This window comes from Ranitomeya variabilis, chromosome 5, assembly GCF_051348905.1.
Source record: "Ranitomeya variabilis isolate aRanVar5 chromosome 5, aRanVar5.hap1, whole genome shotgun sequence".
Classification (NCBI taxonomy): Eukaryota; Metazoa; Chordata; class Amphibia; order Anura; family Dendrobatidae; genus Ranitomeya; species Ranitomeya variabilis.
Genome location: NC_135236.1, coordinates 416,971,959 through 417,099,491, shown reverse-complemented (window position 1 = coordinate 417,099,491; position 127,533 = coordinate 416,971,959). Strand labels below are relative to the sequence as shown.

Below are 127,533 nucleotides of genomic sequence, written 5' to 3'. Positions count from 1 at the left end.
CCTTCCTATATTTGTATTTGTTTTGCCCTGTGCACATTATAGTGTATTCCTGTGTGTCAGCGGTGTGGTGCGTTTTTCAGTTTTCCCTGTCTGTGCTTTCTGTGGGGATTGGTGTGTGGTCTCTTCACTGGGTGGCGGGTGGTAGTTTCAGCTTAGGGCTGAAACAGGAGACAGGGTCAGGCCTGGCGGCCCAGACATGCACACCTTTAGTGTAACTTCTGGGAAAGGGACAGACAGGGTTTCCCTAGCCTGAGGGATATCGCAGGGGCCCGGGTAACCAGCCTTAGTCTACCCAGTACTCCCGTGACAGCTCGCCATTGTTAACGAATGGGACATCCTCCCCAAAATATTAACCTTATGGTTATCAATGGAGGAACTCTCCCTACACCTCTATTGAGGTCCGATATTAACTATTAATGCCAATATACTACCGTATATACTCGAGTATAAGCCGAGATTTTCAGCCCAAATTTTTGGGCTGAAAGTGCCCCTCTCGGCTTATACTCGAGTCATGATCGGTGGTGGGGTCGGCGGGTGAGCACTGTCATATACTCACCTAGTCCCGGCGTTCCTGTCGCTCCCCCTGCCTGTCACACTGTCTTCGGTGCAGCAGCCTCTTCCCCTGAGCGGTCACGTGGGACCGCTCATTAGAGAAATGAATAGGCGGCTCCACCTCCCATAGGGGCGGAGCCGCCTATTCATTTCTCTAATGAAGCGGTGCCGGTGACCGCTGATAGAGAAAGAGGCTGCGGCACCGAAGACAGGCAGGGGGAAGGAGCGGGACGCCGGGAGCAGGTAAGTATAACATATTCACCTCTCCTCGTTCCACACGCCGGGCGTCGCGCCATCTTCCCGGCGTCTCTCCGCTCTGACTGTTCAGGCAGAGGGCGCGATGACGCATATAGTGTGCGCGCCGCCCTCTGCCTGATCAGTCAGTGCGGAGAGACGCCGGGAAGATGGCGCCGAGGAGCTGCAAGCAAGACAGGTGAGTATGTTTTTTTTTTTTTTATTGCAGCAGCAGCAACAGCTATGGGGCAATAATGGACGGTGCAGAGCACTATATGGCACAGTTATGGGGCAATGGTGCAGAGCTCTATATGGCACAGCTATGGGGCAACGGTGCAGAGCACTATATGGCACAGCTATGGGGCAACGGTGCAGAGCACTATATGGCACAGCTATGGGGCAATGGTGCAGAGCACTATATGGCACAGCTATGGGGCAACGGTGCAGAGCACTATATGGCACAGCTATGGGGCAACGGTGCAGAGCACTATATGGCACAGCTATGGGGCAATGGTGCAGAGCATTATATGGCATAGCTATGGGGCAACGGTGCAGAGCATTATATATATGGCACAGCTATGGGGCAACGGTGCAGAGCACTATATGGCACAGCTATGGGGCAATGGTGCAGAGCACTATATGGCACAGCTATGGGGCAATGGTGCAGAGCACTATATGGCACAGCTATGGGGCAATGGTGCAGAGCACTATATGGCACAGCTATGGGGCAATAATGGACGGTGCAGAGCACTATATGGCACAGCTATGGGGCAATGGTGCAGAGCACTATATGGCACAGCTATGGGGCAACGGTGCAGAGCATTATATATATGGCACAGCTATGGGGCAACGTTGCAGAGCATTATATTTATGGCACAGCTATGGGGCAACGGTGCAGAGCACTATATGGCACAGCTATGGGGCAACGGTGCAGAGCATTATATATATGGCACAGCTATGGGGCAACGGTGCAGAGCATTGTATATATGGCACAGCTTTATGTAGAGCATTTATGGGGCCATAATGAACGGTGCAGAGCATTATATGTGGCACAGCTTTATGTGGAGCATCTATGGGGCCATAATGAACAGTATGGAGCATCTATTTTTAATTTTGAAATTCACCGGTACCTGCTGCATTTTCCACCCTAGGCTTATACTCGAGTCAATAAGTTTTCCCAGTTTTTTGTGGCAAAATTAGGGGGGTCGGCTTATACTCGGGTCGGCTTATACTCGAGTATATACGGTATTAATAATTAATATCCACTTAATATGCCTCAACGTTATCTTTTCCTTATACTATATACTAACGGAGACAAAACAGTGCATCAATAAAGGATATTTATTACACACACACAAGTCTGCAGTCTATTACATACATATATATTTACTAGATGGTGGCCCGATTCTAACGCATCGGGTATTCTAGAATATGCATGTCCATGTAGTATATTGCCCAGTGACGTAGTATATTGCCCAGTGACGTAGTATATTGCCCAGTGACGTAGTATATTGCCCAGTGACATAGTATATTGCCCAGCCACGTAGTATATTGCCCAGTTACGTAGTATATTGCCCAGTGACGTAATATATTGCACAGCCACGTAGTATATTGCCCAGTTACGTAGTATATTGCACAGCCACGTAGTATATTGCCCAGTTACGTAGTATATTGCCTAGTTACGTAGTATACAGCACAGAGCCACGTAGTATATTGCCCAGTTACGTAGTATATTGCCCAGTTACGTAGTATATTGCCCAGCCACGTAGTATATTGCCCAGTTACGTGGTATATTGCCCAGTGATGTAGTATATTGCCCAGTGACATAGTATACAGCACAGAGCCACGTAGTATATTGCACAGCGACGTAGTATACAGCACAGAGCCACGTAGTATATTGCCCAGTTACGTAGTATATTGCCCAGCCACGTAGTATATTGCCCAGTTACGTAGTATATTGCCCAGTGACGTAGTATATTGCCCAGTGACGTAGTATACAGCATAGAGCCACGTAGTATATTGCCCAGCCACGTAGTATATTGCCCAGCCACATATGTCACAGGTTAAAAAATAAAAAATAAACATATACTCACCTTCCGGGGGGCCCCTTGTAGTTCTGTCGCCTGTGTTCGGTTCAGGCGGCAGCTTCCGGTCCCAGGGTGTGATGACGTCATGGTCACATGACCGTGACGTCATGGCAGGTCCTTCTCGCGCAGGCGCGCAGGGCCTGCGATGACGTCGCGGTCATATGACCGTGATGTCATGGCAGGTCCTTCTCGCGCATGCGCGCAGGGCCTGTGATGACGTCGCGGTCACATGACCGTGACGTCATGGCAGGTCCTTGTCGCACACCAACCTTAGCACCGGAACCTGCCGCTTGCATGGACCGGTCACCGAAGCGTTGCGAGGAGCGGGAAAGGCGGCCGAAGGTGAGTATATAATGATTTGGGTTTTTTTTTATTATTTTTAACATTAGATGTTTTTACTATTGAGGCTGCATAGGCAGCCTCAATAGTAAAAACTTGGTAACACAGGGTTAATAGCGGCGGTAACGGAGTGAGTTACCCGCGACATAACGCGGTCCGTCACCGCTGGCATTAACCCTGTGTGAGCCGTGACTGCGGGGAGTATGGAGTGGGCGCCGGGCACTGACTGCAGGGGAGTAGGGAGGGACTAATCGGACGGTGGCCATTGCTGATTGGTCGCGGCAGCCATGACAGGCAGCTGGCGAGACCAATCAGCGACTTGGGTTCCATGTGTCATGCTCGCGCCCAGACTGGTTGGCGCGGGCGTGCGGGGGAGTGGCCCCACTGGACCACAGACCAAACTTCCCTGGAAGGGGCGTAACTAAGTAGCTTCCTAGGTGTTCGCTGGAGCCTCTGATGGTGAGGTCAGACTTGTGCAATAGGAAGCTACCAGGTACCACTCCAGGGTGGAGTCTGGTTGTGGCTGCTGATCCCACAGGGGAACGGAACATAGACAAGCAAGCGGGCACGGCTGGCACATAAGCAGGCAGACGGGTACAACAGGAACACTGTCAGGCAGGTGGGCACGGCTGGCTCTCTCGTAGGCAGGCGGGCACGGCTGGCTCACTGGCAGGACTGGTGGACAAGACTGGTACACTGGAAGAACCGGTAGGGACCGGTCTGCAGGCAGGTATGTAGAACGGGTAAGAACCTGTTCAGACACGAGAGCGGAGCCAGGTAGAACCGCAAGGAGCGGAGCCAGGTAGAACCGCAAGGAGCGGAGCCAGGTAGAACCGCAAGGAGCGGAGAGGAGCTGCGGGAGAGGTCTCTGCAGCAAAGCTGAGCAGAGCCACAAGGAAAGTGGAGAGAAGCTGCAGCAAGGGATAACTGCAACAGCAGAAGATAAGCAGAGTAGAAAGGAGCAGAAAAGCAGAAGTGAGGAGCAGAGGTAAAGTCACAAAGGTTCAGAGCAGGCAGAGCTGCAAGAGTGCGGAGTGTAAGCAGACTGAGAATATAAGGAAAGACAACAGGGAAGGAAGCCAAAGACTAGGAGACCGAGGTAAGACTAAGTACAGACAAGGCAATGGAACAAGACACAAGGACAAAGACACAGGGACCAGGATATACTGCCTCCTGGTGGGCGGACAAAGACCAAGGAAATAACACAGAGAATCCTCCAGAGAGGGAGTAACTCAGAGCAAGGCCAGGCAAACTCAGAAGCAAGACACTAACTGAGCTAACACATTGCACAGGCCCAGACCACTGGGTGGAGCTGAACTAAATACTGGAGGCCTCTTGGTAATTGGTCAGGAACAGATTGGACAGATGCACCTGATTGCTAAAAGAACCAGAGAGTTCAGGCGCCGCCCCTCTATACACAGAACCATGAAGCATGCAGAGAGCAGAGACACAGAACATGGAGCTGGCAAGAAACAGAAACCACATCATGACCTGGAGCAGTGGGTAAGATAGTGTGAGAGATGCGAGGCCATGACGTGATGCCAGCAGAGTTGTTACAGTACCCCCCCCTTTACGGCCCCTCTTCTTCAAGCCCGCCAGAATAACTTGTAGAAGAAGGATGGGAGCACACATAGTCCAGGCTAACATGACATCTTCAGGGTAGAAGGCGGCAGGAGAGTCACCAGGTATCTCAGAAAACAAAGTCTCTTTGTGCTCTGCAGGGTTAGCTTCATCAGAAATCTCGGATAGCAAAGTCTCATTGTACCCAATAGGGTTAGCTTTCTCAAAGGACTGGACCATTTCCTCAGGGTAGACAAGAAGCAGGGACTTGGAAGATACCGATTTGTTATCTTCACCAGCCGGCCACATGGAAGCTGAAGGAATACTGACAGGATACACCTTCTGCCCGATATCCAGAGACAAACTTTCAGATAGCAGAGATTTTCTAGAGTACTGAACACAGGAAAAGTCACTAGAGATGAATGTGGAGAGCATCAGCTCCACCGGGTCAGAGAAAAATTGAGGTGAACAAACTTCTGTTTCGAAATCTTCACCAGCCGGCCACAAGGACGCAGAAGGTATAAACATAGGAACCATCTTCTGCCCGTTATCTAGAAGAAATCGTCCAAGCGGCGGGGATGTTCCTAGGAACGGAATACAGGTAAAGTCGTTGGAGATGTGTGGAGAGATAGTCACCGCTTCCCCATCTTCGGTGACGTCAGCACAGCTTGACTCGACGACTAAGTGTTTACTGGTATAGTCGCTGGAGATGTGTGGAGACATAGTCACCGTTTCCCCATCTTCGGTGACGTCAGCACAGCTTGACTCGACGACTAGCAGACCAGCAGAAGAAGATGTCACTGCTGAGTGTCTTTGACGCATGGGAACCAGACACTTCTCAAGACTGGGTAAGTTCAAACGAAGCACCTTACTGCAACTCTTGACCAGAGCGGGTGGTAGAGTCCTTGGCTTAGAATGACCCATGGGCATAACAGACAGCATACGGAAAACAAACTTCTTCGTGTATAAGGCTCCAACTTGGAGCTGTAGTTGTCCTTGCAGGACTAGACTGCTCTTTAGCAGGGTTCGGCCATTATCAGGCAACGCCCACACTGGGTTCTGGAGCTGAAGAACGGAGACCATACACCGACTCCGTATGACAGGCGGCTTAGACACACCAAAGCTCCCAGAAGGCAGAGAAACAGTCATAGACTTTAGCGGCAGGGAGTTATTCTCACCAAGGGCAGTCTCTCCTACTGACCCGAGGTTTTTGAGCTTGAGATCCCCTGGACAGAGGCCATCCAGGTGTTCCTCACAACAGCAGCGGCATTGTATGCCCTTCTTATGGCTGATTTCAGGCTGCTGCTTTGCCAGCCCACTCTCATCAACCTTCTTAGGCTTCATACGGGTAGCTGCTTTAATGGGTACAGGAACTGGAGGGTCACAGACGGTCATGGCTTGACGTGGGGGTTTCTTCACGGGTTTCGCCCGTCTGGAGCGCCTCTCGGATCTAGATGGGGAAGACTTAACAGGAGCAGCAGGACAAGGCTTGTCAAATACTTTACGGAAGGCCACTAGGAAGGCCCCTAGGTTCATGACGATAGGATCCCCTGCTTCCCAGAGGGGAGTTATCCATATTAGAGCATCTTCGGCCAGGTAGGACATGATGTAACCCACCTTGACCCAGTCAGAGGGAAAACAAGCTGGGAAAACAAGCTGCATTCTGCAGGATGTAGCGTAAGCACTGTTTCAGGAACCCCTGGCATTCTTCAGGATTCCCATAGAACCTAGGTGGGTCAGCTGGGTAGTGCTCCTCCTCATAGGCCTGAAGTTGCTTGAAGAGAGCATTAGAGACTATAATTGGGTCAGAGGTCTCTTCAATCTGAACCACCCTTGGTGGAACAAATTTATCAGGTTGCTCATACGGGCAGAGAGAAAGTTCATCATGCTCTGCGAGCGGTAGGACATGGGATACAGCGGAGGCCATGGCCTGTGCAAACTGTCATGCTCCCGCCCAGACTGGTTGGCGCGGGCGTGCGGGGGAGTGGCCCCACTGGACCACAGACCAAACTTCCCTGGAAGGGGCGTAACTAAGTAGCTTCCTAGGTGTTCGCTGGAGCCTCTGATGGTGAGGTCAGACTTGTGCAATAGGAAGCTACCAGGTACCACTCCAGGGTGGAGTCTGGTTGTGGCTGCTGATCCCACCGGGGAACGGAACATAGACAAGCAAGCGGGCACGGCTGGCACATAAGCAGGCAGACGGGTACAACAGGAACACTGTCAGGCAGGCGGGCACGGCTGGCTCTCTCGTAGGCAGGCGGGCACGGCTGGCTCACTGGCAGGACTGGTGGACAAGACTGGTACACTGGAAGAACCGGTAGGGACCGGTCTGCAGGCAGGTATGTAGAACGGGTAAGAACCTGTTCAGACACGAGGACTTAGGAATAAGTAGATAAAGACCGCAAGAGCGAATGCAGAGCGAAAGCACAGGAGCTAGAGCCAAGAACAGAAATGCAGGAGGCGGAGCCAAGAGCAGGAGGCGGAGCCAAGTGCAGACAGGCAGGAGGCGGAGCCAAGTGCAGGAGAGGTAGAACCGCAAGGGGCGGAGCCAGGTAGAATCGCAAGGAGCGGAGCCAGGCAAGGAGCGGAGCCAGGTAGAACCGCAAGGAGCGGAGCCAGGTAGAACCGCAAGGAGCGGAGCCAGGTAGAACCGCAAGGAGCGGAGCCAGGTAGAACCGCAAGGAGCGGAGCCAGGTATGACCGCAAGGAGCGGAGCCAGGTAGAACCGCAAGGAGCGGAGCCAGGTAGAACCGCAAGGAGCGGAGCCAGGTAGAACCGCAAGAAGCGGAGCCAGGTAGAACCGCAAGGAGCGGAGCCAGGTAGAACCGCAAGGAGCGGAGTCAGGTAGAACCGCAAGGAGCGGAGCCAGGTAGAACCGCAAGGAGCGGAGACAGGTAGAACCGCAAGGAGCGGAGACAGGTAGAACCGCAAGGAGCAGAGAGGAGCTGCGGGAGGGGTCTCTGCAGCAAAGCTGAGCAGAGCCACAAGGAAAGTGGAGAGAAGCTGCAGCAAGGGATAACTGCAACAGCAGAAGATAAGCAGAGTAGAAAGGAGCAGAAAAGCAGAAGTGAGGAGCAGAGGTAAAGTCACAAAGGTTCAGAGCAGGCAGAGCTGCAAGAGTGCGGAGTGTAAGCAGACTGAGAATATAAGGAAAGACAACAGGGAAGGAAGCCAAAGACTAGGAGACCGAGGTAAGACTAAGTACAGACAAGGCAATGGAACAAGACACAAGGACAAAGACACAGGGACCAGGATATACTGCCTCCTGGTGGGCGGACAAAGACCAAGGAAATAACACAGAGAATCCTCCAGAGAGGGAGTAACTCAGAGCAAGGCCAGGCAAACTCAGAAGCAAGACACTAACTGAGCTAACACATTGCACAGGCCCAGACCACTGGGTGGAGCTGAACTAAATACTGGAGGCCTCTTGGTAATTGGTCAGGAACAGATTGGACAGATGCACCTGATTGCTAAAAGAACCAGAGAGTTCAGGCGCCGCCCCTCTATACACAGAACCATGAAGCATGCAGAGAGCAGAGACACAGACCATGGAGCTGGCAAGAAACAGAAACCACATCATGACCTGGAGCAGTGGGTAAGATAGTGTGAGAGATGCGAGGCCATGACGTGATGCCAGCAGAGTTGTTACACCATGACAGACAGAGGCCGCGACCAATGAATATCCGTGACAGAAAGAAAGACAGACAGACAGACAGAAGGACAGACAGAAAGACGGAAGTGACCCTTAGACAATTATATAGTAGATACCCAATCTGGCGACTATAAATATATATATATTTGAAACATCTATCCCCGAGGCGTAGGTTTGATAACCTGACACATAAGCAGAGACTGGCTATTAATCAGTTAAAATCTTACAAAGATGTCGTATTTAAGCCTGCAGACAAGGGGGGGAACATCGTTGTCTGGCCATGCGACAAATATGAGAAAGAGGCATTCCGACAATTGAGGGATGCCTCAACCTATACTAAATTAACCTATAACCCGATGGCCTCTTTCTCATCTCGGTTACAGACCATTCTTGGGAGGGCTTTGGAGGAAGGGATTATTGACAAAAAAGTACTAGAGGGACTCACGGTTAGATCACCAAGGACACCTACTTTCTATCTTCTACCAAAGGTCCACAAGGACGCCGTCAACCCACCGGGACGTCCGATTGTGTCAGGTATCGACGGCTTATGTGATCCAGTGTGCAAATTTATAGATTATTATTTGAAGCCACTTGTGGAGGTTTTGCCGTCATATATTAGGGACACAACGGACGTCCTTTCACGTGTTGACGGCGTCTTTGTCGACCCTGGTGTCTTGTTGGTTACCGCTGATGTCCAAACATTATACACTTGTATAGACCATGAGCACGGTTTGGCAGCGGTCCGCCTCTTCCTGGGAGCCTCCGACCTGGGCGGCACCATGTGCGACTTAATCCTCGAGCTGCTGCGCTTTCCTGGGAGCTTGGGAGAGATCGATTTTTGGTGACGGGGGCGCGCAGTCCACGGACCATGTGCTGTGCTGGATGCGCTATATAGATGATATTCTGTTTTTGTGGGGGGGAACGGCGCAGCAGCTCGGGGAGTTTATGGGCCGGCTGAATAATAATGAGCTTAATATAAAATTGATATATCAATCTAATTACCAACACATTTATTTCCTGGATGTTACTTTTGAGATTGATGACGCCCGTCGAATACAGACGGACGTTTTCAGAAAGTCAACATCAGTTAATGCTCTCCTACATGTCGGCTCAGCACATAATCATAGCACAATCGGGGCCGTCCCGGTCGGACAATTCTTGAGGATAAGGCGGATATGCTCCACTGAGAACAGATTCCTCGCACAGGCGGAGGATTTGAGGGAACGTTTTGAGGCACGTGGGTACAGCCGTAGGACCATTAAGCGGGGGTTCGAAAGAGCAAGAAGGACACCGCGGAGGGACCTATTGAACCCAAAAAATGACAAACGGGGGACACGTAAGGAGGTAGACAGAGTCCGGTTTATTAACACATATAATCACGAGTGGCCAAAAGTGCGGCAAATTCTAAATAAACACTGGCCCGTCCTGCTGACAGAACCTGCATTAGCCTCTGTATTGGGGGAGTTTCCATCAATGACCGCCAGAAGATCTCCAAACCTAGGCAACCTCCTGGTTCGGAGCCATTATGTCCCTCCTGTCTCGAATCCATTTGGTACTAGGGGCCCACTTTTGGGTTCCTTTAAGTGTGGCCATTGTCTGGCATGTACCAACATGATACGGATCTCGTCTTTTAAATCATCAGACGGATCCAAGATATATGACATTAGACAACACATCACATGTGGCACGTCTAATGTCATATATTATGCCACGTGCGGATGCTCTCTGATATATGTGGGACTCACATCCAGAGAGCTTCGCATACGTGTCCGGGAACATGTCAGAGATATAAGTGCTGCACGTACGGCCTCTGATGACTCTGACCTGAAGACACTCCCCCGCCACTTCAAACAATTCCACAATTGTGACGCGGGGACTCTTCAGGTCAGAGGGATAGAATGTGTCCATCTTGGGGTCAGAGGTGGTAACTACAAGAAAGTACTGGCACAACGAGAGGCAGCCTGGATTGTTCGCCTCAACACCCTGACTCCGAGTGGACTCAATGAATCCCTCAGCTTCTCCTCCTTCTTGGGCTAAATCCATATAGTATAATCTTTTCAGCCTTGGGACTATTCCTTTCTATATATCTCTGTTAGATATTATCCTCTGTTATATTCCTGGCCAGTGTCCTTACCCGAGTCCCCATATATGTGGGTCTCATATTTGGACTCTTTCCGTTTTTTAACGTGTTTTTATTCACTTTATCTTCTTTTTTGTTATCTTTTAGTTTTTATACTGTTCATCTGCTCTGCTCCGGCCTTCAGGACACCCCATGTGTGTGGATTTCGTTACACGCTGCAACATCTACATGCGCTGTCTTTTCCAACTTAAGCGTTATTTATATGCATATTATAATGATACCCATGTATGTATTTCAGCATGTGTTACAGCCTGTAAAATGTATATATGTATAATATAGTATGTCTGTATGGGATTCCACCTATGGGCATTATACATTGGGGTCTACACCAGCGCATATACACTCACCGGCCACTTTATTAGGTACACCATGCTAGTAACGGGTTGGACCCCCTTTTGCCTTCAGAACTGCCTCAATTCTTCGTGGCATAGATTCAACAAGGTGCTGGAAGCATTCCTCAGAGATTTTGGTCCATATTGACATGATGGCATCACACAGTTGCCGCAGATTTGTCGGCTGCACATCCCAAAGATGCTCCATACAAGGCAGGATGGATCCATGCTTTCATGTTGTTTACGCCAAATTCTGACCCTACCATCCGAATGTCGCAGCAGAAATCGAGACTCATCAGACCAAGCAACGTTTTTCCAATCTTCTACTGTCCAATTTCGATGAGCTTGTACAAATTGTAGCCTCAGTTTCCTGTTCTTAGCTGAAAGGAGTGGTACCCGGTGTGGTCTTCTGCTGCTGTAGCCCATCTGTCTCAAAGTTCGACGCACTGTGCGTTCAGAGATGCTCTTAGGCCTACCTTGGTTGTAACGGGTGGCGATTTGAGTCACTGTTGCCTTTCTATCAGCTCGAACCAGTCTGCCCATTCTCCTCTGACCTCTGGCATCAACAAGGCATTTCCGCCCACAGAACTGCCGCTCACTGGATTTTTTTTCTTTTTCGGACCATTCTCTGTAAACCCTAGAGATGGTTGTGCGTGAAAATCCCAGTAGATCAGCAGTTTCTGAAATACTCAGACCAGCCCTTCTGGCACCAACAACCATGCCACGTTCAAAGGCACTCAAATCACCTTTCTTCCCCATACTGATGCTCGGTTTGAACTGCAGGAGATTGTCTTGACCATGTCTACATGCCTAAATGCACTGAGTTGCCGCCATGTGATTGGCTGATTAGAAATTAAGTGTTAACAAGAAGTTGGACAGGTGTACCTAATAAAGTGGCCGGTGAGTGTATATTTTTTCTAACTACTCACCATGGCTGAATCCGCCATAGTGCGCATGCGCCGCTTGCGGTTCCCTCTGTTCCTGGTCCGAGCGGCGTCTCTTGTGTCTCGCGCAGGCGCTGTTGGGTTTTCCCAGCAGCGGCTGGGCCACGCCTGACGCCATCTCTGACGTCGGACGGGGTGCCGCGGGCGCGCATGCACCGCATTTATGGCTGCCATTGGTTAGGGCGCTCCATGTGACACGTCACATGGGCTTGAGTCCGCGCTATTTGAAGGGTCCTGATCTGCTCTGGGGCACTTCCCCTTGAAAAAGCTTAATACCTGCGTGAGCGAAACGCGTGTCGGGAACTCCCACGGACTGAATCCTGCTCGGTGTACACTGCCTTTATATATTCTAGTGGTAAGCATTGCCCTGTTACTATTATTTGTTACTGTGGGGGGTACATTAGTTACCCACAGCGGTGATCTGGCAAACACAATTGATTGCTTCCCTAGTGCTATCCTATGTATGGGAGACTGACTCTTTGGCAGCGTTTTCACTGGTAGAGACTCACTCTATTTTAACCATCCTTTTTGTAATTGTTCAGTATGTATTTATGCACTATATGTTTGTAAATTAATAAATATTTCAATTTTGCACTGTTGGTACTCCTTTTCTTCAATGGTTTACATGGAGTTAGTTTGCCTTCTTGGTTGCGGGTCTTTACAGTGCTATCTAGTGCTTTGATTGCTCTGCTAAAATGATGCCTTGTTTTGTTATTATATATATTTATATATACAAATATATGGATACTACAACTCTAATACAGTAATATCACTACAGTATACAGTAATATCATGACAATATCACACAGTAAAAACCCACAATTAACTGCCCGAATAACCCAAATCACACATACAATATCAGCCCTCCCATCTATAGATCTATAGCTTACTATCCCTAAAGGTACCGTTACACTAAACGACTTACCAACGATCACGACCAGCGATACGACCTGGCCGTGATCGTTGGTAAGTCGTTGTGTGGTCGCTGGGGAGCTGTCACACAGACAGCTCTCTCCAGCAACCAACGATCAGGGGAACGACTTCGGCATCGTTGAAACTGTCTTCAACGATGCCGAAGTCCCCCTGCAGCACCCGGGTAACCAGGGTAAACATCGGGTTACTAAGTGCAGGGCCGCGCTTAGTAACCCGATTATTACCCTGGTTACAAGTGAACACATCGCTGGATCGGTGTCACACAGGCCGATCCAGCGATGACAGCGGGTGATCAGCGACCAAATAAAGGTCCTGATCATTCCCTACGACCAACGATCTCCCAGCAGGGGCCTGATCGTTGGTCGCTGTCACACATAACGAGATCGTTAGCGGGATCGTTGCTACGTCACAAAAAAGCGTGACGTTGCAACGATATCGTTAACGAAATCGTTATGTGTGAAGGTACCTTAAGACCTAGTAAGTAGAGTATACTCAGCCATGTGGGTCCATATTGTTCCAGGAAGCAGCCAAAGCAAAAGAGACCAGAGCACATGCTCTTGTTCCTTTTATGTGACCAGCTAAAAGAGGTCTGTGATCTCATTCCCCCAGGTGTGGGGAATGAGGTCACAAGTCTATTGTCCACTGGCAAAGGTTCATCCCCTCAATAACCTGTCTTACCAGCTCATGGCAGACCTACTTTGCAATACAGCAGGCTGGAGGATGGGGCTTCTGGGAACACATGTGGGAGAATTATATCACTAAACACATCTCTATGTAAAGATATACATTTTGGGGCACTTCCCTTCTACAAGCATTATATGAGGTCTATTATTCTTTATGGAGCATTATAAGGGGTCCCTTATTCTGTATGGAGTATTATAAGGCATCCATTATTCTGTATGGAGCATTGTATGGGGCCCATTATTCTGTATGAAACATTATATGGGGTCCATTATTCTGTATGAAACATTATATGGGGCCCATTATTCTGTAGGGAGCATTTATATGGCGTCCATTATTCTGTATTGAGCTTTATATGGAGCTCATTCTGTATGGAGTATTAAATGGGGCCCATTACTCTGTATGGAACAATATATAGGGTCCATTATTCTGTATGGAGAATTTTAAGGGGCCATTATTCTGTATGGTGCAATATATGGGGCCCATTATACTGAATGGAGCAATATATGGGGTCCATAATACTGTATAGAATACTATGTGGTGTTCATAATACTGTATGGAGCACTATGTGTTGCCCAAAATACTGTATTTAGGTCTATACTGTCTGGTCTAAAATGAAAAGTCTGCAGTCACTCTGTGTGACTACAGACTTTTGAATCCCCCCTTCGCATGCACTGTGCGCTATAAGAATTCACCAGTTTGTGAGCTATTGTAGAATTTACAATAGATATCACTAATGTAATGTAAGAAGTAAGTGAAATCTTTGGCATTGTACTACACCTATATTTCGTGCCATATCTGTGCATCATAAATCGTGGTATGTGTTAAAGGGGCCCACTTAGACTCTTTGGCCCGGGGCCCACAAAAACCTTTAGCTTACCCTGGGTAAAGGGGTTAACCCCTTTCCAACATGTGCCTTAATAATACGCACATGTCAGATTCCCCTGTTTGGTGCGGGCTCCATGATAGCTGATCTATACAGTTGACATGTGCCCACAACAGCCGCAGGTGGAATCACAATCCACTCGTGGCTGTTAACTAGTTAAATGCTGCTGTCAATCTCTTTAACTCACGCTTACAGGAAGTGCATCATTGGCTCTGCCCATCGGTGACCTCGACACATGACGTGTGCAGCAGACCTCTGTGGTTGTTATTGCCAGATTGCTATAAGCGCCGCCCTGTGGTCGGCGCTCATAGCAGGTGAGCATTTCTGCTACTGACAAGCGATCTAATCATCGCATGTGTGTAGCAGAGGCGATCAAAGTACTACAGCTTCTAGTCTCCCATGGAGACTACTGAAGCATGCAAAAAGTAAAAAAAGTTTTAAAAAATATAAAAAAAATGAAAAAAAATCTAAAAGTTCAAATAACCCCCTATCATCCCATTCAAAATTAAACAATAAAAAAATCAAATATACACATATTTGGTATTGCCGAGTTCAGAATCGCCAGATCTATTAATATATAAAAAGAATTAACCCGATCGCTAAACGACATAATGAGAAAATAATTCAAACTTCCAGAATTAAAATTTTTGGTTGCTTCTACATTGCAATAAAATGCAATAAAGAGCGATCAAAACATTGTATCTGCAATAAAAATAAAAACGATAGATCAACGCGCAAAAAATAAGCCCTCACCCAGCCCCAGATTATGGAAAATAGAGACTCTACAGGTCTCTGAAAATGGCAACATTTTTTTTTATTTATCTATTTTTTTTTTACAAATTTTGGATTATTTTTTCACCACTTAAATAAAAAAACAACCTATACATGTTTGATGTCTGTGATCTCGTAATGACCAGGAGAATCATAATGGATGGTCAGTTTTAGCATTTACTGAACATGGCAAAAAACAAAAAACAACTGTGGAATTGCCCTTTTTTGCAATTTCATCAAACTTGTAACTTTTTCCCATTTTCCAGTACACGATGTGTTAAAACCAATGGTGTCTTCCAAAAGTACAAATTGTCGTGCAAAAAACAAGCCCTCACATGGCCATATTGACTGAAATATAAAAAAGTTATGGCTCTTGGAAGAAGGGGAGCAAAAAACGAAAAGGCAAAAAAAAACAGAAACTGGCCCGGGGGTTAATATTAGGGTTAGTAGAAGCATAAGGGCTGTCCCACACGTCCAGATAATTCCGGTACCGGAATAAATCGGTACCGGAGTTATCCGTGTCCGTGTGCCTGGGAACTCACCGAGGCCATACCTGCGGCACACGTGTGCCGCCCGTATGGCGAGTGGGTACCACACGGAGCGTGTGGTACCCACTCTGCATGGTGCTGAAGCTGCGATTCATATCCTCTCTGCAGTAGCGTTTGCTGCAGAGAAAATATGAAGAATAGTGTTAAAAATAAAGATTTAGGTGTCCGCCGCCCCCCCACCCCCTGTGCGCCCCCCCGCTGGTCAGAAAATACTTACCCGGGTCCCCCGTCGGCTGTCGCTCCTTCTTGGTCTTGCCGCGGCTTCTCCTGCATGCGGTCACGTGGGCCCGATCATTTACAGTCATGAATATGTGGCTCCACCTCCCATAGGGGCGGAGCCGACTATTCATGATTGTAATTGATCGGCCCCACGTGACCGCATACAGTAGGAGGCGCGGCCAGACCAGGAAGGAGCGACAGCCGACGGGGGACCCGGATAAGTATTTTCTGACCAGCGGGGGGGCGCACAGGGGGTGGGGGGGCGGCGGACACCTAAATCTTTATTTTTAACACTATTCTTCATATTTTCTCTATAGCAAACGCTGCTACAGGGAAGATATGAATACCGGCTTCAGCACCATGTGGGGGGGACAGCGCTTACTGTAGCGCTGTCTCCTGCACGCACACGGACCCCAGACGGAGAATGTCCGTGTGAGGTGCGTGTTTTACGCGGACCCATTGACTCTATTGGGTCCGTGTAAAACGTGCGCTCCCACGAACACTGACATGTCTCCGTGTTTGGCACACGGAGACACGGTCCGCAAAAAATCAATGACATCTGCACAGATGCATTGATTTTTATGGGTCTACGTGTGTCAGTGTCTCCGGTACGTGAGGAAACTGTCACCTCACGTACCGGAGCCACTGACGTGTGAAACCGGCCTAAGGCAACGTGCCCACGATCAGGAATAACAGTGTTTTGGACGGAGCATATTTTCACTGCCTCTAAAATGCTGCGTTCTAATTACACAGTTAAATCCACATGTTTTTAGTGAACTATGTGAATTTACACATCTAGTGACTGGCTATGGGGGAAACTACGCAGCGGAGACTAGCATCTCCGCTGCCAAAATTACCATGCTGCGGCTTGTAAACCTGCAATACGGGGGAGCACAAATGCACTGCTTCCAAAACGCTGTTATTTCTGATTGTGGGCATGCAGCCTCACGCTACCACCTCTCCGTATGACTCAGCACATGTTGGATAGTGCAAACACTTATCTGGTAAAAATATAGAAAATATCTTGTGTTGTAAATGGGATTACCGAACCTGATAGTCTGATTAAGCAGAAACATTATGACTGGATTAGCACAGTCAATCAAGGTTATGCTTCTTTTGAATAAATCCCACATCTGGGCTCCAATACAAGGTTGCTAGGAAGAAGGTGAAGCATAAGCAGAAAAACATGTTATTGCCCGACGTAAGGGGGGTGGGGTGCTTCTTTTGTGGTAAAAGGGGTCACTTCGTAGGCACTTGTCCTTCCCGACCTCTTAGTAAACAACTGCCGGAAAACTAGATGGCCCTGGTTGAAGGCAGGTTTGCAACCGGGGTGTACTTATCACCTCTGGGAGTAGGACACAGTTTTTTCTACCCATCGTAATCCACGTTGGTTGAATTAAAGTCGATGTGTCAGCATTTCTGGACAGTGGAGCGAGGTTTAATTTGATCAATGCAAGGTAAGTCCAGTTCCAAGGCCTCATCCCACATACTCTGTCCAGACCAGTAGCGTAGCTACCGGGGGCAGAGGGGGCCATCGCCCTGGGCCCCGCGCTCTGAGGGGGCCCACCCGGAGCTACGCTACTGTAACTGCAGTGCAGCAGTTACATTCTGCGGCAGAGCAGAGAGAATCGATCTCCCTGCTCTGCCGCTATGGAGCCCCTCAGCAGGCAGGGGGGCCCGGTGCCAGCAGTGGGCCCCCCGCCCGTCATCGCATGGTGAGCTGTATCGGCATCTAGCCGATACAGCTCAGCGCAGCGATGAGGGAAGGAGTGCTGCGCTCCTCCCATCATCCCCCACACCGTCTGACAGCGGGCACGATGACGTCACCGCCCAGCACCCGCTGTCAGATGAGCGGGAGCAGGAGCAGGAAGCACCGCTGGAGCAAGATAAGTATTTATTTACTGTGTTTTTTTATGGGGGCTGCCTTATTCTACAGGATCCGCCTATAGGGGGGAGTGCTGCCTTATTCTACAGGATCTGCCTATAGGGGTAGTGCTGCCTTATTCTACAGGATCTGTCTATAGGGGGGAGTGCTGCCTTATTCTACAGGATCTGCCTATAGGGGGGAGTGCTGCCTTATTCAACAGGATCTGCCTATAGGAGGGGAGTGCTGCCTTATTCTACAGGATCTGCCTATAGGGAGGGAGTGCTGCCTTATTCTACAGGATCTGCCTATGGGGGAGAGTGCTGCCTTATTCTAGAGGATCTGCCTATGGGGGGGGGGAGTGCTGCCTTATTCTACAGTATCTGCCTATAGGGGGGGGAGTGCTGCCTTATTCTACAGGATCTGCCTATAGGGGGGGTGCTGCCTTATTCTACAGGATCTGCCTATGGGGGGGAGTGCTGCCTTATTCTACAGGATCTGCCTATAGGGGGGGAGTGCTGCCTAGTACTAGAGGGTCTGCCTATGGGGGGTGCTGCTTTAACCTACAGGGTGTGCCTATAAGGGTGCTGCCTTGTGCTATGTTGAGGACTATCTGGCACATTATACTATACTATGGAGGTTATCTATGGGGTCATCATACAGTGTTGGGATTACAGTGTTGGAGCCATCAAACAGTTTGAAGGCTACTAAGGGGTCAGTATACTGTGTGGGTGGTACTATACAGTTAGGGGGCATTATACTGTGTATACACTGTGTTCCAAATTATTATGCACAAAGAGTTTAGGAGTGATAAGGTTAGAATTTTTTTGTTTGTCATTTAAACTCATTGATGGTGATTTATATCACTGAAAGCAATTGCAGATACCTGTGCAAATTAGTTTGGCAGGTGTGTCCAAATAAAGGCAAGACTACTTAAGAAGGCTGTTCCACATTATTAAGCAGCCTACATTTTTTGCCAAAATGGAAAAGAAAAAGGATGTGTCGGCTGCTGAGAAGCAACAAATTGTGGAGTATTTAGGTCAAGGCATGACTACAATCAACATTGCCAAGACACTTCATCGTGATCATCGCACAACCAAGAAGTATGTAGCTGATTCCCAGCACACACGTGTGCGTGCTGATAAGGAAAAATTGAGGACTCTTTCCAACAGGCAATTGCGTAAGGTTAAAAGAGCAGCTGCAAAAATGCCTTGTCAGAGCAGCAGACAAGTTTTTGAAGCTGCTGGTGCCTCCAACGTCCCCAGAACAACAAGATGCAGGGTCCTTCAGAGGTTTGCAGCTGTGCGTAAGCCATCCTGTCGACCACCTCTATCCACTGCACACAAGCAGAAACGGCTCCAGTGGGCCAAACGATACATGAAGACTGACTTCCAAACTGTTTTGTTCACCGATGAGTGCCGTGCAATGCTCGATGGGCCAGATGGATGGAGTGGAGGATGGCTGGTTGATGGGCACCCCATGAAAACACGGCTAAGGCGCCAACAAGGAGGAGGTGGAGTAATGTTTTGGGCTGGAATCATGGGGAGAGAGATTGTCGGCCCCTTTATGATCCCTGAAGTGGTAAAGATGAACTCCATAATCTATGTGGAGTTTCTAAAACAACACTTCCTGCCATGGTTCAAGAGGAAGAACCGTGCTTTCTGCAGCAAGATCATTTTCATGCATGATAATGCACCATCTCATGCTGCAAAAAACACATCTGCATCTCTGGCTGCTATGGGCATAAAAGAGGACAAACTTATGGTGTGGCCACCATCTTCCCCTGACCTCAACCCCATTGAGAACCTCTGGAGCATCATCAAAAGGAGTGTCTTTGATGGCAGGAGGCAGTTCACATCTAAGCAACAGCTCTGGGAGGGTATTCTGTCCACATGCAAAACAATTGAACCAGAAACTATCCAAAAACTGACAAATTCAATGGACGAGAGAGTTCAGAAGCTTCTTTCGAACAAGGGGTCCTATGTGCAAATGTAACATCACCTAGAATAAAGTTTTCACTTGAAAACTGTTTGATTTCATTTTGTAATAAGCTGATAATGCTTATAACTTCACAATTGACCATTTTTTTGTTCAAAATAATAAAAAAAAAGGTTGAAAACTCTGCTGTGCATAATAATTTGGAACATGCATTTTGAGTGTTTATTTTTTTTTTTAAAAGATACTGTTTTCATAGGCAGTTTGTTCCAAAACATTGCAATTATACTAGAATAGTAAATGACTGGAAAATAACAATGACTGCAATTCAGATAGGTAATTTAGAGAAAATATGAGGAAATATTATTTGCATAATAATTTGGAACACAGTGTAGGGGAGCTGTACGGGGGGGAGACTCGGGACATTATTAAATGTAAAGTGGGCACTTATTGTAATAGGGGAATTCAGGTTACTGTAACTATCAAAGGGGCACACAGAGGGCATTATTACTTTCTAGGGGGCAAAATGTGGGCTCTGTTTTCTAGGGCACTTGCACCCGGCATTACTATATTATAGAGGGGTGCTTTAGAATTTAGAGGGTACAGAGAACCACAGAGCAGGTGCAGTAATAGGGACACATACGGCAGCAGCAGCAGCGGCTCAGTATTGGGGTATCAGGTGCAGTAATAGGGACACATACCGCAGCAGCGGATCAGTATTGGGATATCAGGTGCAGTAATAGGGACACATACGGCAGCAGTGGCTCAGTATCGGTGTATCAGGTGCAGTAATAGGGACACATACGGCAGCAGCGACTCAGTATTGGGGTATCAGGTGCAGTAATAGGGACACATACGGCCGCAGCGGCTCAGTATCGGGGTATCAGGTGCAGTAAGAGGGACAGATATGGCAGCAGCCATTCAGTATTGGGGTATCAGGTGCAGTAATAGGGACACATACGGCAGCAGAGGCTCAGTATTGGGGTATCAGGTGCAGTAATAGGGACACATACGGCAGCAGCGGCTCAGTATTGGGGTATCAGGTGTAGTAATAGGGACACATACAGCAGCAGGGGCTCAGTATTGGGGTATCAGGTGTAGTAATAAGGACACATACGGCAGCAGGGGCTCAGTATTGGGGTATCAGCAGGATGAGGAGTTTGTGCAGGTTGGGAATAGATGGTGATGGGGCTGGAATGTGAGAAGTGAAACGCGTCTTTGTTGTTTTCTCTGCAGACGAGTTGTAGCTGGAAGAAGTTGTCATGTCGGTCTGGGCCAAATGGAAAAGACGGGAAAAGTGACGATTCCATCATAAAGAACGTCAACGGTAAGTCATTATCTATAACTGTGCTGTGATCTCTTATATGCTCTGTAGGGCTGGTATCTACCACTGACCATAAGGCGGTAATATCCACGTTGGTCGTTATATAGAGATTATCTTCAGTAACAGCGGGGTCATCTGCTGAGGTTCTCCACTATTAGGGGGCGTCATCGAGTTGTAATCAAGGTTACCTGGTTAGGGGCCCACTCAGAAGCTTCGCCCCCCCCTGTACCAAAACCCTAGCTACGCCTCTGGTCCAGACCCATACCCATAATCGCCATCGAGTATGCCCCCTTTAGACTCTTTACTCAAGTTGTCCGAGACTTGCAGCTTCAGGTGGGAGCCATGCACACCGAGGTGTTAAACTGTTATGTGCTAGATGGTCTGCCCTCACCTGTGGTACTGGGACTTCTTTGGCTCGCTCTGCACAATCCTGTAGTAGATCGGCAGACTCAGGAAGAAGTTAAATGGAGTGTGTATTGTAAAGGACACTGTTTGGGTACCCGGTTGGCTAGGGTGAATACCCAGTCTGTGCTTAGTTAGCTGTTGAATTTTTGGGATGCGTTCTCAGAGCAGAGGTGCCAAGAATTATGATTACACCATTAATCTCCTTCCTGGTGCCAAGCTGCCCAAGAGCAGACTCTATAACATCTCTGGTCCAGAGAGACAGGCCATGAAGGACTACACCATGGAAAGCCTGGCTAAGGGTTAAATCAGACCATCCTCAACCCCCATTGCTGTGGAGTTCTTTTTTGTAAAGAAAAAAAGATGGGGGTTATGCCTTTGCCTGGAATTCCGGGAACTCAATATGATCACTGTCCGTGATCTGTATCCGGTCCCTCTCATTCTAAAACCCCTCATACTTGTCCGTCAGCGGCTCTCCAACCATTGGATATTCACAGCAGTCCTTGGACTCACTTGTTGGTCAATTTTATCACGATCTACCCGTGTCTGCGGGGAATACTTTAATTCTGGTGGTGGCAGATAGATTTAGTAAAATGTCTCATTTTATCACTTTACCTGCTTTACTGAACGCCAAATCGTTGGTGCAAGTTTTCGGCAGGGAAATAATTAGATTGCATGGGATCCCAACCTAAATTGTTTCTGATCAGGGGGTGCAGTTTGTCTCCAAGTTTTGGATAGCATTTTGCACCCAAATGGGGGTCTATGTGTCATTTTCTTCTGCTTTTCACCCGCAGTCTAATGGGCAGATTGAAAGGGTTGACCAGAATTTAGAGACATATCTCAGGTATTGCGTTTCTGAAAATCAGGAGGACTGGGTTACTTATTTACCGTTTGCCGAATTCGCTGTAAATAATCGTTGTGAGGAATCAACTGGTAAGTTTTTCGGGTCATATGGGTTCCATTCTCAGTTTAGTTCTTTTAATGGTAATCGCCCTTCTGGATTACCAGAGGAAGAACGGTTTTCATCTTCCATTTCTACCATATGGCAGGGAGTTACTAATAATTTGAGGAAGATGGGTTCCAAATATGAGTGTGGCTGATCGGAGACGCCTCGTGAGTCAGGATCTGTGTGTGGTAACTTGGTGCTGAGTGAAATCCAGTCTTCAGATCAGCAAAAGTCTTCAGAGCAGCAAAGCAGTCTTCAGAGCAGCAGTATCAATCGCTTCCAGAGTCTTGAGAGTAATGGACTTCCTGTCTCCAGACCCCCTTTTATACATCCTTGATTTTGGAGGTGGTAACATAGTTTCCTGGACATGATTAGTGTGAAGTACCAGCGTATCGAACGCATGCGTACGCATGTCCTTGCGTTCCAATGCTTTCCCATACACAGTAATATGTTTTTTTTACACACTCATCCGCATACACATGACTGTGCATATTTGAAGGGTTTTTGCCACTTCAAAAATGCAACATGTTGCGTTTGCCGGACCCCTATGCACACCGCGAAACGACGCATGCGTACGTATCAGCAAGCGAACGCATGCAAACACATGTCCCTGCGTACACCATGTTAAATAAATGTACGCATGACGCATGCGGATCGATGCGGATCAAATGCTGCGCACAGACGCAAATGTGAAACCAGCCTTAGAGATTGCGGCGCCGAACCCTGATGCGTGTTTCAGACCAGACCTTCGTTAGGTCTGTTCTGAAGTACCCTCACCAGCAAGCATGCCATGTAGCACACAGATGCAATTTACCTCCTCTCAACTATAGGCCCTGTATTGACAGGATGAATCCTTTGTGGCAACCCTCCTACTAATTATATATACCCTTAACATCATTAATATTGGTTTGCAACCGTGAACCATGTACCCTTTATGTGACCTCAGGTGTTGCAAACTAAAAACATCATAGCTACTATTTAACCATACATCCTTATATATTTGTAGGACATAGGTGCTTGCACAAACATTCTTTTTACCACATATATCCTTTGGTGATTTTATATACTGTTTATGCTTCTTCGGGCACATCCTTTGCAAATTATATTTATGCTATTTTTACTACTACCAATACCTTACCATTTTTTCTCATTTATAAAGTCACATGTGTCCTCTTCAGTTGTTGCTGGCACTTTGCACTTTATTGACATATATATGTGTACAGTGCATTTTTCTGTAACATTTCCGGCTGTGTTTCTATCTTTTCCGGATTATTCATTTATTTTTTTATTTTTATATATTGTGAGCACCTTCTGTGCCACCACTCGCCCTTTTACTTTTCAATAAAGGCAATTTTATTCCCTTTTTGTACTGTACAAACCGTGTCTCGGTTTTGTTTCTTATTGGTTTTCTATTGAATAAACTAGTGTATGCGGAGATCTTTTTCCGTTGACAACTTGCTTGCGTTCTTTATCGCACAGGTTATTATTGGCAGGTCCAGCTTTAGGGGCTGGCAGACCAAGCAACCGCCTTTGGGCCCCACTCCACCAGGAGCCCCCAGTCAGTGGTGTACCGCTAATAGCAGCACACCACGCGGCCACTATGGGGCCCTTGAGTAAGAGGGGCCCAGCGCCGCCCCATCGCACATTCAACTTATCGACATCATAGATGCCGTTACAGTTGAAAGCAGTGATGGAGGAGTGTCATGTGACACTCCCTCTCCCATCACTCCCCCTTCTGCCTGTGACTCAGTGTGTGCCAGCAGTGGATCTGACGCTCTGCAGAAGCCAGAGCAGCGGGGGATCGAGGAGGAGAGGTAAGTATTGGGTGTATGTGTGTCTGCTGCATGATACTGTGTGTGGGGGACTGCACTATACTGTGTTGTGTGTCTGCTGTGCTATACTGTGTTTGGGGGACTGCACTGTACTTTGTGTGTGTGGGAGGCTGCATTTTACTGTGTGTGTGAGGGGGGGCTGCACTATACTGTGTATATGGGGAGGCTGCATTGTACTGTGTGTGGGGGATGCACTATACTATGTGTGGGGGCTGCACTCGGTATGGGAGCTGCACTATACTGTGTGTAGGGGGACTGCACTATATTGTGTGTGTGGGGGCTGCAGTATACCGCGTGTGGGGGGCTTCATTATACTGTGGGCGGGGCTGCACTATACTGTGCATGTTTTGTGGGGGCTGCACTATACTGTGTGTAGGGCTGCATTATACTCTGAGGGGGCTGCTTTATACTCTGGGAAGGCTGCATTATATTCTGAGGTGACTGTTTTATACTCTGTGGGGGGCTGCATTATACCGTGTGTGTGGCTGCATTATACTCTTAGGGGGCTGCATTATACTCTGAGGGTGCTGCATTATACTCTTATGGGGCTGCATTATACTCTGAAGGGGCTGCATTATACTGTGTGTGAAGGGGGCTGCACTATACTGTGTGTTTGTGGGGGGCTGCATTATACTATGTGTGGGGGCTGCATTATGCTCTATGAGGGAACTACATTATACTCTATGAGGGGGCTGCATTATACTCTATCAAGGACCATGGGGAGTGCATTTTACTATATGTTCTAAATGGGACCTGCATTATACTGTATCGAGAACTATCTGTACCAATCATTCTTTCTCAGCTGGAGTAAGGGTAGGTGCACATGGTCAGTAAACGATGCGGGTTGGATGCTGTGTACTTGTGCAGCGTCCACATGTTACAACAGTGGATGAGATTTCAAGAAATCCCATGCCCACTATGCGTGCACAGATGCCTGCAGCTCACCCGCTGAGATGGACATGCTGTGCATCTCTCCAGACCGTAGCATGTCTATTTATCTTGTGGAGACGCGAGCCTCTGCGAGATAAATTTCTCTCGTACAATGTATTGGACTCGGTGAATCTGCACCGTTCAATGAATACATGCAGAATCACCTGTGTTCAATAGCCGGCAGCACTTTAGATACAGCGCACATGTGCTGCGTCCAAAGCACTGCCAATTACTGAATGTGGACACCTACCCTAAGGAGGCTGGGAAACAAGCCTCGAACAACTTCAATATTGTCGATTGTGCTCGTTTAGCAGCCTCAACTTAGCTCTTGTAAATACAACAGAGATGTTTGTGTGATGGTGCAATATCCCAGCATTTGGGGCCCCACTTTAAACTTTTGGCCAGGGCCCCAATTTGTCTAAAACCAGCCCTGATTATTAGGCAAGTGCCATTTGAACAAGCCCTACTACTATATCGTGTCCAGAGCATGGCACTTTCCCAGAGGCTGCTCTTGGGCAGAGGTTGGCAGTGCCATCAGGGCACTGACACGTCTGTATGCCATGCCTGCTGGTTAGGGGGACATATCTCCTGGTTTCATGTTGCAGACTGCCAGTGAGGGAGGTTTGTCTCCTGGTTTCATGTTGCAGACTGCCGGTGAGGGGGGTTTATCTCCTGGCTTCATGTTGCAGTCTGCCAGTGAGCGGGTTTATCTTCTGTTTTCATGTTGCAGACTGCCGGTGAGGGGGGTTTATCTCCTGGTTTCATGTTGCAGACTGCCGGTGAGGGGGGTTTATCTCCTGGTTTCATGTTGCAGACTGCCGGTGAGGGGGGTTTATCTCCTGGTTTCATGTTGCAGACTGCCAGTGAGAGGGGTTTATCTCCTGGTTTCATGTTGCAGACTGCCGGTGAGGGGGGTTATCTCCTGGTTTCATGTTGCAGACTGCCGGTGAGGGGGGTTTATCTCCTGGTTTCATGTTGCAGACTGCCGGCGAGGGGGGTTTATCTCCCGGTTTCATGTTGCAGACTGCCAGTGAGGGGGGTTTATCTCCTGCTTTCATGTTGCAGACTGCCGGTGAGGGGGTTTATCTCCCGGTTTCATGTTGCAGACTGCCGGTGAGGGGGGTTTATCTCCTGGTTTCATGTTGCAGACTGCCAGTGAGAGGGGTTTATCTCCTGGTTTTATGTTGCAGACTGCCGGTGAGGGGGGTTTATCTCCCGGTTTCATGTTGCAGACTGCCGGTGAGGGGGGTTTATCTCCTGGTTTCATGTTGCAGACTGCCGGTGAGGGGGTTTATCTCCCGGTTTCATGTTGCAGACTGCCAGTGAGGGGGGTTTATCTCCCGGTTTCATGTTGCAGACTGCCGGTGAGTGGGGTTTATCTCCTGGTTTCATGTTGCAGACTGCCAGTGAGGGGGGTTTATCTCCTGGTTTCAGGTTGCAGACTGCCGGCGAGGGGGGTTTATCTCCTGGTTTCATGTTGCAGACTGCCGGCGAGGGGGGTTTATCTCCTGGTTTCATGTTGCAGACTGCCGGCGAGGGGGGGTTATCTCCTGGTTTCATGTTGCAGACTGCCGGCGAGGGGGGTTTATCTCCCGGTTTCATGTTGCAGACTGCCGGTGAGGGGGGTTTATCTCCCGGTTTCATGTTGCAGACTGCCGGTGAGGGAGGTTTATCTCCTGGTTTCATGTTGCAGACTGCCAGTGAGGGGGTTTATCTCCTGGTTTCATGTTGCAGACTGCCGGTGAGGGGGGTTTATCTCCTGGCTTCATGTTGCAGTCTGCCAGTAAGCGGGTTTATCTTCTGTTTTAATGTTGCAGACTGCCGGTGAGGGGGGTTTATCTCCTGGTTTCATGTTGCAGACTGCCGGTGAGGGGGGTTTATCTCCTGGTTTCATGTTGCAGACTGCCGGTGAGGGGGGTTTATCTCCTGGTTTCAGGTTGCAGACTGCCGGTGAGGGGGGTTTATCTCCCGGTTTCATGTTGCAGACTGCCGGTGAGGGGGGTTTATCTCCTGGTTTCATGTTGCAGACTGCCAGTGATTGGGTTTATCTCCTGGTTTCATGTTGCAGACTGCCAGTGAGGGGGGTTTATCTCCTGGTTTCATGTTGCAGACTGCCGGTGAGGGGGGTTTATCTCCTGGTTTCATGTTGCAGACTGCCAGTGAGCGGGTTTATCTCCTAATTTCATGTTGCAGACTGCCGGTGAGGGGGGTTTATCTCCTGGTTTCATGTTGCAGACTGCCGGTGAGGGGGGTTTATCTCATGGTTTCATGTTGCAGACTGCCAGTGAGAGGGGTTTATCTCCTGGTTTCATGTTGCAGACTGCCAGTGAGGGGGGTTTATCTCCTTGTTTCATGTTGCAGACTGTCGGTGAGGGGGTTTATCTCCTGGTTTCATGTTGCAGACTGCCGGTGAGGGGGGTTTATCTCCTGGTTTCATGTTGCAGACTGCCGGTGAGGGGGGTTTATCTCCTGGTTTCATGTTGCAGACTGCCGGTGAGGGGGGTTTATCTCCTGGTTTCATGTTGCAGACTGCCGGTGAGGGGGGTTTATCTCCTGGTTTCATGTTGCAGACTGCCGGTGAGGGGGGTTTATCTCCTGGTTTCATGTTGCAGACTGCCGGTGAGGGGGGTTTATCTCCCGGTTTCATGTTGCAGACTGCCCGTGAGGGGGGTTTATCTCCTGGTTTCATGTTGCAGACTGCCAGTGCTATGCATGTGCATCATTACTCTTCTTCTGCAGACATGTAAACACCATGTGAATATGGCAGTGTTTGCACATCCTGGCACATGTTGCCTCCACTTGACATCAGGTCCTGTATGCATTGCTTGCTTTCCCCAAATCCCGGCTCCCGCCCTTCCTCTCCTCCTCCTCCTCACAGCCTGGCTCCTCCCTTCTGAACTCCACAGCCGGTGCTCAGTTCTCACCTACGGCTGAGGAGTCGCGGTGACTGCGGCGGAGGAGGCTGCTCAGCATGGCCGCACAGCCATAGCGCCAGGTGTGTATGTCATGTCGTGTGTGCACAGCGCCGCTGCCGGACTGTGGGTTCCTCCATGACAGGATGGGCTGCACTGCGGGAGGAAACTTACCAGGGAGGAAATGCCAGGAGTGTGTGCGTGTCCCAGCAGTCACTATGTGCAGGACCTGGGGTGACTGCTGCTCCTGGCAGTGCTACCGAGGAGTAAAGGGAGACTCCATACTTGGCTCATCTAGCGTAGTAGTAAGCTGGTAGGATGCCATGTTATTCAAGGGCTCTGTGTGCCCAGTATCAAGATGACTACAAGATGTCACAATGGGGCAGCGTGCTGTGGGTCAGTTGTGGTTACTTTAACTATAATTTTTTTTTAATGTAATGCACTAAAAATATTAATAAAAACCGAGGTGACCCGCGCTCTGCGACGTCAGTGTCCTGCATTGAAGAGTGCACTTTTTTTTTTGGATGCACTTGTGACTACAGTAACAACTTGTACGCAACTGGGCGAGGGGCACATCAGTGGCACTAAAGAACAGGTGGCAATGGGGGGCGAACAAGGCCAGACCTCGTGTTGGTATGACCAATCCTCTCGTCTTGTAAATTGGTAGGGCGTGTGTATGGCACGTTGTTGGGGACCCCAGCCGAGGTGGCGCAGAGACACAGACATGTAGGCTTACAAAACTTAAGTTTTGTTCCAGAGAAGAAGGAGCCTCTTGGTTACACGTTAGGGTCTGTGCACACGTTGCGGATCCGCAGCAGTTTTCCATGCCGTGTACAGTACCATGTAAACCCAGTGCACATGCTGCGGAAAAGCAGCGGTTTATTTTCTGCAGCATGTCAATTCTTTGTGCGGATTTCTCAGCGCTTTACACCTATTCCATAATAGGAATCCGCAGGTGTAAAACCACAGGCGAAATCCACACAAAATCGGCAGAAAATCCGCAACGGAATCCGCAACGTGTGCACATACCCTTAAAGTGATCTTGGAGAGTTCAAGGGGTTGTTTAGAACTCATAGCCATTTTTTTTTTCTTCCCACTAATTTATACCCAAAGGCCACGTCAAAGTTGAATGTGCAGGGAAACAAGCTTGTAAAAGCCACGCTGCCATATTTTTAAATAAAAATAAATTGCAAAATGATTTTTTTCCCCAAATACATGCATTTAATTAAATAAAAAGCAATGTCCCTACAGTTGGGTAGCCACAGACAATGGTTGGGCACCATGACTTTTTTTGTTAGTCAGTCTGCGATGCGGAGAATGATTACTCCGTATTTCATCTCTAAATGCATTATGCAGCACAGTACAGACATTACAATCTCGGGCTCCTGCCAGCTTGTGTTCTCCCCTGCCCAGCACACACAGATTGGCAGCTTCTGTTCTGCCTGGTTACTTTCTCATCTTGTTAAACTGATCCACAACTACTAATGGCACCAAAACGGCCTGTATCGTGACACCACATTAAGGCCAGTTCACACTATCTGAACCTCAGACTGAGTTACTGTCATAGTTTCCAATAGAGTGCACTGCAAACGTTTATCATCCACATTATTAAAGGTATGAGGCACTTGTGTCAGTTTTAGTAGATGCAATTTAGGACACTTCTGTTTTATGCTAAACAATTTGGAGCTTTGTCACTTTTCTGCCACTGACACCATTTTAAGGAGAAATGGGTAGACCTTAAGGTGTAGGCATGGCTTCTTGTGGACCTACAAATTTACTGTAGTTTACACCTGTAAATTCTCCCATAGTGTAATAACCATTTGTATCATCATGCAATACGTAGCACTAAAGACTGGCAGTGCCCAATTTACTATTCCTGCACGTTCTTAAGGAGAGGAAACAGCAAACCTGTACATGGGCAGAAGAAAAAGACCAGTTGTATCTTTTTTTTTTTAACCTGTTTGCATAGTGTAATTGCCATTTACTTGTTTTTCTGTACACAGAGATTGCAGTAATGGATGGGATCTGGTTGCATTTTGTGCAGAAAGGCAAAATAAGAAGTGTTAGTATTGTCCATGATTGTCCCTTCCACTGTGAAGACATTTGGGTAATTTGCCCTGCTTTCCAGCCGCCTTATCCTTGCCACTCCACCCATCCTGCTAAGTGAACTGGGAAAGTTGACGTGCATGTCTGCAGAGTGCAGCAGGTGGAATGACGGGAGACGTCACTCTACTTAAACACCTGTTACACAAGTCCCTGAGAAAACTTACCGGACAGGTTTCTTCCACTGTGACTCAGAAGAAGTGGAGAGTAAATAAATGTGGCAGCTCAGGAGTGTGGACGTAATAATGGAAAGTGCTGTAGTCCTTCCCTGCCTCTAATTAGTACATTCCTGGAACTTTCTCAGTGTCTGAAATTGGGATCCGCAGGTGGAGAATAAGACAGATCCGAGTTGGTATGGATGAGGTCTTCTCAGCATTGTTTGTGGATGATATAAGCATGCACTGAAACCATGTCTGGGGATGAATCTGTCTATGATGAATTATGTTTAGATGATCAGAGTGATGTATTTGTCAACCACACTCATCCCGACTCTGCTTTCACACAAAACCTGAATTCATGGCCTAATACTTACCCAGTTGTCTGGCCGCTTCCATCTTCTGAAGATTATGAGGCACAGGTGCCTCCTAGTGAAAACTCGAGTGGAAGAGGTAGCACTGATGGCGCCAACTTTAATTATTCCCAGGAAGTCCGCAGCCGTACCTCATCCCTGGTGAATGGATTGCTTACAGAACTCTATGACAGTTATCGGAATGGATCAGGGTCTGGTCTTGGCCTGTATCATGACAGCGTGGACAGCTCGACAGAAGCATCTGGGTCAGATGCCTTTCTTAGTAGGAGTAACCCTGAGTCGGGATTCTTGTTAGAGCTGTCCGAGAAGCAGAGCCGTAGGCATCAGCTACAGTTCCTGAGGCAGAAAGGTAAGAGTGACGCACATTTGTGCCGGATCATACAAGACTACATATTCATGGGTAACCTAGGCCTCTTCCTTTCATTGCATTCAATGACAATTCTGTTCTCTTCTGTTTTTGTGAGGACAACTGCAGCAATCTAATCAGTTTTGGGGATTTTTCTATATTGCGGCATGCACACACCACCGAATTTTTGTTGCATCTTACATTCACTGACTGAGGCTGGTGTTAGACCTTGGTTATGCGTTATGTTTGCCAAGGACTTTTGCAATTTCAGATTACACTGTGATATTCCTTTTTTTGTTATATTTGTATCAGTATTATTGGAAAGTGTTCTGTGCTTTTAAGTACAGTTAAAGCAAAAATGAGTGAACTTTATTAAGGCATAGTTAATTTGCCAGTATAATATGTTGTCGTATTTAAAGAGGTATTCCCAAGGTTTGGCCACAGTATATCTGTCCTGCCTAATACAGAGCTGTTGCTGACCGCAATATCAAGATGGAAAATGAATGGTGTGGCTATATATTCTGTGAATATGACATACGGTAAATGTGTGCACTGTGCAGCCTAATTCGTATCTATGTATACATAGCTGTGGCTACCAAAGGGGTGGTTTGGTACCTACAGTGTCCTATTTAAAATATCAGTCTTTACACCCTAACCACTTTTGTAATTAGTTTTATTATAAAATTCATTACACTCCTCCCTATTATTTATTTATTTATTTTATTTATTTTTTTATTGCACTTCCACTTCCAGTAATGTTTCATTTGAGAGGAATCTCAAGCAGCAAGTCACAGGAGGCTGGGGCTGCACTCGCTTCCCTGCAGTGTCTATCACTCTTCCTGGAACAGGTATCTCACAGGGGGCATCACAGTAGTTACTAACTACAGCTTTTTGCATCGTTGCCCTCTAAATATGTCCTGGATCCATGGTCATGGTGATAGATGCTGCCGGAGAGGTGAGTGTAGCGCACACGCAATTTGCTACTTTCGCCGCTGCTCTTTAGAACTGTGAAAGAAACGTCGTTAGGGGGCAGAGATTGAATCAGCGAGAGTAACACCTGATGGTGATTCTTTTGAGGGTGGTGCTAGAAGCTGACAGTTGGCGTTAATGTCAGTCGCTGCATAGGCGCATATTCATTCAGGCAACAAATGCTGCGTCTATTCTGATGCCTTGCCCTATACTATGCTGAATTTTGTCCTTTGTAAACTGTCTATATTTGATGAAGGTCGGTGAGATAGACATCAATTTGTCTGTACACAGTTCACTGAATAGATTGCACTATTTTCATCTTGAGTGCTGAATTCCTTGTTGAATATATTTAAAAGGGAAAAATCATAGTGGTATACTTCATTCACTATATAGCTTGTGTAGATGGTATAAATGGCTATGATGGCAAAAATATTTTAATATTTATCTGCAATAAGTGGAATCCGGTCAGTCAGCTTTGTTTCTATACCAGGAAAGATATTTGAACAAATTACTAAATAACATGTAAGTAAGTACTTGGATAAGAATACAGTAATTAACCAGAGCAAGCATGGGTTTGTAGCAAACAAGTCACGTCAAACTAATCTAATTTCCTCCTATGATGAAATCACTGACTGGGTGGATCAGGAAAATGCAGTAGATACAGTATATCTCGACTTCAGCAAAGCATTTGATAAAGTATCTCATACTATCCTTATTAAAAAAAATGACCAAGTATGGAATTGACAAGGCTACGGTTAGATGGATTCTTAACTAGCTCAGTGATCGTACTCAGAGTGGTAATAAATGGTTGCTCATCCAATGTGGTGTTCAACATTTTTATAAACCAGAGATCAGGGAACTGAAGGTAAACTAATCAAATTTGCAGACAAGGCTAGGAGGGATAAGCTAACACTAGAGAAGACAGATGATTTAGAAGGATCTAGATAAGCTTGAACAATGGGAAGTGACTAATAAATAGAATGGTATTTAACAGGGAGAAATGCAAGATTCTACATTTAGGCAAGAAAAACAAAATTACATCTACAGAATGGGAGGAATACAACAAAGCAAAAGCACGTGTGAAAAGACCTGGGTATACCACTAGATCACAGACTGTACATGAGTCAACAGTGTGATGCAGCAGCAAAAAAAGCAAACACAGTTCTGGGATTTATTAAAGGGAATTGTCACCCCAAAAATGGCCTATAAACTAAGGCCACCAGCATCAGGGGCTTATCTACAGCATTCTGTAATGCTGTAGAGAAGCCCCTGATGTATCCTGAAAGATAAGAAAAACAAGTCATATTATACTCACCCAGGTGCGGTCCCGCTGCGGTCGCGGTCCGGCGCCTCCCATCTTTATACGATTATGTCCTCTTCTTGTCTTCTTGCCGCTGCTCCTGCGCAGGCGTAATTTGTCTGCCCTGTTGAGGGCAGAGCAAAGTACTGCAGAGCGCAGGCATCGGGAAAGGTCAGAGAGGCTCAACGCCTGCGCACTGCAGTACTTTGCTCTGCCATCAACAGGGCAGACACAGTACGCCTGCGTGGGAGCCGCGGCGAGAAGACAAGAAGATGACATGATCGTATGAAGATGGGAGGTGCCGGACCCGGACCGTGACGCCCATCGGACCGGACAGCAGCGGGACTGCCCCTGGGTGAGTGTAATATACCGTATATACTCGAGTATAAGCAGAGACCCCTAACTTTGCCACAAAAAACTGGGAAAACTTAATGACTCGAGTATAAGCCTAGGGTGGAAAATGCAGCAGCTACCGGTAAATTTCAAAAATAAAAATAGGTACCAATAGAAGTAAAATTAATTGAGATATCAGTAGGTTAAGTGTTTTTGAATATCCTTATTGAATCAGGAGCCCCATATAATGCTCCATAAAGTTTATGATGGGCCGCATAAGATGCTCCATATTAAAATATGCCCCATATAATGCTGCACAAATGTTGATTATGGCCCCATGAGATGCTCCATAGAGATATTTGCCCCATATAATGCTGCACAAATATTGATTATGGCTCCATAAGATGCTCCAGAGATTTGCCCCATATGGTGTTGCTGCGATTAAAAAAATAAATAAAATAAATGCTCAGGCCCCCAGCACTTGCAATACTCACCTGTCCTTGTTCCACCGCCGGGCGCCGCTCCATCTTCCGCGTCCTCTGCACTGACGTTCAGGCAGAGGGCGCGCACTAACCACGTCATCGCACCCTCTGACCTGAGAGTCACAGCAGAGGATGCGGAAGACGGAGCTGCGCCCGGCGGTGGAACGATGACAGGTGAATATTGCGCAGTGCTCACCCTCCCCATTATACTCACCTGCTCCCGGCGTGGTCCCTGGCAGCTTCCCTGATGGTCTCTCCGGGCGCTGACATCTTCTTCCAGCGTTTAGTGGTCATCGGTACCGCTCATTACAGTAATGAATATGCAGCTCCACCCCTATGGGAGTGGAGTCGCGTCCATATTCATTACTGTATTGAGCGGTACCATGTGACCGCTGAACACTGGAAGAAGCTGTCAGCGCCCGGAGACCATTGGAGATGCAGGGACCGTGCCGGGAGCAGGTGAGTATGTCACAGCTGTCGCTCCCCCTCCCCTGCCGACCCCTGGGTATGACTCGAGTATAAGCCGACAGTGGCACTTTCAACCTAAAAAATGGGCTGAAAATCTTGGCTTATACTCGAGTATATACGGTAACCTGTTTTTCCAGGACGTCATCCTGACAGCACTATGGAGGACGTCCTCCTCCCCCTTGCTGGGACAGGAAACACACGAGAGTTCAAAAGGTCCGGTCCCACCCCCATTCCTCAGTGTTTTTCCTGTCCCTGCAAGGGACACATGAGAGAAAGCTGCGCTGCTTACCGGAGCTCAGGGGGATCGTGCGGCTCGGCCAGATCCTTCCCCCTGTCAAGAGGCTCAGGGCCGAAACCCTCCAGAGGGGGGTCCCTCGGTCCCAAAGACCAGCGGCCGCTCCTCCCGGTGGGGGGGCTCTCGGCTGCGGACGCGGTCCCCGAGGTCAGCAGCCTCCATGCGGCGTGAACGCCGGGCTCTGACTCTTCCAACGGAAGTTCCGGGGACCGCGTCACTTCCGGTTTGCGCCATTCGTTGCCGGCACTTCCGGTAACGCCGGAGATTACAGGGGAGGCGTGCGCTCCAGCCAACAGCTCAGGAACTACAGCGCCCAGACGCCGACAAGCCGCAGGGAGCACCAGTACTCCAGAGCTATGGAAAGCATGCCACCTGAGGATGGGGTAAGTGCGCAGAGCGCAAACTCCCCCTGCACCCTGGTAGTGAGAGCCTCCCTGTTATCTTCCCTATCTTATATTGTTTAAGGATAAGGGAACTTCAGCGGTCCCCCCTGGTCAAGCTAAGAAATCTGGGAAGGCTTCAGCAAAGTCCAGTAGATGTCCGATATGCAGTACAAAGCTTCCGGACACTCATGGCAAAACCTTATGTGCAGACTGCACTTCTAAGGTTATGAGAGACGAGCAGCCCTCCCTATTGTCCGAGATGAGGTCCTTAATAAGAGAAGAGGTCCAAGCATCTCTGGCCACCTTGACGGAAAAGTCCAGCCCTATGCCCAGCAGGAAAAGGGCCAGACGGGAGGTGGATTATAGTTCGGACGACAGGTCCGATTCTGAAGAGCCTATCTCTGAGGAAGAGGGCGAGCTTCCATCTGGAAGCCAGGACCATCAGAGGAAGTACCTTTTCCAGGCGGAGGACACAAACGAGCTGGTGCAGGCTGTAAGGTGCACCATGCAAGTGGAGGAGGCATCTAAGCCGCAGTCCAGGCAGGACCTGATGTTTGGGGGACTTATGTCGCGTCGGCAGACCGTCTTCCCAGTTAGTGAACATATCAAGGCTATGGTGCTTGAAGAATGGAAGGAGGCAGAACGTCGGCTGACTCTGTCTAAAGAATTGAAAGCACGCCTACCCTTTGAGCCGGATGACGTGAAACTTTGGGACGAGATACCCAAGGTGGATGTCCCGGTGGCGAAGGTCGCAAAAAAGACCGCTATCCCTTTCGAGGACTCATCAAGCTTGCGCGATCCGATGGACAGAAAGGCGGATATATTGCTAAAAAGAGCCTGGGAGTCTTCTGCGGCTCTAATTAAGACCAACATCGCAGCTACCTCGGTTGCCAGGTCTATGCATCTCTGGATGGGTCAATTAGAGGAGCACCTCTCTAATAAGACCCCAAGATCAGAGATCCTAAACTCTCTCCCAATAATGAGATCGGCTACTGCCTTTCTATCTGACATGACTGCCGAGTCAGTAAGATTTTCAGCCAGAAATGGTTCATTGTCTAATGCGGCTAGAAGGGCAGTCTGGCTAAGGTCTTGGTCGGGTGATAATGCGTCCAAGACAAAATTGTGTTCAATCCCCTTCTCAGGCGCAAGGGTGTTTGGTCCTTCCCTCGACACTATATTAGAGTCGGCTTCGGACAAGAAAAAAGGGTTCCCAGAGGACAAACCTAAAAGGCCTCAGTCCTTTCGGAGGGGGTTTCCCTTTAGGAGACAGTCTGACTACAGGTCCGACTTCCGAGGGGGAAGGTCCAATAGAGGCTTTAATAGGGGTTCCCGTGGTCACAGCAGTAAGAACAGGAGTTTCTTCTTCAGCCCCTCCTCTAAGTCCAAATCACAATGACGCCACTCTTATAGGGGGAAGGCTTCGCCATTTCGCGGTAAACTGGAGCAGAGTCACGCAGAATCAATGGGTCCTCCGCACTGTATCAGAGGGCTACAGTATAGAGTTCTACTCCCCTCCTCCAGACAGGTACATCGTACCCACGGTGGTTATGCAGGACTCTCCCATGCTAAAAGACTTAATGGACATGCTGTCCTCAAGAGTCATAATACCAGTACCACCGCTAGAGCTAGGCCAGGGACACTACTCTTCCCTGTTCTCCATAACAAAACCGTCCGGCGACTCACGCACAATCGTAAACCTGAAGCCTCTAAATGCCTGGGTCAGGTACAAGAGGTTTCGTATGGAGTCCATCCGTTCTGCAATCCTCCTTATAGATCAGAACGCGGTAATGTGCACTCTCGATTTGAAGAGTGCCTATTATCAGGTTCCTGTCCACCATCTATCTCAGAGGCTTCTGAGGTTCGCGGTAGTCCTGCCGTCCGGGACCTGTCACTACCAGTTTCAGTGCCTGCCGTTTGGTCTTGCCTCAGCACCTCGTGTATTCACAAAGCTGGTGTCGGAGATTGTAGCGTTCCTAAGAAATCAGGGGATTGTTATAGTCCCGTATCTCGACGACTTTCTCCTGATAGCAAGAACACCAGATATCCTGTTGGACCACAGGAACCGAACCATCGCGGTATTGGAGCACTTGGGATGGATTATAAACTGGCAAAAATCAGACCTAATTCCGGAGCACAAGAAGGTCTTCCTGGGTGTCTGTCTAGATTCTGCAAACAGAATATCCTTACTACCCGAATCCAAGCTGGAGGCAATTCAGATTCAGATCAGACTCCTACTAGAACGCAGAGTCTCGATAAGGATGGCTATGAGAGTGCTTGGCCTAATGACGGCATGCATACCATGCGTAAGATGGGCGCAGTTCCACTCAAGATCTCTACAGAGCCTAATCCTCTCCAAGTGGGACCGTCGTCAGTCTTCTCTAGACAATACTTTACATCTACCAGATCCGGTACGAAGTTCCCTCCTGTGGTGGACAGACCCGGAGAAGCTAAGAACAGGAGTTCTATGGACTACCGACCCTTACGTAGTAGTTACTACAGACGCCAGCGCCTGGGGCTGGGGAGCTCACTTAGAAGGAAGGATCCTCCAGGGAAGGTGGCCTCCAGACGTCGCTCGCAACTCATCCAACTTCAGAGAGCTGTATGCCGTCTGGGAAGCCCTGAGAAGGAATCGTTGCATTCTGGAGAATCGTCACGTCAGAGTATTGTCCGACAACGTGACAACTGTCTCCTTCCTAAAACACCAAGGAGGCCCAAGACACCATCTTCTCCAAGAGCTGGCAGGGAGAATATTTCGCTGGGCAGAGAGGTCGATCCTTTCCATCTCGGCAATCCACCTAGAGGGCTCCCAGAACGTTGTAGCGGATTACCTGAGCAGAAGAAGAGTGTTTGCAACAGAGTGGGAACTCAACCAGGACATCTTTCAGGAGCTGTGCCGGCGTTGGGGCACTCCCAGTATAGACCTCTTCGCAAACAGGAGAAACTCGAAGGTCTCAAGGTTCTTCTCGCTGAACCCTCAAGATCTGCCGGAAGGGATAGATGGTCTAAGCCAGAGGTGGACGGAGCCCCTCTCGTATGCTTTCCCTCCTCTAGCTCTAATCCCGGCTGTTCTCAGGAAAATCAAGGAAGAACAGGCCCGAGTGATGTTGATAGTTCCATACTGGCCAAGAAGGAGTTGGTTCTCCCTGCTGGTAGACCTGGCGATAGAAAGTCCAGTGGAGCTCCCTCACAGACCAGATGTAATCCACCAGGGCCCAGTGTACCATCCGGACCCAGAGAAGCTACATCTCTCAGCCTGGATCCTGAAAGGAACATCTTGAGGGCAAGAGGCTTGTCTGACCAGGTCATATCCACTATCAAGGCTAGCAGGAAGCCAGTCACGTCAGCAATCTACCTGAAGATTTGGAGGCGTTTCTGTCTGGAGGGCGGCAGGTCCGAGGTTGCGGCAGGCACTCCCGACTTACCCAGAATTCTGGATTTTCTGCAAGCTGGGTTTGATAAAGGGCTTAGACCGAGTACATTGAAGGTGCAGATCTCAGCACTTAGCTCCTTTCTAGACTATCCCCTGGCAACACACCCTTGGATAGTTAGGTTTATCAGAGCCACCCAGAGGTTGCGTCCCACTATCAGACAATTATCTCCTCTTTGGGACCTTAACCTTGTCCTGAGATTCATCTGCAAAAACAATTACGCCTCGGCAGATAACATGTCCATTTCAACCCTGACACGTAAAACGGCATTCCTAGTGGCGATCACCACGGCTAAGAGGGTGGGGGAAATTCAAGCCCTGTGCACTCGGGACCCGTACCTTCAAATTAGAGATGATAGTGTGGTCCTCAAACTAGATCCTTCATTTGTTCCAAAAGTGGGTACTCTAAAAAATAGGAATCAGGAGATAGTGCTTCCATCCTTTTGCTGTAACCCTTCCAATTCTAAAGAGGAAGCTCTGCATTCCTTGGATGTCAGACAGGCGGTCATCGACTACCTGTCAGCCACCAACCCATGGCGCATCGACCCAAACCTGTTTATTTTGTTCGCCGGTAAAAATAAGGGAAAAAAGGCCTCTAAGGCCTCCATTGCTCGCTGGATCACTTCTGTGATCTCTGAGGCTTATCAGTCGGAGGGCATCCCTCCTCCAAAAGGTCTTCATGCGCACTCCACTAGAGGGATGGCTACTTCTTGGGCCGAGAGGGCGGGCGCCTCTCTAGAGCAGATTTGTAAGGCCGCTACATGGGCTAGTGCGAATACCTTTTGCAAACATTATAAACTCGATGTTTTGTCCGGTCAACATACTGCATTCGGGAGAAAAGTTCTCCAAGCGGTAATCCCACCCTGAGGAGGTGCTTTGGTACTCTCCATAGTGCTGTCAGGATGACGTCCTGGAAAATAGGTATTAAGCTTACCGTTAATTATGTTTCCAGGAGTCCATCCTGACAGCACGGGTAATTCCCTCCCTGTTAATATAACTATGTTTGATAACATGAGCCTGACATGTCCGTAGTATGTTCCTAACATATGATGTAATATGTTCATAATATATGTGGTTATGTTCTTTACTATTAAATATTATTTTTTGCATCTCCCTTGAGGCGGTTCTTGTTACAACACTGAGGAATGGGGGTGGGACCGGACCTTTTGAACTCTCGTGTGTTTCCTGTCCCAGCAAGGGGGAGGAGGACGTCCTCCATAGTGCTGTCAGGATGGACTCCTGGAAACATAATTAACGGTAAGCTTAATACCTATTTTCTTATCTTTCAGGTTACATGGGGGGCTTATCTACAGCATTACAGAATGCTGTAGATAAGCCCCTGATGCTGGTGGCCTTAGTTTATAGGCCATTTTTGGGGTGACAGATTCCCTTTAAGGGAAGCATACAGCCTAGATCACTTGAAGTAATTATCTCACTCTACTCCTTCTTGGTCAAACACCAGCTGGGATATTGTGTCCAGTTCTGGGCACCACATTTTGAAAAAAAAAAAAAGACATCGAAAATCTGGAGCAAGCTCAGAGATGAAAAGAACAGTTAGGCCATGTTCACACTTTGCGGGTTTTACCGCGGATCCGCGGCGATTTTGATGCTGCGGGTCCGCAGCAGTTTCCATAGCGTTTACATTTACATGTAAACCCTATGGAAACCGCAAACCGCTGTGCACATGCTGCGGGAAAAACGGCGCAGAAACGCAGTGGTTTACAACCCGCAGCATGTCACTTCTTTGTGCAGAATCGCAGCGATTCTGCACACATAGAAATGCATTGATCCGCTTACTTCCCGCATGGGGCTGTGCCCACGATACGGGAAGTAAGCGGATAATGTGCGGTTGCTACCCGGGGTGGAGGAGAGGAAACTCTTCTCCAGGCCCTGGTAACCATATTTGTGGTAAAAAAAAAAAGAATTAAAATAAAAAATAATGATATACTCACCTCTCAGCGCTGCACGCGGCCGTCCGCTCTCAGGTTTGCTGTGCGAGCAGGACCTGCGGTGACGTCGCGGTCACATGACCGTGACGTCACGAAGGTCCTTCTCGCACAGCATCTTTGGAAACGGACCGCCGCGTGCAGCGCCGAGGAGATCGGGACGAGGGGGTGAGTATAACCATTTTTTTTTTTTTTTTAACATTACTATTGATGCTGCATATGCAGCATCAATAGTAAAACCAAAGCCCGCAGCGGAAACCGCAAGACAAAACGTGATAAATCTGCAGGGATAACCACAGCGGTTTTGCCCTGCAGATTTATCAAATCCGCTGCGGGAGAACCCGCAGGGACCCGAACCTACGTGTGCACATAGCCTTAAAGGTTCTGGGAATGTTTAGCTTGCAAAAAAGAAGGCTAAGAGGAGACTAATAAGGCTATGTGCACACGTTGCGGATTAGGCTCAGGAATTTCTGGTGCGGATTCTGTCTCTCCTGGCAGAAAACGCACCTGCGGTTTTTTGTGCGGTTCCGCAGCGGTTTTTGTGCGTTTTTGCTGCGATTTTCTTGCGGATTTGCTGCGGTTTTTACCCCTGCGGTTTTCTATAAAGGAGTGGGTACAAAAACGCTGCAGATTCACAAAAAAGAAGTGACATGCTACTTCTTTTAAACCGCAGCATTTCCGCAGCGGATTTTCCGCAAAGTGTGCACAGCATTTTTTTTTTCCTCATTGATTTACATTGTACTGTAAATCAGTTGCGGATCTGCAGCGTTTCTGCACCTCAAAAAACGCTGCGGATCTGCAGCAAATCCGCAACGTGTGCACATACCCTTAAAGCTGTCTACAAATATCTGAAGGGATGTCAGTGTAGAGGGATCATCATTATTTTCATTTGCACAAGGAAACACAAGAATCAATGGAATGAAACTGAAAGGGAGAAGATACACATTAGATATTGGAAAAAAACTTTTTGACAGGTAGGGTGATCAATGAGTGGAACAGGCTGCCACGAGAGGTGGTGAGTTCTCCTTCCATGGAAGTCTTCAAACAGAGGCTGGACAGACATCTGTCCGAGATGGTTTAGTGAATCCTGCTTTGGTCCCTTTCAACTTCTGTGAACCCCTATTGTCCTAGCATTGTTCTTGTGGACCATTTCTGCTTGCCTTACATGCCACTATGTAGAAATGGAATGGATTCATACTGCATTTGGATGAACTGTTCCTGTTAATTTTTACACAAAAAATGGGAAGATTTTAACAATGGGTAAACTGGAAAACTTTGTCAAGGAATTGCTTATGTAGTAGTGGGAACCATAAAATCATGAGTAGCCTTAGGCTATGTGCACACGTTTCAGATTTGGGTGCAGAATTTTCTGCACAAAATCTGCATCTCCTGTCAGAAAATGCAGGTGCAGATTTGATGCGTTTTTCTTGCGGATTTTGTGCATTTTTGTTGCGGATGTTGTGCGGATTTGTATATGTGGAGTTTTCAGTTTTCCCCTTGTCTTTATAGCCGTGTTTGTTGGGTTGGTGTACTGCAGTGCACAGTAGCGCCATCTCGGTGGAAGGGGACAGACGAAGGGCTAAATTAGGAGATAGGGCAAGGGCGGAGGCCCTGGCGTCTTTGCCATCTGAAGTATCTAAGAGAACAGGGCGAGCTAGGGTGCCCCCTCGTGTTAGGGCCAGGAAAGGAGCCCCTGGCCCCAGGTCACTCGACAGCTGTGTCATGACACACAAAAAGTTTCTGATGTAATGTAATGTTGGCACTTGGACCCAGGGGAGTCCCAGCACACATGAACCAGAGCTGACAGCAGCACTGATAGCTGAGCCTGTCAGAAACTTATCACCGGCTGCACATTACTAGAGATGAGCGAATATTTCAATGTTCGGTTCAAATTGCGATCGCCGAATTTGCAATATTCGTCGAAATATTCGCTGTACATAACCGAATGCCATTCATGTCAATGGGAGGCGAAAACAAAAGCATGCCCAACACCTTATAACTGCTCCAAATCCTGCCAAAACACATCAAATGAGGAACAGACACCAGGAAAGTGGTCTCAATTCATCCACAGTACAAATTTTTGCATGGCACTCAAGCAATCAGCCAGGCATGAGGTATTGGAGGTTTGGGACAGCATTTACAGCTTTCAATTGAACGTCAGTGTGACGAGGTGGGTGAGGGATTGGTGTAGGCCTCCTTTGCTGGAAGCCCTGTAACCATAGGCAACCCCTCTACCTGCTTTCATGCTCGGCCACACTCAGGTGGCACAAATATCAGTTTCTTAGACTACCATTGTCAGAAAAATTTAAGGATAGTAATATGGGAAGTTGAGTCCAAGAAAGTGGAGGCCTGACTGTCTTGGAGGCCTACTGCTACAGGCAACATGCATGAAGGTGACCCAGCCATGAGTGTTCACATTTTCAAAAATGAATGGCAGACACCACCAAATTGGCATCAATTTCACCACAGTATAGATAGTATAATAGGGACCGACAGTCTTCCACTACACCCAATCCAGCAGATGGACACACAACCAGGAGTGTTTATATTTAAACAATTGAATGCCTTACACCACCAAAGTGGAAGATATGTGACAAGAATAGAAATAGTATAATTGGGACCGACAGGTCTTCCACTACAGCCAACTCAGCAGATGTAGACCAACAATGACTGTTCACATTTCCACAAATGTCTGTTAACATCAGCAGCAGGCACAAAAGCCACACTAAAGATATCACAGAGTGCAGTTACGTGACATTAATGCAATATTACCTAGTCAGTACAGTCTGCGATTGGAGTGCAGAAATCCTTGGAGATCCAAGACTTGTTCATCTTGATGAAAGTTAGGTGGTCTACATTTTCAGGTTGACAGTCGGTGCGCTTATCCATCGGGACACCACCAGCAGCACTGAAGACACGTTCTGAGAGAACACTGGCTGTTGGGCACGATGAAATCTCCAAGGCAGGTGAGGCGAGCTCAGGCCATCCATTTTGGAAGACCAAAATGTGAAAGGGTCCAAACCCTCCCTGATAATATTCATATTCAGTTCTAGATACTTATGCACCATAAAAAAGTGTCAAAGCGCTCACAGACATTGCTTTGTCCACTTCCACTGCTGCTGCTAATGTTTTGACTTTCACGAATTGACATGCCGGAGTTTGGAAGTCCAGAGCTGCGATGCAAACTGTGTGCTTCACTGCTTTCTTGGGGAAAAGCTCTCTTAAGGTTGTATAAAAGCGTGTTTCGATACACCAGCATTCGCAGGTCACTTTCCAGGGCAGGAAGCATCTGGCAAAATTTGGTTTTATAACGTGGACCTAACAGAGTGGCAACCCAGTAGTCAACATTATTCCTAATCATAACTATATGGGGATCATGTTGCAGATAGTGCAGCAAGAAGGCACTCATATGTTGGGGTCTATCTACTATGAGGTCCAAGCCCATGCTGTGTTGGTGGCTTTTTAATAATGATTCTCATTGCCTTCATCCCCTCCCGCCAACCATGAGCAACAGAGAGGGGAGGATTGTCCTCTTCATCTGACAGTTGCTCGCCTAAGGCCTCTTCCTCTTCCATTTGTTCCTCGGATCTTGCACCTTCGATAACAGTTTGTCTGTTATCACCAGCCTGTCTGACAACTGTCTGGGGGCTAGAGACAATGTTATCCCTTCCGCATTCTCCTCTGCTTCCTCCTCTTCTTCTGGAACCCCCGTCTGCTCCCGCAAGCTATTCAAAGTCTGCTCCTGCATATAGATGTCCGGAATAGCGATGCTGATGATGGTGCCGTCAGCGCTAACCATCTTAGTAGCCATTTCGAAACTGTGCAGAAGGATGCAGAGGTCCCTTATCTGTGCCCACTCCGTAAGGCTGCATGTCCACGTTCAGGATGGCCGGCGGTATCGCCGGAGCGGCGAAGCCGCTTGGCGCTAAGCTCCGCCCCCTTCTGGGACGCGATGATGCCGGATGTGTTAACTGTACACATCCGGGATCATCGCACCCCTCCCATAGGGCCCTGTGTTATGCCTTGCGGGGACGCTGCGTCCCCGCAAGGTGTACGGACATGCTGCGATCTGAAAAGACGCGCAGCATGTCCTGAGTCGCAGGCCCGCCGCGTGCGGGTTTCCACGCATAGTGGACACGGGATTTCAAAAAGTCCCCTCCACTATGCTGGAACATCTGGACGCTGCGTGTTTGACGCTGCAGCTCTGCGCAGCGTCAAACAAGCAGCGTTTACTGACCGTGGACACACACCCTAAGCGTGATATGCGCCACATCCGTACTGCCTTGGCCCAGGCTATACGACATGGCATACTGCGTCAGGGCTGGTTGCTGCTGCCACAGTCACTGCAACGTGCAGAGTGGAATTCCATCGTGTCGGCACATCGCTTATCAACCTGTTAACTGGCATGGACAAAGACCTCTGTATCGATGCAAGTCGATGACCTGAGGTGTGCGAATGGCAGAAATGAGCATACAGCTTATGTGCTTTCTGGAGCATCTCACCCAGGCCAGGATAGTGGCGGAGAAAGCACTGTACCACCAGGTTTAGGACGTGAGCCATGCAAGGCACTTGTGTGAGCTTCCCTCACCTTAGGGTCGTCACCAGGTTAGCACCGTTATCGGACACGGCCTTCCCTGGATTTAGGTTCAGCGGAGACAGCCATTGATCAAACTCGGCCTGGAGAGCTGTCCACAACTCTTCAGCTGTATGACTGAAATCTGCAAGGCATATCAGTTTTAGAACTGACTGATTGCGGTGAGCCTTGGCTATGCAGTACGTAGTTGGTGGGGATTCGCTCTGCATTGTTGGAACACATGTTTCATTAAGGCAAAGATTGAGGGCGCAGGTGGAGGCCCTAGAGGAGGATGCATTAGCAGTACAGGAAGTGTTAAATGTAGAGGTTCGTCCTGCAAGCCCTGGGGATTCCAAGACTTGTGCAGCAGCGCCTGCCCCCACAGCCACGAGAGTCACCCAGTGCCCAGTCGGCATAATGTAACGCCCTTGGCCATGCTTACTCGTCCAAGTGCCTGTGGTGAAATGCACCCTCCCAGATATAGATTTAGTAAAGGAACAGGTGATGTTGTCTGCGACACGCTGGTGTAGCGCAGGCACAGCTTTCTTAGAAAAGTAATGGCAATTGGTACTTGGGGACTGAGACGGCCATCAGCTTTCAGAAACAAGTCTGTATCTACCAGGCAGGAAGGCAGCATTTCTGTGGCCAACAGATTTGAGATGGAGTTCAGCCTCTTGGCTTTGTCATGTGTAGGAGGAAACTTTTACAGGACCACAACTGCAGTACCGTGGGCTGGCTGCAGTGCTGAGAGAGGGCGGAGTATAGTGAAACAGACAAACTGCTAGACCATGGGAGAGGTGCAGACGGAGATGTTATGGTGGATTGAGAAAGTTGTGGTGTACTCATTCTCTGAGATGGGTCTGAAACAGTAGGCATGTCCTTATCTGTTACAGCTGACGTTGGGCTCTGTCAGTGTGACTGGAGCGGGCAAGGAACCCGAGGTTCTGCTGTTGAAAACCTGCGTCTCAATAGTTGGCAAGGTTACAGAGGAGGAGGAAGAAGCAGCAAATGCGATTGATGGGGCGCCTGATGGTTGTTGAGGTCAGCTGGTCCCCATTTTAGCGCAGTGGGATTCCCAGAGTAATGCATGTTGATTGCGCATGTGAAGGTTCATACATGTACTAGTCAAATTATTTCACTTTTTACATCTACTCAGTTTTTGTTTTTGCAAAGTTGGCATATTACGTGAGTTGGCTCTTCCTTGCAGTGTCAAAAAAGGCCCAGGCTTGCCACCCCTGCGAGCTGCTGACCCGTAAACCCTGCTGGTCACAGCCACAATTGTGCCTGAGGATGCATTGCTCATCATGGCTATATCACTATGTGTCTTCGACGTACGGCGCAATGTAATCTCCTCGTCTTCTTCCTCAGATGACCTGCTCAGCTGCCTCTATGTTCACGCCAACTGGGATCTAACTCATCATCATCACCATCATCACCATCCTCCATCCCTCATCCTCATCCATCATCATCTGTGTTATCACATTCCTCGCCCTTGGAGTTGCCCTCCCCTCCTCTTCCTGTCCTGACAGTGCAGTACATTCAGCGTGAGCCTCAGATATGTGAGTCTCATCAGGATCACCTCCCCCCAGGGGTTAACGCCTGATGAAGAGGGTCAGTATGCTGCTCGGACCCTACTTAGTCTTGCCCCGGATCCAAGCTAAAAAAATTTGGGGCATCGGTGAAGATTTCCTCCTGTTGACTCTGTGGAGTTTTTGAATACACTTCTGATGACCATGGCATAGAATGTGTGAACAGCTCTTCAGACTCACCCATCTGTGGTTCCATACAGTCAGATGTACGTTTGGAGAGATGGGACACGGGGGGGGGGGGGGGGGGGGAAGCAAGGGGAATTTGGGTGCCACCTCTGTGGACTGTACTGGGTGTGATGTTGAGGTGGAGGAAGATGAGAGGCCACTTGAAGCTGCGCTTGCCATCCACTCGAGCACATGGTCTTTCTGGGCCAAAGAAAGGTAGTGGAGTAGCCCGTCCAATAACAGAAGCTGTCAGTTGTCTTTGCATAGGACGTGACATTGTTGGTTCACTAGTGCTTTCACTAACCTTACCACCTACCCCACATACAACTTGAATAACACCAAGCCTAATTCCCCTTTCACCACGGCTGCGCATTTTCCCTGGCATGTTGCTCAGATAGTGTGGTAGGATCAGAGTATTGGCAGCAAAAAATTAGATTTTAAACTCTGCACCACCTTTGCAAATAGCCGAATTTCAGTGGCAGTAAATTCCAAGGTGAAATATAGCATGCTGTATCTTGTTGGTCACAGAAGAAAGAATTGTTTGAGTGTGGATGAGTGTGTATGACAAAGAAGATATGCTACGAACAATTTGAAAGTCAGATGTCCCCTACTGTATAACATTAGGAACATGAGAATTTTTTTGTGGCTTCTGGATCAGGCCTCTATAACACACTAGATTATACAAACTAATTGAATTTGAGATGTCCCCTACTGTATGACACTAGGAACAGAATTTTTGGTAGCCTCTGGATCAGGCCTCAATAACACTTAAGATGCTACAAAGTATTTAAAAGGCCGGTCCCTACTGTATGACGCTTAGCAACAGAAAATATTTTTTGCTTATGTGCATGAGACAGTATATGACTGGCTGTCTAACTTTTTGCAACTGAAAATCTTGCTGCTAAGTGCCAGTGTCAAAATGGCACTAAAACAAGATGTCCGCTGTTTATATGGAGAGGGACATGTGACTTCAGCAGGCAATGATACAAGCCGTTCTCAGGACATTGTGGGTGTTTCCTGTGCCCTGATTGGCTAGCCGCAATGTGCACACACAAAGATAGGAAAAAAAATTACTGTTTACAAGAAAACTTGACCTCTGAGCTCGGCAAACCCCCTATCTTCATCAAACATGTGCCAAACGCTCATTATACACCACCATTATCGTTGCTAAAGTTCTGAAAATACTTTTGTGGCAGCACAAATATTTTCTCACACTTTTTACCGAATGTTACCAATTTTTCCCGATTTTATAACATTTTGCTTGTGTTTCTGATCACGAATCCGAATGTGCCATTTTAGTGCCGAATTTGTTTGACGAACGTTTTCCGAACAAATTCGCTCAATCACTACTAAGGATTTAGACTTTTAGTTTAATGAATAATGTGCTGCACTATATGTACATTCTCCATAGTGAGGCCATTCTGTGGGGTCAGGGAAATTGAAGAGTCTGAGGTTTGGCTTAGCGACTTTACAGCCCTGTATGTAACCCTTTAAAAAATAAATGTCCAGTGGGGATGACCATTTGTCCCCTTTTGGCCGCCTGATTAAGTATAGATATTTGGAGGGAAGGAACTCCTAACCTAAGGATCTTCTCATGTGCTTCCTTGATGTACTGATCTATTTCAAGAATATTTATGATTCTCTGCAACCCTCCTAAGGTCGTGAATCTTTTTCAATATTGGAAAAAACAACCCTAGGTCCCGATCATATCACTGTCATTTTTTTTTTTTCTTTTTAGTGTACTAGAGGGCACAATGTAAAGGTAGACATCCTTTGGGATGGACTTTTAAAGGGGTACTCCGGGGAGATGATAAATGTTTGTACTGTCCCTTCCCTCATAAACTATAAAGATGAGATGCCCAGTTCACTTTAATTATCTTTATAACCCTTGTTATTCTATGTGACTGCTGCTCCTCACTGCTAACCCCTCCCGTCTGGGTACATCACACAGGAGTGTGCACTACCATGCTCTTATGTCTTATGTCCCAGACACAGGCGCATGTGTTTGATTTTTCCAGGAGGGCGTGTCTCAATGGGCGTGTCTAAATCAGTTCCTGGACATGCACAGTCCAAAGTACGCAAGCGCATCGACCGCAAGTGCATCGAACGCATGCGTTCCCATAGACAATAATGCGTTTTAGCGCACTCATCCGCATGTCTGCGCATATTTGATGGAAATTTGCCTCCTCAAAAATTGCAACATGGTGCGTTAGGCTACTTTCACACTAGCGTTTTTGGCTGCGCGTCGCAATGCGTCGTTTAGGAGAAAAAACGCATCCTGCAAAGTTGTTTGCAGGATGTGTTTTTTTCCCCATAGACTAATATTACCGACGCATTGCGACGTATTGCCACACGTCGCAACCGTCGTGCGACAGTTGCGTCGTGTTTTGGATGTTTTGGCGGACCGCCGCCACAAAAAAAAGTTACATGTAATGTTTTTTTGTGCGGCGAGTCCGCCATTTTTGACCGCGCATGCACGGCCGAAACTCCGCCCCCTCCTCCCCGAACCTTGCAATGGGGCAGCGGAAGCGTCGTAAGACTGCTTCCGCTGCCCACGTCGGGCATTTTTTTCACAGTATGCGTCGGTACGTTGGGGCGACGCAGCGCGACGGCCCCGTACTGACGCTAGTGTGAAAGCAGCCTTAGCTGAGCCCTGCCGCACACCGTGAAAAACGCATGCGTAAGCAAACGCATGCACCTGCGTCTACAATTTTAAGGATAGTAAATCAAGACGCATGCGGATGTATGCGTCAGAAACGCTGCGGACACAACCGCAAATGTGAAACCAGCCTTATAAGTTTTAGGGCTCGCACTCATCTGCATTTAAAACATTGTTCCGATGTTGATCCAGAAAAGTAGGACAAGTGTTATGCGAGTACAATGTGATTTTTCTCACATAGCATCCATATGACGTGTATGCAATGCGTTTTTTTCTCTGCAACTATTCTATCAATTTACAGGACCATTTAGAGTGTTCTATGCTACAAAATAGTAATTTATCTGTAAACATCCGACGGAATACACATGGTACTAGTGTCGTTCCGTTTTGTTTTTTTTCTCGCACCCAATGATTTTTTTTTCCCTCTTCCAGCTGAAAAAAAGCCCACTAAATCAGTGAATAACATTTAGTCAGAGTACAATCCAAATGCACTCTTTCGATTTATACGTACAGTGGTGTAACCAGGGGGGGCAGCCGGGACATGTGCCCCGAGCGCAGCCGACAGGGGGGCGCCAACGGGCCGCCTGATGATGCGGCGGTCCAAGGAGGCTCCTCGTTGGCGGCATTGTGCCGCCCCCACACTGAGATACTCACCTACTCCTGGCGGCGCGGTCTCTGCAGGTCTCCGGTTCCCCGGCGCCCCAGCTTCTTCCTGTACTGAGCGGTCACATGGTACCGCTCATTACAGTAATGAATATGCATATTCATTACTGTAATGAGCGGTAATGGTGACCGCTCAGTACAGGGAGAAGCTCCAGGGCTGCCCCGGGGAAGCAGGGACTGCACCGCGCCAGGAGCAGGTGAGCATAACGGGGTGGGGAGCACCGCTGCGTGATATTCACGTGCTCCTTGTTCCGGCGTCGCTCCGTCTTCAGCAGTAACGCTGAGATCAGAGGGCGTGTTTTTTTTTATCGCAGCAACAGCAAATGGGCAAGTGTCTGTATGGAGCATCATATGGGGCATAATCAACGTTTGTGCAGCACTATATGAGGCAAATATATTTATGGAGCATCTTATGGGGCATAATCAACGTTTGTGCAGCACTATTTGGGGCAAATATATTTATGGAGCATCTTATGGGGCCATATTCAACGTTTCTGCAGCACTCTATTGGGCAAATGTGTCTATGGAGCATCTTATGGGGCCATTATTAACCTTCATGCAGGATTATATGGAGCTCCTGATTCAATATGGATATTCAAAAACACTTAACCTACCGCTGTCTCAATTAATTTTACTTTTATTGGTATCTATTTTAACATAATGGGGATTCAGGAATGTACCTTGGCTTGGTCATACAGTTTCAATGGAGTCAAGCTTCAAATGGGGGAGGTTGTGTGTGTGTGTGTGTGTGTGTGTGTGTGTGTGTGTGTGTGTGTGTGTGTGTGTGGGGGGGGGCGCCAAACTGATCCTTTGACCCGGGTGCAGGAAAGGTTAGATACACCTCTGTATACGTAGATGACTAACAGCCCTTAGAAAGATAGAACTGCACTGGGCATCTCATCTTTATAGTTTGAGGAAAGGAACAGTACAAACATTTTTTTATCTCCCCAGATTACCCCTTTAACTCACTTTGGATCAAACTTATCAATCTAGATAGTATCAGGTGGAAGCTGACAGAATTTTTCCATCTTAAAGGGAACCTGTCACCAACAAAAACACAGGGCAGGGCAGTTAGCCATAGCTAAAATATTCTACCATGTAATGAAGACTATTACCAAACTCTGGCTAACAAGTAGCCCTCCTTTGATCGATGAAATAGTTTGGGGATTAAACAATACAATCCTAATGTTGAGATTGCTGTAATTAGCGGTATAACGGTGACCGCAAAAGAAAAAAAGAAAAGTCAGATTTTCCATTTAATTTCTCTCTACTCTGATGTGATCGCTAGGGATGATCGAATAGCTTCAGATAAGTGCTTTTCCGAAAAGCACTTACAGAATAGCTGCCTCAGTAACCTGGATACCTGGAGCGCTCCCGATAATCAGCTGTTCTGCTCCGCAGCTGCATGTGTCGTGGCTGTGTGAAAGTCATAACAAACAAGCTCTCCATTCATGTGTTGTGACTGTGAAACAGCCGTGACACATGCAGCTGCGGCTCTGAACAGCTGATAATCGGGAGCGCTCTAGGTATCTGAGGCAGCTATTCTGTAAGCTCTATAGCTATTCGGAAAAGCACTGAAGCTATTCGATCAACCCTAGTGATCTCACATCAGAAGACAGAGAAATAGGGTCCCCCAATCACCCTCTCAGTACCTCTGGTGTCCCTGCATGCCCCTTGAACCCCTTCCCGACCTGTGACGCCACGTAGGCGTCATGGAATTCTGTGCCAATCCGACCTGTGATGCCTATGTGGCGTCATGGAGGGATCGCGTCCCTGCAGATCGGGTGAAAGGGTTAACTCCAATTTCACCCCATCTGCAGGGACAGGGGAGTGGTACTTCAGCCCAGGGGGGAGGCTTCGCCCCCCCCCCCCGTGGCTACGATCGCTCTGATTGGCTTTTTCACTTTCAACAGCCAATCAGAGCAATTTTTTATATTTCACCTATGAAATTGGTGAAATACTACAATCCAGTCATGGCCGATGCTGCAATATCATCGGCCATGGCTAGAAACCCTGATCTGCCCCCCGCCACCGATCTCCTCCCCAGTCCTCCATTCTGTCCCGTACTGTGGTCCGCTCCCCTCCATCCTCCTGTCCGCTACCCCCGTACTCCGATCCACCCCCCGTGCTCCGATCCCACCCCCTCATACTTACCGAGCCTCTGGTGTCCGTCTTCTCCATGGGCGCCGCCATCTTCCAAAATGGCGGGTGCATGCGCAGTGCGCCCGCCGAATCGGCCGGCAGATTCATTCCAGGTACATTTTGATCACTGTGATAGGTTTTATCACAGTGATCAAAATAAAAAAATAGTAAATGACCCCCCCCTTTATTACCCTCATAGGTAGGGACAACAATAAAATAAAGAAAATATATTTACTTTTATTTTTCCACCTGGGTTTGGGGTTAGCGCTAGGGTTAGGGTTAGGGCTAGGGTTAGAATTTGGGTTAGAATTAGGCTATGTGCACACGATGCGGATTTGGCTGCGGATCCGCAGCGGATTGGCAGCTGCGGATTCGTACCAGTTTTCCATCAGGTTTACAGTACCATGTAAACCTATGGAAAACCAAATCCGCTGTGCCCATGGTGCGGAAAATACCACGTGGAAACGCTACGTTGTATTTTTCTCTTCGCCACGACAGCACCCACTTGAGAGAGGGGATCCGCCCCTTAGGAACAGGAAACCCTATGGAGAGAATAAAAGGGGCGGTCCCCCTCGCTCCCACAGTTGGTTTCCTGTTCCTAAGGGAACCCATGGAGAAGAGGATACCTAGCCTGGATGCCGCCTGTGCGGTTTACCTGTGAGGACGGCAGGGGCTCCAGTGCTGGAAGCAGCGTCGGGGGTCCTGGTGTCAGTTTTCCCCCCTCTGCTGGCAGGCTCCGTGAGGCCAGGGCAGGAGGTCACATGGATCACGGGCAGGAGGACGCATCAGCGGGCCTGCGGCAGATATTCATGCTCCGATGCGCGACGCTGCTGCTAGCGATATGCGCGAGTGTGTAGCTGCCATTTGGCTCCCCTGGAGGTGATATGGAAGCGTCCAGGGCGAGAGCAGAGGAGAGATGACGCCGGGCAGTGCACACAAGATCCAAGATGGCCGCGACCCGGAAGTGGTGAGGACTTCCGGGTTCAACAGGAAGAAGATGGCTGCGCCCAGCATTGAATGACGCCGGCTCTGATTCCTCGGCGTCCAAGCAGGGCGACGCCACCTCAGCTCGCAGCAGCGCATGCAGCGGTCGAAAATCCTCCTCAAAGAGCACAAAAGAGAAGAGATCTGACCGATCTTCATCCTCAGCCTGTGCTTGCATCTCCTCCTCTACGGCCGGTACCTTGACCATCTGCTTCACTGGGGTGAGTGTGTACCCTCCCTATTAAGCTAATCATGGCCCCTCTTATTTATATACCCAAGACAAAAAGATCGAAATCGAAGCACAGACAATGTGCCTTATGTACCCAGCCCCTCCCGGATAATTACACAAAGAAAATGTGTTATGTCTGTATTGAGAGTGATCAGGGACGAGTTACGAGCGTTCCGTAGTTCAGAAAGTATTCCTAAAACTAAGAGCAGGAAGTATAATTCTCCAAGATCAGATCATTCTTCTGATAAGGAAGATACGGATGTGTCCCTGGAATATAATTCCTCGAAAGGGGAGCAAGATATGTGCTTTCCTACAGACAGTATAGATAATCTTGTCAGGTCTGTATTTAACACCGTGGGTATAAAAGAAAGTAAAGACCTTAGGACACCGCAAGATATAATGATCGCAGGATTGTCAGAAAAGAAAAGGCCTACCTTTCCCGTAATAACACCAATCAAAGATCTGGTTAAGAAAGAATGGGAGAGTCAGGGGCAGAGAGGATTACCACCGTCATCAAAGATGCGTTATCCCTTTAAGGATAAGGACATGTCTGCGTGGGTTAAAGCCCCGAAGGTAGACGCAGCGGTGGCAATGTCCAAAGAATCCTTGCTGCCTGTGGAAGATTCTGGTTCCTTACAAGACCCCCTAGATCGCAAAGCTGACTCTTTGTTAAAACGGGCATGGGAATCATGTACTGGGGCATTCAAACCGGCTATATCAGCTACATGTACGGCAAAGTCCATGTTAGTCTGGCTTAATGACCTGGAGGAAGGTCTAAAAAGGGGGCCTGTCTAGAGAAAAACTGATCTCTTCTTTAACCCTAATCAGAGGCGCTACAGCATTTTTAGCGGACTCATCTGCAGACTCTATCAGGTTGGCTGCCAAGTCAGCAAGCCTCACTAACGCGGCCCGTCGCGCCCTGTGGCTAAAAAGGTTGGAAGGGAGACGCCCAAACAAAAATCAAATTATGTGGCCTTCCATGCCAGGGTGAGTACCTTTTTGGTACAAAGTTAGATGAGATTCTAACTAAGGCGGGTGAAAGAGAAAAGGGATTCCCTAATAGCTTTTTCCATCTTATAGGAGAGCATTCCGAAGACCCATCCTTAATAAAAGGGATTTTAAAAACCAAGACCGCTGGGCCAATAGAGATAACAAACAAAGAGGCACCTTTTTCGGGAAACGTCCATTTAAAATGGAAGACAAACCGCGTTAGTGCAGATTTGCCAGTAGGTGGCAGATTGTCCTTTTTCACCACACAATGGTGTGCAGTTACATATAACTCCTGGGCGACTAGCCTCATAACTTTATACTTAAAATTAAAGTTTGCCCGAGTCCCTCCGGACTCATTCCTATTGACTTCTTTAAAGTCTGAAGCCCAACAACAATTTTTGGAACAGGAAATAATTCATCTCCTATCCAAGAGAGTATTAGTGGAAGTTCCGTTCCATCAGAGGGGAAAAGGTTTTTACCCCCCTTTATTTTTGATCCCAAAGCCTGACGGATCATATAGGGCTATAATAAATCTTAAAAAAAAAAAAGAAAAAAAAAAAAAAAAAATTGAATCTCTTTCTAGTAAATCAAACCTCCAAGACGGAATCAATTAGGTCCACAGTAAAACTTCTATTCCCTGGGTGCTTTATGGCAGTCCTCGACCTAAAAGATGCATATTACCATCTACCAATTTATATTGAACATCAGCAATATCTGCGTGTAGCAATCATGATCAAGGGGCAAATACGTCATTTTCAATACACAGCAATGCCCTTCGGACTGTCAATAGCTCCCGGAGTCTTTTCTAATGTCGGAAGTAATGTCGTTTTTAAGATTAAAAGATACCCTCATAGTTCCATATTTAGTTGACCTTCTGGTGGTAAGAAACTCCCCCTCACAATGTGAACAGCCCCTATCTGATACGATCTCATCTCTACAGGAAATGGGATGGTTAATTAACTGGGAAAAATCCAGATTATCTCCAACAACCCGTCAGACATTTCTGGGTCTTATCCTAGACTCTGAATGTCAGCGATGCTTCCTCCCAGAATCCAAACAGTTAAAAATAAAAAAGAAAGTACAATCAGTTATTTATAACCCGGTAATTTCCCTTAGAGAAGGTATGTCTCTTTTGGGTTCCTTTACATCATATATTCCGGCGGTTGCATGGGCTCAGTTTCACGCTAGGCGGTTACAATACACAATTTTACGGGAAGATGAAAAATTGCAAGGCCATTTGAGTAGTCGCCTCTGCCTCCCATTAAATGTGTTAGAGTCTCTCCACTGGTGGTTAGAACCAGACCATCTGATCGGTGGAGTCCCCTGGGTGAATAAACCTTCAAGAATAATTTTTTCTGACGCCAGTCCTACTGGTTGGGGAGCACATTTGGAAGACCAGATAGTTCAGAGCCAATGGTCTCTTAGTGAGTCAAAGGATTCCTTTAATGAAAGAGAGCTGAAAGCAGTTTACCATGCCATATGTAAATTCCTTCCACAGTTACACGGAACTCACACAAGGATACTGTCAGACAGCATGACATCCGTTGCATATATAAACCATCAAGGAGGAACCCAATCGGGAACTCTCATGTCTATAACAGACAAGATCCTATCTATGGCCGAGATACATCTCCGGTCTTGGTCGACATTGCATGTCAGAGGAGTGGAAAATTCGAAGGCAGATTTCCTCAGCCGTCACTCTCCACCAAGGAGAGTGGGAACTCAGTCGGCATATCTTCAAGATGATAGCCAAGAAGGGGGGGCACCCCCGACATAGACCTGTTTGAAACAAGAGGCAACAGACAGGTCAAAAAGTTCGCTTCATTGTTCCTGTCCGACAACCCAGATATCCTAAATGCTCTCCAAGTTCCATGGACATTCCGACAAGCTTATGCCTTCCCTCCATTAATACTCCTTCCGACCGTAATCAGGAAGATAAGGGAAGACAAAGTGAGCATAATCCTAATAGCACCATTCTGGCCCAAGAGGCCATGTTTTTCGTGCCTCAGGGCCATGTCGGTTGCAGATCCATGGATCCTTCCAGAGACTCAGGACCTTCTCTCTCAGGGTCCCTTCAACCACCCTCATGTGAAGGGCCTACGGTTGACAGCCTGGTGTTTGAAAGGCAACTATTAAAACTAAGGGGGTTTTCAGAGAGATTGATTGATTGATACCCTTCTACTTAGTAGAGAGAGGTCTACAACAACCATATATGTGAGAATATGGGGGAAAAAATTTCTAACTTTCTACCCTGCAGCTCTATCAGAAGAAATTCCTATTTCTGCAATTTTAGAATTTCTTCAGAAAGGACGTGACTTAGGCTTATCGGTCAGTACACTAAAAGTGCAGGTTTCTGCTCTAGGAGCTCTGTATAGTCACAATATTGCAGAAGACAGATGGGTAGCACGGTTCATCTCAGCATGCCAACGGGCAGAACCAATCCAGATTCCCCACATACCACCATGGGATCTTAATCTAGTTCTAGAGGCCCTAACAGGGGGACCATTCGAGCCTATACACTCAGCCCATATAAAGTATGTTACTCTTAAAACAGCTTTCCTTGTTGCTTTAGTATCAGCCAGAAGAGTAGGCGATATTCAGACATTATCGATAGATCCTTCCTTTCTGTCAATTTTCCAGGATAGGATTGTCTTAAAAAACAGACCCTTCTTACGTACCTAAAGTACGGACCAAGTTTCACAGATCCCAAGAGATCTTCCTTCCTTCCTTCTATAGTAATCCCACAAATCAGGAAGAGGAAAGGTACCATACTTTAGATGTTAAAAGAGCAGTAATAGCTTACCTAGACAGAACTAACCCCTGGAGGAAGAGCAGGGCTCTCTTTGTTTCCTTCCAGGGCCACAAGAAAGGTTCTGGTGTCACGAAGAACACGTTGTCTCGATGGATTTCGGACGCAATTTGTCTGGCCTATTCAGCAAAAGGGGAGAATCCGCCCGAGACTGTAAAAGAACACTCTACCCGGGCGATGTCTTCATCCTGGGCTGAGAGAGCAGAGGTTCCAATAAAACTGATATGTAAGGCCGCAACTTGGTCTTCTCCTACTACCTTCTATACTCACTATAGATTGGACTTGTCTTCCTCATCTGACTTGTCTTTCGGTAGATCTGTTCTTAACACGGTGATCCCTCCCAAATGACTATCTCTGTAAGTCTCTCAAGTGGGTGCTGTCGTGGCGAAGAGAAAACACCGGATTACGTACCGGTAATGCTCTTTTATAGAGCCACGACAGCACCCCTTCACTTCCCTCCCTAATAAGTAAATTTTATATATGAGCACTGATAAGGGTGAATGGTTCTTGTAGTTAGCTATACTTATGTTAACTAAAGATAAACGATGATATTGGATTGCCTACTAATACTGGTGGGCGGTTCCTCTCATTCTCTGTAATCCAACTGTGGGAGCGAGGGGGACCGCCCCTTTTATTCTCTCCATAGGGTTTCCTGTTCCTAAGGGGCGGATCCCCTCTCTCAAGTGGGTGCTGTCGTGGCTCTATAAAAGAGCATTACCGGTACGTAATCCGGTGTTTCCGCAGCATGTCAATTCTTTGTGCAGATTCCGCAGCGCTTTACACCTGTTCCTCAATAGGAATCCGCAGGTGAAATCCACACAAAAAACACTGAAAATCCGCTGTAAATCCGCAGGTAAAACGCAGTGCCTTTTACCTGCGGATTTTTCAAACATGGTGCGGAAAAATCTCACACGAATCCGCAGCGTGGGCACATAGCCTTAGGGTTAGGGTTGGAATTAGGGCTAGGGTTGGAAATAGGGTTAAGATTAGGCTTGTGGTTAGGGGTGTGTTGGAGTTAGGGTTGGGATTAGGGTTGGGATTAGGGTTGGGATTAGGGTTGGGATTAGGGTTGGGATTAGGATTAGGTTTAGGGTTGGGATTAGGGTTAGAGGTGTGTTTCCACTGTTTAGGCACATCAGGGGTCTCCAAACGCAACATGGCGCCACCATTGATTCAAGCCAATCTTGCGTTCAAAAAGTCAAATGGTGCTCCCTCCCTTCCGAGCCCCGACGTGCGCCCAAACAGTAGTTTACCCCCACATATGGGGTACCAGCATACTCATGACAAACTAAGCAACAACTATTGGGGTCCAATTTCCCCTGTTACCCTTGCGAAAAAATAAAATTCTTGCTAAAACATCATTTTTGAGGAAAGAAAAAAGATTTTTTATTTTCACGGCTCTGCGTTATAAACTTCTGTGAAGCACTTGGGGGTTCAAAGTGCTCACCACACATCTAGATAAGTTCCTTGGGGGGTCTAGTTTCCAAAATGGAGTCACTTGTGGGGGGTTTCTACTTTTTAGGCACATCAGGGGCTCTGCAAACGCAACGTGATGCCCGCAGACCATTCCATCAAAGTCTGCATTTCAAAACGTCACTACTTCCCTTCCGAGCCCCGACGTGGTCCCCCCCCCCCCCACATATGGGGCATCAGCGTACTCAGGACAAACTGGACAACAACTTTTGGGGTCCAATATCTCCTGTTACTCTTGTGAAAATAAAAAATTGCGGGCTAAAAAATAATTTTTGATGAAAGAAAAATGATTTTTTTATTTTCACGGCTCTGCGTTATAATCTTCTGTGAAGCACTTGGGGGTTTAAAGTGGTCATCACACATCTAGATGAGTTCTATGGGAGGTCTAGTTTCCAAAATGGGGTCACATGTGGGGGAGCTCCAATGTTTAGGCACACAGGGGCTCTCCAAACGCGACATGGTGTCCGCTAACGATTGGAGCTAATTTTTCATTCAAAAGTCAAATGGCCCTCCTTCCCTTCTGAGCCTTGCCGTGTGCACAAACAATGGTTTGTGACCACATATGAGGTATCGGTGTACTCAGGAGAAATTGCCCAACACATTTTAGGATCCATTTTATCCTGTTGCCCATGTGAAAATAAAAAAATTGAGGCTAAAATAATTATTATTTTTTTTTTAAACAAAAGTACTTTTTCATTTTTACGGATCAATTTGTGAAGCACCTGAGGGTTCAAAGTGCTCACTATGCATCTAGATGAGCTCCTTGGGGGGGTCTAGTTTCCAAAATGGGGTCAGTTTTGGGGGAGCTCCAATGTTTAGGCACACGGGGGCTCTCCAAACGCGACATGGTGTCCGCTAAAGATTGGAGCCAATTTTTCATTGAAAAAGTCAAATGGCGCTCCTTCCCTTCTGAGCCCTGTCGTGCGCCCAAACAGTGGTTCCCCCCACATATGGGGTATCTGCATACTCAGGACAAATTGTACAATAATTTTTGGGATCCAGTTTCTCTTTTTACCCTTGGGAAAATAATAAAATTGTTGCTAAAAGATCATTTTTGTGACTAAAAAGTTAAATGTTCATTTTTTCCTTCCATGTTGCATCTGCTGCTGTGAAGCACCTGAAGGGTTAATAAACTTCTTGAATGTGGTTTTGAGCACCTTGAGGGGTGCAGTTTTTAGAATGGTGTCACTCTAGGGTATTTTCAGCCATATAGACCCTTCAAACTGACTTCAACTGTGAGGTGGTCCCTAAAAAAATGGTTTTCTAAATTTCGTTGTAAAAATGAGAAATCGCTGGTCAAATTTTAACCCTTATGACTTCCTAGCAAAAAAAAAATTTTGCTTGCAAAATTGTGCTGATGTAAAGTAGACATGTGGGTAATGTTATTTATTAACTATTTTGTGTCACATAACTCTCGTTTAAGAAAATAAAAATTCAAAATTTGAAAATTGCGAAATTTTCAAAATTTGTCAGAATTTCCATTTTTTTCACAAATAAACAGAAAAATTATCGACCTAAATTTACCACTAATATGAAGCCCAATATGTCACGAAATAATATCACAGTGATCAAAATAAAAAGAATAGTAAATAACCCCCCTCCCCTTAGGTAGGGAAAAATAATAAAAATAAAAAAAATATATATCCATTTTTCCATTAGGGTTATAGTTGGGCTAAAGTAGGTTGGGTTTAGAATTGGGGGGTACATCAAGAGGTCTCCAAACGCGACATGGTGCCACCATTGATTCCAGCCATTTTTGCGTTCAAAATGTCAAACAATGCTCCCTCCCTTCTGAGCCGTGCCATGCACCCAAACAGTGGTTTACCCTCACATATGGGGTATCAGCATACTCCGGACAAATTGTACAACCACCTTTGGGTTCCAATTTCACCTGTTATCCTTGGGAAAATTAAAATTTTGGTGCGAAAGATCATTTTTGTGGAAAAAATTATTTTATTTTGACGCCTATACGTTTTCAACTTCTGTGACGCACTTGGGGGTTCAAAGTGCTCACCACACATCTAGATAAGTACCTTGGTGGGTCTAGTTTCCAAAATGGGGTCACTTGTGGGGGAGGTGTTTCACTGTTTAGGCACAAACGCAACATGGTGTCCTATCTCCATTACAGCCAATTCTGCGTTGAAAAAGTTAAACGAGCTCTTCTGTGCACCCAAACAATGGTTTACCCCCACTTATGGGGTATCGGCGTATTCAGGAGAAATTGCACAACAAATTTTGTGGTTCATTTTTTCTTTTTGCACTTGTGAAAATAAAAAAAATTGGTTCTGAAGTAATGTTTATGAAAAAAAGTTTAATGTTCATTTTTTTTCTTTCCACATTGCTTCAGTTCCTGTGAAGCACGTAAAGGGTCAATAAACTTCTTGAATGTGCTTTTGAGCACCTTGAGGGGTGCAGTTTTTAGAATGGTTTCACTTTTGGATATTTTCTGTCATGTACACCCCTCAAAGTGACTTCAAATGTGATGTGGTCCCTAAAAAAAAATAATAATAATAAAAAAAAAAAATTAAAAATTTTCGCCATATTTCTTTTTTATTTTTTTCATAAATAAACACAAGTCATATCGAAGAAATTTTGCCTCTTTCATGAAGTAAAATATCTTATGAAAAAAACAGTCTCAGAATCAATGGGATACGTTGAAGCGTCCAGAGCTATAACCACATAAAGTGACAGTGGTCAGAATTGTAAAAATTCGCTTGGTCATTAAGCATATTGGCTCTGTCACTAAGGGGTTAAATGCCTGGTAGTGTAGTGTCTGAGGTTTTGGCATCAGATGTAATTTTCAATTTTAGTGCTAGATTGACAATTTCTGTAAATACTTTATAAGATTTTGTGTACTTGGAGCCAGATTGAGTTATTCGACTTTCTTCTTGGTATACCAAGGCAATAAAAAGTGTGTGTGTGTGTGGGGAGTTATTTGGATTTTTAAAGTTACTCCTATGAACAGTGTATTTGTATGCTTGTGTGAAGATACTTTTTTCTATTAAGGCATATCCTGTATATGTACCTGTTTTACTGTTCTAATGCTTGTTACCACTGATGAGTCAATAAATATGATAAACTTCTCTTGATTAAAAAAATGAATTCATTCAGCCTTTAGCATCATCTGAACGTTGCACGAGGTGGTATATTGGAAGGAGTGGAAGATAGCCGTAGGCACTACTATAAATTGTGGTGCACAAGTAGGTGCCCAAACCGTACTTATGTTGTGGATAAACTCGGCACACACGTGGTCAAATGAAAGTGAGATTTAATTGAAAGAGAGTACATACAATATTGATATTTCGGTCTCAGATTAGACCTTCATCAATGTACCTCTCAGAGTATTTCACAGATTGACGTTCTAATAGGAGATTAATCCCTCTGCTTGTGGCTGGTACAGCTATAAATAGCAGGCTACACTTGGTGCCGGTGCTGTGCTATGCGGACGCGGCATCCACCGCTCGTCCTGAGTGCGCCCCCACCTCCCTGCACTTCCCCGCACCTCACAATGGGGCAGCGGATGCGCTGGAAAAATGCATCCGCTGCCCCCGTTGTGCGTCGGAGACAACGCTAGCGTTGGTGACCTCGGCCCGACGCACTGCGACGGACCAAGCCCGACACTAGTGTGAAAGTAGCCTGATAAACACTGTTTTACTAAACAAATTTATTGTGAAGAGGGGAGAAGGTGGAGCACCTGCTAGTTAATATTGCAAAGGCTCAGGAGGGGGGCTCCTATATGACTTATCTTTGGACTTGCTTTGTTAGCTCATGAGTTTAATAGAAGATATTCTGGATGTTTTCCCAAACTTTTATGATCACTTGTATAAATGTAGAATACTGATGTCTGTGTCTCCTGATTTACTACTTTAGACAGTCACATTCCAGGAAGATAGTCAAGCTAGAGGTCTCGTTACAGCTGGAGAGGCGGTGCAATCAGCAAATAAGGCACCTGGTCTTGACTGACTCCCCCTTGGGGTGTACCAGGTGTTTCTGGATCTAATTCTCCCCAAACCATTGCAGGCCTTTCGACATACATGGAAGGGGAGCAGAGCATCTTCCTGACTCTGGCCATAACTAATATTGTAGTCATGCTGAAATTGGACAAGGATCTGTTGCTTCCACACTCCAAAGTCCCATATTCCTTTTGCGGACTGACCTTTGAGGTATCGGCAAAGGCCTTGGTTGTGCTTCTCTTGAGTTATTTCCTTTATTCATCCTGACCAAACTATTTTTTTTGCATATTCCTGTTAATGATAACCCTGGACATAGGATTGTCTGTTCTATAGACATTACAGAGCTTTGAGTGACTATTGGATAGAACTTCCTATGGACCGTTTTTGTAACAATTGGTTTTGGGGAGTCATTTACTCCTTTGCTGTGTCTATTATATAGAGCCCCCAAGGCGACTGCAAGCCAATAGGGTTTTGTCACTGGCGATCATGTTTGGTACGGTCACATAGCAAGGTTGCCCCCTGTCTCCTCTGCTCTTCGCTATTGTCGTTGAACTGCTGGCAGCGTGTATTAGTGCACATATCGGGCTGCAGGGCATTTAGATGGGATAATTGAGGAAAAACTGTCCTTGTATGCAGGTGATATGCTATTATTTTTGGTAAATGCGGGTCTTTTTGTGTAATGCCACAGAAACCATTGAATAGTTTGGCCTATGATTTTGCCAGTAGATTATAAATCCTCAGTTAGAGGAGTGATCCCTTTGAAGTGCAGGACAACTATTAAATATTTGGTCATCTGTGTTTCTTGCAATATCGGACTATGAAAAACAATAGCCTGGATCCTCTGCTAACTACACCATGTTCCAAATTATTATGCAAATTATATTTTTCTCAGATTTTCCTAAATGGTTGGTGCAAATGACAGTCAGTCTAATAAAAGTCATCACTTGTTAGAATATACATCGAATTTTATTGAAGAAACCTCCCAATGATAACAGTATAATCTCCAAAAAGAATGAAAACTCAAAATGCACTGTTCCAAATTATTAGGCACAGTAGAATTTCTAAACGTTTGATGTTTTAAAGAACTGAAAATGCTCATTTGTTGAATTTGCAGCATTAGGAGGTCACATTCACTGAACAAAAAAGCTATTTAACTCCAAAACATCCTAACAGGCCAAGTTACATGTTAACATAGGAACCCTTCTTTGATATCACCTTCACAATTCTTGCATCCATTGAACTTGTGAGTTTTTGGAGAGTTTCTGCTTGTATTTCTTTGCATGAAGTCAGAATAGCCTCCCAGAGCTGCTGTTGTGATGTGAACTGCCTCCCATCCTCATAGATCTTTTGCTTGATGATCCTCTAAAGGTTCTCTATAGGGTTGAGGTCAGGGGAAGATGGTGGCCACACCATGAGTTTCTCATTTTATGCCCATAGCAGCCAATGACTCAGAGGTATTCTTTGCAGCATGAGATGGTGTATTATCATGCATGAAGATGATTTTGCTCCTGAAGGCACGTTTCTGCTTTTTAGACCATGGAAGAAAGTTGTCAGTTCGAAATGCTATTTACTTTGCAGAGGTCATTTTCACACCTTCAGGAACCTTAAAGTGCCCTACCAGCTGTTTCCCAATGATTCCGGCCCAAAACATGACTCCTCCACCTCATTGCTGACATCGCAGCCTTGTTGGGACATGGTGGCCATCCACCAACCATCCACAACTCCATCCATCTGGACCATCCAGGGTTGTTCGACACTCCTCAGTAAACAAGACTGTGTGAAAATTAGTCTTCATGTATGTCTGGGCCCACTGCAACCGTTTCTGCTTGTGAACACTGTTTAGGGGTGGCTGAATAGTAGGTTTATGCATCACAGCAAGTCTTTGAAGGATCCTACACTTTGAGTTTTGAGGGACTCCAGAGGCACCAGCAGCTTCAAATAACTGTTCTCTGATTTGAAATGGTATTTTGGCAGCTGCTCTCTTAATCCAATTAATTTATCTGGCAGAAACCTTCCTCATTATGCCTTTATCTGCATGAACTCTTTCTGTGCTCTGTTTCAGTCACAAATCTCTTCACAGTATGATGATCACTCTTAACTTTTCGGGAGATATCTAGTTTTTTCATACCTTGTCCAAGGCATTGCACTATTTAATGCTTTTCAGCAGCAGAGAGATCCTTTTTGTTTCCCATATTGCTTGAAACCTGTGGCCTGCTTAATAATGTGGAACATCATTTTTAAGTAGTTTTCCTTCATTTAGAATCACCTGGAAAACTAATTATCACGTGTTTTAAGATTGATTTCAGTGATCCATTGAGCCCTGAGACACAATACCATTCACAAGTTTATTTGAAAAACTAAACAATTAAATCTTTATGACACTTAAATCCAATTTGCACAATAATTTGGAACACCGTGTAGATTTAGACTTGAGGGGGGATTGTGTTGAAAGTTATATACAAGATACCTCAGTGGGATGAATTGGAAAAATGTTTGTATTTCATGTTCTAAGGCTTTTTTGTTCTAGGTTTCTCCTTGATAGTAGCTGGTACATATTGTTTTAATTATTCACCATGTGTGATTGGTCTATCTTTTGTATATATTTCATGTCACATATCCTATGATTAAGGGCTAGTGATGAGCGAATATACTCATTACTCGAGATTTCCCAAGCATGCTCGGGGAGTCTGAGTATTTTTTTAGTGCTCGGAAATTTAGTTTTCAACGCCGCAGCTGAATGATTTACATCTGTTAGTATCATAAGTACATGTGGGGGTTGCCTGGTTGCTAGAGAATCCCCACGTGTAATCAAGCTGGCTAAGAGATGTAAATCATTCAGCTGAGGTGAGGAAAGCTAAATCTCCGAGCGTTAAAAAATACTCGGAGGTCACCCAAGCGTGCTCGGGAAATGTCGAGTATCGAGTATATTCGCTCATCACTATTAAGGGAGCTTTTTATGCGCCAGAAACGCGTCAGGTGTTTCTCATGTTTTTAGCTTGGTTTGACATGCCGAAATACTTTTTTTTTTTTTTTTTTTTTTTTTCTTTTATTTCTGGGTTGGAGTGTCTTCACTTCCTTTTTCCTTTCTAATTTTTGCTGTGCTCAACAGCGGATAGAGCACCCACCCAGCCTTTGAATTGGACTCAACGTACTCTTTTACTGCCTGGATAGCGTCTGCAGCTCTGTACCTCTCTTTCCTACCCATTGCTGTGTTGAAAGCTACTCTTTACAGCAGAAGGCCTTGTTAATTTGATAAAAATTGTGTAAATTGTGTAAATGCCTCATTTACTAATATATTTTACAGAATATCTCCCTATGGGTTCTAAGATGCTCTTTTTTAAAGTTTAAGTACACTGGGTTGAGTGACCCTTCTTTCCCTTAATCAGACACATTGTCTATTGTATTTATAGATACTTAGGGAGAGCTTATAGGACACCATTGTTGCCGTATAATATTGGTCTTAGACAGTCCCTATCCCTTGTGTCTCAGATGAAAGATATCTGATGAGGACTTATTCCATTTGATGTGGGCATTTCCTAATTGAGTGTTTCTGGAAGAGAGTAGTCTACTTAATACATTGTAACTTTTTAATATACATTTATCCCCCTATGTTGTATCTTGGGTTATGTTGAGGACCTTCTTCTGAGACTTATAAGACAGCAGTGTCATGTATATGTGGCCTGGAAACTCCTAGTGTAACATTGGCTAAGAGACCTCCGATTCACTAGTAAAAAGTTCATATTAGTAGAAAAGCTACTAAAAAATATGAGGCGATATGGACTCTGTGGCTGTGTGATTCAGGTTTTGCTTCATTTTTTCTGGTTAGGGACCACATATTACCCTATTAACCCTTTTACAACCCATGACTTACCTATACGTGAATCACTGCGTTCAATATATTCTATGCGTGAAATTGACATGCTGCGGTCTGGAAAGACGTGCCGCATGTCCGTCTCCACAGGTGAGCCGTGGGCATCTGTGGACGCATAGTAGACATGAGATTTCTTGAAATTCCATCTACTATGTAACATCTGGCCGCTATGGGTTTGACGCTGCATAAGTACGCACTGTCCAACCCACAGCATCTCTGGATCGTGTGCAAGTACCCCAATGGCTTGATCTTTCTCTTTTCCTCTGTCTTAGATAGGGAGACCCATATGGAAAAGCTACATTCACTCTGGAAGCTATCATACTCCGCTTGGATCTTCACTTCTTTTAAAAGCCAGTTGTAACCTGGAAAAAAATAGCTATTCTAATATGTGGAAAATAAATTGTGGTATGGCGACTGGTCATTTGATTAATGGGCGGTATGTATCACAGAGGTGGGTGGCCCTGTGATGGAAGCCTGGGCGTCTTTTGCTCAGCAGATCTACTGCTTAGGGTTTTACTATAAATTGGGAGGCTTCCAGGTGACTTGGAGAGATGGGGTGGGTCCAGTCACCTACATACCTACGCAAATGGGTGTGTCTGAACATCTAAGACCTAAGATGTTGTGTCTTTGAGGACCTGCGGTGATGTCACGATCACCTGACTAGCCATGTGATAGATACCTGGGTGTGGTTACAACTATGTAATGGGGGTGTGTTTGGCACACGTGTATGTGTGTGTGTTTGGGAGTCTGCCAGTGTGGACAGATTTCCATGGGTCCAGGCTGGACACTACAGAGTGGTCGGTGTGCAGTGAAGTAGAAGTGTTCCTACGTGTGTGGCTCCAGACCAAACCTGTTTGCTGGACATCGCACAGTCTAGGAGGCAGTGCTGGCTAGTCTGAGGAAGGAGGACTGTGAGATACCTCTGGAGTGGACGGTCTGACAACCGTGAGTGATACTGACCGGGGTCAGTGTGAACTGTTTGTGGGATACCTCTGAGGACAAGAGGCATCTGGGAACCTGTGTGGCTGACACCAACAGGTAACGGACAGGAATCCGTGTTATGCTGTCCGGGGTCAGTGAGGATAGAGCCCAATGTGTAACGGACTGTGTACTGGCTGCTGCATACTACTTGGTTCCTGAGGAGCGGTTTATGTTGCTTACTAATAAACCGAATTAACTTTTTCTTTAACCCTGAGTGTCCCAGCGTATGCCTCAGCGACCAGCAAAGCGAGTAATCCCTGTCCACAGATAGTGTGTGACGTTACAATACAATGCAACATTTTAACTCCGTGGAAGAGATTTTCACTTTGTGGAAAGTGAACCCCCAAATGCTCTAAAATAACAAGCTCAACCTCCCCTGGTCCGGTGCCTTCTGCTTTTTCAAGTATTGATGTTTTTCAGTTATCGATGTTTTGGCCGTAGTGTTGACATAATGTATATAAGTAGCATATATGTGGAATTTGTTTCCAAATGACTGTATTTTATATTTACAGATTGGAATGCATTAAAAGCTATAAAAGAAGAACTTAGACATCGAATTGGAGTTCAATCTGCCAAGCTCCTCCGACAACTGAAGCAGAAGGATAGACTTCAACACAAAGTGCAGAAGAATTGCGATATTGTCACTGCGTGCCTGCAGGCAGTCTCACAGAAACGTCGTGAGTATTCACTGGGAAGAAATCCTACTTGATATGATTTAGAAAGCCATGATGACTAAAATATGTGCCTATAAAGCCATGTGTAGGATGCTGGGCGGCACAGCTCAAAGTCTTAGCCACTCCGTGTTCAGCTGTATGGTGCCATATTCAGGAGATAGCTATATTTGATAAAACGTGGCACAAGAAAAAAAAATATTACAACTTTATGAAATTGTAGGTACCGTAAGGTCCTATACACTTGGTACTGTATTGTGGCACCACACAATTAGGAAAGTGTGCAGAGCCATGATATAGCCTGACAAAAGCACATAAAAGGATTTTAGTCTACAATTCTACTGCTTATTTGCCTGTCTTTAGAAATATGAGCTTTATTCTAAAAAATATCTGGTCTTGCTACACTAGAAGTTTTTTAATTAACCTCCTCTTTTTGTTTCATTGACATGCAGCAAGGCATTATATTCTTTAAGGTACAGTACACCCACACAGTATGCATGATGTTGGCAACCTTGATTTTCCATTATTTCAATCTCTTCTTTCTCTCAAAAAAAATAAACCGCTTGCAAATGTTTATAAATGCTAAGCTAAAGGAATGTTTATGGTCAGTGTGAAAACTGCTGTGGAAAGTAGGTGTTTGGCATGCTGTCTTTGGTGAACAAGACCAAAGGGTTCACACAGTGGAATTGGCAGGTTTTATAATGTAAAATTGACATTAAATCCTATTCCAAACTTGTCATTCAAGCATCAATAGAATTCTTGGCCACCGATTTTAAAATCAATGTACGGTATATCATGGGGAAAACAAAAAAACTGGCTTGTTAATTATTGAATCTATTTATGGACACAAACAATGGCTTGTAGCGATACGTGAAATGGACCAATCAAGTAGCTGATCCACACACCGATTTGAGACGGTCTAGGCTACTTTCACACTAGCGTCGTTTGCAATACGTTGCAATGCGTCGTTCAGGAGAAAAAACGCATCCTGCAAGGTTGGCGGACCGTTTTTTTTGTGCGTCGAGTCCGCCATTTTTTACCGCGCATGCGCGGCCGAAACTCCGCCCCCTCCTCCCCGGACCTTGCAATGGGGCAGCAGAAGCGTCGTAAGACTGCTTCCGCTGCCCACATTGGGCATTTATTTCACAGCATGTGTCGGTACGTCGGCCCGACGCACTGCGACGGGCCCGTTCCGACGCTAGGGTGAAAGCAGCCTTAGACTGCAAAACTTCAGCAGCCTTAGATTTCTGCCATGGATTTTACTGCAGAAACACAAAAGGAATCACTCTCTGGTACTGGAGATTGAAGATCTCCGACCTCATTTCAATGTTGAGATCATTCATTTTTTTGGATCACTTGAGTTTCACCGGACCAAAAATGTGTCAAATCTCGTCAGGCCCAAAAAACGTATTATTTCACATATCTCCAGCAGGAGAAGTCCACTTTTGGGAGAAGGGTATGTGGGTGAGCACACCTTGATAAAATCATTTAACTTTTTGAAATTTGGAACCAATAGAGGCTTTCTGGGAAAGCGTTAAAATCCCGTGTCATTGGGCTGATGTGACAGTAGGATCTAGGTCCACTTTCCCTTGCAGAAGTGATAAGGGAGGTGGCAGACTTGGTGAAAGGAGGAGGAAATAACAGCAGTTTGTAAATGATAGAATGGTTAGAGACCTTTGCCCAAGGTTATTCCAAGAGTCCAGTCCGTGGAAATGGTAGATTTTAATGGACAGTGGATAAACGGTTGGCAAAATTGAAATCCTCGTCTTGTGGCAAGAGATACCAGCTTAACAGTAGAGGTCAATATGTCTATTGTAGGCCGTGGCTGGCTCTTTTTAAAGTGTAAGATTCTAAAGGTGCCTACCAAATTGAATGTTTAAAAAGCCTTCAAGCCTACACGCAAAGTCTGAATTACCTAACATGGTGAATACTTGGGAGGGTTGGGGTAGTGTGATCTAATTTGTGTGAAGGTGCATTAGGGCTCATTGTCGCAACATTTTTATTGGAAAGTGTGCTATCGGGAAGTGTTCTAGTTTGTACGGATAGATCACGGATTCTTTAAAATGATTGTGCCTTTCTAACACGTACTTTTTTGTGGATCGTTGGTCCGCAAAATAGAAAAATCTGTAAGACATATTGTGATCTGTCGTGAATGAAACTTGTGAACGCAAATCAATGGACTCGTTAATAACAATGAACAGCATACAGATGTCATCAGTGTGCTGTCTGTATTTTACTATTTAATGGGTAGGAGAAGCGAGGACATTTTTTTTTCTTCATACGAGATAAACTGATGCAACAATGATTTCAAAAACTGATGAGGAACTCATGTATGAAGAAAAAAAACCTGATGCGTGAAACTGATTTAACCCATTAGTGACAGGGGAAAATTATAAAAATCTGACCAGTGTCACTTTGTGGTAATAACTCTGGAACGCTTTGACAAATTCCAGTGATTTTGAGACTGTTTTTTCATTACACATTATACTTTATGATCATGGTAAATTTAGGTCAATATGTTTTGTGTTTATAAAAAATATCAAATTTGACAAATGTAAAAAAAATTAGCAATTTTCAAACTTTGAATGATTATCCCTTTAGTCCAGATAAGCATACCATAGCAAAACATTAATAAATAATATTTCCCACATGTCTGCTTTACATCAGCACCATTTGTAAAATGGTATTTTATTTTGTTAGCATTTTAGGAGGTTTACAAATGTAGCAGTAGTTTTTAATTTTTTCATGGAAATTGACAAAAAAAATTTTTAGGGACCTTATCCAGGTTTGAAGTGACTTTAGGGGTCCTATATCTTGGGAAAAACCAAAGAGTGATACCATTTTAAAAACAGCACCCATCGACATATTAACATTTGTCGTCACATAGTTAATTAACCCTACAAGTGATTTTCAGGAAATAATGCAAAGTGACATGACAGATTTAAAAAGTGTATTTTTACCACCTAAATGTCGCTGACTTTTGAACAGGTCTTATTTTCTCAAGGAAAACAATTGACAAATTTTTTTTGAACAAAAACATTAACATTTATTAACCTACCAGTGTACGCTGAACAGTAGTCATCACAAAACAGTAGAATCGTTGTTCAATTGTTGTTTGAGATGCTTGGCCCATAAACACTGCAGTTTCATCCATGGCAATCATGTTGGAAAAATTGTATTTAGAGAAGTCAGCGTCATCAACAAAGGTCTTGAATGCAAATGCGCGTTTAATAATTTCAGCATCTTCCAGCCTAAAGAGTGTTGTGGATCTTCTCAAAGACAGTTCACTTCTTTGAAGGAAGTTATCCAGCCAGTGTTGTGATGCCTTGAATTCTTCAGGGGCAATTTCAAACTGTGGTGCCATTGCAAGGGCAAATTCTTGAATCTGAGCTCTAGTCACAACCAATGTCTTTGCTCTCCTGTTAGTAACCCACTCACAGATCAGGTCTTCCAGCTCGGAATATAATGGTTGCTGACCAGATACAACCTTGCGCTTTTTAGTATTTCCGCTGTCCACTTGTTGACTGAGGTTACTGTAATCTGCTCGCCATTTTTGGACCAATCGGACACTCAACATTTTCTCTTTGCAGAATTCAGTAAGATTTTTGCCCCAAGATTCTTCCACGATTCCTTTTTTGTACTCGACGGAATAGCTCTTTCTTTTAGCGCTCATGTCTAGGGGTAAAAATATACCGTATCACCATTGTTTACGATATTTCTTTTACAGTACGGTACTTTATGTTAGACCGTTCAGCAGAAAAGCAGACAACAAATCGAAGTAACACACTACGGTACGGTACTGTAATTGCCTGACTCCCACTCAGAGCCACAAAACATAAGGGCTCTAAAATGGCTCCCACACACTTTCTGGACACTGTACCGCTACCGTAACAATCACCCACAACAGTTCCTTTACCATAGCAGCCCTATCATCATTTTGAAGCCCCAAATATTCCCATCATTCCATTGCAGCCCTCATCATCCCTTTACAGTACCCAATACAGCACCCCCATCATTCCATTACAGCCCCCATCATTCTACAGTACAGTATTGCAGGCTCCCATCATCCCACTGCAGCCTCCCATTATCACAGTATCCCACTGCAGCCTCCCATGTGTGTACCGTGTATATACACGCACACGCACACGTTCACTTTCTTACTGGTTTCCTCCGCGGTGCTGCTTTCAGTGCTTTTGTGGTGCAGGATCCCTGGGCCAATCACAGCCCAGGAACAATCAGAGGCAATGGATGACATCAGCTGGCCCATGGTTCCTGCACTGTGATTGGCGCAGGGCTCATGGGCAGAGATCGGCACACAGCTCCGAGGCTGTGATTAACTCCTGCGAACAGCGTGGCTGCTGTGGCGGGCACCGGAGGGCACCGGACAGCGGGAGCAAGACACAACTGCATGCCCCATGCACAGAACAAGGTATGCCTTATTTTCGGGGGGGTGCCTTATATTACGGTAGCAGGCACAGTGCTCCCCCTAGCATGCCTTACTTTCGGGGGGCACCCTATTTTCGGGGAAACAGTGTAATCTACCAGATAATATTTAATAACTTAACTTCACATATACAGACAAGACTGACACAAGGGAGGAAAAAGGTGGGGGAAAGCACAGGTTCGATAGTATTAAGAAGAGAGAAGAGACCTAGCCGATATTCTGAGCCCAATAATAATCCTAAGGGACCCAGACAGTGTTGAATCTCGCTCCCATCAAAGCCATCATATATTCCATCCCACAAATGTCAGCAATTCTGTTCAGTAAATGTTGATGAGAGGGGGGTGAGGTCTTCTTCCAGTGAAGAGCTATCAAGCACCTTGCTGCAGTAAGAATGTGCAATAACAGTCTAGCTGAATTCTCCCCATCCCTCTAGGAGAGACGTTTAGAAGGTAGATAGCAGGATCCAACCCAACCTCCACAAAGAGAACCCTGAGTATTAAGGCTCTTACATCTTCCCAAAATCAATGATCTCCGAGCAAGACCAAAAGATGTAGAATTGAGAGCCCACCTCTGAACCACAACGCCAACAGAGGTTTGAGAGTTTAGGATTCAATCTGTGGAGGAGCTCCGTGGTGTGATGCCAGAACATCAATATTTTGTACTGATTCTCCTTATAAAGAGTGCAAATAGAGGATTTAGACACATTTTCTCAGATGTTCTGCCAAGTATAGGGTGACAACCGTTTCCAAAGAATAGACTCCCACCTGCGCATGTATGGATGGTCTAACTGTTAGCCCCCCTGAAGATAGTTTATAATTCTCTATATATCCGATATTAGTCCTTTGATCGATGGGCCCCTTTTTCAAGTTCTCAAGGTCAGTCGATAAAGACACCTTCGATAGTCCAAACGTCGAGGAAGCAAGATGTTTAATCTGCATATACTGAAAGAACTTGTTGTTAAAAATAGCAAATCTAGACTTGATAGCATCAAACGAAAGAACCTCCAGCGTGTCCCCATCAACCAAGTCCGCAAATCTGAATAATTCCGCCAAAATCCACAGATGGACCACTGCGGGATCCGTGCTATTTGATATCAAAGGTTGCTATATGAAGGATATTATTGGTGAATTAGGAGAGGCCAAAATAAACTTCTTCATACATGAAAATCAAGCCTCCCTAGTAAACTGCATAGGGCCAATCGTGAAATTGGGGCCCTGATGGGCTTAATTGTCCACAATAGGGAATATGGATGAATTGGGGCCAGCCATAGTTTTTCTATTTCTGTCCATTCTTTAAAAGCTCATAGTGAAGCCCGTGAAGGAATCCTAAACAGATGGGCTGCCCAGTATTATTTAATAATGTCAGAAACTGAAGGGCCCCCTGTGATTTATGATAGACGAGGACACCCTTGGAGATCCGGTGATGCTTACCATTCCAGACAAAATTAATATAGCTGCCCGAAGAGACTTAAGTTCCCCCATGGGGGGACCATAACCCGTAAAGTTTCAAAGTAGTAGAGCAACTTGGGGAGGAGAGATATTTTAATTGAGGCTATCTGGCCTATCAACAAGAGCGAGAGCAGCGTCTACTTATCTAATTTCCTCAGATCACTAAAGAGTGACGGGAGGTTGTAAGTGTATAGAATATTATTAGAATAAGACAGATTAACCCATAAGTACTTGATAGCTTCAGTCTTCTATCTAAATTTGAAGTTTCATTTTAAATGGTCAATAACACTGGGAGGAGTATTTAATGGCAAGGCTTTTGTTTTAGAAGTATCCAGTTTGTATCCCGATATACCACCATACACCTTTAAAACATCCACAAGGTTAGGTAATGTAATGTGTAGCTTAGTAAGGGTCAAGAGGACATCTTCTGTGAACAAAGTTATCTTGTAAATTTTAATCCTGACCTCCACTCCTGAGGTATTAGGGTTTTCATTGCCGCCAGTGGTGCTATGCACATTACATATAGTAAAGGCGATAGTGGGCATCCATGATGCGTGTCATTCGAGATGTTTAAAGAGGGAGAGGAATGGAATGGTAGCTTAATTGAGGCCGAAGGAGATCTGTACAATGCCCTTTTTAGCCATTAGAAAGGCACCCGAGATGCCAAAAGTCTTCATAGTCTCAAACCAAAAGACCAATTTAGTCTATCGAATGCTTTCTCTGCATCAAGGCTCAGTATAAGGGTTTGTACATTATTTCTATTGTAAACCTCTATCAAATCTATCGCCCGTCTGGTGTTGTCCCCGCCCTGACGAAAGGGGACAAAACCCACCTGCTCTTTATTCATAAATTGAGGTAGCCTGCAATTAAGCCTATTGGCCAGCATGTGGGTAAAAATGTTCAGGTCAGAATTTAATAGGGCTATTGAACAATAGTTTGAACAGTCCAGAGGATCAGATGGGAGTGAGATAGCTTATCCAGGATGGGACGAAGGTGCTTCTCCGAAACGCACGTTGGGGTGGATGCGCGTTCTCCTGGACATCTAGACTGCGTCTGCTTACTGGTAATGACCATCGGTGTTGTGATTATACTCCTGCATACATGTTTTAGGGAGGATGAAATTTGATGAGGGGTTATGGTGGTCTCTACCACTTATGACCTAGCAGTAGATTATTTTTATGTGTATTCTTGCCTATTTTCTTATACATTAATATTCCTGTATTTTGATACATCATATAGGGGCAAGGGACTATAGTATGCTTACTGCTAGATGTTCAGGGCTACGCGCTCCCTTTTGCACAGCATGCATGTTTATGGTTTTGCATATTTCACTTCCTTTAACCAGTGTCTGTGGATTTTAATAATAAAGTTTAATTTTTTGAGTAATTTTGACCGAAATATCATTTTTTTGTGTGCCTGTTATTCCTATCCTTCAATTGCCTAGCCAATAATATGTGGGCCATATTGCCTTTTTCATAATATTTTTGTTTTGTATATAGGAGTAATTTATCGACTTTACGTATAGAAAGATCTTTTAGCCTGTTTCTAATCCCTGCTGTTTTTAAAATGGCATCACTTTTGGAGGTTTTTAAAATATATAGGTACCACAACGTCACTTCAAACCTGGATAGGTCCCTCAAAAAATACATTTTTAAAATTTCCTTGAAAAATTGAAAAATTACTGCTCCATTTTTAAACCTCCTAAAAGACTAACAAAATAAAATATCATTTTAGTAATGGTGCTGATGTAAGGCAGATGTGGGAAATGTTTATTAATGTTTTCTCTGGTACAACTATCTGGATTAAAGGGATAATCATTCAAAGTTTGAAAATCGCATTTTTTTTTTTTTTTTTTTACATTTTTGGCAAATTTCAGATTTTTTTTTTTATAAAATAAACAAAACAGATCAGCCTAAATTTACTATTATCAGAAATTATAACGTGCCACAAAAAAGTGTCTCAAAATCCCTGGGATTTGTTGAAGAATTCCGGAGTTATTACCACATAAAGTAACATCGGTCAGAATAAAAAAATTTGACCCCGTCACTTAGGGGTTAAGCTCACCTCTCAATGAATGCAGTATAAGGCTTGTACATAAGGTGAAAAACAGCAGTAATAGGGCAACTGTAGATTCCATTATCCAGGAAGATTGCTTTGATTATGCTCATCAAGCTTTGATCCGATTCTCTCAGAAAAATTCTCCATCCTGTCAGTGCATGGAATTTGGCCTGCACTCGTGTAATCTGAATGCAGTCTGAATGTTTCCATCCACTCATTGATTTTGCATGGCCGAGTATGATCCGAATATTGGATAAAACTTGAGCGTGCAACATTTGTTTTTGTTTTTTTACTTGGACTGACGTGGTATAAGGAAAAAAATCTGACACCGCCCCATGTACGATCATTGGTCTGGGTGCGATCCGATGTTTTGTCGGGTCACCCTCAGACCGAAAATACATTCATCTGCACCTGCTCATGAGAAGATTAGTAATGTCAATGTTTCTTCTGTTAGCAATTATTGAGAGAAAGCAGTTGAGTATCTTGCCTACTGTGCAATAACTGGTGTGATATGTTATTGAGGACTCCCTTCAAAAATAAAATTAAAAGGAATGACACATACTAAATACATGATGCTAGTTGGATTATTTAATGCTAGGTATACCAATAATGAATGGAAATTTTCATGGAAATGTGTCACCAGAAATAATTTGAATCCGAAAAGAAAAGCTCAGCTAAAACCAGCAAGTGTGAATTCTCTCCATATTTTAGGAGAGGATCTTTGTCTGTACTTTGATACTTTCCAGAATTAGACATTGAGGCAGTACATAACTTTATTTCAGGCCTGTTAAAGAGGACATATTGCTGATTTTTTATTTTTTATAATTTACCGTAAACTGAATACCTTCCTCAAGGTAAAAATCCATTGATATGTCCTTTTGAAATGGTTTGAAGTGTGCTTCTTAGGGTCTACCTGTTAGAACACACATTGTGACTGGACAGATACAATTGGGATATGGCAAATAAGTCTTACAGGACTAGGTGTGGGCTGTGCCATTTTTAGCAGATCATAGCAATTGAGGAACATGGGATAATGCAATATGCTCTACTGGGTAAACTATTTAGGAAAGGAAAGTTACCGTAAAATACACAGCATCAAGATGGAAGTAATTTTTTGATTCACAAGAACACATTAAGGCAGGGATCCCCGACCTATGGCTCCTGAGCTGCATGTGACAGGCCATTGATGTGTGGCTCACGGTTGTCTGTCAGTTTGGTACATTAGCATCAGGTCTAGCAATCGGCTATGAAAAGGTTTCACAGATGGTGATCGTAGCCCCTCACAGAAGAGCAGATCTGGATGAGCATATACTGGCTTTGATGTAGGTTGATACTGTCAGAGGGGGTGCATGAAGTTGGGTGCATGAGACTACCATAGCTAGGTAAGGTGGAAACCTCTGGATCTGGGAATACATCCTTGGTGTAATTTCTATGGGAAAGCTTTGACTGCCATTATAGCGGTAATGGGGGCTCTTGATGTCACTACTGTGGGAAAGGAGAGGAGGAGCTGGATCTTGCTACTCGAGAGGGGGGTGGGGCTGGATATGCCTCGTGGCTCTCAAGGTAATGGAGGTTGGAATCAATGGCAATTAGACTTTTGTCTTAATATTAAAGGGGTTGTTCACTACTAGGACAACCCCTTCTTGATCAAAATGTTTGGCCCCCATAAAATAATAAAGCTTATACTCGCGTCCGGTGCCAGCGCTGTTCCCACAGTGTCGGCACTCGCTTTCTGAGGGCACAGGTGCTGTTGTTGTGACACATGACACCAGCGCCCAATCAGAACTGGCGTCACTCTCCCCGCCTTCGGACAAATCGAACATGATGAGAAAGTCCAGACTGTAGCTGATCTCGGACTTCCTCTTCCTGTTGAATTCGACAGGAGGTAGAGGCAGTGACGCCAGCCCTGATCGGGCACTAGTGTCATGTGTCACAACAACAGCACAGGAGCCCCGGGAGACAGAATGCAGACACCATGAGAACGGCGCCAGCAATAGAGGTTAGTATAAGCTTTATTATTTTATGGGGACCGAGCGAGGGTTTTGATGCATTTTTTACATGCTTTTTTTATGCGTTTTTCCGCATGCGTTTTTGATGCTTTTTTTTCATTGCATGTGTTTTTTTTTGTTTGTTTGTTTTGTCACTTGATATAAAGATAATTTAAAGTTGGCTTCTTGGATGGTAAAAAAAGGGGTTTCCTGTTTGCAGATAAATTGGGGTATGTTTCCACGGTCAGTAAACGCTGCGGGTTGAGCGCTGTGTACATCCGCAGTGTCAAACATGCAGCGTATAGCTGTTACAGCATAGTGGATGGGATTTCAAGAAATCCCATGCCCACTATGTGAGCACCAATGCTCGTGGCTCACCTGCAGAGACGGACATGCGGCCGTCTTTCCAGGTAGCAGCATGTCAATATATGTAGTGGAGGCGCTTCATCTCCGCTGTGTAAATTACCCATTCACTATCATTAGATGCGGTAAAACCGCATCCTCTTCTTCGTCACATGTGTATTAAGTGCGGGAATGCAGCTTACTACGCATGTGTACGAATTTACATAATGGTGAATTTTGTGACACAGCCGGACGTACTTGACACAGGAAAAGGAGGAAAGCACAGAGAGAAGTCCACTCCTTTTTAATAAATAATTTAAAAAAAATGGCGTGGGGTCCCCTATATTTAACCCGCTAGAGTAAAGCCAACTACTGGGACTGGTATTTCAGGCTGGTAAGGATCCAATATCCATGAACCTTACCAGCCTGATAACACCAGGCAGCAGCAGTCTGCTTACCTTGGATGGTTAGCAAAAATAGTGGGATCCCGTCCAAAAATAAATAGCATGGGGTCCCCCTATTAACCATCTGGAGTAAAACAGACTACTGGGACTGGTATTTCAGGCTGGTAAGGATCCAGTATTCATAAACCTTACCAGCCTGATAACACCAGGCCGCATCAGTCTGCTTACCTTGGTTAGCAAAAATTGTGATATCCCCTCCAAAAAAAAATTAGTGTTTGGTCCCCATATTTTTGTTAACCAGCCAAGGAAAAAGCAGACAGCTGCGGCCTGGTATTCTCAGGCTGGTGCGGCCCATGGATTTTGGCCCTCACCAGCCTAAAAATAGCAGCCCACAGCCACCCCACAAGTGGCACATCCAAAGATGCACCAATTGTGGCACTTACGCGGCTCTTCCCACTTGCCCTGTAGCGGTGGCAAGTGGGGTAATATTTGTGGGGTTGATTTCCTCTTTGTATTGTCAGGTGAAATCAAGCCCACAGCTTAGTAATGGAGAAGCGTCTATAAGACACCTATCCATTACCAATCATATAGTTACCGGTAATGGTAAATAAAGACACAGCCAGAATAAAGTCTTTTAATTGAAATAATGACACAGACCCAGACTTATGCCACCACTCAGCCTGACATCCAGACACAGTGGAGCTTGTAGATGACCACCGGAGATAACCCCGTCCCCGGCAGTCACGTACACGGCAGTTCTCGCGGTCAGCTCAGCTCATCGGGAGAACTGCAGAGGACACAAGCTTCCGGCTGTGGTACAAGGTACACCTTTATTTAAATTAGTTCACATGCGTAGTAATCTGTTTTCCCACGCTTAATACTTATGTGACTGTAAAGATAATGCGGTTTTACCACATCTAATTAAATCATATGGGAAATTTACGCTGCAGAGACTGAGCGTCTCTGCAACATTGACATGCTGCGGTCTGGAAATACACGTTGCATGTCCGTTTATGCAGGGATGCCGCGGGCGTCTCTGAATGTATAGTCGATCCATTCTAGCCCGGGTCCCCTACCCGGAGCCCATCCATTCTAGCCTGGGTCCCCTACCAGGAGCCCATCCATTATAGCCTGGGTCCCCTACCAGTAGCCCATCCATTATAGCCTGGGTCCCCTACCAGGAGCCCTGGGTCCCCTACCAGGAGCCCTGGGTCCCCTACCAGGAGCCCATCCATTCTATCCTGGGTCCCCTACCTGGAGCCCATCCATTCTAGCCTGGGTCCCCTACCTGGAGCCCATCCATTCTAGCCTGGGTCCCCTACCCAGGAGCCCATCCATTCTAGCCTGGGTCCCCTACCCAGGAGCCCATCCATACTAGCCTGGGTCCCCTACCCAGGAGCCCATCCATTCTAGCCTGGGTCCCCTACCAGGAGCCCATCCATTCTAGCCTGGGTCCCCTACCAGGAGCCCATCCATTCTAGCCTGGGTCCCCTACCAGGAGCCCATCCATTCTAGCCTGGGCTCCCTACCAGGAGCCCATCCATTCTTGCCTTGTCCCTCTACCAGGATCCCATCCATTCTAGCCCATCCATTCTAGCCTGGGTCCCCTACCAGGATGCCATCCATTCTACCCTGGGTCCCCTACCAGAACCCCATCCATGCTAGCCTGGGCCCCCTACCAGGAGCACATCCATTCTAGCCTGGGCCCCCTACCTGGAGCCCATCCATTCTAGCCTGGGTCCCCTACCAGAAGCCCATCCATTCTAGCCTGGGTCCCCCTACCAGGAGCCCATCCATACTAGCCTGGGTCCCCTACCAGGAGCCCATCCATTCTAGCCTGGGACCCCTACCTGGAGCCCATCCATTCTAGCCTGGATCCCCTACCAGGAGCCCATCCATTCTAGCCTGGGCCCCCTACCAGGAGCCCATCCATTCTAGCCTGGGTCCCCTACCAGGAGCCCATCCATTCTAGCCTGGGTCCCCTACCAGGAGCCCATCCATTCTAGCCTGGGTCCCCTACCAGGAGCCCATCCATTCTAGCCTGGGTCCCCTACCAGGAGCCCATCCATTCTAGCCTGGGTCCCCTACCAGGAGCCCATCCATTCTAGCCTGGGCCCCCTACCAGGAGCCCATCCATTCTAGCCTGGGCCCCCTACCAGGAGCCCATCCATTCTAGCCTGGGCCCCCTACCAGGAGCCAATCCATTCTAGCCTGGGCCCCCTACCAGGAGCCCATCCATTCTAGCCTGGGCCCCCTACCAGGAGCCCATCCATTCTAGCCTGGGCCCCCTACCTGGAGCCCATCCATTCTAGCCTGGGCCCCGTACCAGGAGCCCATCCATTCTAGCCTGGGTCCCCTACCTGGAGCCCATCCATTCTAGCCTGGGTCCCCTACCTGGAGCCCATCCATTCTAGCCTGGGTCCCCTACCTGGAGCCCATCCATTCTAGCCTGGGCCCCCTACCAGGAGCCCATCCATTCTAGCCTGGGTCCCCTACCAGGAGCCCTGGGTCTCCTACCAGGAGCCCATCCATCCTAGCCCGGGTCCCCTACCAGGAGCCCATCCATCCCAGCCCGGGTCCCCTACCAGGAGCCCATCCATCCTAGCCCGGGTCCCCTACCAGGAGCCCATCCATCCTAGCCCGGGTCCCCTACGAGGAGCCCATCCATCCTTGCCCGGGTCCCCAACCTGGAGCCCATCCACCCTAGCCCTGACCCCCCACCAGGAGCCCATCCACTCTTGCCCGGTCCCCCCACCAGGAGCTCATCCACTCTAGCCCGGGCCCCCTACCAGGAGCCCATCCACTCTAGCCCGGGCCCCCTACCAGGAGCCCTTGATTTCTTGAAATCCATGCTATGCTGTAACATCTGGCCGCTGCGGGTTGGACACTGCAGATGTACACAGCGTCCAACCCGCATCGTTTACTGACCGTGGGAACACCCTAATACCACACAACCGCCCCCTCCATGAATTGGTAAGTTTGTAAGTGGCTGTTTGCATCAGTATTTTGCACCTGTGCTGCCCCCGCCTTCATCATCGGGGTCTGCTGTATCCTGCAGTGCATTTGTAATTTGACCTGGTGTTGGTAAGGATGATTTCTGTGATTGTTTTATGTACATGGGCCATTAGCTCAAAACTGGCAGCAACCAGTGGGAACCAGATACACTTATCCTGTGTGTGAGGAAGCCTGGCCAGAAGTAGTCTTCATGGAAGAATAGTGGCCAAAAGGTCATACCTCTGACATGGAAACAAGTCTAGCAACTCACTGATGCACGAAAAGATAAAAACTGGACTGATGAGTGACAATGTGATATGTTTGGCTGTACGAGGGAGTTTGTCTGCAGGATTAAGTAGTCCAATTTCAAGGGTTCTAACACTTTCCGCCATAGAAATGTAAAAATTCTGCAGATGATGCCAGTGCTGCACTTGGTACCAGCACAACAGTGCCACCTTTGTCTGTTTATATCAATCAGAAGTGAATGGCAGTAATAACGGTTTCCTTGCCCATATGACACAGAGGTAGCCACACTGTTGTGCAGCTGCACAGAGCAGACACTGCCCAGAAGTGCCCTTGCAGAGGCCGTGTGCGCCTCCATAGTGTCACAATTGAGCTGTCAGTCAGCAGCCCGGCCACGTAGTGATCTTATGCCCTTGTCAGTGGTGGGGCATTGTTCTGGTGGGTGGGCTGTGCTACCGTCTCCCATCAGTCACTGACTCCATGGCTGCCCTTCTCCCATCAGTCATTATGGAGCAGACACTGACTCCATGGCTGCCCGTCTCCCATCAGTCATTATGGAGCAGTCACCATGGCTGCCTGTCTCCCATCAGTCATTATGGAGCAGTCACCATGGCTGCCTGTCTCTCATCAGTCATTATGGAGCAGTCACCATGTCTGCCCTTCTCACATCAGTCATTATGGAGCAGTCACCATGGCTGCCTGTCTCCCATCAGTCATTATGGAGCAGTCACCATGGCTGCCTGTCTCCCATCAGTAATTATCGAGCAGTCACCATGGCTGCCTGTCTCCCATCAGTCATTATCGAGCAGTCACCATGGCTGCCTGTCTCCCATCAGTCATTATGGAGCAGTCACTATGTCTACCCTTCTCACATCAGTCATTATGGAGCAGTCACCATGTCTGCCCTTCTCCCATCAGTCATTATCGAGCAGTCACCATGGCTGTCTCCCTCCCATCAGTCATTATGGAGCAGTCACCATGGCTGCCTGTCTCCCATCAGTCATTATGGAGCAGTCACCATGGCTGCCTGTCTCTCATCAATCATTATGGAGCAGTCACCATGGCTGCCTGTCTCCCATCAGTCATTATGGAGCAGTCACCATGGCTGCCTGTCTCCCATCAGTCATTATGGAGCAGTCACCATGGCTGCCTGTCTCCCATCAGTCATTATGGAGCAGTCACCATGGCTGTCTCCCTCCCATCAGTCATTATGGAGCAGTCACCATGGCTGTCTCCCTCCCATCAGTCATTATGGAGCAGTCACCATGGCTGCCCGTCTCCCATCAGTTATTATGGAGCAGTCACCATGGCTGTCTCCCTCCCATCAGTCATTATGGAGCAGTCCCCATGGCTGTCTCCCTCCCATCAGTCATTATGGAGCAGTCCCCATGGCTGCCTGTCTCCCATCAGTCATTATGGAGCAGTCCCCATGGCTGCCCGTCTCCCATCAGTCATTATGGAGCAGTCCCCATGGCTGCCCATCTCCCATCAGTCATTATGGAGCAGTCCCCATGGCTGTCTCCCTCCCATCAGTCATTATGGAGCAGTCCCCATGGCTGTCTCCCTCCCATCAGTCATTATGGAGCAGTCCCCATGGCTGTCTCCCTCCCATCAGTCATTATGGAGCAGTCCCCATGGCTGTCTCCCTCCCATCAGTCATTATGGAGCAGTCCCCATGGCTGTCTCCCTCCCATCAGTCATTATGGAGCAGTCCCCATGGCTGTCTCCCTCCCATCAGTCATTATGGAGCAGTCCCCATGGCTGCCTGTCTCCCATCAGTCATTATGGAGCAGTCCCCATGGCTGCCCGTCTCCCATCAGTCATTATGGAGCAGTCCCCATGGCTGCCCATCTCCCATCAGTCATTATGGAGCAGTCCCCATGGCTGTCTCCCTCCCATCAGTCATTATGGAGCAGTCCCCATGGCTGTCTCCCTCCCATCAGTCATTATGGAGCAGTCCCCATGGCTGTCTCCCTCCCATCAGTCATTATGGAGCAGTCCCCATGGCTGTCTCCCTCCCATCAGTCATTATGGAGCAGTCCCCATGGCTGTCTCCCTCCCATCAGTCATTATGGAGCAGTCCCCATGGCTGTCTCCCTCCCATCAGTCATTATGGAGCAGTCACCATGGCTGTCTCCCTCCCATCAGTCATTATGGAGCAGTCCCCATGGCTGTCTCCCTCCCATCAGTCATTATGGAGCAGTCCCCATGGCTGTCTCCCTCCCATCAGTCATTATGGAGCAGTCCCCATGGCTGTCTCCCTCCCATCAGTCATTATGGAGCAGTCCCCATGGCTGCCCTCTGCCCTTCCCTTGGTGAATCCCCCAGCTGCAGCCCACCAGGGCAGTGACACGCAGCGCTGAGCAGCGCAGTGCTGACACATAGGAGCCGGCTGCTGTGCAGGAGGAGGATGGTATAATTGTCGGTAGGTGGAGCGCCCCCTCCTCTGCCGTGCACGCTCTCCCGGCCGCCTCTGCACTGCAGATTTCCACGACAAAACAAAGCTGGAAATCGAGCATCGATCTGGTCTCGGTCCACCGCTTCCGCTCGTCATCCGGCTGGCCCCAGTGCGTGTGTGCCAGGTGGCTGCCCCAAGCCTGGACTCTACCGCATGCATGTGCGTCACTGCTGCCAAGGAGAAGCCTGAGATCAGCAGCTGTCGCCGAGGATTAGCCCAGCTCCCATAGATGAGACAAGAAAAGCTGTCCTCCAGCTTGAGGCGAGGGGGCAAAGGCTTAAAGAGGCAGAATGCTGGAGGAGGAGGAGTGGGCAACATCCTCAGCAGTGTGCTCAAGAAGAGGAACTGCATCGCCAGGACGGCTCCTCGCCTGCTCTGCACCCTGGAGCCAGGTGAGGGGCCACACTGTCCATGGGCATAGGCAGCCGTCATCACGGCTCAGCACCAGCTGCGGTTATTATGGGCCGTGCACGGGGCGTCCGAGGCCGGAGCCGAGCTGCCTGCTGGAGCTGCCGGGAATGGCACTGTGCTGGGCTTCATCTCCCAGCGGAAGGGCAGATGGCGGCTGGGTGCCGGCCCTCGGGGACTCTACCGGTAGATTTTCTGCTGCTGTTCGGGTCTTTGTGGTTTATATGGCAGTGTATGTATGGTGTGTGTATGATGTGTGTGTATGATGTGTGTGTATGATGTGTGTGTATGATGTGTGTGTATGATGTGTGTGTATGATGTGTGTGTATGATGTGTGTGTATGATGTGTGTGTATGATGTGTGTGTATGATGTGTGTGTATGATGTGTGTGTATGATGTGTGTGTGTATGATGTGTGTGTATGGTGTGTGTATGATGTCTGTGTGTATGGTGTGTGTGTGATGTGTGTATGATGTGTGTGTATGGTGTGTGTGTATGATGTGTGTATGATGTCTGTGTGTATGATGTATGTATGATGTGTGTATGTATGATGTGTGTGTGTGTGTATGATGTATGTATGATGTGTACACATGCATGCTGTGTGGAGGGAGCTTCCTGCTGGTGGCCAGCTGTGCTTCAGCACTGGACAGCGCCCCTCTACCCTTTGCCTGTGCCGGGCCAGCTGTCGTCACTCAGGACAATCCTGCCTGGGCTTCCTAGTTGTTTGCTTCCTTATTTATTACTAGGATTAAAAACTGGAAAAGCTAAAAATCCCAGTAGACCTTCCAGTGCTCGAATTGTGGAAATAAAGCCTTTATCCTTTCCTGTAGGTGTGGACACAAAGTTGAAATTTACACCCGAGCCTTCATTGGGTCAGCACGGCTTTCAGCAGGTAAGAGATGCCCTAAATCTCTCCAGTATCCTGTCCTTGGTTATACACATCTGTGCTGTGCCCTCGGAGGGATGGTTGGTAGATTAATGGATGGTTGGATTTTTCATCATTCTACTTTTCAGTTCTAGCAAATTGCTAGGATTCTATGTGATTTCAGCATCGTGTAATGTCAGTGGGATTTATATAATAAATATATTCATATATATAATTTTTTTAATAAACAATGTGTCATGAGTTATTCATTATTATTCATTAACAATAATGAATAATAAGTGGATTCTTGTTTTATGCCATTTTAATATAGCATTTTCATTTGAAATGGGGGAAAAAAAAAACATAACTTTTTATTTTTTTTTCTAGTGGTATGACGCTCTTAAAGCTGTTGCCAGATTGCCCACTGGAATACCAAAAGAATGGCGGAGGAGAGTAAGTTCTTTAAAAATATATGTACGCTCTTAAGAGATTTGGGATTGTAACTGTTTATTTGAAAAGTTATGCAAATCTGTTTTATTGCAGCAACATATAGCTGGTGAGAAGACAAAATACACAGAAGCTTCCATAGGGCAATGATAAAGGCTTATTAGTATCTGTTAAACACGTTCAGTCCATTTCGGTTTATTTTAGCTTGATGTATATTGATGTTTAACCATAATCCTAAATCAACCTGATATTACATATACATAATACTATTCTTAACATGGTATCATTATTCTGTCTAAATATCTTGAAAAAATAATTAAACATCTGCTCTGGGATCCTATACCCTGGAGAGAAAGCTAAGAGGAATTTTCCTGCAAACGTATGCATCAGTAAAAACTGCATGAATGAGCTTGAATAGTAGGTTCCATCTCTGAGCCTTCAAGCCTTTGATCTGCTGTTTGTGCAGTATGTTCTCTAAAAAAAAAAACAAAAAAAAAAAACAGTTCAGGATCAGGCCATTCTCTTAATCTGGCACATTCTCTGGTTTTATTGTATGTGTGCAATAGCTCTGAAATTGTTTCTCATTCAGATATTCAAATAATTTTTGCCTTTCTTTTCACTGTAATTGGGGTTTAATTTATCTTTTATATTTTACATTTTCCCCAAATATCAGCAAAAAATAAAATAAATAAGTTGGAATTTCTTATCTTTTTGTCATTTTTTTTCTTTTTTTTTTTTTTACTGCCACAAAGACCGCTAGAGAACATTTTAATTTGTCTCCATTTTACATACAGTAGATTTTTTTCCTTTTTATTAGACACTTTTTTTTTTTCAAAGGGAGCAGGGCACGAAACAGTAATTCAGGCTTGAGGTGTCATTTTTTTTTTTTCATTTATTTAGGGTGCATGTCAACATATTAATATTTTATTTGTATTTTTTATTTCCACTTTGAAGGTTATATTAGGGGAAATTCAGCCTCCTGGCTGCATAGCAGAGCTGACTGATCACTGGGTCCAGAGGAGGAAGTACTGTCAGTGCTTATATAGATATATATGTATATGTCTGGCAGCCAGCCACCAACTCCCACAGCTACACGGTTTATTGTAAACTGCTTACTCTGTATTGATCTTTTAGATTGCCACTGCAGAGGAAAGCTTGGACCGCCTGGACGTTTATGGTCTGTGAGCAGTCCAGAAGTTGTTAAACAAAAAAGAAATGTGAATCTTCTTAAAGTGTATATCTAATTCCTGGCTATTTCACATCAGGGGTTGAAAGAGCTCACTGCACACCAGGCAGTTTGGTTGATACAGGAACAATATGTTGCTCAGAGAGTATTATGCAGGTTTCTCAATTAGAATAGGTTCGGTGCGTGATATTCCCCGTGCATGTTGCAATGGTCACAGACCCTGTACTGCCCAGTGTGTAATCGGGTCTCTCCGCACCCACATAGCTTGGGAGGTATGCTTTAAGACCATGAGACTCAAGCAAACAATCCAAAAAGCTGATACGTTTTAGTGAACAATATTTTGGTTAAAAAAGAAGCTCCAACTCCAAGATACATTATACAGGTAGCTATTATGGGTTTTCATAATTGTCATTTAGTTACCGTACTTCCAGTTTATAAGTAGTCTGTTCTTCCTGTAATGTAAATGAGCTCTCTACTCCACAATTTCCCAGTGAGCTGGTAGCAGTGGATTTCTGCTTGTATCAGGTCTGCAGGAGGTAGATTTTAGACTGGTTTTGTCCGTTAAACATTGCACTAAACTGTAGTCACTGATCATAGCTGTGCCCATATATTTATCTTGTTTAAAAGGACTTTTCTCCCCTCCTTCTATATCTCTTGTATTCCCTATGACATAGGAATTTTGTAGCATAAATTTGCAGCATCATTTTTTTTTTTATGAAATGCCTCCTCTGAGCTTTGTGGCACTTTTGCACTTTGTCCGAACTTTTAAACATAGTCATTTTGTCAGCTGATTGCCAGTCATATCCCTTTCTTCTAAGGCCTATCCACTTTCAACCCCATGTTTGAAAAGTAACTGGGGGAGAGAAATGTCTCAAATTTTAGCGAAGATTTGTCACCAGAACACGTGACTTTTGAAACCAAAAAGTAACACAAATGAAATAAATTCTCCCATATTTGAAATTTGACATAACTATTCTGCATTGCTGACTTGTTCTTGTATGTTTAGGTATGGTTGACACTTGCAGACCAGTATCTGCACAGCATTTCCATAGACTGGGATAAGACAATGCGCTTTACATTCAATGAAAGAAGCAATCCTGATGATGACTCAATGGGAATACAAATAGTGAAGGTAATAAAAGTTCAGTTCTTGGTGAACAGGAATCTGGAGAGCTGGGGGGGGGGGGTAGCTCCTGGAAAAAGGTTAGGCAACCCCCTTTAAGGTTCAAAAAGGACACCGGTCTATTGAGCTAGAACTATAGTCCTAAATTCCATAGTCTCACTGCTTGTAAAGTAAAGATTTGCCGTATGTGATTTTTAAATATTAATCGTAGACCTAGAGAATGCTGTCTTGTCATCGTTGCAGGCTTAGGTAAAACAAATATAATTTAAAAGATTGCTGTGCTGTCCATTTATGAACATTGTACTTGGTTCACTCATGAGTCCTCTTTTCTTTTCTCCAAACTGAATTACTCCGATTTTATATAACCTGTCTTGGTACCGCAATCCACCGATTCCCTTAATAACCTTGGTCGCTCTTCTCTGTCCCCAGCTGTAGTCCAGCTATGTCCTCCTTATACACCAGAGCCCAAAATTGCACACCGTATCCTAAGTGTGGCTGCACTAGTGACTTGTATAGATGCAAAACTACATTGTTAAAAAAAAAAAAAATTAAGTAAACCCTTATTCACATATTTGGTTTCGGTTCAAGTTGAAAATCTTTGCTGTTGGAAATTGTGTAATTTATTGAGACATGACATACCAGTGGTCACTGGAAACTTACAGTATCTCTCAACAAATTGAGGGCTAGCTTCCAAATCACCACAAATATCAAAGTATATCACAGACAACTCAAATAAGGATTTCATCCTGACAACTCATAATGTGACTCTGCAGTCTATATAGCCCTCATATGCCTGTAAGCACAGCTGGCAAAATTTGGGTATGCCCCCAGTGAGCTGATGGATAGTGTCCTGGGAGGATTTCCTCCCAGGCAAGGATCAGAATATCAGTAAGGTTCTGTAGAGGGGCATTAGATGCACTGATACATAATGTCCCATTATTAGTCAATTGGATTTAGGTTTGGGGAACTTAAGCATTGCAGGACCTTAAGTATTCATGGTTACGACCACTAGCAACTAGCTAACTAACGGTCACTAGATCAGTGGTCATAACCATGTATATCTAAGGTCCTGCAATGCTTGCACATGAATCAGAAAAACTATACTACATGTCTAATTGGAGGTATTTGCTAATATTATTTTTATTACACCTACTACATATTGGGATAGAACCTTGGTGATGGGAATAGCCCTTTAAGGGTTAGTCAATGTTATAAATGTCCGGATTAGCCAGTAACTGCCTATATACTCTGGCCATGAGGCCGGGCATGGTCTTGCACCAGGAGGAACCAGGGACATAGTAAACCAGTGTTAAGTCCAACAATGGCTACAAATGGGTAACAAAAAGAAATCGGGGTACCATTAGTTGTTTCTGCCAACCTGAAGGGATATGCCTTCCCGCCACCAAACCGGTTATGCAGTGGTTTGAAAGGTAATTGATTCTTTTTATTGTCCGAAACCTTTTTCCTTGCTGGACCTGCAGATTTCTGCTATCAAATATACACTGCTCAAAAAATTAAAGGGAACACTTAAACAACAGAATATAACTCCAAGAAAATCAATCTTTAGTGAAATCAAACTGTCCACTCAGGAAGCAACACTGTTTGCAATCAATTTCACATGCTGTTGTGCAAATGGAATAGACAACAGATGGAAATTATTGGCAATTATCAAGACACACTCAATAAAGGAGTGGTTCTGCAGGTGGGAACCACAGACCACATCTCAGTACCAATGCTTTGTGGCTGATGTTTTGGTCACTTTTGAATGTTGGTTGTGCTTTCACACTCGTGGTAGCATGAGATGGATTCTACAACCCACACAAGTGGCTCACGTAGTGCAGCTCATCCAGGATGGCACATCAGTGCGAACTGGGGCAAGGTTTGCTGTGTCTGTTAGCGTAGTGTCCAGAGGCTGAAGACGCTACCAGGAGTCAGGCCAGTATACCAGGAGACGTGGAGGGGGCCGTAGGAGGGCAACAACCCAGCAGCAGGACCGCTACCTCAGCCTTTGTGCAAGGAGGAGCACTGCCAGAGCCCTGCAAAATGACTTCCAGCAGGCCACAAATGTGCATCTGTCTGCACAGTTAGAAACAGACTCCATGAAGATGGTCTGAGTGCCCGACGTCCACAGATGGCGGATGTGCTCACAGCCCAATGCCATGCAGAGCGCTTGTCATTTGACACAGAACACCAGGATTGGCAAATTCGCCACTGGCGCCCTGTGCTCTTCACAGATGAAAGCAGGTTCATACTGATCACGTGACAGAGTCTGGAGACACCTTGGAGAGCGATCTGCTGCCTGCAACATCCTTCAGCATGACCAGTTTGGCAGTGGGTCAATAATGGTGTGGGGTGGCATTTCTTTGGAGGGCCGCACAGCCCTCCATGTGCTCACCAGAGGTAGCCTGACTGCCACTAGGTACCGAGATGAGATCCTCAGACCCCTTGTGAGACCATATGATGGTGCGGTTGGCCCTGGGTTCCTCCTAATGCAGGACAATGCCAGACCTCATTTTGGCTGGAGTGTGTCAGCAGTTCCTGCAAGATGAAGGCATTGAAGCTATGGACTGGCCCGCCTGTTCCCCAGACCTGAATCCGATTGAACACATCTGGGTAATCATGTCTCGCACCATCCACCAATGTCACGTTGCACCACAGACTGTCCAGGAGTTGGTGGATGCTTCAATCCAGGTCTGGGAGGAGATCCCTCAGGAGACCATCCGCCGCCTCATCAGGAGCATGTTCAGGCATTGTAGGAAGATCATACTGGCACATGGAGGCCACTCACACTACTGAGCATCATTTCCTTGTCTTGAGGCATTTCCACTGAAGTTGGATCAGCCTGTAACTTCATTTTCCACTTTGATTTTGAGCATCATTACAATTCCAGACCTCCGTGGGATATTAGTTGTGATTTACGTTGATCATTTTTAGGTTTTATTGTTCTCAACACATTCCACTATGTAATGAATAAATATTTACAACTGGAATATTTCATTCAGTGATATTTAGGATGTGGGATTTTAGTGTTCCCTTTATTTTTTTGAGCAGTGGAATTCAGGATAGCTGAGGTTCTCAATAATTACTTTGTCATGATTTTAATAACTCCTCTATATGCTTCAAGAGATGTTTTTCTACCTTTTTATTTGGAGCCTTATAACAAACGCAAATCGGTATCTTAAGGTTTCTTCCTCCCTTTGTTTCCACCCATAGGGATTTTACAGTCGGTTCTTCAGTTTATTAATTGTTTTGTGTTGTTTGTGTATCTGATTTATATTTCAGGATCTTCATAGAACAGGATGCAGCTCCTACTGTGGGCAAGAGGCAGAGCAAGATAGAGTGGTTCTCAAACGTGTGCTTTTGGCTTATGCCAGGTGGAACAAGACTGTAGGTTACTGCCAAGGATTTAATATTCTAGCTGCCCTCATACTGGAAGTAATGGAGGGCAATGAAGGTGATGCACTTAAGGTAGGTAAAGTGATTGAGCATAGCATACATTTTGATAAAACCCAAACAGTCTATCACCAGAAACACCTCTAAGGGTATGTGCACGTTTCCAGTATTTGCAGCAGATTTTCTCTTTTTCTGTTTGTCAGGAAAAACTGTAAAATACATCCGTTTTTCTCATATTTGGTACTGTAAAACGCTGTGTTTTTTCCATTGCAAAAACTTGAAGAAAACATGGCAAAAACTCGAACGTGAAACAAGCTCTCACTGTCATGTATGGTGGCGGTGTGGTTTGTTTTGAAGCTACAGCACATTGTCTCTTTAGACTTTTGTAAAGCATCTTTACAGCAGCTTTAAGAGTACCTTTCACTAGTCTGGCTGTCCATTTAATTTAAGAAAACAGTGGGCAGCCCCAGACTGGTTGTGTTTCCTAAATAGCTTATTGACAAAAAATGCACAAAAGTGACCCTAATCCCAGACTAAAAGACTCGACTTTCTAGCAAAAGTCAGGTAAAAACTTATCGGATGTTGAAATCTGACATGAAGAGAGAGATCCCACAAACCTCTGCGACCCCCATCACTATGAAAACACTTGATCTTACATGTTATCACAGGTCCTCACATTATTTTTTTTATCTAATCTACTGCTTTTGCATCCTTTACCAAGTAATTACTGATTAGGAAAATCATTAGAGGAGTTACCGATTGGTAAAGGATTCTGCAGTACTGGTTTAGAACAAATGTGAGATTTCACAGTAGCAAGATCACACACTTTAACTATGAGAGGGGCCGGAGAGGGTTGTAGGATTATACAGACACACTGCTCACTAAAAGTTAAGGATATTTGGCTTTCAGATGAAATTTATAGAAAATGTAAAAAGTTCATGCTACAGTGATATTTTATCAAGAAAGTAGGGCATTTAAATAAAATAATGCAATGGTCATTTCCTCATCTAAAACAATTTATTGAAACAAAAACAAACAGTGGTTGATATACCTCAACAAAAAATGTCAATGTCTCAATAACTTGCCATGTGGCCTAGAGCACCAATTACGCCATGACAATGACTTCTCATGCTGTTCACAAGTGGAGTTATTGTCTTCTGAGGCATGGCATCCCACTCTTCTTGTAGGGCGGTCCTCAGGTCATTGAGGTTCTGGGGTACAGAGTTACGAGCCTCTACACAGCAGCTCAACTGATCCCATAGGTTTTCTATGGGATTCAGGCCTGGAGAAAGTTCAGGCCACTCCATTTGAGATACTCCAGTCTCCAGCAGCCGTTTCATAATTATGTGACCTCGATGAGCTGGAGCATTGTTGTCCTTGAAGATAAAGTTAGGTATGTTTTGTTTGTGCAGAGGCACAGTGACTGAATTAATGATGATATTCAAGTAGTAGAGGCTTGTCTCTGTTCACAAAGTGTAGGCCAATTCTGTATTGACTAGACACACCTGCCCACTCTATAACATAACCACCACTGGTGACAAAAGGGGCTGATGCATAGTGCTCTTTGATGTCTCCAACATCGTTGGCGGACATAATTTCTCCTCAGAGTTAATCGACTTTCATCAGTGAACGACATTGAGGCCCACTGATCCCTCTTCCCTCTTGTGCATGGTGGTGTTGTCAGGTACTCTTGCAGGTAATGTAGCATGCAGACCACGCTATTGTAAATGGTTTTGAATTGTCTGATGTGACGCTTGGGTGCCTTTCACCTCCCTTAAATGTGCCTAGAGTTGTGTGGCATTCATCATCATCTGGTTCCGAAGGGCATTGTTCACAATGAAGCGATTATCAGTGTGGGATGTGGCCAAAGAATGTCCACTTCTCTGCCTTTTTGTGACTCCAGTCTTTCTGTATCTTTATAAAATACCAAATCGATGCTGCGCTTGAGGATAAATTGAGAGGAATTACTCTGGGGTAGCCAAAAAGCAGATAACCTAAAAGACCCTGATTCCACTCAGGTTAATCAAGTGACCATGTAAATAGAAAAAAGTTAAATAGTCCCTCTACCGAACAGAACCACTATAGTGCCCGCGTGGTGTACTTATCCACCTGTCAACCAACATGTAGCTGCCATCTAACCTATATATTGGGTGCTGCAGCATGCGGTGCAATACTGGTTCTGCTTGATGTAGGCTCAATTGCTTGATGCAGATGTCCGGGGCTGCGGCGCTGTCTGCATCAGATGGTGGGACGTGATGTAGAGCCAGGGATGCTCCGGCCAGTAGCGTCCCTGGATACCACGCAGAGCAAAAAAAAACAACTTTGTTTGCAGTGAAGCATGTTAGTGGCTCGGTGATGCTTTAGAGCTACTTTGCTTCCTATAGAACTGGGAACCGGCAGCATGTAGGTGGCAAGATGGATTTAATAAAGTATCAGGAAATACCAAGAAAAAAACATCACACCATAGGGAAGCTGCCTCATGGACACAATTGGGACTGTACAACATGACAATTTATCCCAAGCATGCCTCAAAGTTCACGAAGGTTTGCTTTCTGAAGAAGGCCTGGAAGATTTTGGAATGGCTGTTGGTCGCCTGACTTTAACTCCATACAAACTCCTTGGTGGGATTTGAAGAATACATTTGCAGCACACAAACCCAAAGCATTTTGGTGAACTGGAGGCCATGGCCCATGAGGCACATACTAGGATTCCTTAAGAATTATACCAGAAACGAGTGTTTGGCTATATATCATGTCTGCAGCAAGTTATTTCAGTCAAAGTTGCTCTATTAAGTACTAAAGTCATGCAGGATTTATAACTTCTGAGGCTGCATTGGTTATTAAACGTGGCATTTTTAGTTGAGCTTGGAGATCCACTTGTTATATTAGTCATGTTGAGATGTATAAACTATTCTTGTCTGGTTTAATACAAACAGCAGCAAGTTAGTAAATTTTTGCTAATAAACCTAATTTGCAGTGGGAGTTGAATATTTTTTTTATTGTAACTCTATATATCTCAAATACAAACCCCTCTTTTTAAGCAGAATACAAAAACGTTGGGTGTGTTGTATACCATTGGGATAATAAAGTATCTTTTCTTTGACGCAATAGCAAATGCTAAGTATCTTGAAATGCACTTAATGAATGCATGGGAGATTTTCTCCTGGCAACATTCTATAGTGAAAGCGCCTGCTCTTGTTAATAATTCATAGAGAACTGGAGCCGCATAACTTACAAAAAATAAAACATTAATTAGTCATGTGTTAATTTCATGAAAGCTCCTCCATTGTAACATATTTCACTGAACAAGTGAAGCGGAAAGATTAAAATTAATATTTATGAAAAAAAAAAACCTTTTTTTATCATCTTAGAAATCTTGAAAGGATATATGAATCATTTATATCTGTTCAGACATTGTTTTATCACCCCACCCCACCCCTCATAAAAAAAATTTGACCCTGCATAAAATGTCAATTACCTCTTGATGATGAAAAGTTACTTGCTATTGTACATTTTATTTATAATGCACGGTAGGCTATCGTCACACGTTTGGAGCCACTCATTCAGCTTTATGTGAATCTCTGCCCAGAGTACTTAGCCCATTACTGCAAAGTGTGCGGGTTTTTTTTTGCTTGGGATACCCTTGAATTGAAATAGCATTGAGCTTTTATTTTCAATTACATTTACAAATGCATATGCCAAGTAAACAAATGCATAATAAAAATACTTCCATTCATCTTGTTTGGTTAATGAAAACTATTGTGTGCTCCCCAACATGCATGTCAAACACATGACAGTCTATGGATTTTCAAAATTTTGCAATATTGTTGATGTATGCTACGTAAAATCTGTGTGCAGTGTTATACAAATGGAGTTTGAAAGAACAGAAGACTGTCGGAATAATGTAGCTCTGTACATGTTATGTTGGACCCTTTTTGATTGACACATGACATATTTTTTAACAAAGAATGTTGCCTCAAATGTATGGCTGACAGATGCCATACAAATTATATTTGATGTGTATTTGTGTGTTTATATTATAAATATTAACAGAGCAAGTACTTTGTAACTAGTGTTGCCTGTTTAGTGCAGTTATTTTCTCGAGCTTTTGGGTTGCGTTTACACTGGTTGATAATGTTTATCCAGAATGTGTCCCAGTAATCACTCCATTAAATGGCATCCTAACCCATTACATGTAGCCGATTTGGTGAGTGTTTAGTGGCCATGATTTCTTACTGTAAGTGGAACCTTCTTTAATTGCGGTTTACTATGATTAGTGCTTTTACACTGGGTGATTATCGAGAACAAACGTTCCTTAGATTATCCTCATGTGTAAATACGCTGTCAGTCAAACCAAACAAAAATGCTCTTTCATCAGGTGAAATTAATATTAAACTTGCTTTATGAATCCATCTTTTCAGCACATTGTCCTGTGTAAATAAGATGTATGCTGGCGGAAACAATGACATTATATTCACAGGATGATCGTATTCATGTATTTTCTGTGTGTCTAGAAATGCAGTCAACCTATCTAAACATTCAATTAATAGGCAGGCGCTTACCAGAAGGTATACTTCATCCATAGAGTTCAACCTATAGCCTAACATATTGTAGCCAGTCTAAATTCTCTTTAGTTTGCATTTATGCTAGGTGATTTTCAGGACTGCTCATTTCTCAATAATCTGCTGGTCTAATGATGAAAAACAAATTGCAGGTTTCGGGTGAAAAAATTTGTACATTTGCTTAAAAATCTTTAACACAAGATGATGTGCTGCCGAAAACAGTGGTATTATATGAACACCGGACGATTGTGTTGACGATCTTTCTGTGGTTGGACTGTGTACACAAGCTAAATGACTGCTGATCTGCTTATATGTAGCCGATCATTAAGTGCGCCCTTATATCACGTGAACATCAGTTGTTCCCTCTTGGATTGTAGCTCTTTGTATACAATAGACATTATTATTTTACATGCTAGTTGTCTAAACCTAAACATTGCTTGTCTCCTACCACAGATAATGATTTATCTCATTGACAAAGTGCTGCCAGACAGTTACTTTGTCAATAATCTACGGGCACTGTCAGTGGATATGGCGGTGTTCAGGGATCTCTTGAGAATGAAGCTGCCAGATCTGTCTCACCATTTGGATGTACTTCAGAGAACTGCAAATCGAGAAAGTGGAGGTATGTTTATTAACAATGAATACGTTTAACCCTGTCTACATGGCTTTTCTAAAGAAAAAATGTCATGGAACCTTTATCTTGTGCTTTAATTAACAAACTACTTTACTATTATCAGTTGCAATATTGAAATATACATTCAATTTTAGATTAGCTACATTTCTATTAAAATAAAGTATACAAGTGCTGTCACTTAAAGAAGATTCATATGTAACTTTTTTTTAATTTCTGCAGGTGGTTATGAGCCCCCTCTCACTAATGTGTTTACTATGCAGTGGTTCTTGACTCTGTTTGCAACTTGTCTTCCAAACCACACTGTTCTTAAAATTTGGGACTCTGTGTTCTTTGAGGGATCTGAGATCATCCTAAGAGTAGCGCTGGCCATTTGGGCAAAGCTTGGAGAGTAAGTTTTTCTTTTTTTTGTTTGTTTTGCTAATTAAATGTTTGTGTTATAATAACTTTCTTAAACAAATAATAAAATTTAAAAAAAAATCTATTAATATAAATTGTTGATATTGAGGCCCCATTTCACACTATGCAAGACCTCTGCAAATAGCGCAGCTCCAGTTACAGCAAATATTGTCCGTGTGCATACATTGTCCGATGCATTTGAAGCCACACGCTAAACTGACATGAGTACACAGGTTTCTCACGAAGATCGCTTCTCATCACCGTAGAGTTAAATACAGTTGATCTACATACAAATTGTACAATAAATACCCACTTACAACATATTGCTGTCAAGGAAAGCATTATTTCTGCTTGTGGCAATTTCTTAGTATTCTAAATGAATGTATAACCTCTCAGGGTGATTTTTATTCTGGAAAGTGTTATCTTTCTGCCAGACAGTTTTTATATGACACTCAGGACTAGTGGTTGAGTTATTGGCTGTTAAAGACCTCTCGATAACCTGAGGAGAATACAAAAACTTGGTTGTGACAGCTGTCACATCCTTCTGCCTGATTTCTTCTGTAACTGTAGTTGCTAAGACAGCCCCAATTACAGGAGAAATAGGCAGCATAAAAATATTTAAAATATATATTAAATATCCTAGAGGTGAAGAGAAGGCCCAAAAAAGTAAAAATAATTTAAAAGAATAATTTAATGAAAAAACCTAATTATAGACTACCACTAATGGTCATGTTATTTATCCAAATAAATATTAGATGTCAAACATCACAAACTATAATTTCTATATCAAGAGATCTTGTACACTAGAAGGACAACCCTTTCTCACTCGAATGTTTGCCCTCGTTAAAATAAAAAAAACCTGGACTTGCCTTCCCGTGGCTCACTTGAGGTTATGTCACGGGATCCCTGAGCCCAATCAGCGCTGGCATCACTGTCCCCACCGTCCGTTGTATAAGTAACCAGCAGGAAGTGAGAGCTGTGGCTGGCCCCTCACTTCCTGTTGATTACTTATAAACCTGAAGGAGGTGACGGTGACACCAGTGCTGATTGAGCTCAGGGCGCTCACGCGACGTAACAACCTCATGGGAACACGAGTGCAGACACCGCTAGAATTGCATCAGCACGAGAGGTAAATATAGATGTTTTTATTTTAATTGGGCAAACATTCAGATTGAGAAGGGCTTGTCCACGTAGCCCCTTACAGTTCCTCTTTTTGATTACAAAATAATTTAATTGTTTTCACTATCACACTCTAAAAAGCTAATAATTATACAAAAAAGAAAATCTCAAGTGCTGTGTTTAATAGTGGAAAAAAAAAAGCCCTCACCAACACAAAAAGTATTGAATAAAAAAAGTTTAACCTGGTAAAAAATGGCTTAAAAACCTGATCACTAAAGAATACCAAAGATTTTCGAAAACCGTTGATGGGGGAATTGTTCAGAGCCAGTCCCGTGCACTGTAATTTCTAGTGTGAGGCAGTGACCAGTGTTACATGTGAGGATCACTGTATGTTCCCCCCAAGGATGCACACGGAGGGGTATTAAGGCCATGGCAGTGTATTGCAGTCACAGGCGTAACTGTGATTACATTGTGGAATAACAGTAAATGTTTGTTTTGGGCAAACCTGCTCTGGGCTTTTGTGTTTTGAAACGTACTACAGGATGGTAGTGGTGCAGTCCATTTTATTCCTGGCCGGGGTTTTTCATGTGGCCCAAGGCCACAGATTCTAGTTAATAAAAAATTATGCAGTAAAGGGTTTGGGTGTGTCAGGGGTCAGTGTCAGTCTGGTGTTTTCAGTATTGCAGAGCAGTCTGCTCTGCAGAGTTCCACCTGTGTGAGACAATACAGGCAAGCAGAGCCAAACAGCCAAGGGAGCGGAGAGACCTGGCTCCTAAAGCGTACACTTTGGTGCAGTCACCCACGGCAACAGGTCTCGGAGGTGGAATGGCGTGTTTATCAACTGCGATCCGAAGGATATCGTGTGCTGTGTACTTTGAGAGTTGAACATTAAAGAGACATTTTGCTTTGAACTTTGCTGGGTCACTGCCTCATCACTGCACAGCGAGGATACCGCTGCACTACACTAGTCATCACCGCTATTTCCCATAGAGTGAAGCGAGTGTATGGATCCATGAAGGGGTGATTTATCAAAGCTTTTATGACAGGAAACGCTTTGAAAAGTCACACAATTTTTGCACAACGCTGAGTTGTGCAAAAATGTTGTAACTTTTGGGTTTAACATTGCAGTTTGAAGCAGCTGTGCCAAAATGTATGGAGCTGGGGAGAAAGCGGAGCGTGGCTATGCCCACCTGTGACATTCAGAAAAAGTGCCAGCATTTTTTAAGCCAGAAATGCTACACCAATGGCTGACAAGATGCGCTGAATTCATTGAGTTGCATGCGTCTATTAAATAATTCGACAAATAGTACTCTAGCAAGACCTTCATTAATTTTGGTCTATGAAATGCCTGGCTTAATGAATCGGCCCTATAGTTTCTACATTCCTCTTGGGGGATAGTTGAGAGGTCTAATTGGAAACTAAAAAGCATGGCGCTTAACTCGGGATTTTGGAACTTTGACCCCTAATTATGCTAATTATGCAAATTGTGTCTTCAGAGAGGAAGAGAGCTAGAACTCTAGTGCCACCTATTGGAAAGTAGCAATTCTGCAAGTCAATATTGACCCTTTAACGAGTCTTGTCACATAACTTAGGATAATAGCCAAACCAGAATCTTAATTTGCAGACACTGTTCTTCGGGGTACTGCCCCTCGTCAGTGCAAAGCGGAGATCTGGTTTGGCTGTGTGAGAGGCGTCAGACCGTAATCCAAGAAGTTTTGTTTCTCCTTGCGAGGGACAAGACTCGTTAAATGGTCAACATTGACTTGTAGGGTTGCTACTTCCAATAGGTGGCACTAGAGTTCTAGCTCTCTTTCTCCCTGAAGAGACAATTTGCACAATTAGCATTTTACCCAGAGGAGCATTGCGGCTTTGTCTCCTCATCTCGGCATGCTTAGCATGTCGATCTCCGCAAGGAGAAACAATACTTCTTGGTTTGACCCCTAATTAAAAATTTACACTTGTCACTATGGAATTTTATATTTTGTATGAGTCCCCTGTAAGGACCAGAAGTACTAAGGAGTTACTAAATGCATATATTAATTTTGCTTACTTATGTTTATTTAATAGTGTTGTTCAGTTATATTAAAATATTCTGTTTTGTTTCAGGCAGATTGAGTGTTGCCAAAATGCTGATGAATTTTACAGCGCAATGGGAAGATTGACTCAAGAGATGCTTGAGGATAACCTGATAGACAGCAATGAACTAATGCAGGTAGAAGCAAACTCTCCCTCTCTAGATCATACAGTTGATTATGCTCCATGGTGTGAAACAAGAACACTGCAAACTGGTGTGATATTGTGTGTGAACTGCATGTTAGCGTAATTAAAAAGTGTCTTGGCCCAAACTGGTGATGGCTTTTTGAAAGCTGTCTCGCCTATATTAGTGTTGCTTAATTAATTGGCTTTCCTTTCCATTTTTTCTCTATCTTTTCTTAATGTTTAAGTGATATAATTACGCAATTTACCTCAGTTATGATGCAACTCACTTGGCAAGCTTCTTACATCATTTGCAAGAAGTACAAGAGTTTATTTTGTACCATATGTATAGCTGAATGGCATATTACTGACTCATTGGGTTTATCGTGCGTTTTTTATATTTTGAATTGGTTCAATATTGAAAGTATTTTCCTAAACTGGCTGAGATTCTACAAATGTATTTCTGGTTTTGTAGACTGTATACTCAATGGCTACGTTCCCATTTCCACAACTAGCCGAGCTGAGGGAGAAGTATACATATAATATCACGCCTTTCCCAGCGCCAGTGAAGTCAGCTTCATTTTCTGGGTAAGTTTAACAAATATTGCCTAAACACAAATTAGGTCTTATAATGATTGACAGGCCCACTCATCTAGCATAGAGTGTTACCCGGTAATGGTAAGATATGTTTGAGTGTTATGTAGGAATCTTTGCTGGGAGTACTTCCCATTCTCACAAACCTAAAATATGCAATAAATGTTCAAGTGTTTCGGATATTGAATCGGGAATATGTCTACTACTCTCATGATATAAAAGTATATGAATGACTATAAAGATTGTGATGTGGATGAATTGGCATTAAAACAAGGACTCTTTTAATATTGCAGACACCCAAGTAAAATGCAAGACAGTGATGAAGAAAATGACATTGATGATGATGACATAAATGCCAATTCTGTTGGGTGCCTTGGGCCATTTGGTGGATTTTTGACTCCAGAATTGCTGAAGTATCAAAAGCAAATTAGAGGTAAATAAGTAAATAGACATTAATGGCCCATTTCACCATTCGCCTTGTGCCTTTTTAAAGTAATTTTGTGTGTTCACCTGTTTTTTATGATCTCCATTGTGGGTGGGTTTCGGCTGATTCTTCTAAAAATGTTCAACATTTTTTGCACAAATATACTTCTGTCTCCTCTTGAGTGATCTTACATACTCTAGATCTAGTCACCACTGTTGTCATTTTAGAGGAACATGCGACTTTTTTTTAGTTAAAAAGTTGCAAAGCAGGTTGAAGACAAAAAATGAGTATTTTTAATTTTTAGACTAAATTTAATGTGTGTGCCATTCTAATGAATTTGGCGCAAAGAATATCAGTGAATAACACGAATAAAAAGAAAAGTGACTTATTAGAATTGCAGATGATGAATCTGGACCTTATTTACTTTTGGTTTCTTTTTTTTAATGATTAATTTGTTTGCCTAAAAGGAGCTTAAACTTGAATATTGGGTTCTTTTTATGGGTGTCTGTAAAGAGGTATGGAAAAATGCTGCATTTCAGAGAGATATATTACAGCCAGTGCCTGATGCTTACTGCCTGTGATTGGGCAGTATGTATCAGCTGTCAGGTTCTATTTGACAATTTACTGGGTGCAAGCAGAGACATGGTGTAATAGACGGACATTTGAAAAAATAGAAAAACAACACAGAATGAGCTTGGGAGTAAATCCTTAATTAGTCTAGGTAATGTCACCCTCCAAGCTCATTCTGTGTATATATGTTTCTTCAAATACTTTTACACCATGTGTGGAGAAGAGACTTAAGTAGTCGCAAATGCTTGCTTTAATGTCATTTTATTTTATTTGTTTGCCATAAAAATGTTTCATATCAGCAAGATTATTATTTTGTTTCCTTTACTGAGAACAAACAATCTTTCAACTGGCTAAGACAGCACCAAAAACTTTTTCTGAAAAACAACGTGAGAGCCTAAATAGTCACTGCACCTATAGATGAACTTACCGAGGAGTCATTTTCAAAATTGAGTCAGTTTTAGGGCGTTTCTGATGTTTTGCACATTTTAGGGCTTTGCAAATGGCACCTGCAGACAATTCCAACAAAATCTGTGTTACAAAAAACAAATGGTTCTCCTTTCCTTTTTGACACCTGCCGTGTGCCCAAACAGTAGTCCACAACCACTTATTGGACATTGCTGCATTCAATAGAGAATGCATAATAAATATAGACTTTCAATATGGGGCTAACACAACATTTTAGTTGAAAAAAAACTTAATTTCTGAGTCGCTTTATTGGAGGTCACAGGAACCATGGTTTTATATGCTGCCACCTGGAGGCTGTCACTAACAATCTAATATATAAAGCTGAATGTGTGTGTCTGTGTGTGTGTATGTCCGGGATTGGCATCTGCACCGTCGCAGTCACAAAATTTTGCACAGTCACACGTCTGGACCCGAGAGCGTCATATGCTATGTTGTGAGGCGAAATTTTAACCCCGCGCGTTCCAATTCACCAAACAATTTTACCCCTATCTACATAATGGGGAAAAAGTGAAAGGAAAAGTGTTGGGGGCAAATTGACAGCTGCCAGATGTGAACAAGGGGGACTTAAAGAATGAGAGCGATGGCGCCAAAGAGTATATACCGTACAGTTGCTAAGGTGGGGCCCCGACATGGGATACTCACCACACACGGGGATATGAACACACACACAAAATGCGCCACACACTACCACGTGCTTGAACACATATACCACCCTCAGCACACATTTCACCACACATACACCAACCTCGCCACATAAATGTCGAAACACAAAAGTCACGGCTCAAAACTCGCCACATGCAAAAATCTCCTCATGGAAAACTAGGCTCACGCAAAATTCGCCACACGTGCAAAACTCACCTCATGGAAAACTCGCCACACGCAAAACTTGCACACGCGGAAAAATTGCCACATGCACAAAAGTTGCAACACATGCAAAAGTTGCCTCACACAAAAGTTGCACATACTCAAAACGCACCACACATAAAACTCGCCATGCGCAAAACTTGCTGCACACAACTTGCTACACTAACTTGTCACATGCAACTCGACACACAAAAAGTTGCTACACGTATGTCGCCACACAACTCATCTCACAAAAGTCACTACATGCATGTCGCCACACGCAACTCAACACACACAACATGACACATGAAACTCGCCCTAAAACACACACAAGTCTGGTATTATCCTTCAAAAATAAAAATCTGATTAATAAGCAGACAAACTACAAGAGCAACAAATGTACCATATAGGAAATACGGCAGCTGTCTGTCACATGGCCTGTCTATTATGTGTATGTGTGAGCTAATATATACTGCCAGGGGGGAGGGCTTCCTGTTGGCTGGGGATTTATCAGGTTGCCAATTTGGCTTACAAATACTGAGGTAAAAATACTGACCAAATAACGTGTGAACGCGGTCTAATACAGGAGGAGATGACATACAGATATATACTATATACAGGGGAGATGACACACAGGTATATACAGGAGGAGATGACACGCAGGTATATACTATATACAGGAGGAGATGACACACAGGTATATACTATATACAGGAGGAGATGACATACAGGTATATACTATATACAGGAGGAGATGACATACAGGTATATACTATATACAGGAGGAGATGACACACAGGTATATACTATATACAGGGGAGATGACACAGGTATATACTATATACAGGAGGAGATGACACTGGTATATACTATATACAGGGGAGATGACATACAGGTACATACTATATACAGGGGAGATGACGCACAGGTATATACTATATACAGGGGAGATGACGCACAGGTATATACTATATACAGGGGAGATGACACAGGTATATACTATATACAGGAGGAGATGACACTGGTATATACTATATACAGGGGAGATGACATACAGGTACATACTATATACAGGGGAGATGACGCACAGGTATATACTATATACAGGGGAGATGACGCACAGGTATATACTATATACAGGGGAGATGACGCACAGGTATATACTATATACAGGGGAGATGACACACAGGTATATACTATATACAGGAGGAGATGACACTGGTATATACTATATACAGGGGAGATGACATACAGGTACATACTATATACAGGGGAGATGACGCACAGGTATATACTATATACAGGGGAGATGACGCACAGGTATATACTATATACAGGGGAGATGACGCACAGGTATATACTATATACAGGGGAGATGACACACAGGTATATACTATATACAGGAGGAGATGAGACACACATATATACTATATACAGGGGAGATCACACACTGGTATATATTATATACAGGGGAGATGACATACAGGTACATACTATATACAGGAAAGATGACACAGGTATATACTATATGCAGGGGAGATGACACACAGGTATATACTATATACAGGGGAGATGACACACAGGTATATACTATATACAGGAGGAGATGACACACAGGTATATACTATATAGAGGAGGAGATGACATACAGGTATATACTATATACAGGAGGAGATGACCTACAGGTACATACTATATACAGGGGAGATGACACAGATATATACTATATACAGGAGGAGATGACACAGGTATATAATATATACAGGAGCAGATGACACATAGGTATATAGAGGAGGAGATGACGTACAGCAGGTATATACTATATACAGGGGAGATGACATACAGGTATATACTATATACAGGAGATGACATACAGGTATATACTATAAATAGGAGGAGATGACAGACAGGTATATACTATATAGAGGAGGAGATGACACATAGGTATATACAATATACAGGAGGAGATGACATACAGCAGGTATATACTATTTACAGGGGAGATGACATACCGGTATATACTATATATAGGAGATGACATACAGGTGTATACTATATATAAGGGAGATGACAAACATGTATATACTGAGGGGAAATGAGAGGTGTGAGGAGAAAATGAGGGGTGTGATGTGAAAATGAAAAGGTGTGAGTGCAAAATGAGAGGAGTGAGGGAAAATAGTGGAGTGATCAGAAAATGACAGATGTGAGGTTGAAATGACAAGTGTTAGGGGGGAATGAGAGGAGTGAGGGGGAAAATGAGAGGTGTAAGGGAGAAAATGAGAGATGTGAGGGGGAAAATGAGAGGTGTGATGGGAAAATAAGAGAAGTGAGGTGCTATAACTAACCACAGATATTTACTATGCCCAGGCAACGCCGGGCTCTTCAGCTAGTACATCATTAAAAAAAAAGGTCTGAATATAAAACTTACTGTTAAGATTCATTACTGTATTTTGCGGATTAAAAGACACACTGGACCATAAGACGCACCCCAAATTTTTGTGTGGAAAATAGGGAAAACATTTCTCTCCCAAGATCTCCTCTCCCGAGCTTCTAATCTGCGCATGGGCTGTCTCGGGTCGGCCATTTTCTTGAAGCCCAGGGAACTGAATGCGCAGGACCGGCGTTAGGGGCAGGCAGACCAGGCAACTGCCTGGGGCCCCCAGCTAGCAGCACATCACGCAGCCGCTATGGTGCCCCTGTGAGGCAGGGGGCCCGCCAGCGCCGACTCCCCAGCCGCATTGAACTATACCGGCATCTGCCAGTACAGTTCAAAGCAATGATGGAGGAGAGAGCGTCAGTTAACGCTCCCTCTCCCATCATTCCCCACTTTGCCTCTGACACTGCGGGTGCGCGATGACGTCATCTTGCACTCACTGTGCCAGCCGGCAGTACAGCCGCTGAGACAGGAGCAGGGAGCAGCGCGGGCGTGAGGTGTGTTTTTTTTTTTTTTTTTTTTTTTTTTCTGTTTTGTTTTTTTTTTCCAGCGGGGCCATTCTCGGGGGGAGATGCAGTCTGTGTAATATACTACGTGGGCTGTGCTATACACTACCTGGGCTGTGCTATATACTACGTGGGCTATGTTATATACTACGTGGGCTGTGCTGTATACTACGTGGCTGTGCTGTATGCTACGTGGCTGTGCTGTATGCTATGTGGCTGTGCTGCATACTACGTGGCTGTGCTGCATACTACGTGGCTGTGCTGCATACTACGTGGCTGTGCTGCATACTACGTGGCTGTGCTGTATACTACGTGGCTGTGCTGTATACTACGTGGCTGTGCTGTATATTATGCGTGGCTGTGCTGTGTACTATGCGTGGTTGTGCTGTATACTATGCGTGGCTGTGCTGTATACTATGCGTGGCTGTGCTGTATACTATGCGTGGCTGTGCTGTATACTATGCGTGGCATATTATATTCTATGGGGGAGGCTGTGTTATATATTATAGGGGTATATTATATTCTATGGGGGAGGCTGTGTTATCTACTATGGGGTATATTATATTCTGTGGGGGAGGCTGTGTTGCTGTGTTATATACTATTGGGGGTACATTATATACTATGGGGGAGGCTGTGTTAAATACTACGGGGGCTGCATTATATTCTGTGGTCGGCTACATTATGTTCTATGGGAGGCTGTATTAGATTTTATGAGGGATGATTGCATCATACGCTTTGATGGGGCTACATTATATTTTATGGGGCGGTGGGCTGTATTATATTCTATTCGGGGCTACATTATATTCTATGGGGGACTGTGTTGTATTTATATTCTATGAGGGGTGATTGCATCATACTCTGAGGGGGTTACATTATACTATGAAGGGTGCTGCATGATATTCTATCGGGGGTTACATTATACTCTGGGGTGGCTGCATTATTCTCTATGGGGTGGCTGCATTATACTCTGTGGGGTGGTGGCTGCATTATACTATATGTGGGCTGCATTATACTGTATCGAGGACTATGGGGAATACATTATACTATATGAAGAACTATGGGGTACATTATACTTGTATTAGATGGATGACTATGACGGTGCATTATACTATATGGAGCACTGTGAGGAGTGTATTATGCTATATGGAGGACTATGAGGAGTGTATTATACTATGTGGAGGACTGAGCAGTGTATTTTAATATATGGAAGACTGAGGAGTGTATTACACTATATGGAAGACTATGGGAAATGTATAATACTATATGGAGGATTGCGGAGTATATTATACTATGAGTAAAAGCTCACAGACGCACAAAGAGGACTTAAAAATCCTCCAGAAAATTGACAAAAAAAAATCAGAGAAAAAAGCAGAGATGGTTACCTGCTGAAGCCTCCAAACAAATGCACCAGCAGAGCGCATCGGACCCGATTAATGATGGCAAAAACACAGGTGCAAAAAATACCGATGAAACAACCACTTTCAATCCAGTATTGGTTGTTTGGCATTAGTGCACAAAAGGATAAGCGATAAGTCTGTATGTGGCATTGTTCACACAAGCAAAGCAGAGCATCTGGTCTACAGCCTATTACTAATGCACATACAAGCGGGCCGCCCAGTGCTACAAAATGCATGCTGTGTGAATAGAGGCCTACAGTTTACAGAGCCATCTTGGTCCGACTGCGCCCTGCAAGATAAAGTGCAAAGAAAACCACATATCAATGTATGTAAGGTATTAGTTTATATTGGGGCCTCAATACGTAAGCCGGCAACCCACGTCAAGGGTCCTTACATTTTTGCCGGTCCTAACGCTAAACATTGAGTAAAAGCTCACAGACGCACAAAGAGGACTTAAAAATCCTCCAGAAAATTGACAAAAAAAAATCACAGAGAAAAAAGCAGAGATGGTTACCTGCTGAAGCCTTCAAACAAATGCACCAGCAGAGCGCATCGGACCCGATTAATGATGGCAAAAACACAGGTGCAAAAAATACCGATGAAACAACCACTTTCAATCCAGTATTGGTTGTTTGGCATTAGTGCACAGAAAGATAAGCGATAATAGTCTGTATGTGGCATTGTTCACACAAGCAAAGCAGAGCATCTGGTCTACAGCCTATTACTAACGCACATACAGGCGAGCCGCCCAGTGCTACAAAATGCATGCTGTGTGAATAGAGGCCTACTAATACCTTACATACACTCACCGGCCACTTTATTAGGTACACCATGCTAGTAACGGGTTGGACCCCCTTTTGCCTTCAGAACTGCCTCAATTCTTCGTGGCATAGATTCAACAAGGTGCTGGAAGCATTCCTCAGAGATTTTGGTCCATATTGACATGATGGCATCACACAGTTGCCGCAGATTTGTCGGCTGCACATCCCAAAGATGCTCCATACAAGGCAGGATGGATCCATGCTTTCATGTTGTTTACGCCAAATTCTGACCCTACCATCCGAATGTCGCAGCAGAAATCGAGACTCATCAGACCAAGCAACGTTTTTCCAATCTCCTACTGTCCAATTTCGATGAGCTTGTACAAATTGTAGCCTCAGTTTCCTGTTCTTAGCTGAAAGGAGTGGTACCCGGTGTGGTCTTCTGCTGCTGTAGCCCATCTGCCTCAAAGTTCGACGCACTGTGCGTTCAGAGATGCTCTTAGGCCTACCTTGGTTGTAACGGGTGGCGATTTGAGTCACTGTTGCCTTTCTATCAGCTCGAACCAGTCTGCCCATTCTCCTCTGACCTCTGGCATCAACAAGGCATTTCCGCCCACAGAACTGCCGCTCACTGGATTTTTTTTCTTTTTCGGACCATTCTCTGTAAACCCTAGAGATGGTTGTGCGTGAAAATCCCAGTAGATCAGCAGTTTCTGAAATACTCAGACCAGCCCTTCTGGCACCAACAACCATGCCACGTTCAAAGGCACTCAAATCACCTTTCTTCCCCATACTAATGCTCGGTTTGAACTGCAGGAGATTGTCTTGACCATGTCTACATGCCTAAATGCACTGAGTTGCCGCCATGTGATTGGCTGATTAGAAATTAAGTGTTAACAAGAAGTTGGACAGGTGTACCTAATAAAGTGGCCGGTGAGTGTACATTGATATGTGGTTTTCTTTGCACTTTATCTTGCAGGGCGCAGTCGGACGAAGATGGCTCTGTAAACTGTAGGCCTCTACTCACACAGCATGCATTTTGTAGCACTGGGCGGCCCGCCTGTATGTGCGTTAGTAATAGGCTGTAGACCAGATGCTCTGCTTTGCTTGTGTGAACAATGCCACATACAGACTATTATCGCTTATCCTTTTGTGCACTAATGCCAAACAACCAATACTGGATTGAAAGTGGTTGTTTCATCGGTATTTTTTGCACCTGTGTTTTTGCCATCATTAATCGGGTCCGATGCGCTCTGCTGGTGCTTTTGTTTGGAGGCTTCAGCAGGTAACCATCTCTGCTTTTTTTCCTCTGTGAGTATATTATACTATGTGGAGGACTGTGGTGCACATTATTATATATGGAGGACTGAGGAGTGTATTATACTATATGGAGGACTATGGAGCATATTATGTTATATGGAGGACTATGGGGTGTGCATTTTACAATATGGAGGACTGTAGTATACAATATACTATGTGGGGTGTATTATACTAAACTAGTAAAATGCTGCATATTCATCGAGTGATTGGATTATTTATGCTGGAACAAATTGTTCTCAGCAGCACATCGCCGGTGTAAACTGTAGATGTGCTGCTGATAACATGATCCTGTATGGGGACAGATTGACCTCCTAGTGATCGTTCTCTTCCCTTCATTCTTTCTCAGTCAGTGTAAAGAGGCCGGGAAACAAGCGTTGACCGACTTCAATATTGTCGATCACACTCGGTTAGCGGCCTGGACTCAGCGCATGTAAATACAACCGAAATGCTTCTGTGTAATATTTTAGCATTTGGGGCCCCATTTTAAACTTTGCCTAGGGCCCCACTTTGCCTAAAACCGGCCCTGTGAATGGGAGAGCGAACTCTGCTCATTGGCGCTGACATCTAATGAGTGCAGAGGCACCACAGCATTGCTGCGCTCCTGCCACCGCTAGCCTCCTGAAGCAACCTTACCTCCTGTGACCCCTGTATGCTCACTCCCGATTACAAAACTCACCACCATTTTTCTCCAAAATTTTGGGTGTTACACCTGGCGCTTGGTGAATGACTTGATTTATGCATGTTTGACTATGAAACGCTGCTGCTTTCCAGTTAAAAACATACTTTATTATCTGCCATGGACTATCCCACACGAGACCAGACGGAAAGGTAGGATCCTGGTGGCTTCTCCCTAGCCCGCTTTCGCTAAATGTGTGGTTATAGGGAGAGACCTGGGATTCACTGGCAGTTGGCAAGACGGTCAGTCTCCATTTACCTTTGATACACAGACGTTTTTTGAAATTACATTTTATTTCTGTTGGTCCTCTCTTCAGATCAAAAAGAGGAGCAAAGCTTGAGACTTGGCAACATTTCAGAGTTAAGTCCTGGAGCAATTGATTCATGTCGAGGAGAATATCATGCTGTATTTAATAGTATGATGATGGAGCGTATGACAACTGATATTAATGCCCTGAAACAGCAGTACTCCCGGATTAAGAAGAGGCAGCTGCAGCAACTAAATCACGTTTACATAAGAGCAGGTAACTCTCCTTTACCGGTCTCTGCATTTATAAACCGTACATTATTCACCTTTTGCTGTGCAGCCAATTTTCAGTTTTGCCTTTGTTTTATTGCTCCCCTTCTTCAAAGAGCCATAACATTTTTATTATTCCATCTATATAGCTATATGTGGGCTTGTTTATGCAGGTCGAGTTGTAGTTTTGAATAACACCATTCATTTTACTTGAAAACCTGAAAAGAAATTCCAAGCAGGAAATGATGGCCAAAAAAAAGTAATGCAATAACGCTATGGTTTTTTATTTTTACTGCGTTCCGTCTGTTGTAAATGTGACCTGGAAACATTATTCTCCAGGACAATATGATTATGGTGATGCCAAACTTGCAGAAATTAGACATTTTAGACATTAATTCATTTTCGATTTGGTAGTCTGGGCTTTTAAAGGCGTGCACGGCAATACAAATACTTTTATATTTAAAATACATACATACATACATACATACATACATACATACATACATACATACATACATACATATACATTTTTTCCCCGGTTTCCAGCACACAATATGTTAAAACCAATGACGTCCTTCAAAAGTACAACTTGTCATGCAAAAAATAAGCCCTTCACATGGCCATTTTGACCAAAAAATAAAATAGTTATGGCTCTGGGAAGAAGGGGAACAAAAAACGAAAATGCAAAAACTGAACTACCTCTGGTCGTTAAGGGGTTAAACAAATGCACGCTATGTAATCAACATTTAACACATGTGGAGAGTACTGATCCTGCTCTACAAACAGACACTGCAACAATGACCTAGTTATGCATCGTTTTCCATTAAAGTGTTAATATTATAATTAATATTATATTTCTAAAATTCTATATTGTCATTGCACAATGTTACATTTTTACCTGCATGTTGTTTTTTTTCCATCATAGGACTTGAAGAACAAAACGATCCTGGGATCCCATTTGATCCTAGGGATCAGCTTAATAATGGTATTAAAAAAAGAAAATACCTATTTGGGGTTCTTGGTTCTGTTTCTAGATTTTATGACTGGTCATCCTTTGTCTGGAAACATCTTGATCATACTTGTGCAGTGACAAAATGAGTAGATATGAATTATGTTTTTCTCCTAATATATGTACAAGTCTAATTTAATTCTAGTTTATGGTACATGATTTCAAAGACAATTGCACATACTCCTCAGCCTAACATACTGAGAGGACTCCAAAGATGTTTCCACCTGTAAAGGACTACCATGCATATTTTCATTCTCTTGAATCACATACCAGCTTTTCAAATCATTTGTCACAATTCGGTTTATAAAAGTCACAACCACACCACATTTGCTCAAATATGTGATTACTTGCTGATTATTTAGAGGTTGTCCAAAGATCTAAAAAGTTATTTGGTTGTTTTGCTAGCAGAAAATAATGAAACTTCTCCTTCATTCATTTCAACACCGTCAGACAGTTTGTCCTCTGTTTTTGTTTTGGCATGTAAACGGCAAGCTTACTGTGACGCTCAGTTCATTAATAAAGCCAGCCCCCTTCTCCATCATGTGTAATGCTGGAACAGCAAAGGAGAATCACTCTTAACTAATATACTGTGCCAACAGCCAGCCTTCCTTATCATCTGCTGAAACTCAGTGCTCTGACTGTGTCGGAATAAATGGAGAGTAGGAGAAACCATGATGGCGATACTGGGTCTCAAATTGGCAGATTCTTGCCGATTTCATAGTTAAAGATTATTGTTAAGTTTAACTATCTCCTATTTGCAACACATCCAAATCCCCCTTTTATGTTCTTTCTGTATGATTGGTGGAGGGAAGTTTTGATTGAAAAAAAAGCATATTATTATGTTTAATGAAGATAATTTAACTCCTGAAAGTTGGAGTGGATAAATTATATTAGATGGTAGAGACTTCTGTACCACCTTCTTTTTTTCTGATTATATACTCAAAAATTCACTTTATTAATAGAAAATTGCCAATATACATATGTACTAGTGTTGATGGAATAGCTTCGGATAAGTGCCTACAGTTGTGACAGTCACAACATATGCATGGATAGCCCAGCAAACAGGCTCTCCATGCATGTGTTGTGAATGTCACACAGACACGGCGCTAAACAGCTGATTATCCGGAGCGCTCCAGGTAACCGGGTTACCGAGGCAGCTTTTCGGTAAGCACTATAGATATTCGGATAAGCACTTATCCGAAACTATTCGATCAACCCTAATATCTACCATAATAATTACTTTCCTTATTTGACATCCTAATACATTTGTTACAGATAAGGGACCTGTGAGCAGCATACTTCCATCACAAGTAAATCATTCCCCAGTAATAAACCATCTGCTACTTGGCAAGAAGTTGAAGCAAGTAAACAGAGCTCCTAAAAACTCAGTCATTCAGTTGCCATCCTCTAAGTCTATGATTTTATCGAGTGATGAAACCAAAGCAAAGCTGAATTCTCCATGGCGTACCCACATTCGAGTTCATAGAAAAAACATAGCAAGGGCCAAAGGCTATGGGGACACAGTCGGACTGATAGAAGAGCAGCCCGAAGTCCCTAAAGATCCGGTTGAAGCAGCTAAAGAACCCGAAGACATTGAGCATGATAGACCTCCAGTGGATAGCGGAGACAGCAGCTTAGATCGGACTGTAATGAAAGCTGATGGACACTCTCCAGAGCCTGTGTTTGAGGATGAAAATGCAAATGTTACTGTTGTGCAAAGTAAGCTGGAGACATTGGAACTGACCTCCAGTAATGAATCTACAGATATGTCTGAGGTGATTCAGAATGTTCATAGAACACCATCAGAGTCACACAATTCCTCAAGTGAGACTGGAACATTATCAAAATCCCCCAAAGGGCATGTTTTTAGCCCCTTCCCAAGTGTTAAGCCTCTTAGAAAATCTGCAGCTGCAAGGAATTTGGGGTTGTATGGGCCAAATAACAGAACCCCGACAGTAAATTTTCCACACATGAGCAGAACCTTCAACAAGCCTGCCAATGGTGCTACTGGGAGCAAAAAGCGATAACTCAACTCTAGTACTTTATTTTCAGTGTAGACTCTTTATGATTGCATTTTTCCTGTCCTTAATCTTTCAGAGCCGTCTTGGATAATGTGTCCTCACCTGACATGTTTCTTTAGAGTTGTGGTTCTATGCTTGGGTTTTAAAGTAGAATTTGGTCATAAAATTCCTCAAAAAGGGGGTTAATATGAAAATAATTAGATTTTTTGTTTCGATTATGTAATTCTCTTGCATTTTGCCAATGATTATATATTGGAATCTTTGTTGTTTGCAGTCATTCCTCCAGTGTTGAGGTTAGGACCTTCTTTACCACTGACTAAGGACGTGTGAATGGCGTAATGTAGATTACCAGCCACAGACAATGCATAGTCTTGGTGTGCTGTATATGAAAGGGTAGACAAAACAAACATTCATTCATTTCCAGTGGAACTTTTTTCTAGTTGGGATTTATATACTGTATAATTATTATTTGTATCAAGAAATTATATAAATATGGACATTTCATAGTCATTGTGATTAGCCAAATGTCAACATATGCTCAGCCCAAGTATAATCCTGTTTCCATCTTGCATATGCTTCAGTTTATGTAATTGACACTAAGGTAAGTTGTTACAGAGCAACAGAACAGTAGAATATTTATATTTTTACACAGTAATGTTCGCCATCGTGCAATCTGAATTACTGTCCTATCTATTTTGGTTTGTGTTGAGGCATCATGGTGAGAAAATGGTATTGTCCTCAAGTAAAAAGAACAGTTTTCATGTGAATGCTTCCTTTCTGCATGCTTTAATTTGCATCTTTCCTTGTCTTGTTCTTCAGAGATGTTATTAGAAAGAGATGATTTCTAGAACACAGTTGATGACCTTTGTCTTTGTTCCCATAGAAAGGTTTCACTAAAGTGGTAACTTTATTTTTGAGTTACCTGTAAATTGTCCAACTACTTGTTATGCTGATTCCCAGATACCATTTGTTCATATTTTATGTGCCAAATGCATGGTTTCTCTAGAATGGTAAAATTGCAAGGTGGGATCTAGATATGTGTTATGTATTGTCTCTTTTCCTTCTTTTCAATAATAAAGTTCTAGAATAGCATGGTCTTGGTGTAATTATAATCACAGATGCTCTTTGAGATCAGATAAATGCTCATTCTATGGATTGTTTGTTAATGGATAATAAAAATACATTGTAACCATTAAAAGTGTCTTACAATTAGTACTCGATCACGTGACTGTATTTTGGCCCAAGTGCTGTCCGTGAAAAAACAGACTGCACCTTGACCAATGTTACTCAGTATAGAACAACACAAGAACAACAGCCATAAAGATCCTAAATGAATAATTTTATTGAAACATCATTACAAAAATAACAATGAACAGGTATAAAAGCATGGGGAAATGACACTCAGGCCACGGCCGGGCCAAAAAACATGACCAGGTGTCCACGCACAGACCAGGTCAGCAGCAAAGATGCAGCATTGTAACAGATTAAATATTGCACAAGCCCATAAAAATTACAAGACCATGCTTGTCAGTGAATATTAGTATCCTGGGCAGTGCACTATTGCAAACAATAGACATATTAAGGATGTATATATTTTAGCTGCACACCCGGTGCACGCACAGAACAAATTGTGCAAGGTACTTGCCTATCAAGCGTACCAAACTATGCCTACACGTAAATATGTATATTTATATTATGGGTAGTGCAATGCTCAAATCAATTGCCATATCCAAACATACATACCTAAGCTGCACGACCGGTACACACACTGGACCACCTGGCCGAACCCCAACGCGCGTTTCGGAGCTGCCGCAACGCTCCTTCCTCAGGGGGTAAGAAAAATCATGACGAAATGTGTCTTATATAATAGTATGTGCAGGTGAACTAGCCGCACCTGAACATCAGCGGCACAGACCGCCCCCATCATGGCCGCCGGCAACAAGGAACACGCGGGGCCCCACGTGACCAAGCGTTGGACGGCAAGTGGAAGCGTTCATGCCGCAGAGCAACAGGCGCATGCGCACAAAACAAGAACATGCAAAGATGCCATATTGAAAAAGGGAAAAACAATAAGGGCACAGGAAATATGAAGCAAGGACTGGAATAACATAAGATATACAAATGAGGGCAAAAAACTAAACAAAGAATATGACACAAATATAAAAAATAAGAAGTAAACAATACAATAACAAACCAATGTATAATGACAAGTGGCACCAGACATAACATAACAATACAAAATGATAAACCCACGTAAAAAAATATACATATACACCGACATAAATACAATTTACAATAGTCAAAATAAGCATAAATGTACAACCCAACATATATATGTGCATATTACTGCTGAATGAAAAATCCAAAAATTAATATGCCCCACAGAAAAACAATACGACAAAAAATAATGAAATAATACATAATGTCCAGTATGAAAATAATAACAGCAGCCAAAACCGAATGTTGACACGTAGCCGCAAGAACGAACTTGATAGATGGATCCATACATATTCATGAATATTCCAAAGTTCAAGATTATTACAATACTAGACAGGAACAAATATGACAATGAGCACATAAAAAAGACACAGACACAATAAAAAAAACGAAAAATGTTATAAAATTGTAATAAAATCAGATGGCCGGGATATGGCACAAGAGGCCACATGATGTACAGCAAAGAAATGGATCACAAAAATGGGGCAAAGGAGATGTTCTCGTTCAGACCATCCGGATGGATGGTCCGTAGAGTCCACATCCACCTGGTTTCTAGTTGGGCCAGGCGTTTAGAAAGGGCACCCCCCCTAATACTAATGTTAAGGAGATCAATGCCTCTAACCCTCAGCAGTGTTGCATCGCAGGAGTGGAAGTCCCTGAAATGCCTAGGCAGTGTTTTAAGAGTAGTAACATCATCACATTCAGCCGCCGCCAATATACCTAGAACGTGCTCCCTTACTCTAACTTTAAGCTGTCTCGTAGTTAAACCAATGTATATCAGGCCACATGGGCACATGGCATAATATATCACGTACCTAGAGGTACATGATATATATTTTTTGATGGAATAGATCTTAGTACCATCCGAGCTAGAGAAAGTGGAGCACCGCTCGATATTGGGGCAGGCGACGCATTTGCCACAGGGTGAACATCCACTCCGCGGGACAGCACTGCTGAGGAATGTAGTCGCCGGTTGCCCAACATAGTGACTGCGAGTGAGTTGATCTTTTAAATTTTTAGCCCTCCGAAATGTAAGTGACGGACAGGCTGGAAGAAATTTCTTCAAAGTTAGATCCGCCTGCAGAATTGGCCACGCTCTCCTTAATGCTGCCCGCATATAATTATGTTGGGGATGAAAGGACGTGATAAATCTGATCTGACTGTCTCTCGTGGGCTTCGCCTTAGTCCTCCCATAGAGAAGGTCATCCCTGTCGGAAAACTTGGCTCTATGATATGCCTTTTTTAGGCTACGTGCGCTGTATCCTCGAGAGAGGAAACGCGTTCTTAATTCTTTTGCACGCGCCTCAAAATCCTGTTCATTAGAACAGATACGTCTAAGTCTTAGAAATTGACCAACAGGGATAGACCTAATCATATGGGAGGGATGGCATGATGAGGCATGCAGGAGGGAATTAGTGGCTGTAGGCTTCCTGAAAATATCAGTTTGAAGCATTCCCTCCGCATCCTTACAGATGGTAACATCCAGGAAATCAATCCTATTCTCATCACACACCGGGGTGAGACGTACATTTAGGTCATTGTTGTTTAAATCGGAAACGAATTGCGCAAGATCGATGGAAGTGCCCTGCCAGACAAAGAAGATGTCGTCGATATAGCGTGCCCACAATAGGACACGCTCAATCGACCCCTGTTTGTCTGACAGGAATATGTCCCTCTCCCACAGACCCAGGAACAGATTGGCATAGGAGGGCGCGAAGGCCGCCCCCATGGCTGTCCCCTGGATCTGTAGGTAGAAGGATCCTTTGATCGCAATGTTACTCAGTGCAGACTAGCAGTTTGTCTTTTTTCATGGACAAAATCTGCAGGTGAAAAAAATAGCAGCATGCACTAGTTTCTTCTGTAAATCGGTTGAGAATTGCCCATCCAAGTCTGGGTATGCAAAAAAAAACAAAAAAACACTATTCCATATGTATAGCAACCAATTTTTATGGGTACATTGCAATTCTGTAACTTAGAGAATGGTAAATGGTCTTGCAAATGTTTAATGGCTGCTGTAAAAAAAACACAACCTGATTTGCATACGCATTGCACACAGATGAGAAAAAATCGTCCAATTTTTCTGGTTGAAGCTGTGACGTATTTTTTTACACTGCCATGTGAAAGACCATGACTGTTGTGTAGGACTGGGCCAGCATGCTAAACTCAATAATCTTGCTCAATGGTATTTTATATTCATTTTTATCACTTACTGTAGAGCAGAATTTTACACACAGTATAATGTCCCGTCTGCTCAATACAAACAATACATCACCACAAGTTCTCCACACACAGTATTATTCCCCCCACAGCTCAACATGCACAATGTGATACCCCAGCAGCTTTTCAACACTCAGCAACATGTCCCGACAGCTCACCACAAACAGTCTGGTACCCAAGGACAATTTATGCAATGAGTGAATGTTCTCCCCATATTAGCTTGTGTTTCCTCCCTGTTTATTCCCACATTCCAAAGACCTACTGATAGGGAATTTACATAAAAAAAAGGAAAGAAGCTGTATGCCATAAAAAAACAGAAGTTTATTAGTATGTATTAAAATAACACTATAGTAAAATGTAAAATCAGTAGGGACAACAAATGCAAAAAAGATAGCCACAAAAAAGGAAACCGTGCCAGTGTAAAGTACTGATTGCACAATAAATCACAATCCCATAACGTTGCCCCAGATCCAAAATCATGTGCCGTACAAAAAAACAAGCAGGTATATGTTCTGAGAAGTATGGAGCCAAAAGGGTTTTGCTTCCAGGTAGGGATGAATATCACCTTGAATAAAGTAAAACAATGCACTGAGGGTTTGACAGTGTCCAAAAAGGTACTGATAGCTGCAATACGTGTTGAAAAGACCAAATGGAAGGGATAGGTGTAACATGTATGTAAGGCACTTTACCTTAAGGCGGCTGTGGGACCCCGACGCGCGTTTCGTGTGTAGCTTTGTCCAGGGGAAGCGTACCTTTTTGGAAACTGTCAAACCTCAGTGCATTGTTTTACTTTATTCAAAGTAATATTGATCCCTACCTGGAAGCAAAACCCTTTTGCTCCATACTTCTCAGAACATACTGTATATACCTGCTTATTTTTTGTACTGCACATGATTTTGGGTCTGGGGCAACGTTATGGGAATGTGATTTATTGTGCAATCAGCACTTTACACTGGCACGGTTTCCTTTTTGTGGCTGTCTTTTTTTGCATTTGTTGTCCCTATTGATTTTACATTTTACTATAATGTTATTTTAATACATACTAATAAACTTATGATTTTTTATGGCATACAGCTTCTTTCCCCCTTTTTTTAATGTACATAGTATGGAAGTGCCAATGATTTAGGCAGTAATACATTTGGATGATAGGGAATTTAGATGGTGAGCCACAAAGGAGACAGAGAGGCTGATATAAGTAAGTAAAATAGAATGTAATGTCTGTCACTGTAAACTTGTTTACTGTAAACGATATCTATAACTCTGTATGTAACCCCTTTCTCATGTACATAACCATGGAATTAATGGTGCTATATAAATAATAATAATAACTAGATGGGTATTTCCTGAAGGAACTACAGATAGTGCTTTGGAATGGTGCCCGGGCTGCCCCTGCAAGACTTTCACACTTGGGTGCCCCTCAGGCGCTGGTTTGGTAGTTGTAGCCCCTCAGGGTTGAGGCCACTCTGGGTCCGATTTGGTGGGCCGGGTCACTCTGGGTCCGATTTGGTGGGCCGGGTCACTCTGGGTCCGATTTGGTGGGCCGGGTCACTCTGGGTCCGATTTGGTGGCCCGGGTCACTCTGGGTCCGATTTGGTGGCCCGGGTCACTTTGGGTCCGATTTGGTGGCCCGGGTCACACTGGGTCCGATTTGGTGGCCCGGGTCACTCTGGGTCCGATTTGGTGGCCCGGGTCACTCTGGGTCCGATTTGGTGGCCTGGGTCACTCTGGGTCCGATTTGGTGGCCCGGGTCACTCTGGGTCCGATTTGGTGGCCCGGGTCACTCTGGGTCCGATATGGTGGGCCGGGTCACTCTGGGTCCGATTTGGTGGCCCGGGTCACTCTGGGTCCGATTTGGTGGCCCGGGTCACTCTGGGTCCGATTTGGTGGCCCGGGTCACTCTGGGTCCGATTTGGTGGCCCGGGTCACTCTGGGTCCGATTTGGTGGCCCGGGTCACTCTGACTGACAGCAGGATAAGGGAATGGCTGATAACAGAGAATAGACTGACAGCAGGACAAGGGAATGGCTGATAACAGAGAGAATAGACTGACAGCACGACAGGGGAATAGCTGATAACAGAGAGAAATAGACTGACAGCAGGACGGGGAATGGCTGATAACAGAGAGAAATAGACTGACAGCAGGACAGGGGAATGGCTGATAACAGAGAAAAAGACTGACAGCAGGATGGGGGAATGGCTGATAACAGAGAGAATAGACTGACAGCAGGACGGGGAATGGCTGATAACAGGGAGAATAGACTGACAGCAGGACAGGGGAATGGCTGATAACAGAGAGAAATAGATGGGTATTTCCTGAATGAACAATAGATAGTGCTTTGAAATTGTGCTGTGCTATCACTTTAAGAGCTGATATTATCTGCCAAAACTGTTCTGGTGTGGTCATGTACAGTTCGCAGGCGTTGGCATAGTAACTGGGCCTGACTGCGCATATCAATGAGCTAATCAGCCAGGTGGCAGGTACATTTCAAATTGCCTCAGAAACCCGGCCATTATAACCTATGGGAAAATTTCCCTATTGAAATGCATTACAATGAGGGGAAAAAACATTTTCAAATGCAAATTGCCCCAAAACTACAAATCCGATCGACACGAAAAATACTTAGCACACCTCTTGGGGACGCTGGCTTCGAAATGACACCTCACTGGAGTCTGTGAGTGAAGCGGTTCGGGCCGCATTACGTGCGGACTGAATAATAACTAGATGGGTATTTCCTGAAGGAACTACAGATAGTGCTTTGGAATGGTGCCCGGGCTGCCCCTGCAAGACTTTCACACTTGGGTGCCCCTCAGGCACTGGTTTGGTAGTTGTAGCCCCTCAGGGTTGAGGCCACTCTGGGTCCGATTTGGTGGGCCGGGTCACTCTGGGTCCGATTTGGTGGGCCGGGTCACTCTGGGTCCGATTTGGTGGGCCGGGTCACTCTGGGTCCGATTTTGTGGGCCGGGTCACTCTGGGTCCGATTTGGTGGGCCGGGTCACTCTGGGTCCGATTTGGTGGGCCGGGTCACTCTGGGTCCGATTTGGTGGACCGGGTCACTCTGGGTCCGACTTGGTGGCCCGGGTCACTCTGGGTCCGACTTGGTGGCCCGGGTCACTCTGGATCCGACTTGGTGGCCCGGGGTCACTCTGGGTCCGACTTGGTGGCCCGGGTCACTCTGGGTCCGACTTGGTGGCCCGGGTCACTCTGGGTCCGATTTGGTGGCCCGGGTCACTCTGGGTCCGATTTGGTGGCCCGGGTCACTCTGGGTCCGATTTGGTGGCCCGGGTCACTCTGGGTCCGATCTGGTGGCCCGGGTCACTCTGGGTCAGATTTGGTGGCCCGGGTCACTCTGGGTCCGATTTGGTGGCCCGGGTCACTCTGGGTCCGATTTGGTGGCCCGGGTCACTCTGGGTCCGATTTGGTGGCCCGGGTCACTCTGGGTCCGATTTGGTGGCCCGGGTCACTCTGGGTCCGATTTGGTGGCCCGGGTCACTCTGGGTCCGATTTGGTGGCCCGGGTCACTCTGGGTCCGATTTGGTGGCCCGGGTCACTCTGACTGACAGCAGGACAAGGGAATGGCTGATAACAGAGAGAAATAGACTGACAGCAGGACAGGGGAATGGCTGATAACAGAGAAATAGACTGACAGCAGGATGGGGGAATGGCTGATAACAGAGAGAATAGACTGACAGCAGGACGGGGAATGGCTGATAACAGAGAATAGACTGACAGCAGGACAGGGGAATGGCTGATAACTGAGAGAAATAGACTGACAGCACGACGGGAATAGCTGATAACAGAGAGAAATAGACTGACAGCAGGACAGGGGAATGGCTGATAACAGAGAAAAAGACTGACAGCAGGATGGGGGAATGGCTGATAACAGAGAGAATAGACTGACAGCAGGACGGGGAATGGCTGATAACAGGGAGAATAGACTGACAGCAGGACAGGGGAATGGCTGATAACAGAGAGAAATAGATGGGTATTTCCTGAATGAACTATAGATAGTGCTTTGGAATGGTGCCCGGGCTGCCCCTGCAAGACTTTCACACTTGGGTGCCCCTCAGGCGCTGGTTTGGTAGTTGTAGCCTCTCAGGGTTGAGGCCACTCTGGGTCCGATTTGGCGGGCGGCGCCGCTCTGGGTTCGATTTGGCGGGCGGCGCCGCTCTGGGTCCGATTTGGCGGGCGGCGCCGCTCTGGGTCCGATTTGGCGGGCGGCGCCACTCTGGGTCTGATTTGGCGGGCGGCGCCACTCTGGGTCCGATTTGGCGGGCGGCGTCACTCTGGGTCCGATTTGGCGGGCGGCGCCACTCTGGGTCCGATTTGGCAAGAGGGGGCACTCTGGTCCGATTTGGTGGGCTGGGTCTGATTTGGTGAGCGGGGCAATAATTATAAGACTACAGATAGTGTTTTGGAATTGTGCTCTACTGTCACTTTAAGAGCGGACATTATCTGACAAAACTTGTGACCTGGTGGGCTGGTAGAGTTTATAGGCGTTGGCATAGTAACTGGGTCTCACTGCGCATATCAATGAGCTAATCAGCCAGGTGGCAGTTATTATTAGAAATTGCCTCAGAAATCAGGCCCATTATAAACGTATTGGAAAATTTCCCTGTTGAAACGCATTGAGACACTTTTTTCAAACGCAAATTGCGCCAAAACTACAAATCCGATCGACACGAAAAATACTTAGCACACCTCTCAGGGACGCTGGCTTCGAAATGACACCTCACTGGAGTCTGAGAGTTTAGCGGTTCGGGCCGCATTACGTGCGGACTGAATAATAATAAGAATAATAACTAGATGGGTATTTCCTGAAGGAACTACAGATAGTGCTTTGGAATGGTGCCCGGGCTGCCCCTGCAAGACTTTCACACTTGGGTGCCCCTCAGGCGCTGGTTTGGTAGTTGTAGCCCCTCAGGGTTGAGGCCACTCTGGGTCCGATTTGGTGGGCCGGGTCACTCTGGGTCCGATTTGGTGGGCCGGGTCACTCTGGGTCCGATTTGGTGGCCCGGGTCACTCTGGGTCCGATTTGGTGGCCCAGGTCACTCTGGGTCCGATTTGGTGGCCCGGGTCACTCTGGGTCCGATTTGGTGGCCCGGGTCACTCTGGGTCCGATTTGGTGGCCCGGGTCACTCTGGGTCCGATTTGGTGGCCCGGGTCACTCTGGGTCCGATTTGGTGGCCCGGGTCACTCTGGGTCCGATTTGGTGGCCCGGGTCACTCTGGGTCCGATTTGGTGGCCCGGGTCACTCTGGGTCCGATTTGGTGGCCCGGGTCACTCTGGGTCCGATTTAGTGGCCCGGGTCACTCTGGGTCCGATTTGGTGGCCCGGGTCACTCTGGGTCCGATTTGGTGGCCCGGGTCACTCTGGGTCCGATTTGGTGGCCCGGGTCACTCTGGGTTCGATTTGGTGGCCCGGGTCACTCTGGGTCCGATTTGGTGGGCCGGGTCACTCTGGGTCCGATTTGGTGGCCCGGGTCACTCTGGGTCCGAGTTGGTGGCCCGGGTCACTCTGGGTCCGATTTGGCGGGCGGCGTCACTCTGGGTCCGAGTTGGTGGCCCGGGTCACTCTGGGTCCGATTTGGCGGGCGGCGCCACTCTGGGTCCGATTTGGCGGGCGGCGCCACTCTGGGTCCGATTTGGCGGGCGGCGCCACTCTGGGTCCGATTTGGCGGGCTGGGTCCGATTTGGTGAGCGGGGCAATAATTATAATAAGACTATAGATAGTGCTTTGAAATTGTGCTGTGCTATCACTTTAAGAGCTGATATTATCTGCCAAAACTGTCCTGCTAGGGTCATGTACAGTTCGCAGGCGTTGGCATAGTAACTGGGCCTGACTGAGCATATCAATGAGCTAATCAGCCAGGTGGCAGGTACATTTCAAATTGCCTCAGAAACCCGGCCATTATAACCTATGTGAAAATTTCCCTATTGAAAAGCATTACAATGAGGGGAAAAAACATTTTCAAACGCAAATTGCGCCAAAACTACAAATCCGATCGACACGAAAAATACTTAGCACACCTCTTGGGGACGCTGGCTTCGAAATGACACCTCACTGGAGTCTGTGAGTGAAGCGGTTCGGGCCGCATTACGTGCGGACTGAATAATAATAAGAACTAGATGGGTATTTCCTGAAGGAACTACAGATAGTGCTTTGGAATGGTGCCCGGGCTGCCCCTGCAAGACTTTCACACTTGGGTGCCCCTCAGGCGGTCCGATTTGGTAGGCGGAGTCACTCTGGGTCTGATTTGGTGGGTTGGGTCAATCTGGGTCAGATTTGGTGGGCAGGGTCACTCTGGGTCCGATTTGGCGGGCGGGGTCACTCTGGATCCGATTTGGCGGGCGGGGCCACTCTGGGTCCGATTTGGCGGGCGGGGCCACTCTGGGTCCGATTTGGCGGGCGGCGCCACTCTGGGTCCGATTTGGCGGGCGGCGCCACTCTGGGTCCGATTTGGTGAGCGGGGTCACTCTGGGTCCAATTTGGTGGGCGGGGTCACTCTGGGTCCGATTTGGTGGGCGGGGTCACTCTGGGACCGATTTGGTGGGCGGGGCACCTCTGGGTCCGATTTGGTGGGCGGGGCACCTCTGGGTCCAATTTGGTGGGCGGGGTCACTCTGGGTCCGATTTGGTGGGCGGGGTCACTCTGGGTCCGATTCGGTGGGCGGGGCACCTCAGGGTCCGATTTGGTGGGCGGAGCCACTCTGGGTCCGATTTGGTGGGCGGGGCACCTCAGAGTCCGATTTGGTGGGCGGGGTCACTCTGGGTCCGATTTGGTGGGAGTGGTCACTCTGGGTCCGATTTGGTGGGCGGGGCACCTCAGGGTCCGATTTGGTGGGTGGAGCCACTCTGGGTCCGATTTGGTGGGCGGGGCACCTCAGGGACCGATTTGGTGGGCGGGGTCACTCAGGGTCCGATTTGGTGGACGGGGTCATTCAGGGTCCGATTTGTTGGGCGAGGTCACTTTGGGTTCGATTTGGTGGGCCGGGTCACTCTAGGTCCGATTTGGTGGGCGGGGTCACTCTGGGTCCGATTTGGTGGGCAGGGTCACTCTGGGACCGATTTGGTGGGCGGGGTCACTCTGGGACCGACTTGGTGGTCGCGGCACCTCAGGGTCTGATTTGGGGGGCGGGGCCACTCTGGGTCCGATTTGGTGGGCGGGGTCACTCTGGGTCCGATTTGGGGGGCGGGGCCACTCGGGGTCAGGTTTGGGGGGCGGGGCCACTCGGTGCACTTTTCACCCACGGGGTTGGGGTGCACTTACTTTTCACACATGGGACCAGAGGGTGTCATAGTCACTTTATTCTGATGTTTGACTTTGATAAATGATCATGTCTTAAAATGGACACCGCACATTTGCATAGCTGCCATCTTTGGAAGGTTAAGTTGGGGGTAATGGAAAGTTTGCCATTATTTCCTATGGGAAATTATTTTTTTTTTAAATGTAATTTTTTTAAAAACTACAAATCGGATCGACACGAAAAATACTTAGCACACCTCTCGTGGACGCTGGCTTCGAAATGACGCCTCAATGAAGTCTGTGCGTGCAGCGGTTTGGGCCGCATTAATTGCGGAAAAAAACTGAATAATAATAAGTTTACCACGCTCGGATTACAATAATAATACTAGATGGGTATTTCCTGAAGGAACTACAGATAGTGCTTTGGAATGGTGCCCGGGCTGCCCCTGCAAGACTTTGACACTTGGGTGCCCCTCAGGCGGTCCGATTTGGTGGGTTGGGTCAATCTGGGTCTGATTTTGTGGGCGGGGTAAATCTAGGTCCGATTCGGTGGGCGGGGTCACTTTTGGTCCGATTCTGTGGGCGCGGCCACTCTGGGTCCGATTCGGTGGGCGGAGCCACTCTGGGTCCGATTTGGTGGGCGGGGCACCTTAGGGACCAATTTGGTGGGTGGGGTCACTCGGTCCGATTTGGTGGGCTGGGCACCTCAGGGTCTGATTTGGTGGGCTGGGCACCTCAGGGTCCGATTTGGTGGGTGGGGTCACTCTGGGTCCGATTTGGTGGGCGGGGTCACTCTGGGCCCGATTTGGTGGAAGGGGTCACTCTGGGTCCGATTTGGTGGAAGGGGTCACTCTGGGTCTGATTTGGTGGAAGGGGTCACTCTGGGTCCGATTTGGTGGGCGGAGCCACTGGGTCCGATTTGGTGGGCGGGGTCACTCTGGGTCTGATTTAGGGGGCGGGGTCACTCTGGGTCCGATTTGGTGGGCCGGGCCCCTCGGGGTCCGATTTGGTGGGCCGGGCCTCTCGGGTTCCGAATTGGTGAGCGGGGTAATCTACTATCTAATTGTCTAAGGGCACTTCCGTCTTTCTGTCTCACAACACCGCTACGTCATCATCTCGTGAGACCGCAATGCACTCTTGGGACCGGAGCGCGCAACAAGCATCGGGTACCGGCCACTCCAGGTGCAACAAGCATCGTGTACCGGCCGCTCTAGGAGGTGCAACAACCATCAGATACCGGCCGCTCCAGGAGGTGAGTA

The 127,533-nt window shown here is 45.5% G+C and overlaps 1 protein-coding gene across 4 annotated transcripts; it reads left to right on the top strand.

The window, feature by feature from the left end:
• Nucleotides 1–27,883: 27,883 nt before the first annotated feature.
• TBC1D30 (TBC1 domain family member 30) lies at nt 27,884–115,809 on the top strand. Of its 4 annotated transcripts, XM_077265202.1 has the most exons (15): nt 27,884–28,106; nt 30,027–31,004; nt 68,198–68,362; nt 85,973–86,034; nt 86,395–86,460; nt 88,647–88,772; nt 92,046–92,231; nt 97,171–97,339; nt 97,571–97,739; nt 100,973–101,078; nt 101,538–101,650; nt 101,950–102,089; nt 111,369–111,575; nt 112,494–112,553; nt 113,853–115,809. In XM_077265202.1, exons 2-15 carry the CDS (start codon nt 30,536–30,538, stop codon nt 114,602–114,604), a joined length of 2,790 nt encoding a protein of 929 aa, XP_077121317.1. In that variant the 5' UTR covers nt 27,884–28,106; nt 30,027–30,535; the 3' UTR covers nt 114,605–115,809. The 4 variants fall into 4 exon arrangements, with proteins under 4 accessions (XP_077121317.1, XP_077121318.1, XP_077121319.1 ...); XM_077265203.1 differs by lacking the exon at nt 112,494–112,553 and having other exon boundaries at nt 27,969–28,106; nt 113,853–115,787; XM_077265204.1 differs by lacking the exons at nt 27,884–28,106; nt 30,027–31,004; nt 68,198–68,362 and adding an exon at nt 84,645–85,127 and having other exon boundaries at nt 113,853–115,793.
• The last annotated feature ends 11,724 nt before the right edge of the window (nt 115,810–127,533 follow it).

Coding starts and splice junctions, on each gene's coding strand:
- TBC1D30 (XM_077265202.1), top strand. CDS start 30,536: ATGTCTGGGGATGAATCTGTCTATGATGAATTATGTTTAGATGATCAG. Junction 31,005..68,197: donor ACAGTTCCTGAGGCAGAAAG/GTAAGAGTGACG, acceptor TTATATTTACAG/ATTGGAATGCATTAAAAGCT. Junction 86,461..88,646: donor CAAAAGAATGGCGGAGGAGA/GTAAGTTCTTTA, acceptor TTGTATGTTTAG/GTATGGTTGACACTTGCAGA.